Source organism: Pelodiscus sinensis, chromosome 3, assembly GCF_052426305.1.
Source record: "Pelodiscus sinensis isolate ZL-2025 chromosome 3, ASM5242630v1, whole genome shotgun sequence".
In the NCBI taxonomy this organism is placed as follows: domain Eukaryota; kingdom Metazoa; phylum Chordata; order Testudines; family Trionychidae; genus Pelodiscus; species Pelodiscus sinensis.
In genome coordinates, this window is record NC_143054.1 from 109,952,481 (window position 1) to 110,067,568 (window position 115,088).

General features: G+C 42.1%; 1 protein-coding gene and 1 long non-coding RNA gene across 4 annotated transcripts; both read left to right on the plus strand.

Moving 5' to 3' along the window:
• Nucleotides 1–253: 253 nt before the first annotated feature.
• On the plus strand, nucleotides 254–76,923 carry CCDC170 (coiled-coil domain containing 170). Of its 3 annotated transcripts, XM_075924441.2 has the most exons (13): nucleotides 256–1,005; nucleotides 9,816–9,892; nucleotides 14,682–14,709; nucleotides 20,904–21,035; nucleotides 24,288–24,544; nucleotides 37,839–37,983; nucleotides 40,046–40,231; nucleotides 47,539–47,856; nucleotides 59,673–59,873; nucleotides 64,220–64,393; nucleotides 65,143–65,385; nucleotides 66,910–67,146; nucleotides 72,449–76,921. In XM_075924441.2, the coding sequence occupies exons 1-13, from the start codon at nucleotides 856–858 to the stop codon at nucleotides 72,647–72,649; spliced, it is 2,349 nt and encodes a 782-aa protein (XP_075780556.2). In that variant the 5' UTR covers nucleotides 256–855; the 3' UTR covers nucleotides 72,650–76,921. The 3 variants fall into 3 exon arrangements, with proteins under 3 accessions (XP_075780559.2, XP_075780556.2, XP_075780558.2); XM_075924443.2 differs by lacking the exon at nucleotides 65,143–65,385 and having other exon boundaries at nucleotides 72,449–76,922; XM_075924444.2 differs by lacking the exons at nucleotides 64,220–64,393; nucleotides 65,143–65,385 and having other exon boundaries at nucleotides 254–1,005; nucleotides 72,449–76,923.
• A 10,400-nt stretch (nucleotides 76,924–87,323) lies between these two features.
• On the plus strand, nucleotides 87,324–109,422 carry LOC142827917 (uncharacterized). Its single transcript, XR_012902725.2, has 3 exons — nucleotides 87,324–88,442; nucleotides 105,251–105,386; nucleotides 105,617–109,422. It is a non-coding gene; the product is annotated as an uncharacterized LOC142827917 (long non-coding RNA).
• Nucleotides 109,423–115,088: the final 5,666 nt, after the last annotated feature.

Genomic DNA, 115,088 nt, shown 5'->3' on the forward strand with positions numbered 1-115,088 from the left:
GCCCAGGCTCCCCCATCTCAAGGGGGCCTGAGGCACCCTAGCCCAGCTCTGTGACCAGACTACATCTGTGCTGTATCCTGGAGAGGCAATAAACTCCCTCTATTCCACCGGCTGGTGCAGTCTGTTTGTGCCATTTCAGGGTGCAGAAGACGGGGGAACCCCAACGTGCCATCACAGGCCCCCAACTGATTTTTCTGCGGGTCAGTGCAGTGGCCCTACATGAGAAAGGTTCCCCACCCTTTCCCTAAAGAAAACATTGAAACCTTTTGTGTTGGACATAAATATTGTATTTAAAATGAAGTCTCATAAACTCATGTTAAAATTCTTAAATTTAATTTAAACAGATTAAATTAAACCAGCCTCCCTAGCTGCACCACTAGCATCCTCATGTAATTAAGGGTGAGTTTCCATGAGCAACTCCTGGGTGGTCTGGGGAAAGGTTTACATTGAGCCAGGTGGGCTAGGGGACAAAAAGTTGCAGAACTACCGCTCTAGCCTGACCAGGGCTGCACCTCACAGGCCTGCCACGCCGAGAGCCGGCCCCTGGCCTGAGACCCCATCGCAAGGGCACCGCTAGCTGGGGAAGGGGGGCCCAGGGCAGTGGGTGGTGCATAGCGGGGAGCTGCAGCCTCTGTGCCCCTCGCGGCACCCAGAGCAGGGAGGGATGGAATCCTCGCGACCCCCCCTTCTCCCGGCCACGCCAACAAGGCAACGCGATCTGGACTCTTGTCGCGAGAGCTGAAGAGCCTCTGCCTTTCTCTCTCTCTCTCCCCCCCCCTCCATGTACGCGTCGCCATGGCGACCGCGCCCTGGTAACACTGGAAGCTAAGGGCGCGAGCGGCGGGGGAGGTTCGAATGGCCACGTGCCGCAGCAGCCCCCCGGGGAACAGGAGCAGCTCCAGTCTCAGTAGCAGCGACGCCAGCGCTCGGCTCATTGACGTGACCAGCAACGCGGCGCTGCTGCTCGCCCCCTGCGCCGAGGCTGCAGCCTGCCCCGCCGCTGAGGTACCGAGCCGCGGCCCGGCTTGCTCTGCCTGCGGGGCGGAGCCGGGCTTGGGTACAGCCTCCCCCCGGTCCCTAGCAGGCTGCTCTTCTGTGCGCTCAGCTGCCCCCCTGCAGCCCAGCGCCGGGATCTCACTGCTCCGCGGGGTCCTAGGGCTGGGCAGGGCAACGCGTCTCTGCTTCCTTAAAGAGGGATGGGCTGAGCTACGGAACTGCCGCCTAGTTCCCGGGTGCCGCAGAGCCCCGGTGCCTGACCTTCCCGCCAGCGTGGCAGCTAGTTCCAGGGTCGGCTCCTTCCTGGGCCGGAAGGAGGAGTTTATGCACCGCTGTGGGCACGCTCCTTTATTGCGAGTCAGAAGACACGTTCCCGAAGCGTAACAGCAGTGCAAGGCATCACTGGGTCCGGGGAACTCAGCGGGCTGTGACCGAAGGCTGGGGCCAGGGGACCTGGAGGTAGCCAGTTGCTCTGCTGCCAGTCAGGGCTCTGCAACTACTTTGGCACAAGATTTAACGATTTTTAGTTTCCTTAATGAGAAAATAAGTGTCAAAGTGACCAGGCGACAAGCGACTTCTATTGCCAATTGCAGTGACACTTGAAGAAAGAAGGCACCAGTATGTATAGTCACAAACTCCTTCACAAGCAGCTCAGTGTTAATAATATCCATCCCATGCACTTCTTACTACACTGTTTTGCACGCAGAGTCAAAGTAAGTCACATTCTAGGACTTTTTGGTCTAAGAGTACTATAATCTGCTGGCAAGGAAAAGAAGTTCGTGGAGGCTATTATTTTGCTAAAGTCCCGCTCACTTTGGAGATAGCCTCCAGTTAGCCAAGGCTTGATTTTATACAAAAACTGCTGCTCTGCAGTAGGTAGCTCTCCCTGTGATTCAGGGAAAGATAAATGGGAGAGGAAGATTAATCAGGGAGGAGAGCTGTGGTGATAGAAAGTGGTGTGGAATATAAAATAAGGTTATGTGCTACAATAAGCTCTGTGCCTCCAGGGATTGTGAAGCCTTTATTACAGGATCCAGGGTGGAGATAGCTTGATTTCTCCCCTCTTCTCCTTCCCTTGGCTTGTCCTGGAGTTAGATGTTCAGCTGTTTTTGGAAATCGAACACTGGGGGAAAGGGGTTCAGCTAGTGATTTTTGGTTTTAAATTTACTTTCTTGGCTCCCTGTAGCACCCAGCTCAGCTCAGCTCAGCTCAGCCAAATGCCCTCTTCACCCTGATTGAGGGCTCTCCCTTTCACTAACCTGTTGACTCAAATCCAGGCTGCCAAGAAAGGGAGCCTCAGCTGAAATTAACCAACCCCTCCCAACCTCATTTTTCAATTCACCTCATACAAGCTTTGTTGTGCCAATCTCTTTAGTGCAGCTTACAAATATAGGGGTTTTGGGTTACATAACTGCACCGGAGAGCAAAACAATGTAAGTTTATTCAGTCCTACTTCTTATTCAACCAATTGCTGAGGAAAATAAGTTTGTTTACATTTAAGGGAGATAATGCTGCTGGCTTCTTACATTCTTTACAATGTCACCTGTGAGAACAAGCATTTGCATGGCACTTTAGTAGCTGGCATCACAAAATATTTACAGGCCAGATGCACTAAAGATTCTTATATCTCTTCATGCTTTAGCCACCATTCCAAAGGAAATGTGTCCATGCTGATGACACTTATTTAAAAAATGCATTAATTAAATTTGTGAGTGAACGAACTCCTTGGGGAAGAGCTGACTGTCTCTTGCTCTCTTTTACCTGCATTTGGCCATATATTTCATGGTATAGCAGTCTTGGATGATGACCCATCATGTGTTTTTCACTTTAAGAATATTTTCACTGAAGATTTGAGAAAATGCTAATAAGGTACCAATGTGAGATTTCTGAAGATACTTGACCCAAGGTTTAAGAATCTGAAGTGCCTTCCAAAATCTGAGAGGGCTGAGGTACCTTTCAGAAGTCTTAAAAGAGCAACTTTCCAGTGTGGAAACTACAGAACTCAAACCACCAAAATAATTAAATAAATCCAGCCTTCTGCTGCTGCTAACTGCCTCAGATGATGAAAATGAACATATGCTGGTCCATGATGCTTTGGCTTGTTATTGAGCAGAACTTGTCATCAGAATGGATGTATGCCCTCTGGAATGGTGGTTGAAGCATGAAGGAACACATGAATCTTTAGTATATCTGGCATATAAATATTTTGTGGTACTGGCTACAACAGTACTATCTGAATGTATGTTCTCACTTTCAGATGACACTGTAAACAAGAAGCAGGCAGCATTGTTTCCTGCAAATGTAAACAAACTTTTTGTCTAAGCAACTGGCTGACCAAGAAGTAGGACAGTAGATTTGAAGGTACTACAATTTTACATTGTTTTGTTTTTGAATGTAGTTTTTTTTTTTTTTGTCTAGTCAGTACTTGGTCCTGCCAGTCCTAGTATTCTATGATTTGTAAATTTAAGTTTCATGATAAAGAGATTGCATTACTGTATCTTTATTAGGTGAATTTAAAATATTATTTCTTTTGTTGTTTACAGTGCAAGTATTTGTTATAAAAGTAAGCAGAAAGTGAGCATTGTCTGTTTTGTATTGTCTTGTAATTGAAATAAATATTAATGAATATTAGAAAACATCCAAAATTATGCACTATTCTTTAACAGCATGATTAATTATGATTAATTGTGTGATAAAAATAATCACGATTAATGTATTTAATTGCTTGACAGCCCATATATATATCTGAAAATGTTTAGTAATGTTTTTGACTCCTTTCAAGTGCATGAATAGCTATATCTAGTAACTTTTCAAAGTTTGGTGACTTCCTGCTATGCAGAGTTGGCAACACTGCACAGGCCTGCTGCCAGTTGTTAAATCTCAGGAGGCAACTTCCAGTCTTGCAGAGTTCATTATAACAATCTAATTAGAGCTCCCCTGCTGCTGAGGCATGGGGTGTCCTGAAAAGTTATATTGGCATAATTGCGTTGGTCAGCAATATGAAAAAAACCTTGCCAACAGACCCTTCAGTGTAGATGCAGTTATGGTGCCAGAATAATGCATCCATCTACATAATATCTCTTGGAGAGGTAGTGTTCCTACAGTGACAGAAAACCTCCTTTCAGTGGTGTAGGTAGTGCCTATGTTGCAGGACTGTGCTGGTATAGCTGTACCAGTATAGTCTCCATAGGTAAATGTAGTCTGAATCGCAGGTGGTGCACCAGAGGAAACAGCTGCTTCTCATTATGGGGAGGCATGTGCTGGGAATGGAATTGATGGCAAAACTCCAGGCTGATTTTGGCCTCTGTTATCTACTGGTTACTGGTCCTCAGCCTCACTGTAGGGCCCCAATAAGCATCCCAACCTCCTCATCCCCATTTTAACTAATACTTTACTAATCCAGCACCTTTTACCACATGGTATTTACTTAAACTTTTAAAATAATCCTGCACCCCTCCAGAAATAAAAAAAGGCATCAATTTGCATTTCATTGTAATTTTATATTTCTTTTTTTTTGTATATTTGCAACTGTGGTACCCAAGTTTTAACCGTTTCTCTAGTAAGGATGAGTATACTCTTTGTAGAGTGACCCTATATCCCAAGGGGAAACGGGACACGCTTGAGACCTTACTCCCACAAAAGGTAGGCAGATAGGTCTGGTCCTCTGACCCCTCTTCAGCTTTTCCACCCCTGTTCCAAGCCTTTCCTCTTCCCCCTACTGTTCAGGGCTGGTATTGCCACACTTCTCTATATCCCACGTTCTTCCACATCCCACCTTTTGATAAAAAGGGACATTTGTTCTGTTTGGTCTTGCCATCACGATCAATTAGCAAGAACAAATGCTCTCTTTCAACAGAAAAGTTGTGATGGCTGGGATGGGACTTAAAAAAAAGACTGTCCCAGCCATACCGGGATATATGGTCATCACCCTAGTATACTCACTCTCAGTTGAAGACCTGCCTATCTGTTTATTGTCTACACCACTTCTGAAAACCATTCTCGATACTGACTCTCATGATGTGTGCTGCCATTAATGCCACCAATTTCAAGGAGTGGCTTTTTGGCCTTTGGAAACTCTGTGGATTATAAGAGGTGCAACAACAAATGCATATCTAGATGATTTCCTACAGAAAAAAAGGTAAGATAGATAGATTGAAGATCTTCTATACCTACTTCTAATAAGAACATAAGAACGGCCATACTGGGTCAGACCAAAGGTCCATCTAGCCCAGTATCCTGTCTTCTGACAGTGGCCAGTACCAGGTGCCCCAGAAGGGGTGGAGTGAAGACAATGATCAAGCAATTTGTCTCCTGCCATCCTTCTCCAGCCTTGACAACAGAGGCCAGGGACACTATTCCTTACCCCCTGGCTAATGTCCTTTTATGGACCTAACCTCCATGAATTTATCTAGCTCTTTTTTAAACTCTGTTATAGTCCTAGCCTTCACAGCCTCCTCTGGCAAGGAGTTCCACAGGTTGACTGTGCACTCTGTGAAGAACTTCCTTTTATTAGTTTTAAACCTGTTACCCATTAATTTCATTTGGTGTCCTCTAGATCTTATATTATGGGAACATGTAAATAACTTTTCTTTATTCACCCTCTCCGCACCACTCATGATTTTATATACCTCTATCAAAGCCCCCTCAGTCTCCTCTTTTCTAAACTGAAAAGTCCCAGTCTCTTTAGCCTCTCCTCATATGGGCCCCATTCCAAACCCCTAATCATTTTAGTTGCTCTATTCTACACCTTTTTAAATGCCAAAATATCTTTTTTGAGGTGAGGAAACCACATCTGTTCACAGTATTTAAGATGTGGGTGTACTATAGTTTTATATAGGGGCAGTAAGATATTCTTTTTCTTATTTTCTATCCCTTTTTAAATAATTCCTAGCATCCTATTGGCTTTTTTGACTGTAGCTGCACACTGTGTGGATGTTTTCAGAAAACTATCCATGATAACTCCAAGATCTCTTTCCTGATTAGTTGTAGCCAAATTAGTCCCCATTATATTGTATGTATAGTTGAGGTTATTTTTTCCAGTGTGAATTACTTTACACTTATCCATATTAAATTTCATTTGCCATTTTGTGGCCCAGTCACTCAGTTTGGTGAGATTTTTTTTTAAGTTCTTCACAGTCTGCTTTAGTCTTAGCTTCCTTGAGCAGTTTAGTATCATCTGCAAACTTTGCCACCTCACTAGTTAATCCTTTCCCCAGATCATTTATAAATACCGTATATACTCGAGTATAAGCCGAGTTTTTCAGCACAGTTTTTGTGCTGAAAAATGCCCCCCTCGGCTTATACTCGAGTCAGCATCTCGAGAACTGAGGCGGGCGGGCTCAGCGCGTCTCTGCCGCTGGCCGGGTCTAGCCGGGTCTAGCCCCGGAAGTCGGGGCGAAAGCTGCTCCGGTGCCCCTGGTCTGCTGGAGACCGTCTCCAGCAGACCAGGGGCACCGGGCGGGTTCCCGCGCTTCTGAGGCTTTGCCAGAGATACATGCTGTATCATACGTGGTAACTACAGTGTCTTCTTTTCCACTGGGATTTTACTGCAGGGTTGATAATGAGTGTTATGTATCATGTGACAAAACACACCCTTTTTAGCAGTGAAGGTAGTCTTAGACAAGAATATGCAATCCAGCTCACTTAACTGCGGACAGAAACCCTTCGGCTGTGTCTAGACTGGCAAGTTTTTCCGGAAAATCATTTGCTTTTCCGGAAAAACTTGCCAGCTGTCTACACTGGCCGCTTGAATTTCCGGAAAAGCACTGACGAGCTCATGTAAAATCATCCGTGCTTTTCCGGAAAAACTATGCTGCTCCCATTTGGGCAAAAGGGCCAGTGTAGACAGCATAGTACTGTTTTCTGCAAAAAAGCCCCTATCGTGAAAAAGGCGATCGGGGCTTTTTTGCGGAAAACCGCGTCTAGATTGGCCACGGATGCTTTTCTGCAAAAAGTGCTTTTGTGGAAAAGCGTCCTGCCAATCTAGACGTGCTTTTCCGAAAATGCTTTTAATGGAAAACTTTTCAGTTAAAAGCATTTTCGGAAATTCATGCCAGTGTAGACGTAGCCTTCCTGTTTTAATGACTCTCTGATGTAGTGATTCTCAGATTGTGTTCCATAATATAAGAAGGTCCACAGATCCTTGGGAGTTTCAAAGTTCATATTTTTGTGTGTAGAGTTTCTTTGCCTCTTTTGGAATTCATCCCTTTTTCTACATATAGCTAAACCAGCATTTCTAGAGTCATCTTATATTTTAAAACTGGAGATAAAAATACTTTTGAAGAATTATTTTTTTCCTGTTGGAAGCCTTCAGATTGAGTCACACATCAGAAATAATAATAATAATTAATAATAAAAAAAAAACCCAAAAAAACCCTCAGGTGAAGATGCTCCTGAAGCCAGTGACAGAGGATATACAAACTTAGTGAAAAAGGCGAATCTATTATTTTAACAACAACAAAATTAGAAATTAGAACAGCCTTCAGGGAGGTAAGATATGCAGTTTTAATTGTAATTAATGTGTTTGAGAGGGGAAATGAATTTTGGGAAAGTTTGGGCAGATAGCTCAAGAAATTCTAGTCTAATGCCTTACATCTGATGTTTCCAAGCCAAAATGGCTAATTTCTAACTACCTGCAAGTTGTCCTATTGATCTGCTTTCAGACTGATATTCAGAGAGGAAAAAAGGTAGCTGTTTTATTTAATTGCTTGTCTCTGTGGAGGATGACTGATATTAATTTTAATACTGCCAAACAGGGTTGCCAGGTGTCCGGTTTTCTACCGGACAGTCCGGTATTGCACCGTCTGTCCAGTAGAAAAATTCAGAAAACACCGGACATCTGCAATGTCCGGTATTTTGTGAATTTCCGGCTGGGCGTGGGAGGGAAGCCTGGCGGAGGCGGGAGAGCAACTGGACGGCGGGCTGCGATTGGCTTTGGGAGCCCTGTGGTTGCGTGCAAAGGCGGGGCGGGGCAGGAGCTGGGACTCCCAACCATTCCGCCCGCCTGGCTTCTGCACGCAACCAGAGGCTCCCAGAACAGATTGCGGCCCTGCCTCCCAGCTGGGAGTCTCTGGCTCCGAGCAGAAGCCAGGCGGGGGGAGTGACTTCCAGCCCTGCCTCAGCCCCGCCCCTGCCTGGTTTCTGCTGGCAAGTAAAGGGAGCGCCTGCCGGGGGCGCGGCCGGAGGGACTCTGGCTGCGGCTAGTGGCTGAATTCCCCCCCACCACCAGGTCTGCTTCCCGCCCCCCCATCCTGCCCCACGGCCCCCCAACCCTCCTCCAGCTCTGCTTCCCGCCCCCATCCCAGCCAGCCCCGCCCCCCTCCCGGCCAGTTCTCCCCCCTCCTCCTCCCCGGACAAGCGTGTCCGTTTTTTTAGCGGGGTCTACCTGGCAACCCTACTGCCAAATGCAACTACAAGTTCCCTTGTTTGTTTCAGTTTTTAGTTTCACTTAATCAATTTGTCAGTTTTAGCAGCTGCATTGCTTCATGTATTACAAAGCAGTAGAGATTTGATTCAATGATTTAAATAAAGTCTGAGTGATCATTAAAACTTAATCTTTACAAATTCAAGGACAATTGTTTTTCTTGTTCAATGTTGCTAAAGTGAGTATCTTCAGTGTGCTAGGAATTTGCTTATGTTATCCAAGGCTTTCCTTCATTCCTTCATTCTTTATCTTTCTTCCAACTCATTCCTTTGAAACTGTGGTATGATGGCTTTGATGTGAAGTTAAAAGGTGATGCTCAAGTATATTGCTTGGAAATGAAACCACTTGTCTGTTAAAAACAAAAACATAGTTAATAAAGTCCACTTTAACAATACTTTATTCAGCAGGAAAAACAGCCATTAATAGAATGAGTAATTGAGTATTATCTCATTCTTGTTAACAGTGGGATGTGATTTTTTTTTTTAAATAGTGCACTAAATTATTTTCTTGATCAGCTTAGAATTTTTATTTTTCAACATTCCAAAGTACATTGTCAATTTCAATTTGTTAGAAAACAGTTTTCAGTAGTGTGAGCTTTTAACCTTTTAGAATTGATAGTAAAAACTAAATATAAAAAAACCCCATGAGCTGAAGCTAGGTGACTTCTAAATGAACAAAATACTTAGCTCTGCATACCTGTAAAGGTAATTATGTGTAATAATTATGAATGTTCAGAGCTAGTGGAGAATTATGGGATGTGACACTTAAAATTTGTCTGCTGTACAAGACAACTAGGTATTCATAAGTATATATTTGTTCAGCGTAATACAAGATATAAAAAACAATATAAAGAGAATATTAGTATAGAATATAGGCATTGTTTAAATGTCCATCACCTTTGCAGGCTCCTCTCTTTACAAATCTCTCATTGCAACCAATTTATTCTACAAAGCCTTATACTTTTGTCCAACCAATCCACAGATTAAAAAAAGTGAAACTGCGTGTGAACAAGTGGCAATTTTCTGAGCAGTCAATTGCTTTTGCTTCATCTTATTCTTCCCACTCTTTGTCTGGTGGTAGCAGCATCGATGGAACAGGAACTCCATTTCCATATTTATGTGTAAAGCATTTATGATGTGTTGATCTCAAAATAATTACAAATCATACAATTTTCAGCTTTTCCATGGCATTTATTTCACAAAACCATTGATGCAGAGCAGCAGGGGAGGGGGGTTCATTTCCCCATTTTTTTCTTTTTTACTTCATCCCTTAATTAATCAAGTCTTTATCAGAATATGTAAGTAGTTGTTATAAAAACTGAAATTCTAATATTTTCATAAAAACATCAGTTATCCCAAGACAATTAACCATGCTAAACAGTATTTATTACATTTAGATCCAAGACCAACTCATGCTAATGAAGAGGAAAGTGGAAGAGAGAGAGAATTTAACTGCTAGTTGTAGGATTAGACGGTAAGAATATTATTTTGGTTGCCACTTTACTTTCTTTTGAGCTTTTACTTAAGTTTGTTATTAAATAAACAACAGTGGAGAATAACAGTGTTATCTTTCTAATAACATCTTTTAATGACTATTGGGTAAGACTTACATTCAGAAGAGAAATACAGAAAATGCAGAAGTAATTAGTTTTATTCACCTAGGCTATTGTTTTTAGGTTATGATTGTTTCATAGACTTATAGAAGATTAGGGTTGGAAGAGACCTCAGGAGTTCACTTAGTCTAATACACTGTTCAAAGCAGGACAAACCCCAACTAAATCAGAAAAAGATATAGTAATGTTTGAACAAGTTCAGAGAAGCACATAAAAAAAATAAGGCATTACAAGCCAAAAGTTATATCTGTTTGGAAAGGAGAAGACTACCTGGGTAGGTGAACTTCATTGTGATGATGAATAACAGTGAAAAGTGATCTGACATTGTATTTAACCTTTTTACCTAATGTGAAAATAAAGGGGACAAAACTGAAATGCAGTAATTGTAAAATAAACAGGAGAAAATATTAATGTATACAGAAGATCGCACAGAAATCAGAAGGTGAAATATCTCATGACTTTAAACCAATAAATGTGGGTTTTTTGGGGAAAAAAAATCTCGTAATTTTTTTGAGGCTCCTGATTTTTGAATGCCTGGGGTTGGCAAATCTTTGATCAGTCTATGCAACTGATGGTTTAAGAAAAGTATTAGCTATGTTGGTCCCAGGATATTAGACAAGGTGAGTGAGGTAATATCTTTTATTTGGCCAACTTTTTAATGTGGATAAATGTAAAGTAATGCACATTGGAAAAATAACCTCAACTATACATACAATATTATGGAGGCTAATTTAGCTACAGTTGATCAGAAAAGACATCTTGGAGTCATTGTGGATAGTTCTCTGAAGATGTCCATGCAGTGTGCAGCGACAGTCAAAAAAGCAAACAGGATGTGAGGAATAATTAAAAAAGGGATAGAGAATAAGATGGAGAATATCTTATAGCCTTTATATAAATCCATGGTACGCCCGCATTTTGATACTGTGTACAGATGTGGTCTCCTCATCTCAAAAAAGATATACAGTAGAGTCCCTATCATCCGACCTAAACGGGACCGACACATGGTCGGATTACCGAATATGTCGGATGATACGGACTCTACTGTAGAAAGCAACAGAACAGCTGATGCTGCTCCTGCTGGGATGAAGCGTCCCCGGCAGAGCAGCATCAGCTGTTCCCTTGCTCTCTAGGAGAAGCTGCTATCGCTCCTGCCGGGGCCGCTTTATCCCCGGCAGGAGTGACAGCAGCTGCTCCTAGAGAGTGACAGGACAGCAAGCAGGGCCGTTCTCCCAGCCTGTGCTGTATCTGACCCTGCAGCTCCCGGGGACAATGTCCCCGGGAGCTGCAGGTTCGGATAAAGCGGAATGTCGGATTACCGGGTGTCGGTTAATCCGGACTCCACTGTACTGGCATTAGAAAAGGTTCAGAGAAGGGCAACTAAAATGATTAGGGGTTTGGAACGGGTCCCATATGAGGAGAGATTAAAGAGACTAGGACTTTTCATCTTGGAAAAGAGGAGACTAAGGTGGGATATGATAGAGGTCTATAAAATCATGAGTAGTGTGGAGAAAGTGAATAAGGAAAAGCTATTTACTTGTTCCCATAATATAAGAACTAGGGGCCACCAAATGAAATTAACGGGCAGCAGGTTTAAAACAAATAAAAGGAAATTCTTCTTCACACAGCTCATAGTCAATCTGTGGAACTTCTTGCCTAAGGAGGTTGTGAAGGCTAGGACTATAACAGAGTTTAAAAGAGAACTAGATAAATTCATGGAGGTTAAGCCCATTAATGGCTATTAGCCAGTATGGGTAAGGAATGGTGTCCCTAGCTCCTGTTTGTCAGAGGGTGGAGATGGATGGCAGTTTGGTTCACTCCTTCTGGGACACCTGGCCTTGGCCACTGTTGACAGACAGGATACTGGGCTGGATGGACCCAGTGTGGCCATTTTTATGTTCTTATGTTCTTTTGGAGGTGAGAGAGACAAGCTTGAAATATATTTTCTCATGCACTTTAGAATTCCTTCCTCCACTGCCTTTGGAAAAGAGGTGCATTCAGCAGTACAAAAATTATCAAGGTCAGGGATTTCTCGAAAGGCAGCATATGTAACCACATACCAGCTGCAGTCAGGTAATACTTAGCTCGTTTTAACAGAGTAGAATCCATTATAAGTACACTGATTAATATTATAAGGGTGTTTCAGTAAGTACTTTTAAAGTAAAGTTTGAGAGGGTCTAGGTGTATTTTACTTTAATCTCAAACATTTCTGAGCCCTTTACACAAGGTAAAATGAACAAAGTTGTGTGAAAGGCTCTAAAAGCTGTGGATTCAGTTCTGGGAGAACTGAATGAGATAGCTAGTGGAACTAGGGAAGATAATGATAGGCTGTTTTCTGGGGTACCCTTTCAAGCCTTAGAGTGTGGGGGAGGCACTGTAGCATGTAGCATTGTCACCCATCGGCAGTCCGGGGCAGGCTGCCATGATTTCCCAAAGCAGTTTAGAATCAGGCTGGTGTAAGAGAGGCTTAAAGCCACATTAACCTAAATCTCTCAGAACAGTGGTGGGCAGTAACTGTGCCCCAGCTGTTCCTGGGCAATGGGAGCTGCGGGAAGTGGTGTCTGGTCCACGCAACTTCCCGCAGCTCCCATTGGCCAGGATCAGAGTTCCACAGCCAATGGGAGCTCCAAGTGCCTTTGCCTGCAGAGGCGCAGGTAAATAAACCTTGGTGAACCACCACTATCTTATTGCCCTCCTCTGCCTCAGAGCTTTCTAGTTCTGTACCTTCTCTCTTAGGATATATCTACACTGCAAAAAACGGTGTGTTCTTAACTCAGCTTAGCTGATTCGTATGAACTAGGTCTGGTTAAAATATCAATGAATACACATCAATTTAGCTTTTAACTTAGAACTCCATTTCAACTCTTGGCTGTCCTACAGGCTACCTCAAGTTAAAAGTCAAAATGCCATCTCTTAGCTGCTATTTTAATCTGTATTACCTGATACAGGGTAGATCATGTAAGTTAAGAGCACAACTTTTTCTTTTTCTTTTTCTTTATTTTTTTATTTTTTTGCAATGCAGATCTATCAGAGAGCTCAAACCCAGACTCTCACCCCCTCCTGTTGACCTAACTCTTCAGAATGAACCCCCTTTTAATGCATTTGTGTCCATTAATAATAATATAATTTAAAAAGAGAAACTGTGAGCACAACTCTTCTTTATTTTGTTAAATATGAATCTGGTATGATGTTGATAGATGGTAAAGCTTTGGGTTTATCAATACTAGTCAACGTTTCCTTCTTTTCTATTATTTGTTCATTTAATTGTGGCAAAACCCAATGGTTCCAATTAGTCTTGAGACCCAGGGTACTAGGCACTGTACAAATACATAGGCAGATACAGTCCCTGCCTTAAGAACTTGCAATCTAAAAAGACTGAAAACTGTTTAAAGGTGGAGGTAAGGGATGCAACATACAAACAACAGCTTGGTTCAGGTTGACAAGTGTCATGTTCATTCCATGGATTTTATGTTTTGTTTTGTTCATATTTGTGCTAGAGGGTTTAATTTAAGTAGGAAATTGGGTTTAAAAAAAAAAGAGAGGTGAAATCAACGACGTGAGAAGAAGGAGGAGAGTAAAGATCTGAAGGGGTAAGCACTTGAGAGAGATCTTGGAGTCATTGTGGACAATTCTCTAAAAACATCCACTCAATGTGAAGCAGAAGTCTAAAAAGCAAACAAAATGTTATGAATCATTTAAAAAGGAATAGAGAATAAGACATTATATATTGCCTCTATATAAATCAATGATATGCTCACATCTTGAATACTGCATATAGCTGTGGTTGCCTCATCTCAAAAAAGATAGTGGCATGGAAAAGATTCAGAAAAGAACAACAAAAATGATTAGGGATTTGGAATGGGTGCCATATCAAGAGAGATTAAAAAGACTCGGATTTTTCATTTTAGAAAAGAGGAGACTAAGGGGGAATATGATAGAGATCTATAAAATCATGACTAATGTGGAAAAAGTGAATGAGGGAAAATTATTTACTTGTTCCCATAATATAAGAACTAGGGGTCACCAAATGAAATTAATAGGTAGCAGGTTTAAAACAAAGGGAAGCTTTTCTCCACACAGCACATAGTCAGCCTGTGGAACTCCTTGCCAGAGGATGTTGTGAAGACCAGGTCTTTAACAAGGTTAAAAAAAGAACTAGATGAATTAATGGGAAGTTAGGTCCATCAATGGCTATTAGCCAGGATGGGTAAGAATGGTGTCCCTAGCCTCTGTTTGTCAGAGGCTGGAAATGGATGACAGGAGAGGGATCACTTGATGATTACTTGTTGAGTTCCCTCCCTCTGGGGCATCTGGCATTGGCCACTGTTGGAAGACAGGGTACTGGGTCGTATAGACCTTTGGTCTGACCCAGTAAGGCAGTTCTTATGGGGGGAGCTAGAAAAGGTGACTGGACAAAAGTTGGTCATGTAACTGAAGCAGAGATCATAGGCCATGTGAAGAGTCTATCATGATAGTGGGTAGACAAGGGTCTGAAGGCTGCTCTGGATGCAGTTGGAGAGCTTCTGGTGGCTGGAGCCTGTTGATGGAAGTTCAGGAAATAGGTCAGTAGAGCAGATGTATGAGAATTCTCAGATACACTATATTATGATAGCTAGCATTTTTAATTCATTTTTCTCCCATTTGCTTTTTTAGAAACACAGGAAGAACAGAGGCCCAAAAGGTTAGTGAGTCATTTTTTCTTTCTGTTGTACTAGCAATCAAAATATACTTGTTGCTTTTGACATACAAAAGAAGATGCCATATCTGTTCTGAAGAGCGTACTGTCAAAACAGTGTTGTGGAAAGGGACACAATGTATCAACCTGTCAGTTAGGATGATGATTGACACTTAGCTTATGGAGAGTTTTTTATTGTTTTCTGATAGGGATGATGTTAGGGTTGAAGGACTGTTGTTGGGGTTGAAGTCAGTGTGAAGAATGGTGGGGAGGGTAAAGAAAGATAATAAAAACATAATGAGAAGAGGGTGACAGACAGCTAAAGTATTGCAGTGATATCAAAGGAGAGGAGACTATAACAAGGTGGTATGGCTCTTCTGGTGATCTGCTATCTTTAGGAGGGTTTTGAACCCTTCATAAAACTACTGATGTTCTGCTGACTCACTGTGGGAGGTGCAGCTTGCCAACTCAAGCCTTTATATAAGGAAGATGAAAATAGGTCTTTGTAACAGGAAACTGGAACCTAGATCAGATAAGTCCCTATAGGGAAACCATAGTAACACCTGTAGGCTGAGGTTTACATTTTTCTCATTGTACTCAGGCACTAAATTAAAAAACCACAGGAAAAGGGTTATATTTAGACTAAAAAGAGTTTTTGTAGCTTCTGATCTGAGTATGATGTGTTGTGTTGTGGAATCCACCAACTTGCACTTGGAATGAAAGGGGGCTGGGATGAAAGATAATATAACAAATGAAATAAATATATATCTGAAGGCCAAGTGAGAGTTGAGTGAATGATGATATATGAAGGTTCCTGGCAGCTGCTGTTGTGAATATAAAGGGGTTGGAGGAAAGGTCTCTATCTCCAGTATAATGGGCTTGTTCCCCTGGAACTGGCAGGGAAGGGAGTGCAATGAGAAGTCTCCTTCCCCTCCAGGTATGTGCAGTGCCTACAGGAAACCACTTTTCTTCCTGAGGCCCCTTCCACCTGAGATGGGGCCTCAGGTGGAAGGGGGCGGGGCCTAGGGTGGAAGGGGCCTTGGGAAGAAAGGGGTGGTTTCTTTCTAGGCGCCGTGCACACCTGGTGGGGAAGGAGACTTCTCATGCTTCCCTTTCTGAGGAGGGGGTGGGCGGAGCTGGCCTGTGACCATGAACCTGAATTGGTGAAGTAGCCCCCCTCTGCAAAAATTATTGCCCACCTCTTGGCTGAAGTAGTCTGGATTTGACTGTGGGATAACTCACCTGCTTGTGCAGAGCTTTGGGAAACCTGAATATAGGTGTATGTGTGTAAGTGGTAGGAGGAAAGTGTTTTGCAGAACCTGATGTACTTTTGTTGGCTGGTTCCTGTGTGTGCAAAAGAGACACTTTATTTGCTGCTGTGGTTTCTGTCTTGGTTAGACCATACTTTTAAAGATCACATAAAGGCACTTCAAGCTTGGTTTTGGCATTCTTTTTATGTTCATGTTGAAGATGAAATAGATCTGGCTTGGCCTCTGAGCATTGTGGGGACTTTAAATGCTCCTGGATCATTGCAGCTGTACCCATTGCTTCAACTCATTAGGTCTTACAAAGTATGGTTTATAGGAAGTCAGTCTGACTGAAATAAAGAAGGTTGTAGCCTCTGGGAAAATATTATGATGAGTTAAGAGGTAAAATTATCAGCAAGGGATTTCTACATAGTCCAGAGTGTTACTAGTAGGGCTTTTGATTTTTGTTTTTTGTTTTTAAGTGATAAACACCTATAAGACAACCCTGATAAGGTAGAGAGGGAAGAAAAGGAAATTTAGATTTTATTCAATAAACACTGAAAAAATGCTGGAAATGGTTGTTTACTGTGCCACGCAGACAAGCTCTTAGATTCAATGTTCTCTGCAGACTGTGGAGAGTGTGATTTCTAAATCACACTAATGTGTTGCTGGATAGCTCTGTTGGCATTCATTAAACATTAAAGACCCCTCTTGTGCTTTAACATAGTGCTCTTTGAACCAGTACTACATTAAAGGGCATTAGGGAACATTACAAAAGAATTACCCATTAAAGTACTATTAAAATAATATGCATTACTCATTATAGTCTATATAGGGAGAGAATCTCAAAATATCCAATTTTTGAATACATTAAACAAAATATGAAATTAATATAACCAAAAAAATCCCAGAAGCCCTGACTATAAGTTGTACTATCAATATTTACTCTTTCAATAATAAAGTATGTAGTTTTCACTTGTGTACATGTTTTGATTAGTAAACAAAATTATTTAATTACATTAACAGGGTGCTATGCTTCTTTGTATTCTCTATAACATCAAAGTAATGAAAACTCTACACTGTCATTGTAAACATACAGTGTTGTTATCAGACCTATGCTTTTTATAGTTTCCCCAAAACTGTGCCAGGCAGTTGATTGATGACAAACAAGCCTTTCTGTGTTAAAAGACTAAGGCAGCATTGCTCAATCTGTGGGTTTTTAGGGGGTCATAGTATCACAAAGTTTGAGAACCCCTGGACTAAGACATATGTTTAAAAAAATGGAAGTTGGGCCAATGAACAAATGTGGCATTGTTTCTTCTAGAGAATTTATTTGTGACTTTCCCCAAGACGCTAATCCTTAGCAGGCTGATATTTTCTAAACTGCTAAAAAATGTGGGTAGGAGAAGAACATGTGTGTGCAGTCACATGGTGATAGAAATTTCAGAGCCATGCAATAAATCATCTGACGAAGTGGGTCCTGAGTTATGTTGACGTTATGTCAACATAACTCGATGGCAGTGTAGAGGTAGGTTTAGTTTTGTCAACAAAAGTCCACTTTTGTCGACAAAACCCTGTAGTCTAGACACACCCTTATAGACTAACAGATGTACTGGAGCATAAGCTTTCGTGGACAAAGACCCACTTCGTCAGATGATTTATTGCATGGCTCTGAAATTTCTGTCATCACCATGTGATATATTCCCTCAGTGACTCTCCCAGGTGGGTAGGCCGAGTGGCGCCGGCAGTTGCTGGCTGAATTCGCCCAGCAGCACAGGGACATCTGCGCAGCAATCCGGGAGGCCATGGCTTTCCCTGGTCCTGTGCCTTTCTTACCCCTCCTTCTCAGCCTGCCCCGCCCCCTCAGACCCCGCTCCCACCCCAGCCCCTGCCATCCCAGACCCAGGTACAGCCCCACCTCCTGCCCAGCCCCCTACTGTCCTAGCCTGCACATGCAGCCAGGTGCAAGAAGGCCTCTGTAGCCAAAGTGCCAGGGGCTCTTCCTCCAGGCAGCCACCTCAGCCCTGAGCCTCCCTCCCCGCTTCCAAGTTGACATTCCCCCTTCCCACCTGGGAGAGTCACTGAGGGAAGCACTTTAGTTTGTTTACAAACACTTTATTTGGTTTGAACAGAAAAGTTTTATATTGTCTCTGAACAAAAGAGTGTTTTATTTTCTCTGAACAAAAGATTTTTATATGTTAATTTTTCAACAAAGGAACAGTGCAATAAACAGTTCAAATGTTTTCACCAACCCCTGTCTCTTTTCTCGGTGTGCGAATGGGTTTTGGGAAGGAAGGCACCGGGGGCATGGAGCAATCCCCCACAGTTGGAAGGCCCTGGGGAAACTCATTGGTCTCCATGGAAGAATTGCTCCCTCAGGGCTTCTCGAATGCACAAGCCTAGCTGGTGGGCTTGCCGGATGGCAGCTGTCTGGGGCTGCTCAAAGTGTCCCCCCTCCATATCAGCCCGTGTCCCCCATGCAGGGAGGAAAGCCTCCCCTTTCCTCTCCACCAGGTTGTGCAGCACACAGTATGCTGCAACCACATTGGGGATGTCATATTCCCCCATGTCCAGCCGCGTGAGAAGGCACCTAAACCTGCCCTTCAGACGGTCAAAGATGCACTCCACCTGGAGGTGAGCCCTATTGAGGCGGGAGTTGAGACAATGTCCTTTCTGGTTGAAGTGGCAAGAAACTGTTTTTTCTTTGTGATCCTGTCTAATATCTGTTTTGTGGGCATTGATCCTTTGGCGAAGTGTCTGAGATGTTGTCTCAACGACTTAATTACCTGCATCCCGCTTAAGCCTTTTAAGACTGCACTTGAAAGAGAATCCTCTGAACTGTCATTCATGCTAAAATTTGACACTTTACACCTGAGTCTCAACAAAGGATCTAGTTATCTTACCCATTACAAAGATAGCTTCCCCAATTATCACCTCTAATATCATTAGCTCACAGACATTTACCTTCTCCTCCACCCCCTTCTGTTCTGAAATTTGATTTGTCCTTTTCATATGTGTTCATTTTTTTAATTGTATCCTCTGGTATATATGGTTGTGACAATTTTCTTCCACTATTTGATCTGAGGAAGTGGGTCTGGCCCAAAAAAGCTCATCATCTAATAAACCATCTTGTTAGTCTTTAAAGTGCTACATAGTCCTGTTTTTTGTTTCAGCTACACCAGACTAACATGGCTACATTTCTATCATGATTTAATATTGTTTCAGTCTACAATTACTACAAAATATGGGCTTTCTAGTGGGACGCAGACCCTGGAGTAGACCTAAATTGAAGGCTTGGGTTTTATGTCGCTCTTTTCTCAATTAAATAAACTCTTTTACTTAAGCTAGTTAGGCTTCCTGTGAGCGGTACTGTAAGAAGAGAATGAAAACAAAACTTAGGATTCAGAGCATCCAAAAACTGAACACTTCTATATATTGTCAAAATTTTGGATAAGGTCTTTTTTAAGGATGAAAGAATCCCATGCTCTGCTACAGGCTGAGGACTGATTGGCTAAGCGGTAGTTCTGCACAAAAAGACCTGGAGAGTGCAGTGGTTAAGAAGCTGGATAGGAGTCAACAGTGTGATCTTGTTGCCAAGCAGGCTATGCAATATAAGACTGCATTAATAGAAGCACTGCCTGATTATTCCCCTCTGTTGACCACTATTGAGGCCACATCTGGAATATTGCGCCCAGTTTTGGGCCCCCAACTACAGAAAAGATATGGACAAATTGGAGAGTCTCTGGCAGAGAGCAATGAAAATGATTGGGGGCTGGGGCACATGCAGGGGCGGGCCGTGGCTGTAGGCCGACTCAGCTGTCGCCTAGGGCACTGCCTTCAAGGGCGCCCGATGATGACGTCACGGGGCGCCCGATGATGACGTCACCACATTGATGGCCCATTGGCAGCCATGCAGGTGGGGGCACCGATTGTGCGTTCTGCCTGGGGCGCCAGCTGCTGCAGCCTGCCTCGGGCCGCTCCTCGGCGCGTGACTTTTGAACAGAGGCTGAGGCAACTAGGCTTGTGTATTCTGTAGAAGAGAAGAATGAGGGAGGATTTGATAGCAGCTTTCAACTACCTGAAGGAGAGTTCCAAAGAGGATGGAACCAGGCTGTTCTTAGTGATGGAAGATGACAGAACAAGAAATAATAGTCTCACATTGCAGCGTGAGAGGTCTAGGATGGATATTAGGAAAAACGGTCAAGAGAAGGGTGGTGGAGCACTGGAATGGGTTACTTAGGAAAGTGGTGGAATCTAGATCCTTAGAAGTTTTTAAGGTGAGGCTTGATAAAGCCCCGGTGGGGATGATTTAGTTGGGGTTGGTTCTGCTTTGAGCAGGGAGTTGGACTAGATGACTTCCTGAGGTCTCTACCAATCATAATCTTCTATGATTCTATGAATTGGAAAAGTGTAAAAGCCAAGAGGAACAGCAACTAAAAGAAGGGTGGGAATTGAAGGTGGATAGTTACATGACTTCATACTGTGCATTGATGCTTTTTATTCCTTCATACTACATTTTCCTCCTCATATAGATATTTTAAACTGTAAATCAATGTGCAATGCTGAAATATTTAAATTCAGTATTTAAATACTGAAATATTAGGGAAATATGACCTCTCTCTGGCCAAGGACTGTCTTGAAAAACCTTCGTCTTTAATATTTAATTGTACAATACCCACATAAGTAACTTTGCTGCTGTACTCTAGAATTTTAACAGTTTAATAAATCAAGGGCTAAATTTACCACTAGTGTCAGTAGAGAGACTCCATTGATTTGAATACAATGATGTCTATTTACTCTTTTGATGGGTAAGGCACACCCAGTGTTGGCACACAGCATTTTAGTGTGTTAGCTTTGAGCTACAGAATAAATGACAGATCAAATCTGAAGCATAGTTGTTCAGAAACTTCATGTCTGGTGGTTCAGTTGCCCTGACTTGTGTTGTCTTCCCAGGGCTCTCATGATCATATTCTTCTGGATATTCCTGTCACTCGAGAACAGGCAAATCATTATCGGGCTGTGGCTGAAACTGCCCATAGTGAACTAGCAGCACTTCTGGTAAAATATGAATGTGCCCAATCAGAGGTAAGCCTTAAAGAGCTCTCCTTCCATAAAACCCCTTTATGGTTCTTTTCCTGTTAATGGGAGCAATATACACATTGTGGAGAAAGTAGAGCCACTACATCTCCTCACAGAGAATGAAAAATGTATCTTTGTTTTATTAATCATGGGATTTTGTTTTTATTTTTTCATTACATTTATTTACATTCTCCATATGAGCTTTTATCTGCCTGTTTCAGTTTCCAGTCTTTAAACCATTATCTTGTGTATTAATTGAAATTGGCACCAGGATGATTTTCTTACCATGTTTCTTTGAATGTAAAATACATTATTTCACAATTCTAACCAAGTTATTATTTCAACACTGTGGTTATCTTAGTGATTATAATATTTGTTGATTCCAAGGCTTTAGTATTTTCCCACTTCTTAACATGCTTATTTTTTATTTCCGTTACTGGATGAAGCTCATCTGATCCAATTATGCAGTAAAAGTGGCTTTTCTGTGCTGATAGAAATTAAAGATAGTCCTTTCATTGTCCTATATTGATAGCACTCTTCATCCAGGCAGCACCTAAGTATTTAATAAATGCTATAAGAGCATGCCGTTTTTTTGATTTTCTCAGGATCCACTTGTATGATGTATCAAAATCAAAACTCACATTGCCCATGAATTAAATTTAGCCAACTTTGTAGTAAAATCAAACAACTTTTAAATAGTTTACAGCAACAAAAAGCAGTACTTTAGGACACTAAAAATAGGGGTGAATATAGATCAGTAGAATGAGCTGGAATTTGGCCAGTTAATGTTCATATTGTTGTAAAAAAATGCTTCCCTATCTATCATTAAAACACGTGATCAATATGTTAGCTTTACATTTAATTAGAAAGAATTAAAGAAGATGAGATTCTTGTTGATCTTTTACTGTACTCCAGTTTTTGAATGAAGAATATTTTAATAATCTATTATTTATTGTTATGACAGACCACTTTATAGTATCTTTTCACTACTGTTTTTGGAAAAGGCAGAAAGGAATTAAAGAAAGCCACCTTCCCTTTCATCCAAAATACCCAAATTCTTATTAAATTCATATTGTTGTCTGTTACCTTTACATATTCTGCCTGAGTTCAGAGGCTCCATGTTCTTGGTCCTGTACAGACTCATAATAAGAGTCTCTGAATGGTACACAGTCTAAGTCAGTGGTCACCAACCAGTCGATCAGGATCTTCTGGTAGATCTTGGAGCTTCTGACCGGTGATCCTGACTGGTTTGGCCAAGCACAGGACTTCAGCTGCCCCAGCCCAGCCTGCTGCACATCTCCTGCCTTTTGCTTTGGAGCTTCCTTCCCTCCCCCCCGGGAGCCTTCTGCTTGATGTGCAGGGGAGAGAGAGTAGGGTGCTGATGTCAAGGTGCCTCCTCTTCCATCCTGTATCCTATCTCCACAGAGCAGAGAGAGGGCACAACAGGGCTTGGGATGGAGTTTGCCCGCTGCTTTTGGGAGTGGTGCAAGATCAGGGCATGGGTGAGCCTGCCTTTGCCCCACTGCACCACCACCCAGGAGCCACCTGAGATAAGCAGTGCCCAGCTGAAACTCGCATCCCGAAACCCTACCCCTGACATGAACCCCCTTCTGCAACCCAAGCCCCTGCCCTAGCCCCAAGCACCCCTGCATCCAAACACCCTTCCAGAGCCTGCACCTATAATCCCCTCTGACACCCCAACTGCCTGCCCTAGCCTGGTGAAAGTGAAGGAGGATGAGGGTGGGGGGAGGGTGGAATGAGCAGGGCAGAGCCTCAGAGAAGGGGGCACAAAGGAGGTGGGGCCAGGGTATTTGGGTTTGAGGTGGATCTTACATTCAAAAAGTGATCTTGTGCTTAAAAAGGTTGGAGACCACTGGTCTAAGTAGACAAGAGTGAAAAAGGAATTGAAGCATGGAGTGATTAGGTATCTTGCCTGTGGTCGCATAGGATGCCTTTGGCAGATCCAAGAATTAAACTATGATCTCCTGAGTTCCAGTTCAGTTCCTTAATCACAAATCTATCCTTCTTTCATTAAAAGAGCACTGACATAGGTTGTTTATTTTAGTTGTAATGTGGCAATTGCCAGTTATTGAACCTTTTTCATTAAAATGGAACCGGAAGCAAGAAGTGTTGCTTAGTACTTTCTGTTGTAAGTCCCTGGTTTTAATTGTTGATAACTTTGATAATTTAGGCTGAAATTTTACATGCTAAGTGTCTTCCCAGAAACATTCAGCTGCAGGCATTTTTCAGCAAAAATGGCTCAACTGTTTCAGAGAATGAGGTTAGGATGAGTTCTTTTGCCAGTGTTTAAAAAAAATGGTTAGAACTGTTTTGTTGGAAAGCTCTCACACTTTCATACTTTGGAATAGGGACTTGAAGTTAGGTACAGGGTGCCATCAGGGGATTAAAGAGGTGCTGTTTGACGTTCCTATGGAAATCTATTTAATACAGATGTCAGAATTATAAGCCTCAGAAAACCACTGTTAGCATATGTTCTGTAAACGTTTGTTAGGAACATTCTCCAAACATTTGCTCTTTACTGAACATTCTGCAGGTCCTTTGAGCTCTCTGCCAGTCACAGTGAGCATGCTTTAATCCCATAATAGAGCTTCCAGACCAGGACTTTCCTTGCAATTACTCCTTCCATCAGCAAGAGGCCACCGTGGCACCAGATACCAGAACTGAGAACAGGCAGGCAGAGATCTTGTGAAAAAAATAGTATTTTATCATACAATTAAAGACTGTATCATTAAAGTTTCACACAAAACCTTAATTCTGGTATTTCTTAACTTTTGAATATGTGATTTTTTTTGTAACCTTAATGCTGTTTTAACTTAATTTTATATAATTTAAAAGACAACAGTGATTCTTTCTGATTCTGCTTTGTTTTTAAAAAATATATTTATAGTCTTTATAGATATTTAAAAAAGAACATTTTTCTTCTTACTGCTTTGTCTATTTCATTTAGCCAATGCATATTTTTGCTATAGTTTCAAATGGCACTGAAAGCACTCTGGGGATTTTTGTTTACTTCATACTCAGGCTGGTGTTTACATATTGCTTTCGGTAAGTATTGAAGAAATGGTAGCTATTGTCACTTTTCCCCCCATGGAATCCCTTGGTAATAGGATGGAAGAATATGATACTTTGGTTAAAAAGGCATTTCCTGCCAGATTTTAAAAAAATAATAATTAAAAAAAAATAATTCATATACATCGTCTATATTGTTTTCTATCTCTCCCTCTCCTCTGTCTGTAGCTTCTAGATCTCAGATCCAAAATAGTCTCTAAAAAAGTCTTATTGCAAGATCTTAAGACTGAAGTGGAAAGCTACAAGGAAAATAATGCTAGACAATCCTCTCTACTCCTCTCTTTGCAAAATCGAGTTCAAGAGATGGAGGAGGAATCAGGTATTCTTGCCACTTCCAAGAAACAGACTGACCTAACAGCACAGGCTGTGCTTCAGGAGAATTGGGAGCTGAAGGAGAAGATCGATGACCAAGAAGCCAAACTAAAGTAAGAGACTAAGAACTTGTCTTCACTACACGGACAATAGCAGTGCCACGATTGATCTTCCAGAGTTTGATTCAGTGAATGTAGTTAAGACTTACAAAATCAAACTCAGAGGGCACCCCTGTTGGCATCCAGTGCTTTTCCTTTTGCGAGGCATAAGGGAAGCCAATGGGAGCATTTGCTCCCATTGGCCTACCGCTGTGGGAACGAACAATGTGAAAATACAATTATCTGGCTAATTGTTTAGTTGATACAATTTGTATCAACAATACGATTAGTCAGTAAGCGCCTCTGCAAAGCTGCAGTGGGGGTAGCTCCAGGAGCCGACTCCAACCAGGGCTGAGTAGTGCTGGCTCCGGAGCCACCCACGCTGCAGCTCTACATATTAAATGTAGTAAGAACTGCTAGGCTCCTACTACATTTAAAATGCAGTCCTGGATTGCTGTGAGTCCAATGGCCCCTGTTAGCAGTGGCTAGCACTGGCCGCAGGGAGGGGCTGCTCAGGCAGCAGCCCCTTGCTTCCTCTGTCAGAGAGAGACAGCAAGGTGGGGAGCTGGAGCCGGTGCTGGGGGGAAATGGATAAAGCTGGTGCCCCCCAGCACCATCTCTGCGGGGGACAGGGGAGGCAGAGGCACAGCAGGAAACGGTGCGAGCACCAAGGGTGGGGAGGGGATAGAAACTAGTCCTGGAGTAGCCGGCTTAAAAGCCAGCTCCCCTGCCCCAGCACCATCTCCCCTGCCCCAGCACCAGGCAGGGGGAGGGTGGGGATAGGGGACTCTGCTGCACAACAGCCCCTGTCTGCAGGGGTCCCAGCAAGGAGCTGGGGCCCCCAATGGATGGGGCTGTTGCCACTAAGCAACCCCTGTTCAAGGCAGCCAGGGCTGGCCATGGACGGGGCAGTGAAAGTGACTAGTCAAGTTGACTGTCCAATAAGCATTTGCTTATCGGATGGTCAATTAGCCCAGTGTTTCTCAACCTTTTTTTATAATGTACCCCTTTAAAAATATTATAAGTACCCCCAGTACCTACAGATTTCAGACACACACAATTTTTTCTACCATTGCAGCACATTTGTTTAAGCAACTTAATCGTAGCTGGATGGACGATGAAATTTTGGGGTGTAAAAAGTACAAAAATAATAAAGCGCTGTAAAACTTAAAACAAAAATTCAGTTTTCTCCAAATTTCAGTTGTGTTGATGTATCCCCCAGACTTTTCTCAAGTATCCCTAAGAGTACTCGAACCACTAGTTGAGAAACACTGGACTAGTCGACTAGTCGCTTACGGTATGTCTATACTAGCTCGTTAGTTCGAGCTAGGTAGGCAAATGAGGGCAACCAGAGTTGCAAATGAAGCCCGGGATTTAAATATCCCGGGCTTCATTTGCATGTTCCTGGGCGCTGCCATTTTTAAATCCCCCTTAATCAGAACTCCGTGCCCGCGGCTACACGCGGCATGGAGTAGGTAGTTCAAATTAGAGATCCTAATGAGGATCGTGGAATGAGGAGTAACAGTACTTTGAATTAGGATCTTTAATTTGAACTACCTACTCAATGCCGCGTGTAGCCGCGGGCACGGAGTTCTGATTAACTAACGAGCTAGTGTAGACATACTCTTTCATCCCACCCAGCTCAGCTTAAGATAAGCCAACTCCAGCTATTCTACGTAACTGGGGTTGAGTACCTTACGCCAAGCTGCTGAGTCTCATGTAGAACCTGGCTTCAGTGAGACTGTGGTATGGTTTTGGGTTGAGATGTTAGTGAACTATAGTTGCCAACATAGAAAACTACCTTTGTAGGCAAATTTCAGTGCAGAAACAGATTTACAGCTTTGTACTGAGTTAGATATGATTGGCTCTTTGGCCTGAACAATTAGCCAGTATTCAGGGCTTTGTAGAGTTGTACTCTTTAAGAGGAGAACTTGATATGAACCAGGTATATTCTTTGGTGTAATCTTGTTTTATTTAAAATAATGTACTATGGCACACCAGAGATAGAAGGCTGCAGGAGTTTGATAGAGGGCGGGCATACAGGCAGGTAGTTGGGTGAACAAGTTCCTGTTCCATGAATAGACTGCTGGAGACTGCTGCCCAGCAATTAAGGCAGTCACCTGAGGGAGGCAGAGAGGGAGAGGGCCAAAAACTGTCCAGTGGCAAACAGAAGAGGTTTCTCCCACAAGACCAGGGAGAAGGTATTGTGGGAGTGTTTGGAGGAAGTGGCCCAGGGAAGGGCTGCTCTATGTTGGGGATAAGGGCAAGAGCCCCCTAGTAGCTGCTACCTAGGACAGGGGGCACTAACAGAGCTTTGCCACAGTACACAAAGCCCAGTTTCCCTAAACACAGTAGAAACGGATAGCAGGCACCGCTTCTTAGCTCAGAGACCCCCAAAGTATGCTGTTCAAGTAAGCTCTGTGCCTGACAATGTCTTTTTCTGCTTCCTCTGAGGGTTGTATTCACCACACCTGCAGGCTTTCTCTTCTTCAACTGCACACAGTCTGAAAAATCGATCTCTTAGCTCCTGTGTTGTCAGTTAGAGAAATCCATGACCTGTCATCTAGTGGGGGTCATCCTTCATTGTTTATAACTGTATCAGATAATAATGGAATAAATAATTCCATTAGGTCTGAAAGAATCCTTGATGTACCTGTTGACTGCAACTAGGTCTGTGATTGTTGGGATCAAAGACTTGTCTGATGGCAGCCAGTAGAATTTGTCAGAACAACAGTAGCTTTTTGTAAAGGTTATAAATAAACTCTGCGGGAGGGAGGTTTAGTGTTTAATCACTTGCAACTGCAATCTGTAGGATTTTCAACAGCTGTTAGTGAAACTATCAGAGTCTATAATCTGCCCATTCTGAATTTCTAAGGGTTTAGAACAGTGGTTCTCAAACTTTTTGTCCTGCGGCCCAGCCTGCTCAATGCAAACCTTTCCGTGGACCCCCAGCTAACCATCCATGATTACAAAATGCCTTCTGTTATCACTAAATAGCTTAAATACTAAATTATTTATATTAGGTTACTGGAGCATAAAAACTTAAATACGCAGCTATAACATAAGGGGCTGTATATATCTGGTAAAAAAGGAAATGTAATTAATCAAAATCAAAATAATTAAACAGATTAAATGCTTTAACTTTATTTAAAATAAAGTTTGGTAAACTAACATGATAAAGTAAAATATTAATTTATGTCCAAAACAAAAAGTTTCAACATTATCTTTATTTATAGCAGAGGTAGGGAACCTCTTTTAGGTTGGAAGCCACTGAGCCACAGAAAAATTAGTCAGGGGTCACACAAAAGTGAGTGGCAACCCTCCAAAACCCCCCAACCCTCAATTATGTGGCCTCCAACTGAGACTCCTCACTCCCCTGGTCTCCAGCCCCGTGGGGGTGGTGTGGTGGGAAAGGGGAAAGGGAGGACCAAGGTTCAAGGCTTCTCACAGGCCAGATTATTTTTTCTGGGGTCCCAGGGTTAGTAGTTTTTGTGAGCCCCCAGGCTCTGGGCTGGGGCCAAAAATGAGGGGTTCGGTGTGCGGGAGGGGGCTGCCACGGAGTGGGCTAGGGATGAAGGTAAGGATGGGGGTCTGGGTGGAAGGTAGGATGCTAGAGTGGGCTGGGAGTGGTGGTCAGGCTGGGAATTTGGAAGCAGGAGAGGTGAGGGTATGAGGTCTGGCTGGGATTGAGGGTGCAGGAGTGGGCTGGGGGTGGGGTGTCTGGCCAAAAGGGAGGGTGCAGGCGGGCTAGGGGTGGGAAGTCTGGAAGGGGCAGGGAGGGTGCAGGAGCAGGTTGGGGTTGGTGTGTCTGGCCAGTATGGAGGGGAAAGGTGCAGTATCTGGTCAGGAGGGAGGGTGCAGGAGCAGGCTGGGGGATCAGGGTGGGATGGAGGATGCAGGAATGGGCAGAGGGTAGAGGGTCTCGGCTGTAGAAGTGTGCATGAGGGGAGATGGGTTGCAGGGTCTGGGCATGAGGAGGGTGAGGAGCACTTACCTGGCTTTGCATTCCCCGCTGCTCGCATTGGCCCCGATTCTGGCTATTGGGAGCGGTGGGGAAAGCCTCCAGGCGGCGCATCCATGTGTTGACATTCCCCCAGCCGGGAAGTGGGGGGAACAGCAGTACTCAGAGCCACTTGCTCCTCCCACAAGCTGGATCCAGCCCGTGATGCTCAGGGCTTCCACCCCCCCTTCTCAGTGGTGGGGGACCCACGGGGCTGGACTGCCAGCAGATTGCAAGGGAGGGAAGCTTAGCCTAAAGCTGCGCCTCACCTATAAGGCCGCAGACCACCAATGATCTGCAAATTGCATTTTGAGAACCACCCTTTTAGAAGATCCACTAGCTTTCCCAGTGGAATTTGTGAGCACTTCCAGCCTAATAACTTTGGTTTCCCCTAAAAGAAAGAGCAGGAAAATGAAAATATGAAAAATGAAAACAGTCTATAAAGAACAAATCATGTCAAATCAATCTGATTGTTTTCTTTGATAGGATAACAAGCCTATTGGATAAGGGGGAGTGGTAGATATGGCATATCTAGACTTTAGTAAAACATTTGATACAGTCTCACATGACCTTCTTATCAATAAACTAGGGAAATTCAACCTAGTTAAGGCTACTATCAGGTGAGTGCATAACTGGTTGGATAACCATTCTCAGAGAGTGGGGTTCTGCAGGGATCAGTTTTGGAATTGGTTCTGTTCGATATCTTCATTAACAATTTAGATAATGACAGAGAGAGTATGCTTTTAAAGTTTTCAGATACCACCAAGCTGGGAGAGGTTGCAAGTGTTTTGGAGGATAGGGTCATAATTCAAAATAATCTGGAGAAATTGCCTAAGCTAAATAGGATGAAGTTCAATAAGACAAATGCAGAGTGTTCCTTCCTCAGTGAAGTAATCAGTTTCTTGCATACAAAATAGGAAGCAACTGCCTAGGAAGGAGTACGTGAGAAAGGGATCTAGGGGTCATAGTGGATCACAAGCTAAATATGAGTCAACAGTGTGATACTGTTACTAAAAAAGCAAACATAATTCAGGGATTCACAAACAGGAGTGTTGTGAGCAAGACATGAGAAGTCATTCTTCTGCTCTACTCTGCAGTGATTAGGCCTCAGAGTATTGTGTCCAGTTCTGGGCACCACATTTCAGGAAAGTTGTGGACAAATTGGAAAAGATCCAGATAAGAGCAACAAAAATGATTAAAGGTCTAGAAAACATGACTTATGAGGGAAGACTGAAAGAATTGGGTTTGTTTAGTTTGGAAAAGAGACGACTAAGAGGGGACATGATAGTAGCTTTCAAATACAGTAAAACTCCATTGGTCCGGCATCTGATGGTCCGGCACCATCAGGAACCCGGAAGTGCTCCGGGCAGCCGGACCATTGGAACTGCTCTACCCCCAGCTTCTTCGATTCAGCCGCTGCTGAAACTGACCAGCGGCTGATTCCGGGAAGCCAGGGGCAGAGCAGCTGGAGTGCTGCCGGTAGGTCCCGTAGCGCTGCCCCTCGGTGCTGCGGGACCAACCCGGCAGCACCCCAGCTGTCCCCGATTCAGCCGCCGCTGAAACTGACCAGCGGCTGACTCCGGGAAGCCCGAGACAGAGCTGCTCTGCCCCTGGCTTCCCAGAGTCAGCCGCTGGTCAGTTTCAGAAGCGGCTGACTTGGGGACGCCTGGGGCAGAGCAGATGGGGAGCTGCCGAGTTGGTCCGGTAGCGCCGCCCCTTGACGCTGTGGGACCAACCTGGCAGCACCCCAGCTGCTCTGCCCCAGGCGTCCCAAAGAGCAACTGAGATGCTGCCAGGTTGATGTCGCAGCGCCAAGCGGTGGCGCTACTGGACCAACGGGCAGCACTCCAGGTGCTCTGCTGCAGGCATCCCGATTCAGCTGCTGCTGAAACTGACCAACAGCGGCTGAATCGGGGATGCCTGGGGTAGAGCCGGACTATCGGAAGCGGGGGCTATGAGGAGTCTGGGGTGGCATCCCCCCCACCCCACCCTAGACCCCTCATAGCCCCCCCTTCCGATAGTCCGGCATTGCTAATAATCCGGCACCCCCGGGTCTTAAAGGTGCCGGATTATCAGAAGTTTACTGTACCTAAAAGAGAGCTACAAGGAGATGGGAGAGAAAAAATACTTTCTTTAAAGTCTGATGATAGGACAAGAAGAGAGAGGCTTAAATTGCATCCAGGGAGGTTAAGGTTGGACATTAAAAAACTTCCTATCAGGGTGGTTAAACACTGGGATAAATTGCGTAGGGATGTTGTAGAATCTCTATCATTGGAGATATTTAAGAACAGGTTAGATAAACATCTATCAGGGATGATCTAGATGGTGCTTGGTCCTGCCATGTGTTCAGGGAACTGGACTTTATAACCTCTTGAAGTCTCTTCCAGTTCTAGTATTCTATGAGTAATTCTATAACAATACAAAAACTTATGCTTAATATTGAGGTTACATATTTAAATGCTCAAGAGTCATGAAACCATACAATTTAAGGTTTTCATAATAGTGAAAATAGTGAAAATCCAGTCTTACCAGCCATTAATATATTACTTTGTATGTTTAGTATGCAGTAGAATAAAGACAGTTTGTACAGTGTGGCTCAACCTGCTGTGAATATTTAAAATTTGTCATTTCCATGTATTTGATCTTTCATATTTGTAAATATTAATGTTATATTTATATGTTACATATGCCATTTGTGGTGTGATATAATGCCATATTAAGGTACTTAGATACTGAGGTATGTTTATAGGCGGGGAGAGAGCCATTGCAGAGTTTTAAGTTTGAAAGTAAGCTAAAAGACAGTACTACCACACGCAGTTCTGGTGTGACTTTTGTTAGATATTTCAATCCATTGATCTCTCCTCCTCCCCACTACTCACTGGGCTATGGCTTTTGTCATAAAGATGCAATATCCTCTGCTGACTTTCTGATCAATTTAACAACCTTTAGGACAGTGTGCACACAAAACTAAAGTGTAAACACTGTTAGAATACACACACACAAGTTAGTTGTGCTATGTCAATTTTGTGGCTTCAGATATATGAGACACATATTTCTTCAAAAAGCCACTTGATCAAATGTACTATGTCTTTAAAAAAGATTAATGTTATGTGTAGTTGTAACTTAAAGACATTTATAACTTTCAGGAGAATTGCTGGTTGGCATATCTTCAGATGAGACGCAGTAGTCCAAGAGAACTTGTTTGTACAGATATGTTGTACATGGAACTAATTAATTCTTACATTGGGGAAAAAATAATGAATAAGACATGATACATTTGATGATATGTCTCATAACCAGTAATTTTGGACAAGTGTTTTTAGATAAGTCTCTGATCTAGTTAATGTTAAAAATGTCATGGCATTTCTTTCCATGGCTATTTCACCACTCACCAATGAGCCATAGACACAAAACACATGGATACTCCACCTGGTTTGTGGCAGTGCTTATGCCCAACTGTGCTTCCTTAGGATTCTTCTCATGAGAATAATAATTCTTCTATTATGCCAAGAGATCTTCATGCTCCTTTTCTCTCAGTCATGGAAGAGGTCCCTCAGTACAGGGAAAAAGGCTTTTAGAATAACTATTTTATTATCCAGAAGAAAAAAGGAGGCTAGCAACCCATTCTGGACTGGCAGAAGCTCACATTGGGACTCACTAGTTGAACTAGTTGAAGTTCAGGGTCCTCCTCACCTTGATAAGTCCAGCCTCTAGAGGATGGAGACTGGCACTCATCTCTTGAGCTGCAGGTTGCGTATTTCCACATCTCCATCATTTTGCCTACAAGGAGTATCTAAGATTTACAATTGGTCAGGGCCAGTATTGATATCGTTTGGACTCACCACATTATGGAGGAGATTTAGCAAGATGCTGTCAGTAGTGGCAGCTTACCTGAAAAGATGCAACATCTGTTTACAACTTCACCTGAATGATTGTCTCAGAGAATCATAAGACTAGAGGGGACCATGACAGGTCATCAAGTCCAGTCCACTGCACTCATGGCAAGATGAAGAACATCCCTGTCAAGTGTTAATCTAACCTGCTCTTAAATATCTCCAGTGATGGAGATTCCTTAGTCTTCCTAGTCAACTTATTCCAGTGGTTAACCACTCTGACTGTTAAGAAGTTTTTCCTAATGTCCAACCTAACCCTCTCTTGATGCAGTTTAAAGTCATTGCTTCTTATCCTATCATCAGAGGTTAAAGAGAATATTTTTTTCTCCCTCCTTGTAACAGCCATTTAGGTACTTGAAAACTGTTATCAAGTCCCCTCTCAGTCTTCTCTTTTCTAGACTAAACAAATCCAGTTCTTTCAGTCTTCCCTCATAGGTCATGTTTTCTAGACTTTTAATAATTTTTGTTGCTCTTTTCTAGACTTTTTCCAATTTGTCCACCTCTTTCCTGAAATGTGGTGCCTGGAACTGGACACAATATTTCAATTGAGGCCTAATCAGCACAGAGTAAAGTAGAAGAATTATTTCTTGTGTCCTATTCACAATGCTCTTACTGATACATTCCAGAATGATGTTTGTTTCTTTTTGTTTGTTTGTTTGGCAACAGTTTCACACTGTTGACTCAAATTTAGTTAATGGTCCAACTATGCACTCCAGATCCCTTTCCACAATACTCCTTGCTAAGCTCTCGTTTCCCATTATGTAATTGTGCAACTGATTGTTCCTTCCTAAATTGAGATCTTTGCATTTGTCATATTGAATTTCATCCTATTTACCTCAGACCATTTCTCCGGTATGTCCAGATCATTTTGAATTTTCATCCTATCCTCCAAGTACTTGCAATCCCTCCCAACTTGATATCATTTGCAAACTTAATGTACTTTCTATGCTATTATCTAAATCATTGATGAAGATACTGAACACAATGGACCTAGAACTGATCCTTGCAGAACCTCACTTTATACAGGCAGTCCCCGACTTACGGATCCCTAGATACGAACGGGGCTTTTCTCGCCGCTGAGGACTCGGGCGGCGAACCGCCCAGACGCACTGCGGTCCCGCTGCCCGCGTCCTCTGCAGCGAGAAAAGCCACTCCGCGTCTCCCTGGTCTGCTGGGTCCCCCCAGCAGACTAGGGAGACGCGGAGCGGCTTTTCTCGCCATGGCTTTGCTCCATGTCTCCCTGGTCTGCTGGGCCCCCCCAACAGACCAGGGAGACGCAGAGCGGCTTTTCTCGCCATGGAGGACGCGGGTGGCGGGACCGCCCGTGTCCTCCGCGGCGAGAAAAGCCTGGTCTGCTGGGGGGAGGGGGCACTATCTGTGCCCCCCCACAACAGACCAGGGAGACGTGGGTGGCAGGATCGCAGAGAGGCGCCGCGGTCTCACCGCCCGCGTCCTCAGAGGCTTTGCTCGTCTCCCTGGTCTGCTGGGTGAGAGGGGGCGCAGCTAGTGTGCCCCCCCCCCCAGCAGACCAGGGTTTTCTTGCCGACACCTGGGGTAGAGCAGGTGGGGCGCTGCCGGGTTGGTCCAGTAGCTCCGAGGAGCGGCGCTGCGGGACCAACCCGGCAGCGCCCCAGCTGCTCTGTCCCAGGTGTCCAGACTCAGCCGCTGTTGAAACTGATCAGCGGCTGATTCCAGGAAGCCTGGGGCAGAGGAGCTCTGCCCCAGGCTTCCTGGAATCAGCCGCTGATCAGTTTCAGCAGCAGCTGACGTGGGGACACCTGGGGTAGAGCAGCTGGGGCGCTGCCGGGTTGGTCCCCGCAGCGCCGAGGTGCGGCGCTGTGGGGACCTGCCCGGCAGCGCCCCAGCTGCTCTGTCCCAGGCGTCCAGATTCAGCCGCCGTTGAAACTGATCAGCGGCTGATTCCAGGAAGCCCGGGGCAGAGCAGCTTTGCCTCGGGCTTCCTGTAGTCAGCCGCTGGTCAGCTTCAACAGGGGCTGAATCTGGACACCAGTTCCGACTTACGTACAAATTCAACTTAAGTAAAAACCTACAGTCCCTATCTTGTACGTAACCCAGGGACTGCCTGTATACCCTTCCAGGATGACTATGAACCACTGACTACTCTCTGGGAATGGTTTTGCCACCAGTTATGCACTCACCTTATAACTCCATCTAGATTGTATTGCCTTAGTTGGTTAAGGAGAAGGTCATATGAGACTGTATCATAAGCCTTACTGAAGTCTAGATATAGCACATCTACCACTACCTCCCTGTCCACAATGCTTGTTACACTGTCAAATACTGTTATCAGGTTGGTTTGCTGTGATTTGTTCTTGAAAAATCCATGCTGACTGTTACTTCTAGATGTTTGCAAAATGATTCCTTAATTATTTGCACAATTATCTTTCCCAGTACAGAAGTTAAGCTGATTAGTCTATAATTCCATGGGTTGTTCTTATATCCCTTTTAATAGATGGGCAGTGTATTTGCCCTTTTCCAGTCTTCTAGGATCTCTCCCACTTTGTGACTTCTCAAAGCTAATAGCTCAGATATCCCCTCAATCAGTTAATTAAGTATTCTAGAATGCATTTAATCAAGCCCTGACAACTTGAAGACATTTAACTTGTCTAAGTTGTTTTTAACATGTTCTTTCCTTATTTTCGCTTCTGGTCCAACTCCATTTTCATTGGCATTCACTGTGTTAGGAGGTGTCCAACTGCCATCAACATTCTTGGTGAAACCCGAAACAAAGAAGTCATTAAGCACCTCAGCCATTTCCACATTTTCTGTTGTTATTTTTCCCTCTTCATTGAGTAATGATCTTACTCTGTCCTTGGCCTTCCTGTACTTCTAATGTACTGGTAGAATATTTCTTGTTACCTTCATGTCTCTAGCTAATTTAAGCTTGTTTTATGCCTTAGTCTTTCTAATTTTTCTCCTGCATACTTGTGATATTTATTTGATATTTTATTTACATTTATTCTTTGTAATTTGAACTAATTTCTTTTATCATGGTTAAGCCAAGATTGTTTCTTGCCATACTTTCCATCTTTCCTGTGCAATGGAATAGTTTGCTCTTATGACCTTAATAATGTCTCTCTGAAAAACTGCCAACTGTTTTCAATTGTTTTTTTCTTAGATTTGCTTCCCATGGTATCTTATTTACCAACTCCCTGAGTTTGCTAATAACTGCCTTCTTGAAATCCATTGTCTTAATTTTGCTGTTCTCCCTCCTGCCATTCCTCAGAATCATGAACTCTCTCATTTCATGATCACTTTCATCCAATCTGCCTTCCACTTTCAAATTCTCAATTAGTTCCTCCTGTCAAAATCAGATTTAAATCAGCCTACCCCCAGTAGCTTTCTTTACCTCTGAAATAAAAAAGTGTATTCAGTGCGTGCCAAGAACTTGTTAAATAATCTGTGCCTTGCTGTGTTATTTTCCCAACAGATGTCTGGAAAGTTGAAGTCCCCCATTACCACCAAGTCCAGTGCTTTGGATGATTTTGTTAGTTGTCTTTATAAAAAAAAAAAAAAAAAAAACTCACACCCTCATCCACCTCTTCTTCATGGTTTGGTGGTGTGTAGGAGATCACTATCATAACATCACTCTTGCCTTTTACCCTTTTTATCCTTACCCAGAGACTCTCAATCAGTCTGTCTCTTACTTCCAAATTTTTCATTTATGAGCAACTTCCATACCTAATGAGATTCTACTGCATTTGTAAAGCAGCTTCTTGTGTTTCAACATACGTACTCACAAGGCACTACACTTTGCCTGAGGCTTTCAGGCCCAAATTTGGATTTAGAAAAGCAGATCTCCACTCCCTCTTTAACTAATTACAGTACTCTTAACTCCCACCTCCTGAAGACAATCACTTCTTGGGAGTCACCACCATGGTATATGAATATGGGCAATCACCCGAAGGAGAAGAGAAGTTACTTACTATGTATAGTGTGACAAGTTCTTTGAGATGTGTTTTCTACATTTCTGCCCTTCCCTCTCCTCTATCTTGAAGTCCCTCTTTGGAGTTCTGTGGTGAGAAGGACCCAAGTGGCAGCTGGTGTGTAATGGCTCATGAGCATGAGTGCTTGGGCTACATGTGCACTGTGTGAGTATTGCTGACCCCAAATACTCCAGTCTCTATTCTAGAAGGACCATACATTCTGTTTTGGCTGAGAGAGTCCCATTTTTATATTCTGTTCCAGTTATCCTGAGTGTTTTTTGAGAAAAGTCGGCATTTGTTCCATTTGCTCTTCCCAAGATGAGGGGCTGGCAGTGAGATTTAGGTTCAGCTGCAGCCCGAGGCAACATGGGGCTCAGTCTTAGCCCCAGCTGTGGGTATTAGGGGGTTGGGCACTCAGCCCCAGTTGTGCGGAAGGGAACAGAGAACTTGGGGCGGGTGTCATGGAGCTGAGGTGGAGGGTAAGCCTGTCCTGGGCAATGGGGAGACGGCTCAGGCTCAGATGGGTCCCAGGTATCCTATTTTTACTTTAGGAAATTGATAGCGTGACCATATCTCAGGTTCATGAGTTGTATGTGCACCGTCCGTGAAATGTTCTTATGGACCACACATCTTGAAGAATTCCAGTTACTGTACCTGAAAAGTAATGTCCCTTTGTGTAGAATTCAAGGTGAAAATCTCTGGCTTTATGTGAAAGGTTCTCCACCAGAAATTTAAAAATGAAATATTTCAACCAGAGAGTTAAGTATCCAGTAAACTGGTGATGTGGAACCAGTAATTCATTCAGCATATTTAAAAATATAGTAATTGTTTAATCAGTTACAGAATGTATGTGGAAAAACTTAAAAAAACAACAACGAATAGTCTAGCAGCACCTTAAAGACTAACAAAACATGTAGATGGTATCATGAGCTTTCATGGGTACATGTTTTGTTAGTCTTTAAGGTGCTGCTAGACTATTCATTGTTTTTTACGTTTTTCCAGTTACAGACTAACTCTGCTACCCCCTAAAGAATTTATATTATTTGTTAAAATACAGAACATGTTTTTAATACATGGTATTTTTTCCAAGGGTGTGTATTGGGGAGTACTTCTGGGGTTTCCTTCCTTTCCAACCCATGCTTTACTCCTCAACACAACAATTACCAAACAAACACATTATAGAATCATCTTACTTGTGTTGATTGAAGAGAGAATTTCAGAGCCCATTGTCAGAGGGGCATCATTTGAAAAGACTGTGAGGTGCTTGCTTCCTTAAGAGCAGAATGTGCTGCGTCTAACAGTGCTTCCTGCCCCTTTTGACCCATATTATATGTATTAAGCCACATTTAACTTTGATGAAGTTTGTGCTAAAATAGGTAGGAGAAAGCAATGAGCATAGGATAATTTTGCTTGGAAAATACTGTTTCTAAATATTCCTTTTGATGTATGTGTTTGTTTTGGCTGATTAGCAAATATTTGAATGAGTGTGAAGAAAGCAAGAATCAAGTTTCTGAGATCAGCTGGAAGCATGGTGAATTCTTAGCACAGCTTTCTGGATTCCTGGACGTAGACATCAGAGGAAAAGAGGAACCACACAAACATTTAATTTCAAAGGTGTTTATCTGCAGCTATTTTTTTCCACATACTGAAGAGACTTGTTAAATATTTAACTGCATTATATTGCTCTAATAGATATTCATATGCAAGGGTGCTCTGTCTTTGAAATAGTTTGATGCAGAAAATTGTATTGAGCAATTTCCTTTTATCTTAGAAAAATGAAACGCCTGTTTTAACCACTTATATATACAAGATCAGAATGTTGTGGTCAAATAAGAATATAGAGCAAATACTACAATTTGCAATAGTGTTTACACATATTGTTGTGGTTTCTAGAGGTTTTGATCTCCCACAGCTTCACTGAACTCAGAGAGGCCTAATGTATGTTCATATAATACTAATTTATGATTAAGTACAAATCAAGAAAATAAGTACAATTGAATGCTTGTCTAAAAATGCTAAAAACTATAGAATTGCAATATGAGAATCCTGGCATTATTCTTAATACTTATTTAATGCATTCATGCCATTAAACAGAAACATTCTCATTGATACACACTGAAACAACCTAAAATCTGCCCCTGTATCAAAACACTCACAATTACTACAAGGTACAAATAAATGTAGTCATTCATTGAGTATAGCCTTATCTCAGAACTAAGCTCAAAATCTTTAGTACCTTTCACGTCTGGCATGTCTCAAACTTTTGAAAGCTGAGCTCCCATTCAGGAAAATGAAATCACCTGCACCATCTGTTTGCCCTAATGTAGACATCTTTTGCACTCTCTCTCTAGTCTTTCCACCTTTGCACCTTTGTCTCCTTTTATGGAGACAGTGTGTTTTAGAACATGGAGTATTTTTTCTGGATATTATTTTCCCTTATCTGTGTCCCTTTTCTCCCACTAATGACCTGAGTTAAAGACAGAATAGGAGCACCTCCACCTTAAGTGTCATCATTCCAGCAGGACACAAGGGAACATATAATCCTGTATGTTTTTTGCTCATTTTGAAGTGTCATGAGATATTCCGCACCCCATGTTTATAGCCACACCTATCTTGATTCTCAGAGCCAAAGGACCGGGCAGTGGCAAACCTGAGGCTGGGAGCAGCAGAGTAGTTTGTAGTCGGGTCCAGGCAAGTGTCAATACTGAGGGTCAGAGTCCAGGTCAGGTTTCAAGGTCTGAGTCAGGTGGTGGTGTTTAAATCAAGCTGAGGTCATGCAAGGACCAGAAAAGGTCATGGCAACTAGAGACGATCCATGCTATTGCCTGTACACTTCTTGGCATGTCCCTTGGGTTTATATAGGGCAGTGAGCCAAGTTGGAGCCATGGGGCTGCTGTCTGTAAGGCCCTTGAGGTGGAATTTCCCATGGTCTGTATCCACAGTAGGTCATGGGAAGAGTGCAAGTTGGGTTCTAGACCTGTGGAAACTTGCGCTCTTTGGAGTTGCTGCAGCATTACCTCAGCAGATCAAGATCATGCCTGAGGCTTGTTTTTCCCTGAATTCTGGCTGCTGCTCAAAAGAGCCCCTCAAGTAATTTTGTTTACAAAATACCCCAACTCTCTTATATGGCTAAGAAGCATCTGGTGCCAAATCACATGGCTCCCTATGGCTCAGAATATTTCAAATGTAAAATCACTTCTCAATGTCCTGTGCTGGTTTCCCATTCCAAAAGCTTGTTAGCCATAAGTCTAATGGAAAAGCTGTCTGCTTCCCACATTAATATAGTTGTATAATCTATTTTTATTTTCTGCCCAATCTTATCATTGGAGTGGACATGCAGAAATGACAACAGCCCTCTAGATGATAATGTTTGATATAGTGCTGAGAATTTGTATGCGGATAACTAAACCAAATTAACATTTGGTATTCAAAGGCATACTTTTTTTGTGGTATATTGGGCTCCAGTTTCTCTTCTTTTTCTGCTTTGTTTACAGGGAAACATTGGAAATGAATAACAGAACGTAGTCATAGATATGACCTTAAAGGTTTTGCAAACAACATTTTTATGATTATGAGGAACAGAAAATGCACTTGAATTAGTGAAGACGATTGTTGTCAGGAAACAGTGTAAGAATTGTAGTAATATGTATTATTTGAATTGTATGTGTCTGTCTAGGTCAGCGAGCTGCATAAAGAAAATATGATGCTAAAAGGGCAGATTGCCACTCTTGCAGAGGCTATCAATAGTCATGAGATCGAGTCAAAAGCTAGCAGAGAAACCATCATGAGGCTTGTTTCAGGAGTGAGCAAAGAGCAGAAAAAGGCTGTAACTTACTCCCAAGACATGGACAAGCTTAGCAAGGTAAATTGTTTTCTGGTGTGCATGTCTGTGTGGTTTAGAGATCTTTTTCTAGAAAAATGTATTTTTCAGTAGAATAATCTGCCAAGAAATAAAAGTAAACGATGTAAGATTTCAACATGATGTTACCCACAAAAATTATTTTGAAAACTATCAAGCTAGGGTGTTGAATGGAGATACATTTTTGTTTATTTATTTTATTAAACTATTTGTTTATCACCTTCAATTTTATGAAGCCTCAAAAATATTACATTAAAAATGCTTTTGTTAGAGAGTTGTGTTTTAGAGTTGATATTTTCTGTATGTCAACAAAGTGATATTTTCATTCTCATTCAACAACTATACCTCCCAGGTTATTGTCTTCTCAAATTGATAACTAGGAAGACATTATGTATGCCAGTCTAAACGTATAGAGCATTTTTCTCTGAGGCAGGAGAGTGAAAGATGAGTAGAAATGTATGCTAAGTAATCCATATTTTATTCCTTGAAATATACTTGAGGGAGTATTGTAAGTATTCTTCCGTGGAGATGCAATCAGTACCAGATTTATTTTTAAAAAAATTCTGTAAAATTTGTTCTTCAGTTAGAGAAATAATATTGAATAATATTTAACAAAATGTTTTCTTAAAAATTCCGTTTGAAGAACTGGTAGTGAAGCATCCTGCCTGTCAGACGCCAGATTTTTTGTATTGTATAATAAACTCATACTTCAGAATCATAAATATTCATTTGACTTGTATATGGAGAAATTCTGTCTAGCAGCATGACTCCACAATGGCTACGTCTACACTGTAAAGTTTTTCCGGGATACCGGAGGTGCATCTGCTCTTCCGAAATTTTTTTCGGAAGAGCAGATGTGCTTTTAAGGCATCCCTGTAAACTTCGTTTTATGAGGAAGAAAGGATGTTCCGAAAAAAGTTTTTTTTACTGACATTTGGCTCAGTGTAGACAGGCCAAATGTCAGAAAAACCTCTTCTGAAAAAGAAGCAGAAAAAGCGACGCAAATTGCAGTTTGCAATTTGCGTAGCTATAGACATAGCCAATCTGTGATTTCAAATCCACTGAAGTCAGTTAGAGATTTTTATTGATGTCAGTGGTTTGTGGATCTGGCTTGTAATATGGACAATTTCTGATGAACACTGAATATCTGAGAGATTGGCATTTTCTTGTCTGCAGTTCCAACATTTACTAAGATTGGCAATTTTTAATTAAAATTGTTAATTAAAAATGTGTTAAGTACTAAGGCTATCAAATGATTAAAAATTAATCCTGATTAATCACTCTATTGAACAAAGAATAGAAAACCATTTATTTAAGTATTTTTGGATTTTTTTTACATTTTCAAATATTTTGATTTCAATTACCACAGAGAATATGAAATGTACAGTACTCAGTTTATATTGATTTTTTTATGATAAATACCTGCATTGTAAAAATAAAAGAAATAGTATTTTCAATTCACTTAATAAAATACTGTACTGCAGTGCAGTCTCTTTATCATGAAAGTTGAAATTATAAATATAGAATTATGTAAAAAAGTAACTGCATTTAAAAGTAAAACAATGTACAATTTTAGAGCCTAGAAAGTCCACACAATCCTACTTCCTGTACAACCAATTGCTCAAATAAACAAGTCTGTTTACATTTGCAGGAGATAACACTGCCTGCTTCTTGTTTACAGTGTCATCTGAAAGTGTAATAGGTGGTGCCATAAAATATTTGTGCCAGATGTGCTAAAGATTCAGATGTCCCTTTATGCTTCAACCATCATTCCAGAGGACATTTGTTCATGCTGATTATGGGTTCTGCTCAATAACAATCCAAAGCAATGCGGACTAATGCATGTTCATTTTCATCATCTAAGTCAAATTGTCATTAGTAGAAAGTTGATTTTCCGTTTCGGTGGTTCGGGTTTTGTAGTTTCCACATAAGAGCGCTGCACTTTTAAGGTTTCTGGAAGTATGCTTCAGACTTCATCTCTCAGATTTTGGAAGGCACTTCAGGTTCTTACTCCTTGGCTCGAGTACTCTGGCTATCTTTAAAAGTTTCACACTGTGGTACCATCTTTGCATTTTGTCTAATCTGCAGTGCAAGTGTTCTTAAAATGAACAGCATGTGCTGGATCATCATCTGAGTGTGCCATAACATGAAATATATGGTTGAATGCAGGTAAAACCTCAGGAAACATACAGGTTTAATTAATGTATTATTTTATTTTAATGAGCATCATCAGCATGGAATCATGTACTCTGGAAAAGTGACTGAAATATGAAGAAGCATAATAAATATTTAGGCCATATCTACACTGGCGGAGAAAATTGATGCAAGATACGCAACTCCGCCTACGTGACTTGCACAGTTGGAGTCAATGTACCTTGCACCGATTTTTCTGGGGTGGCCCCACAGCAAGAGGTCAATGGGAGAAATGCTCTCGTCAACTTCCCTTACTTCTCACAACAGCAAGGAGTACCGGTGATGACGGGGGTGCCCTCAGAGTTCTAATTAGTGGGTCTTTATTACACCTGCTAAATTGAACCCTGGATGATCGAATGCCAGAGCAATGATCCTCTGGCAAGTGGAGATAAGGCCTTAGCGTTTCTGGCACTGGCATGTAAATACCTTGCAATACCTGTTACAAGAGGCAGTGTGAATCCTTTTCTGACTTTCAGGTAACATTGTAAATAAAAAGTGAGAAGCATTATCTCCTGTAAATGTAAACAATTTTTTTTTATCAGTTGGCTGAGGTGAGCTTGTAGGTTTAAAAGCTTTATATTGCTTTTTTTTAATGTAATTATGTTACCAACATTTTTTTATATAGTTGCACCTTCACAATAAAGAGATTGTACTACAGTACTTGTATGAGGCCAATTAAAAAATACTATTTCTTTTGTTTACCATTTTTATAGTGCAAATATTTGTAATAAAAATAAGATAAAAGGAGCACTGTACACTTTGTATTCTTTTTGTAACCGAATTAAATATATTTGAAAATATAGAAAAACATCAAAAACATTTAATAAATTTCACTTCAATTTAATAGTGTCATTAAAACTACTAATAATCACGTTTAAGTTTTTGTTAGTTGCATGAGTTAATTGCAATTAATAGACAGCCCTATTAAGTACATATACATAGAGGCTGTGTCTAGATTGGCCAGTTTTTCCAGAAAATCAGATGCTTTTCCAGAAAAACTTGCCAGCTGTCTACATTGGCTGCTTGAATTTCCGCAAAAGCACTGACTTCCTACTGTAAGAAATCAGTGCTTTTTGCGGAAATACTATGCTGCTCCCGTTCGGGCAAAAGTCACTTTTGCGCAAAAGTTTTGCGCAAAAGGGCCAGTGTAGACAGCTGAGATTTGTTTTGAGCAAAAAAGCCCCGATCACGAAAATGGCTATCAGGGCTTTTTTGTGCAAAAGTGCGTCTAGATTGGCCATGGACGCTTTTCTGCAAAAAGTGCTTTTGCGGAAAAGCGTCCGTGCCAATCTAGATGCTCTTTTCCGCAAATGCTTTTAATGGAAAACTTTTCTCTTAAAAGCATTTCCGGAAAATCATGCCAGTCTAGACGTAGCCAGACTGTTCAGCATTGCAATATTAAAAGGGAATTTTACTAAATTTTTTATTTTGCAGCTTGCATTTGTTTATTTTTTTAAGATTTAGTCCTCAGCTGATTTGTAAATATGGCTCTTGAAAGGAAAGTTTTAAAAAAAATAAATGGTTGCCATAACCCATGACACTTAAAATAAGAAAGAAGCGCAATAATTATGTCCCTTTTGAACTGTTTTGTTCAATTTGTCATTTCAGTTCTGTAGTCTTTTGGAGCAATTGTTTTTATGTTTGTAAATTTTTAAAAAAATAAACAGATCAAAACTGGTCAATGTTCACACTGATTCTTGCTAGCTCTCATTGTGCTGCACCTGTGAAAGGAAATTTACAGTTTGATTAAATAATATTGTAATTGGAGTAGATTTCCCTTCATTCTTTTCTGTAATAGCTATAATTTTATTTTTGGCACTGCAATAATTGCACTGTTAAAAGGACTGTTTTACAGTTGAAAAAGGAGATAAAATGGACCCTTGCCAAGATTTGGTTGGCAATTCTAAAATTAGTTTAATAATGAATAATGACAAGTATTTATTCAACAGGTTTTTGTTTCTGTGGTTTTTGTAAATGTATTTAACATAGGGGATTATGACACTGCAACAAAACTGGCCATTTAAGTATGGTATCCTGCCTCCCATAGTATTTGAAACCTGATGCTTCTGGAGAACGCAAAAGGCTCCCTGTAAATATACCCACCTACCTGTTCCTGTAAAGTTGTGTCTTGTGGGAAGGGAAATTCCTTCCCATTGTTAGTTGTTAATCAGAGTATTCCCTGAAGTGTGAAGGATTATGTTCCTTTCTACATTGTAATCCTAACTAGTTTGACAACAGATTTTATTCTTATTCACATAAATATATAATGCTTTAAAAGAAATTGAACTGTTTCATGAATACCCTGGGACAAAGAGTTTCACAGGTTGATAAAATGAAGCAAGCTATGTTTTTGATTTTGTCTGTGTTAAAATATGTTCTCTTTCATTGAATGATGCCTTGTTCTTGTATCACTGGACGGGGTATGCAGTACTGTCCAACTGGCCTTCTCTATATCATTCATTATTTTATATATCCTTGACATATCTGCACATCTTTATCTCTTTCTCAAACTGATGCCTGGATCATCACAAAGAAGAGGAAATTTACTTGGCAAGTTTTGTGAGCTCACATAAGAGGAGGCAAAGGTCATGGCTCTATAACTGAGATCCAAAGAGATCCATCAGACTATTCCCAGGATTTTGGGGTATCCACAGAGCTGCAGTTCCTATGCAATATTCCCCAGACTCCAGTATTTTATGACAACATTACCTCTCTGGGATCTTTGCTATCATTGTCTTTCTGTGTTTCTCTGCTGTGTACATTCCCTTTAAGGGGCACAGACTATGCAAGGATTAACTTCATCAGACATTTTTAAAGACTATTCTACAGGGATGCTGGACAGAGCTGCTGTCCTGCCCCACCTGCCCTGCCACGTCCCCTAAACCTGTAGAGTCCAGACCCATTGGCGCGTGCACTCTCTGCCCAACTATTTAATGACATCATCAACCAGATGGACGGACAGTAGCCTCCCATTGAAATAAATCAGTGAGCACTTGACAATGATATGCTAAAGTTGACGGTCACTGCATCAATAGAAAAAAATTAATTTGAAGAGATTGGCCACACAGTTGCCCTGTCCTGTTCAAAACTGGTTCAGAGATGACCATAGGTGCTTTGGCAGATCAAAACCTGACGAACAGATGCTGGGGTCAATTGACTGTCCTAGTTGACCATTTGTTTTGCCAAGCAAATTCCACCAGTGTGTTCTGAGATGACATAAATGACCACAAAGGGTGTTGTGATGGGATGGACTAGTCCCCGAGACCCCCTGTTGGAGTTTTTCCGGCTCCTTCCACATCTGGTCCCAGAGAGGAGAGGCTTAGAGTGGTTGCAGGGGAAGCAGCCAATCAGAGGGGCTGAAGGAGGGCCACATACAAAGGAATGGAAGAGAAGAAGTCTATTTAGTAGCTGCCTGGAGCTAGAAGAGAGAGGACCACGGTTCTGGCTGGCTGAAAGAGCAGTAGGATCAGGGACATCTCAGTGTGGGCAGAGATTTGCAGAGCTAAGAAGGAGCTCCTGGCTGACTGTGGGACTGAGCAGGAAGTGAGTCCAGGGAAGGCTGCAGAAAGACAGTGTTTCAGAGGCAGAAGCCCTGGGGGTATGGCACCATACAAGGACTGGGAGGAGGTAAAGACTCAGAAGGGGTTTGTTCTGTTTGACGTATAGATGCTGTATATGACTTGGCTGAAGTGCTGAGTCACTGAAGCCAACTGAAGAAACCATCAACCAATGGGGGTGCCTGTGAGATGTGGGTGGTAACCCTGTCACTAGTGGCTAGAAGAAAAGCAATCTAGTGGGCACTTCTGGGTTGTGCCCACGAAAGATCATGATACCATCTACATGTTTTGTTAGTCTTTAAGGTGCTACTAGACTAGTTGTTGTTTTTAAAAATTTTCCATGCATCATTGACTTTGCCCAGTTACAATTTTTTCTTAACAGGTATCATCACAATCTAGCAATGTTTATATTTTATAGCTATAAGTACTTTTGTGTCATCTTCAAATCTTACTTCTCCATTCACTGTGTACCACGAGGGTCATTGATACTAAATGTAGGGCAGATACTGCCTGCTCTCTGTTGGTGGGGCTCCTGTTAGCTCAACAAGTATTCTATCTGTGAAGGACTTGCAAGATTGGACCCATAATCAATAACTTTGGTCCTAACGATACCAGTTCTTCGTTGAGGTATGTGGCTTTCTGAGTGCTCCACTGTAGGTGTGAGGGTGTGTGTGTGTGCTCCCGCACCTCTAATCAGCAATTTTTTGGTAACAGTGTCTGCTTCCCTACACATGTGCTCTCCCACTCTGTTGCCTCAAGGCTATCCGTTCCTTCTCAAGGGCCTTTGGCCTCCAACAGATCAAGCAATTTCCCCTTTCTTACCTCCATCATTGGCATAAATAGTAGTTGTTTTTATTTCTTTTATTTTCCTTAATAGCTAATATTCCCTCTCTACCATGTTAGGATTAAAAAAAATCCCAACCCCCCAAAACAAATGCCACTTGGGCTTTTAGAAGACTCTAAGCATTGATTCATGTAACTGCCGGACACACTCGTTGTGTCTGGTGCCTGAGAGAGTCCCATATTGCTCAGAAGTTTCCCTGCTGCTGCAGGTTACATGCTGGCTCTGCAGGAGTTGGGGACAGCAAGGGTTGCCAGCCCAACTCCTGGGGAGCTGGCTGCAGAGCCCACAGCAAAGCCTCCTCCCCAGGAGCAGGGCTGACAGGAGTTGGTGGCCTCATTTCTGGGGAGGCTTTGCTGCAGGCTATGCAGTATAAAGCTTATTTAAGTTTTATACTGTAGAGCCCACAGCATGTAAGCAAATAATCACCAGGATTTTTAGCAGTTAGACGGTTACCTTTTTAAACACATTTTAATATCCCTAATAGACACTCACCACAAAAGTCTCTGAGTGGCAGAGGGAGTGCATATACACCGACAGTGGAGCACTCCCAGGGGGACACATCTCCCAGAAACATCATTACTGCACAAGAAAAGTAACTTCCTCTTCCAGCACCTCTCTGCTACTGTCTCTCTTGATGCTGAAAATTAGCCATTTATTCCCCCTTCTTTGTTTCTGACCTGTGTTAAGCCTGGTTTTATGCTTTTCCCATATTTTAGGACCTGGAGAGTGCTTTGACAGCCAGACAGAATCTAGAGAGGGAGATCAGAGTCCTCCAAGAGAGTCTGGCTGCTAGCCAGAAGGCTTGGGAAGCCTCAAAGCAGGAACTGCATCACATGAAGAGATGTTCCAGTGAGCTGGATGCGAGTCTGAAGAGCAGCATAGAAGAGGCCAGGACTGCTCAGAGCCTGCTGAGTGCTTTTAAAGGGCAAGTTGCTTCCCTTCTCAGCAATAGCTCTGTAACTGTTAAAGCCTCTGAGGAGGCCATCATGGAGAGAATTCGAGAACTGGGCCATAGGGAAGAGAGCAAAAAGATAGTAAGTGGCCTGCTACTCTTCCTGTTTAGTGTGTTTGACTTTGTAAGGCTCTTTTCCCATATTTGCTATAACTCCATACTCTGCATGTATGTTGTATTTATAACTGAAGCTTTAAAATGTGGTCCTATAGTATTTTTTTCCACAGGGCTCCTTTTTCTTTCAGTATGCAGGTTGGAGATGCCTGTGCTCAGAGCATCTTTGGATCTTTGACTGAAGTGGTAGAGCTGGCTGTGAAGGTGATATAGTATTGAAGTAAGACCGGATCCTCAGGGAGGGAAAAGAATGCTCTTGTGTAGAAGATGCAGAACTAGGTCTCATTTTGGTGTGTTCTTGCATAAATTACATGATCACTCTGTGCCTCAGTTTCCCTCAGCTGTCAGGGTTATTCTGAAAGTAAAGTCAGTAACATTAAGTGAGCCGATGAGCTTGTGAGTGGCATCATAAGACTGTCCATGAATGAAGGAAAAATTCTATTTTGAGCAGAGTTTTGATGGTGTGCAATGTATAAAGTACAGGACCACACAAACAATGAGGGGAAAAAATCTGCCTCTTTCACTGAACATAATCCATAGTGCATAGTGAATAAATTATGCATTCTGTGAGGAGAAAAAAATAGGAAGTGATCATATAATTAAAGACAGAGGGCAGATCGTAGCCACCTGTGGCACCTGTATATCACTTTGACAGTACGCTGCCAGGGGTGGGAGAATAGTCGTTATATTTAGCAATTCAGCTGTTTTGAACAGTGAAACACTTCATTAGGAGCCATGTGGCGACTGTTGTAAGAGCAGTCTTAAGGGCAGTACCTGCTCCAGGAGCAGGCAAAGTTAAGGTGGGTTTATATCTCTTCTTCCTGAGAGGTGCAGCACAAAATCTAGCCCCAGTAAGGCTGCAGCTTGTGTGTTCTAATATAAATATATTGTAACTTAACCTTGGATAAGCCTGCTTCAGAATCCTGTCTTCTTCCATATGCACCTTTATTATTTGAACCCTGATTCCTTATGCAGTACCACATTCCACAAAGCATCTACATATTAAAAAAAAAAAGAACCTAAAATCCAATTCAGCTTTCTTACAGGTGCATATGGACACAACAGGTTGAATGTATCTAGTCCATGAAAATTACTAATCCATTTATGAGGGCGGTAACATTGCCAGTGAAACACTGGCAGACTATTTTTTGTTCGATGATAAAACAATGTAAATACGGGAAGTGCATTGTTAAACCCTTATGACTCTGCCACACCAAAAATTATTTTCTCTGGACCACTAGAAAACATCTCCTAGGTTTAACATCCCTGCCAAATTTCAAATTTCCAGCACCTCCCACTGAGGCACAAGAACTGTTTTTAATTACGAATTTTTTTTTGTGCACATAGAAAATGGCATCCCCCCCTTTTTCTTTGATTGAAAGTAGCTCAGTGTTTTTGATGAAATTTTTAGTGGAAATAAATAGCTAAAAGCTCCCTGATTTGAGAGTCAGTGTACCAGATTTCATTTGAAATAAAAAAACGCTGTGAAAGTTAAAAGCAACTGAAAATGATCCTTTACAATGGAAAGGCGCCACCAACGTTAATAGAGATCTTACCTCAAGTTATGCCTATGTTAATTCTTCACGAGGTTTTGTCACTGTAATGGGTATGCTTTAAAATTCCAGATCTTTTGAGAATTTCTTGTATGAAGTAATATTTTGGGGATGTGATGACTGCTTGCTATCATTTTGTACAATACACATGATTAGAATGTTTAACTGGGGCATCTCCCAGGGGACAGACTTAAGCCTAGTGATGATTAAGAGTAATGTCTGAAGTTTAATGGAGATTTCTTCAGGTGATTTATGTCTTTTATATGACTCAGTCTTATGCTGGATCTGTCCATTTCGTTCTCTAATACTGTTCAATCCCTTTGTTACTATGGAATAGTACATGCACAAATTGTAGGAATTACTTCAGCACTGACTCTTCCTGGCTGTTATTTTTTTCATGCCAAGTATTCATTCTCGGTTCTCCTGCTGGTCTTTTCACAGCTATCTGCAGCTAGCATTGGATGGGTAGCTTAGTTCCTATTCCACTTCAGATATTACCTTCTCCCAACTGCTTGGTAGGGTCTCCAAGCATTATTGTTGAAGATCTGTTAATTGGATAGAGACAATAGGTGTGCTTTTCTTTTGAAGAACTAAGTACTTTATTATCCTCATGTTACAGGTGGAATAAAGGAGGCATTGAGAGATTCAATAGTTTGCCCAACGCTTGTGGTAAAGATAGGACTAGATAGGACAATTATCGGTAGTTCTGTGCTTTAACCATTGACCATATTAAAGGAATCTTAATAGTACTAGGAAAGAGTAATAGGAAACTCTTTGAGGCAAACACATACTGGCAAAAGATTGGCTTCTCCTCCTCACTTCCCCTTGCAAGAGAGGAGCATCTGGCTAAAATGATGGACAGTTCCTCAAGCAGTATTGTCCCTTTGTGGGGTTTACCTTCTGCCATTCCTCGTGGGGCATACTGCTTTCCAGTCAGTTAGGCCAGCTTTGTGAGCCGTGTGCCCTGTAGCCTCCTTGGCTAGAGCACCTTGGTTATCAGCAGTCTCTGGGACAGAGCAGCCTTCTTTCTGTTCACTGCTCCTTTCTGCCGTAAGTTTTCTCCTTCTAAGCTCTTCCCCCTTCAGGCTGAACAAACCTTGCAGGTGTGTCATGTTGGGGCAGAACAGAACAGGCCACCAACAGTGGGGGGGAAATGAAGAAACTGCCATGGGGTCTGGCAATTTAAAAGGTGTACCTGGTGCTGCCGGTGCTCTAGGCCAGTGTTTCTCAACCAGTGGTACGAGTACCCTTAGGGGTACTTGAGAGAAGTCTGGGGGGTATTTCAACACAACTGAAATTTGGGGAAAAACAGAATTTTTTGCTTCAAGTTTTACAGCACTTTATTATTTTTGTACTTTTTACACCCAACAATTTCATTGCCTGCCCGGCTATGATTAAGCTGTTTAAACAAATGTGTTGCAATGGTAGAAGAAAATTGTGTGTGTCTGAAAACTGTAGGTACTGGGGGTACTTACAACTTTTTTTTTTTTTAAAAAGGGGTACTTTATATTAAAAAAAAGATTGAGAAACTCTGCTCGAGGCCCTTTAAATGGTTGCTGGAGCCCACTGTGGCATGGTTCAGGCAGTGCTAAGGGCTGAGTGGGGGAGGCAGCCCTCAGCCCTGAACAGATAGGAGCTTTTCCAAAACATTCCCTGCATTTGGATTGTTAGCAAGTTGAACAAAAGCTCTATATGACAATGAAGCTGTGGATACTTAAAAATACTGAGTCTGCTTCTGATCCCCCATAACACAGGTGACTTTGTTGGAATTTACAGTGCTTCTGTTTTGCACCAGTTTAAGTGAAGTTAGACTCAGACTCAGTATTGCTTAAATGTTCATATGAATTGGAAAACATAAAGTAGCATTGATTTTTTTAGAGTAATCTGGCATCTGAAAAGGAATGCATTTCATTTTATTGCAAAACAAGTTAAAAGTTAATTACTGTTCAGGGGAGGTGATGGTGCATGCTAAATGACCTAAGCAGAACACCATAAAATGAAAGTATTTGACATACACATACCCCGCTGAACATGTGAGTGAGTTTTCTTCTAAAGGCCTGAAATGGACAGTAGTAGGTTGAGGGGAGAACAAGGTTTTTTTCTGTTATACTGCGTAGGTAAAATTTCAGTACTCTGTAACTTGAGCTTTATGCTCACTTAGCATTCCTTTCTGTAGTATCTGTTTCCATGAGTTTATTTCCTCATAGCTTTTCCTCATTTTATGATGATCTCTCCTTTTTGTTGTGACAATAAAATCAACTTAAATTCAAAGTAACCTGAACTGGGTCTTGGATGGTGTTAGTTTGGGACAATTGCTAGTGGCTACCTAAAAGAGCAAGTAACTCTGACACTAGCCCCCTCCCCAAACCCCATTCGTTAGTGGAGTGAAGGGGACCGAGAGAGATAGAAGCAGCCATGAAAGTTCATGGCTGAGTTACAGCTTAACCATGAAAGTTATTTATTTCCAGGTAGTAACCATACAAGGGACCCAAACAAACAAAACAGTTACAATATTCAAATCTAACTTAAATCTGATTACAAAAGCTAGGGCTAGCAAACCACAGCTCATCACCTAAGGCACAGTCAGAAGGCACAGAAAGAGTGTAAGAGAGCACATACTGGATCTCTCCACTCAGTGAAGCTTGAATTGGTCAGGTGGTGTTGGGGGCTGGAAGTCTGGAGGGCTGGAGACAAGCAGAGCCCCCAACATGATCAGTCAAGACCCCACTGGAACTGATTCAGAATTTGGATGCAAGGATCAGAACCCTTGGGGAAACAACAGTGGTTCAAGGGAGATTTATTTATGAATGAACTGATGATTCAAGGGAGTATTCCAAAGTTATTTTGTTTAGTCTAGACAATAGAAACTGATCATTCCTGGCGATAGGCTGTATTCCTTCCAGGGAGCTCATAATGCAATTAGGCAGTTTCAGTATTTTGGATACCAATAGAAGATTTATTACCAGAATTTGTCTTATAATTACTGATCTGGATGGGTGCAAGCATGGGTTCATTAGCATCTGGAGCAGAGATTTCGCATTAGGCAATGCTCCCTGCTTTTTGGGTCCCACGTTCAGTGCACATCTTGCCTTGGACTTTCTGTTCTCCATTCTGTATGCTAATGGAGATTCCTTTCTGTGCAATCTTTGATGGAAATGAAGCTACGGGAGTTTCCAGAGGCGTTCAGGTGTGTTTTCCCCTGCCTTGTCATAGCTTTTTTTAAGGCTTTCTTCTCATCGGCTTTGGTTCATGCAGAGCCTGGTTGTGGGGGGAGAGGTCTTTTGTGAGACAGACAATCTGGATACTATGCCCTGGTTCCCCAAGAACACAGAGCTGGTCCCCCTGTTGATAGGGTGCTTGTTAGAGATGTGAAGGTTTAACTAGTTAACCAGTAAAACTCAGCCTTAACAGGTGAGGCTTACCAGTTAAGTTTAACCAGTGGGACTGGAGCAGCTCCTCACTTGCAGCAGGCAGGGGGCTGCTGCATCCCCGTGGGGGCCCCTCCACCAATCTGTCTGAGGGGTTCCCTGGCCTGCCACAGGGAGGAGCTGTTTTGATGTCCTATCCAGTGCATCCCCTTGCCATGGCAGGAGGGGGTGTTCCAGCCAAGTGGCAGACACCTCTCCAGCTGGCCTGTGGTGCCCCCCCCGCCCAGCCCCATTTAATTGGTTAACTGGTTGAACATATTGTTTAACCGGTTAGCCAGTTAAACAGGATTTTACATCCCTAGTGCTTGCTCTGAGCAAGTATGCTCATCACATCCTTACACTGTGGTACCTGGTCTGATCTTTAATCCATTGCAGGCATCACATTAGTCGTTGGATCCAGCAAACCAGTAGAACCAGACTTATTGCTAGTATAATTTGCAAATTGATTATCACCACAGTGGGGTGAAGCATTATATTTAAAAGATCCATGGTTCTGGGGCTCCACCCAAGTAAGGAATCCCACTAGAAATGATGGCCTGTGTTTTTAATTGTAGCTGCTCAGCATAAATTTCTCCTGGTTATAGTGTTGAATCTTGAGTTTGCTCCGAATTCTGAAGAGGCATAGCTTCTGACGTTCAGTTTGTAAGGAGAGATGAGTTAATAGGTCCTTAATAGCTATGAGACCCTTTCCCAGTGCAATGGGGAAAACTCCTTGTAGTGCTCAGGTTAAGCTTTTAAATGTTTTACAGTCCATATAGGCACGATAAGCTTACTATCACAACTAACAATAGTGGTTACATTACAGATATGGTGATTAATGTAAGGCACCATGGATTGAATCCAATATTGATTAATCAATAAAATACTACATCTTGTTCTTACACACACACACACACACACACACACACACACACACACACACACACACACACACACACACACACGCACGCTTTTCCAATATAGACAATAACAGACCCATCTTCTTGGATAACTTCGATTATTTTTTGCCTGCCACAGTTATCAGGAATAACTGTACACTTTGCTACTGGTAATTGTACTAGTCTCCACCAGACCTGGAGGCCTAATTCTTCCTCTGTTAGGGTACGTCTACACTGCATCCCTACTTCGGACTAGGGATGCAAACGGAGACGACCAAAGTAGTTAATGAAGTGGGGATTTATATATCTCGCGCTTCATTAACATGATCTTGCCGGTGCGCTAGTTCGAATCACAGCTGATTCGAACCAGGAAGTTCGCGCTGGGACGTGTTAGTTCGGACTAAAGCCCTTAGTCCGAACTAATGTTACTCCTCAAAAAATGTCCAAACTAGGGATGCAGTGTAGACGTGCGCTTACATAGAGCCAAGTCAACCACCAACTTTCAGGCATGTGCATTTGCCTTCCAGTCATAACTTCAAAGGGAGCTTACCCCTGTATTTCCTTAGAATCTCTTAGAGCCATTAAGATGATTGGTAGTTTTTCATCCCAGTCCCTCCATGAGTTTTTAAAGCTTCCTTTGATGTGTGATTGGTTCATTCAACTTATTCAGAGGATTCAGGGTGTCCAGCTATGTCGAAATGTTGCTTAATGCATACAGTTTTACCTAGTTCTTGCATAACATCTCTCACAAAATGGGAGCCAAAATCTGAATTTATTACTCCGGGAATTCCCATTCTTGAGAAAACTATGTTAAAGAACTGCTTAGCAATGAGTGAGTCAATGTTAGTTTTAGTAGGGATGGCTTCCATCCATTTGGAGAAGGAATATCCAGGCAGAATATACCTTCTACTGTGATGGATAAAGGGTCTATGTAATTTATCTGAAGTTGGGACCGGGAACCATCTATTCTTTAGTGCCCCAATGCATTTTTTTTATCCTAGGGATCAGCATTAACCATAGTGCCCTGCAGATCTATATCCACTTTCATGCCTGGCCACCACCAGGTATCTTTAATCTTATTTAAAGTAACCTGGTTTCCTTTATGTCCTTGCTCATGCACAAATGGGATCAGATCCCCTTGTACCTGAATAGGGACTGTCCAGTGTTCTTGACTACTTTCATCCACTCACCAGACATGTCCAATCTTCTCAATCCTGCATTTTCCTGTGGAATCTTTACCTGTCTTGGCTAAGGACTGAATTTCTGTACCCCACTCTTGAAGAAGACTTAAATCCAAGGCATCTGTTCATTTTTCTGAAGTTTTTCCCTGGGAAGTGACTGCTTCTGTTTGTTCTACCCAGTCTGTCTCTCTAGTGTGGTTATTAAGAGAAATAGCTTTGGCTAAGGCATCAGCTCTGTTGTTTCCATGAGCTTCTTCTGGGTGATTTTCCTGATGCTCCTTTGTGTGAGTCACCCGGGTTGTCTCCAGTTCTTTCCTTGATAATCTACTTATGTTTTTTGGTAGGTCATCCTCTGGAGATCCACCAAAGACTGTGAATATTTACTCATGCTCTGGCATCTACTAGCAATTGGGCAAATATCCCTGGGTTCCTCACTGTAGCCCTCACAGTGTGTGGGTATGTCTCACTGAAGTATTGCTGTTGTCTGGGGAGGCCCGTTGGGAACTAGGCACCTCTATTGATTGGCCACTCCCTCAGGACCCTCTACTTCTCAGAATGTAGGACAGGAATCTAGTTTGGGCATGAAATGGATGTCGGGAACTCACTCTGTACTGGGGCAATAGGCCGAGGTAGGCTCCCTTCATTAACTTTTCTCTGCATGACCTGTGATAAAGCATTAATGAGAAAGCTGAGGGCAGCCAACCATATTTTCTCATATCCTCCTGTAACTTTACCAGTTCCATCCAAATCATGTTCCTAAGGGTTTCCTTGGGTTGGTGCTGCCCAGGGTTGTGGGAGATAAGGCAATTATAATTGGGAAGGTGAGAGGCAGAGTGAGAACCTTATTTGCAAATGTAATAGCCTGTACTGGATTTAAGGTAGTCTTTTTGCTGACATGTCTTTTTAAGACACTAATCTTTCTCAGCAAATCCCCTGCCTCTTTGATTTTTGCCACGAGTTCCTTCCAGGTTAGGCATTCTATATCCACCGCCCCCATGGCCACTTTTGTCTGAGAATTTAGTTCTGCATAAGTGCTCTGTACTAATTTGGGTCCCTGATAGTAGAACATGATTATCCTATTCTTTTCTTACTGGGATAATGAATCAGAGCGCTGGAAGAATCTTTAATTTGAATTAGGTAAGCTTTGGGGATTCCCCTGGTTTCTGCTCTTCCATGATATATAGTTTCCTGAGGGAAAAAGCAGGTAGTAATATTTGAGAGCCCTTAACATCCATTCCCGGGATCCAGCAGCAGTCTACTCTCAAGAACCTATGCATCAAGGGCATCTGCAACACAAGAAGAAGTATATAACTGAGCCGGTTGGGTTTAGGTCCATGCCATCAGCAGAGGGGTACATTTCCCAGTCATGCCATAGCTGTGCCATGGTTCAGTGGTTCCAGTCTCATGGCAATAGCTTTGGCCTGACTAAGGCTACGTCTAGACTACAAGGCTCTTTTGAAAGAGGCTTTTTCGAAAGATACTTTCAAAAAAGCCTCTTTCGAAAAAGAGCGTCTAGACTACAACCACTTCTTTCAAAAAAGCGAGCCACTTTTTCGAAAGAGAGCACACAGGCAGTCTGGATGCTCTCTTTCAAAAAAGCCCTGTTTGCATTCAAGAATGTCTTTTTTTGAAAGAGCACTTTTGAAAAAAGGCATTCTTCCTCGTAAAATGAGGTTTACCATGGTCGAAAAAACCGCTGTGTTCTTTCTATTTAATTTCAAAAGAACGTGGTGGCAGTCTAGATGCAGGGGAAGTTTTTTTTTTAAAAAAAAAAGGCCATTTTTTTTCGAAAAAACCCTGAAGTCTAGTCACGCCCCCAGAGACTATCTTCTTATGTCTATGACCAGCTTTGTTGTGAGAAGATCTGCTCCTGCAAATATGAGTTTAATGTCCCTCGTGAAAACAGGGACAACATTGTACATGTGTAGCCAATTGAGGTTGAATGGGCTTTTGGGGTTAGCATCAGGGAGTATCTCTATTTTTCCTGGGGGCTCCCAATCACAATTTTTTCTTAACCTTGCAGCTGCTACCACCCCCATTTGGGTGCTAAGTTGGGCACATAATTTAGTGATTTCGACTTCACACTTCTGATGGCCTCCCGCTGCCTTGGCTGCCTTATTTTCATCTGCCAGGAAGTGAGTTGCTGCTCTAACTTCTTCTCACGGTTTTTGTGTGTTAACTGTTTCCTATCCTTTTCTGCATGCCTGTTGGCATTGTCCCTCTCCTCCTGAATATTTCTAAGTACAGTCACCATTTTAAACATTTCTGTTATAAATTAACACCATCTGTCTCACACTTGTTTAAACGTTTTTGTAACTGCTTTTTCTCCAGCTCTAGTTCCTGCCTTTCCTTTACCATTTCAACCATGTCCAGACATGCCTAAAATAGTGCCGAGGCAGCAGCCACATCCTTTGCGCTATATCATGGCTTAACAGTTGTGCAATATTGTTCAAAGCTCAGACTTGCTTCAGTCAGGGGAGTTTCACGCTTAAAACATTTCATTTCCCAGGGGTATATTTCCCCTTCTTCATTACCCATCTCTCTAACTTGTCATTTTCTCCTGTCTCAAGTGAGCAGCTGAGGGGTTTTTTCTCAGCCATCTCTATTTCCCTTATCTCATTAGAGATATTTACCCATGCAGTCTTAGTATTGCTCTAAAATCTTTACTTTTAAGGCACGATTCTTAACTTCTTATTGCACAGTCCTCATTATTCTAAGCATGATTCTTATTTTAAAACTTACAGAATGTTACCAAATATTCCATGAGAAAGGTAGAGACACCTCATTAAAGGAGTTTAGGCTAAAAAGGGAAGAGAGAGCGTTTGCTCAGGCCTGTGTCTGTTCCCCCACTCAGCAGCAACTACTTAACAAGTACCATGTGATTAGGGCCATGTACTGCCTGGGTTTCTCTACCAATCTGTTACCAGATTTGTCTGTTACGTTGGGGTATGCTCATTTATAAGTGTTACTCTTCAGTGAGCTTTTTTTTTTTTTAAAATAATTCTATCAATGTGCTTGCTGTTTGTGTCACTTATGTTCTCATACAGCATCTACGTCTTCCTTCTGCAAGTTCACTCCCAATGGAACTATCCCACAGGATTGTGGTTCCCCACCAGTGGGTTCTTCATGCCCTAGAAACAGATGAATGAGCACATACACACAAACATTTATGCACGTGCCGTTCCCCCCGCCCAGAGGATTAGTTAATCAGCACTGAGAGCTGACCCCTTATATGCCAGCAAGCTGGGCTGAACAGCATTTTTAAGATGCTGCCCTCATATCTCTCCAGTTAGTGTGTCTCTAGCCCCACTTTCACTAGCCACAACTGTTTTGCTAGTAACCCAGTGGGTGAGAAAACTCCATAGGATTTGTGGGTGTTGCAGGGATCTTTAGCTTAGATATAAAAAGCACTGCTGCAGAACAAACGGGGAAGCCATAATACCCTCAAATCACCCCCAAAGAACTGGGGGAGGGAGAGAGAACACTAACCCAAGGCTGCAGCCCCTACCTTTTGAGAACTTTCACTGAAATTAATGGCAATTTTGTGTGTGTACATGCTGTGAAATCAGGCCAGTTATAAACATGAGGCCAACAGATGCTAGAAATGAAGGGAGAGCTGGATAAGTGTCTAAGGGTGGAGTTAAAAATGAACATGCAATGCAAACCAAATAAAATGAGGGGTGAAAAAGTAACTTTTTGAATATAACCAATTAATTTAATAGTTGGCAGCACTGTAATTAGCCATCTTGTTTCTATTTCTGTTTATTAAACAGTTCATTTTTAATTCCATTCCATTGAGTTTATTGGTTAATGAATCACATAAGTATTGTAAAGTTAATAGAGAACAGATAAACAACCTTTGCTTTATATTGTGAGGTTTACTTCTTAACAGCTTTAGAAAAAATGCGTTTAGCAAACACATTTTAATTAAGTGGTACTTAAAAGCACATTAACACTGAGTGGAGGCATCTTTTAAAAACATATCAGTTGTTCCTCTTGCATTCAAGGCTCTCTATTATTAACCAGGTTAATAATATGTGTTTAAAAAGCTAACACATTTTTAAAATTATTAAATGCTATCCACACTAGAAGGTATTGTGTTTGTAGTCACCACTTAATTAACATGTATTAGTCAGTTTTTCTAAAATGTTCTTTTTTTTTCAGTGTATATGCAGGCTGGAGTTTGTGGTGTATTTTAGTTTAAAGTGTTTTACCAGTTAGCTCAAGTTAACTAACATCTTTGTAAATGTTAATACAGACACTCCACATTTCAGGATAGAAAAACTTTTGTCTGACCTAGGACAAAGTGTAAGGTATATTGTGAATGTGTGTACAGGAGTGATTGAGGAGTGTCTAGAATAGATTAACTTTTACAAACCAGTTATTAACCATTTTTCTCCTGCTTTTGTAATTTTTCTGAAGACCAACTCCATAAGCTTGAAAGCTTGTATCTCTCTCCAAGAGACTTTTATCTTTCAATAAAAGATATCACCTTACCCACCTTGTCTCTCTAATTTCCTGGGACCAACATAGCTACAAGAACAGTGCATACAACATATTTTCTGATAGCTACCACACATTTTGTTTCCTTCTTTCCCCAAAAATCTTATTTATTTTAAAGTGGGAAACCATCTTCTGTTTTGTAGCTTGTGGATGCTTCTGTTTTGTAGCTTGGGGATGCTTCTTTTTTGTGCCTCTAACATGTCTGATTCAGTTTCTATCTTGTTTGTTTCTTGCTTCCCAGATGGTGTCCCAGTTTGAAGCCCAAATAGCTAAACTGACTGAACAGCTGGAGAATCAGACCAGATTGCACCAGGAGTCTCTGCAAAAAGCCAGGAAAGCAGAAAAACAATGTGAGACACTTCAGGATCAATTCATGCGTCTGGATGGGGAGTTGGTGTCTGGAGACGTGATGCTAGACGGTTTGAAGCTCGAGAAACAAAAAGTAACAGTATAGGTTATTTCCATTTGTGGGAATGTTTTTCACAAGTCAGAGATGTAACTGAATGCATTTATTGTATTTTAGCGATTGCTCAAACTAAGGGAGTTCAAATGCTGGTGCTTTGGGCCATATATAACTTTTAAACAAGGGCTTGAAATATTAACTAATATCTGAAGGACTAAACTAACAAGGTGGAGAAGAGAGACAAAGGTAAGTGTCTAGGTCATCTGTCCAGCATCAGTGTTTTCGTGAGAAGCCAGTGACTATTTTGAGTTGTCTACCAGATTGCTGTCTCTGGACACTGGTTCTCTACCTTTTTTATCACTGTCTTACTAATATAGAAAATCTTGCTAAATTTAACCCACCTCTAGAGGGTCTTTGTCTGCAATAGTTTTATGTCGTTGGCTACTGAAAAGTATAAGGGTAAATAACAGGAAAATAAAACAAAATAAAATTCACCAGAATGCATAGTAAACTTTCCAGTCGCTCTCATATTCCAGGTTTATTTGAAAAGTCTATACTCAAAAAATGTTGGTACCTTCCTTTTCCTACGTCCAGCAAGGTTTCTACCACTTATACCTCCATAGCAAGCTAATTTTCACTTGGCTATTAATAATGCAAGCTATGAAGAGACATCATGTAGTTCTTTCATATGATCAGCTACTAGAAGTGGGCCTCATCCTCCTTGCTTGGATCCACCTCGTCATCTCCAGCCTGATTCTGGCCCGCATATTTTTATCTGCCTCTGGATATTTCCACTACATGCATCTGATGAAGTGGGTCTTTGCCCACGAAAGCTTATGCTCCTACACTTCAGTTAGTCTATAAGGTGCCACAGGACTCCTCGCCGCTTTTGCAGATTCAGACTAACACGGCTACCCCTCTGATTCTTTCATATGGCGCCTAATCAAATAGTATTGTTTTAAGATATCTTTCCTGGCTAGTTTTAATTTTTCCAGTGCATAATTTAAGCAGTCAGAATTAGTGACTGAGATTTCAGCTTTTCATTTTTTAAGTGTTCATTAGCCCAACTTTGAACAGACGTTTTAGAGATTCAGCAAAATGCATTCAGAAATAAGAGTGGGGATCAGTAATTTTGAGACTGAGTCCATGCAGGATAACATACTGGACCCAGTGCTGCAAGGAACTAAGAGCTCTTAGCAGTGCTTGAACACCATTACCCCCTTTGGCCCAAGCGATTAGCTTAGTAGAATTGTTTCTATCAGGAGGAAAAAATGAATGATCTGAGTCAGTTATATTCTCTGGTGCAGCTGAGTTTATTTATAAAGCACGTATACATAGTCCCGTTTCCCTGAATCCCGGAGAAACAGGAAGTTTTCTTGCTTGCCATTTCCAAGTATATCCTGGTGAGGTCAGTTCCTGTGCCCAAGAAACGCTATCTCTCTGCTCCCTCTCAGGGTCACATTAATTGCTGTTTTTTCACTCTGGTGGCTTTTTAAAAATAAACAGACACATGTGCACCCCCTGACCCTTGCCAAACAATCCCCTAGCCACTTCATTTACAACCCGTCCAAGGTAATCACTGAAATTTATAAGTCTTAGCTTCTGCTCAGGTTTTCACATGCACCATTTTGCCTTCGCTTGACGCTTCTGTAGCATCCAGCGGTCTCCATACATCAAAGGGCTTAATTGTGGTCAGCCTGAAAGAGAGCACTTTGCACATGCCTAGCATTAATCTAATTTACGATTGTCTATAGATCAAAGACCTGCTAGGTGGCAGTCATTAGCACCTCCTAACCATGCTTTCTTTCCAGTCTGAGTTCTGACAGAGAAGTTGCTAACACTAGACATGTTCAACAAAATATTCTTTAGAAGTAATTTGAAAGCCCTAGTGATGAAGGCCAGGTCTACACTATAAACCTATCTCAAGATAACTGTCACCCAGGAGTGTGAAAAATCCATATCCCTGAGTGATGTAGTTATACAGACCTCACCCCTATGCTGATAGGAGAGCTGCTACTGCCAGGATAGATACTGCCTCTTGGGGAGGTGGATTAACTACACTAATGGGAGAAGCTCTCCCAGTGGCATAGTGGCATCTTCACTAAAGTGCAACAGTGGGGCCGTCAACCAGGACCCTGTGTGTGGGAACAGTGATCAGGACCCCAGGCCCGGTGGCTGGGCGGAACTCTTCATGTGGGGCCAGCATCTGAGTGGGACCGGGAACCAGCCACTGAACCCTTGAGCAGAGGGACAGCAGCTGAGTAGAACCTGGGACTGGAAGAAGAGCCCCTGCAGGTGGGAACCTGAGCAATAGGGGTATATGGCAGAATACCCCAAACGTGAGGGTGCTGCAGCACCTCCTGGACCCCGAGTGCTATATATGGCGTACGTCTAGACTACATGCCTTTGTCGTCAGAGGCATGTAGATTAGGCTACCAGACATAGGAAAATGAAGCGGCGATTTAAATAATCGCCGCTTCATTTAAATTTACATGGCTGCCGCGCTGAGCCGACAAACAGCTGATCAGCTGTTTGTCGGCTCAGCGTGATAGTCTGGACGCGCGGGTGTCGACTTCAAAGGTATTTGTCGACCACCCAGGTATGCCTCCTGGGATGAGGTTTACCTGGGTGGTCGACAAATACCTTTGAAGTCGACAGCCGCGCGTCCAGACTATCGTGCTGAGCCGACAAACAGCTGATCAGCTGTTTGTCGGCTCAGCGCGGCAGCCATGTAAATGTAAATGAAGCGACGATTATTTAAATCGCCGCTTCATTTTCCTATGTCTGGTAGCCTAATCTACATGCATCTGTCACCAGAGGCATGTAGTCTAGACGTACCCCTAAAGACAAGCTCTAGGGGAGAAATGCTTGCAGGGCCTCAGCCTAGCAGTAGGTCTAAAAGTTAATCTCCCTGCTTGAGCAAAATTGTGGATTCTTTGTCTCTCTTGCCTGATTAGGAGGAGAATATTCCATGCAGTAAGTTTTCTGAACTAGAGGGTGACATGCATCTCTGTCTCCACCCAGAATTCAGACTGGTCCTAGAAGAAGTCGCATACAGAAGGGGATGGAAGGTTAAGAAAGATCTAACAAATTGAATCAGTAGATCTCTTCAGCCTACTATACGTGCTGCTCCTCACTCCACTATCACACTGTCTATATATTCTCCCCAACACCTGACCTCACATCTAGCGATCTGTGGTTTTTTTCTTGCAGAGTTACCTCAAGAAGTATTCATGTTGTTTCAAACCTCACCCTACATAAGCTAGGGACAAAATGTAGTTGGATTTACAATGTCATTTCTCATTCCAGAGCAATTAAGCAAAATACTACACAACCATGTCAGGTGTGACCACATAATCCAGATTCGACTTGTAGTCTATTATATTTGTTGTGCTTGACATATATCACAATAGGCTATTACTAGGGATCTAAGCTTGCTGTGATAGAAATCCCAAAATATTCCAAATAAAAACCCCCATAAAAATCCATAGTTTTTCGTGATTTAAATGAAATGCTGAACTTTAGTTTCCCTAGCCAATATAGATACGTATTGATTGAACACAATGTTCCATTGGTTATATTTACAATCTTTAAACTGACAGCCCCAGTCCTGCTGCCCACTGCTGACAGTCCACACCCCTTTCATTCTCTTGATTATCTGGTCTAGCGCTAGTCTCAATTTGATAGGAAAATCAGAGTTCCACTGCCTATATTTTTATTTTGTAACAAAATGTAAAAACTAAAGATTCTTTAAAAATGCAAAATTCCATATTTTTGTGTGGCAAGCAGATTTGTAGGATCCCTGGTGTCACTAAAGTACTAAATACAATAGATTCAACTCTTTTCTAGCAAATAACTGTGAAGAAAGGTCAGTTTGAGAAATATTCAAAAGTTGTATTCACTCTAAGAGGATACTAAATATAGTAGACTTCCGATAATCTGGAACCTATGGGACCTAGGTGGTGCCGGATTATCAGATATGCCGGACTATCAGGAGGTACTATAAGGTGGTTATGTGTATATACTGTATATAGCATATACTGTATATAAAGTGTTCTTAACCCTTTTTATTGTACATACTGAATACAGTATACTGTAACGTTTTAGTTTTTTTAACCCTTTTTTACCCTTTTCGCTCAGTTCAGCTGTTACCTTGTGACTCATTTTTTGCTGAAGCTCACTCACTAGGCTCTTGCCATTTTGATGCCGGACTATCAAGAGTGCCGGACTACTGGATGCCGGACTATTGGAGTTTTACTGTACATGCTTCATGTTTCTGAAATGGAGACTGTTGGCTACACTTAGATGGCTGCCAGCATAAAGGAAAATGGTTTGAACTTTAAGGTCTCTAAATGATCTTCCCATTTTCCCATTTATTTTTTCAGTATCTTACGTTTTTGGAACAGCTTTCAGATAAAATGAACCTTAACAGCGTAGCAGCTGAGATTGGGTTTGACATAAGTCTAGATGCAATTCTGGCCCGTGCAGAGCAGTTGATCAAACTGGAAAGTGATGCAGTGATTGAAAACAAGACCATGGCATACAATTTACAAAGGAAGGTAGGCAAAAGAGTTCATCTTCTGTCTGTTATAGAAAAGAGCATTATGATTGCAACTGTATTGCAATTAAAATAACTTGCAAAGGCCCCACTGTGTACAAACACTTACAAAGATAGTCTGTCATCTGAAGAGATGCTGATAAATATGTTTGCAACCTTGGGCAACCAAACCACATAATAAAACAGTACAAAAGTAGGTCAGCTAAACTAGAAACTACTGTTATAGCATATCAAAAATATTTAAATTGAGTATATCCTTTCATTGGCAAAGTATAGAAATCACATTCACTAAAAGTTGAAACTGAACTAGTATTTTGGTAAATACCTGATTTTAAACTTTCAGACTCAGCTATGTCATTGATAAAATCTGATATATAGGTGTGATTTGGCTGTGATTGAGCTCTTCACCCATTGGTAGGCTAAGCTGCAGAACAATGTAGGTTTGGTAATCATAAAAGCAAGCTCAGGTATTATGCATGATGCATAAGTATTTAATCATATAGGATAGGGTCAGTGTTGGAGGTGACATGGGGAAGCAGTAAGAAGTGAGATGTAGGTTAATCAGACAGAGATGAAGTACAAATATAGACAAGTTGTGTAGAGATCTGCAGGAAACTATCCGAAGTTCAGACTTGCAGAATTGTGTTTCAAAAGGATCAAACTTACAATGGCAAGCAATTCATGTAATTGGTAGTAAAATTGGGTGTATGTTTGTTTTTCATTTTAATCCCCTTGTTCTCTTAAAACTAGTTGAAAGCTCAGAAAGAAAAGCTTGAGAGCAAAGAGCTACATATGAACCTTCTGCGGCAGAAAATATCCCAGCTGGAAGAGGAGAAGCAAGTGCGAACAGCCCTGGCTGTAGAGAGGGATGAGGCCAACCTCACTATTAGAAAGTTACATAAGAAGATGGAGAGGTTACAGAAGGAGCTGGCCCTGGCTAGAGACTCTAACACTGATCTCAAAGCCAAACTATCTGACACCAATGAACTTAAAGTGGGTTAATTTTAAACTTAAATTTTACCATTTCTGTATACCAATGGAGGCAAAATGCCGAATACAATTGGAGCTCATTTTCTGTCATGAATAGTGTTCTACATTTTCAGCTTTTTTTTTTAAATCCCAGGATTTATATCTCAGTGTTTTCCAAACATTAAAACCAGGATTAAATTGGATTAAAATAATGAAAAAACAAAAATGAAAAAGTAGGAGGAAAAAAAAGAAAAAATCAAGAAAAAAACCATAATTTTACAGCACTATAATTAAACCTTTTTATGTACACAAGTATTTTGCCCCTACAAGCTAATAATTTTTCAAGAAATCCTGATTTAAATATGTTGCATAATGTTCTTCAAATTATCCTCACTCGTATTGAGCCTCTTGCTACCTTGGAGATAGTCCAACTTTGAAAATAAGCACTGTTCATCAGTAGATTCCAGGGCTTGCCGCGCCACTTTGCTGAAGTTGGGAAGTCTACCTTGAGGACTGTTTCAAAAGCCAGCACATCAGGTTTAACATTGTCAGGGTTAGGTTTGTTCATGGAAGTAGTGAATTCTGTTCTCAGATTTGAAATTTCATCTTTAGGGGCAAATCATTGGAACCCTCTGGCATAACAATAATAGTCTCTTGCAAAGTTCACCTAACATGGCCTGGGGAAAGCCCTGAACCTTGGCCCTGTCCTTCCCTTCCATCCTGTGAGCACCTTGAATGCAAGGGGAGTGAGGTCTCTCAGTTGGGGGCTACATCAGTGAAAATTGGTTTGTTTTTAGTTTGCTTCTCACTTTTGTGTGTCCCCAGATTGATTTTTTTTTTTTTTTTTTTTTTTTTTTGCGAATCAATGGCCTCCAACCCAAAAAAGGTTCCCCATACCTGGAAAGCATTGACGCTTAACAAAAATAAAGTGCATATATAAGTAGAGAAGGAGAGAGAAAGAGTGTGAGTGTGTGTTGATAAATGGGTATAAGTCAGTAAAAATGGAACTCGTGTAATTAAAAAACCTAATAATTTATCGGTGAAAAACAGTAAAAATTGTAAACACAGAATACTAACTATGAAGTATTAATAACATATGTTAATGGAAAACTATTGGAATCTGTCTGTGGCAAAGAAAGGAACATAATAAAGTCGAGATCTTTGATATTTTGAAAACTCTTATTGACCTGTGGGTATGCACTACATAGCATCTATAAATACCATCCTGGTGAGTTGGAGTTAATGTTAAGGCATGTGGAATACTCATCATGGGTATAGTTGAACACATTTTTTTCACAGTTTTAATAGTCCTCAGAAAATCTATTCTATCAAACCTGGAAGAAAAAGTTTTGAACTTAAATAAAACACAGTTTTAGCTTTTCCCTAATTCTGAATTTCTTGTGAAAATGTTTGTAGCTCAACTGTAGCAAAAAGCTATCTTCAGCTTAACAGAAAAAAATATATATTCCTGAAAATCCATCTTCATTATATGATTCTTATTAATGGCAGTGTGAGAAATTAATAGTCTCCTTGCCATTGATCTCGCAGGTCAAAACTCTGGAGCAAACTAGAACCATTGAGGAACTAAACAAGTCCCAAGGGAAGCTGGAGAAGATGAAGGAGAAGGCTGAGAAGCAGTTGATCTGCGTCAAATCAGAACTACAGTTTACGGAGCACGAAGCAAAGGAAGATAAAGAAAAGGCAAGGAGCATGCTAGAAGCAGTTACTAGTGAACTGAAGGCACTTAAAACAACTCTGGCAGAGGTTTCAAAAAGAGAAAGGCAGGTAGGTGTAAATGTGATAGACAATTGTTAAAGGGAGAATTTAGATATGGACTAATTATCCTGCCATTCTTAAAAAACTTATGTATATGTTGTTATTATTAAGGTTTTAGTGACATGAGTTTGGGATGGCTGCATCAGTCATGAGTGGCAAAGTCATCAGTTAGTTATGCTATTTGTCCCAAAAGAGTACCAAATGAGACTTTTTGTGTCACTGTATGCCACTAAGTATTCAGTTTATGCCATGTATTGGAGAAGTTAGATTAAAACATAGTTTAGAATGCCAACTTTTTTATTATTTATTCAATTTTTCATGTTTATCAACCTAGTAAAATCTAGTTACTTTGCTATGAGTAGGTGACAGATTAATGGAAAATTCAAAAATATTTTAAAAATATATCAAATGTAACATTTTTTAACAAATCATGTGTCAGGAATGGTTACACTGATGGTCTGACCTAGTGGTTAGAGCCTGAGCACTGCTTGCTGGTTAGTGCTAGGGATAGGAGCTGGTAGTCAAAGCAATGGGCCAAGGCTGAAGTCAGGAACTAAGAATTAATCCAAGGATTAGAGCAGTGGTCTCCAACCTTTTTACACCCAAGATCACTTTTTAAATGACAGACCAAGCCAAGATCTACCACCCCGCCCCTTCCTTGAAGCCCCGCGCTCTCTATTCTCCTCCTCTCCATCACTTGCCATCCCTAATCCTTATACTGCTACTTTAAAAAAAAAATTCCCACCATTCCTCACAGCTACTCACCTGTGCTGTTGCTCGGTGAATAGCTGCTCCTCAAATGAGGAAATCTAATGTAAATGTACTGCGCAGGCGCGCAGTTCAGAGAGGGCTCAAGAGCTACTCTTAGAGCCTCCGAGATCTACCGGTAGATCTCGATCTACTGGTTGGTGACCACGGTATTAGAGCCAGAGACAAGAGTCGGTAATGGTACTCAGAAATGAGGCACGGGACCTGATGATAGGAGTGATCTGTCAAAGAGTTCTATTAGATCAGCTAAGGTCTTATGAGTCCTCTAAATCTGACTGAAACCCAAGTCCATAAAACTGCCAGAGATACCAGAGTCAGACAGTACATTCATGCTGACCTCAGATGTGACAGAATGCCATGGACTGAACAGAAGCTGAAGTTGTGTGGGGCCTTGATTTAGGTACTGGTAGGCCAATGTGGAGGCTGGGACTTGGCATTTTCTGATCAAGATGCCAAATGGGCCTTTATGAGACAAGCTGAGGCAAAGTTTCTAGATTCCTCACAATAGGAACAGAAACCTGGTGCCTAATGTCAGTCCTTCTCCATTTCGGAGGTCAAGGCTATATCAACCTGCATGAATTCAGGCTGTAGGTGGGTGCTGTATGCCGGCTAGCTGTAGCTGTTAAATTGGGTGCACACAGAGAAGCCATCATCCTTTCCCAGTGGCATTCTGATAAGCAATTGACCATCTTGATGCACAGGTCAATAAATTAGTCAAAATAAGATGGGGGTTCTAGCCACAACAGCTCATCCTTTCTTTTTAATAATTTTAGATGGGGGTGGGAAATAATTTTTGACCGGGAGTCACTTCCGAAATTTTTGATGTGGCCTCAGGCTACCTCGGAAGGGGCAGAGCTAGGACACTTCTGTGTTTCCCTGCTCACAGACTCTGATTGGCCTGGGGGTTGAGGGAGCACTTGTGAAGTCTCCTCCTGCCCATGTGTGAGCATCCTGTATCCCAGTTCAGCCCATTTGCATAAGAATTAAACTTGTGAATGAAGTTAAGTTCCAACCCTTCTCTGTGTATTTGGCTTGTGGAATTGGTCTGAAACAAAATGGCGACTTGGAGATCCATTATTGCGTGTCCAGGAAGATGAAAGTATTCTCCAACAGGTTTTTGTGTATTGTCTTTTTGGATATCTGATTTGTGTCCGTTAATTCTTTTCCATAGAGATTGTCTAGTTTGGACACTACCTTCCACCTTTTAATGACTTAACCCACCAACCAAACAGTGGAGGTGCTAATGGTTCTTAACAACCTCTTGTAACTATTTGAACTATCTACTCACTGTATGTCTTTTTCTTCCCCTCCCTCCCCCCCTTATTTATTCTTGGATCTGGACTTCTTATACTCCGGTCATCTGAAGAAGTGGATTTAGCCCATGAAAGCTCAAATGTGGAATGAGGGTTACCAGGATGTCGGAATAAGCTGCCCTGATTTGAAAACAGATTTCAAAAATATGGGCTGCTTCAATAGACATGAAATAGCTATTCCAGGATGCTTTTAGTATCCCAAAATAGGTCTACAGTGTAGACGTACCTTTAGAGCTCTCTATTTGCACTGTGAAAATAAAAACATTCCCATTCTTGTACTTTCAAGAATATTTACATTTTATTAAATCTAATATCATCTGTATTAATAAATCTAAAGAGAATCCAGAGTATTGTTGAGATCCCTACATGGCTTTTATACACAATCAGCCACAGACAAAATCCTAAATATATTTTATTTTGACATTGATTCAGTTCAAACACTGAAACGCACTATTTATTATTTAATAGGAATGTAATTTTCACAGTACTCAGTTCAGTTTTTGGTCTGTGTACAGTAAGATGCCTTTGGCTCTTCCTGTTATCTGTGCCAAATAAGACCCTTTTCAACTTGCTTCTTTGACTGAGGGTTGCTGAATCACAGAATTGCATCATAGGGTTAGAAGAAACTGCAAGGGTGATCTAGTCTAAGCCCCTGCAAAGATACAGGATTTATTGTGTCTAAAGAATTTGTTGTGTCTGAAGAAAGCCTTAAATTAAAGCTCATCTAGTGCATAATATTCATCTCAATTTGTGATATTTCACCAGGAAAGTCTTGCTTTAATTTTCCATGTGGCATTGTTTACAAAGGAGACTGCATGAAAGATGCTGATGCTCATATATAGTAGCTGCTGCTATCATGTTTCCAGCCCCCGAATGTCCTTTATGGGGCATAGTGACATGAAGCATTCTACAAAGCTGCAGATCTATAGAACCAAATATACCAATTGTCTTGTATGAAATTGGAATATGGACATTGAGGAAATGTGAAGGATACCATACTGATATTTTTGTTCCATAACAAGTGGCAGAGCAAAATCAGAACTGAGGATATTCCAAGCCAAATCCAGCAATCTCTCCATCAGCACCAATTCAGATATGGTATGGACATATAAGAATGGAAAACCAATGCATTCTGAAGTGTGCGCCATGTAATGTAATTGACATTGCCACAGCTCATGTGGGAACCCATAGCTTTGGTGGCACAACAGTATTGTCAGGGATGGACATATGCTGAATATTCAACCTGACCACTCAAACTTCTTGCCAGAGAGAAACCCGGGTGGTTCTTGAGGCCACGACCCTTTGAGATTTGTCACGATGGTCATGATTGATTGCAAAGTTGAAGCAGAATTTTCATAATTTTTTCTGGTCACTGTAAATATTTTATTATGACATTTCAATAAATGTCCATGAAACCAATACAACAATGTCTCAAATTAGGAGCACAAATATAGCATAGACCAATCTCTCTAAAGCAGTGTTTCTTAAACTTTTTAAGACCGAGATACACCAAACAACAGTTTTTTTTTCTTATGAGGAACACCAAGGATTTTTTGTTGAGCAAAACAAAAAAAAGTTTGGAGGGAAGAAGGGTTATTGAGGGGAAGAAAAGGGTCGGTGGAAAGTTATTGAACAAAAAAACCACACACACACAAAAAGATCACCTGCCCCTGTAAGGGTGGCCATTTTGAATTCTGTTGTTCTCCGAGGCACACCTCTGACTGCCTCGCGGCACGCTGGAGTGCCACGGAATGCAGTTTAAGAAACACTGCTCTAAAGTCTTTCATCAATTGGCCATGACGTTGTCTGAACCTGTTGCTTTACTGGATACCATTTTCAGCAGTGCAACCTTGACGTTTGCCTCTGACAAGTCAATGGATATTCAGTGCAATTGTAGCCATGTCAGTCTCAGTATATTAGATAGACAAGGTGAATGACGTAATATATTTGACTGAACTAACATCAACAGCTTGATTCTCTCATCAACGGAAGTTGGTCCAATCAAAAATATTACATCTCCCGCCTTGTCTCAGGTCAATAGATAAATACGTTAAGAACATCAGCTTTCCTGCTAATGAGTTATAGAAAGAAAACAGGAAAATCTGTATGTTCAAGAAAGAGGTGAAAAGAGAGCTGACTGCCCTGCTGAGCAAAGCACATTATAACAAGCTGACCAAATAGCAACATTGCTCTCCTTGCAAAAGTGCTGAACAAGAGACATTTTTATTCACTATTTTAACAAAGTGACAAGTGAAACAAAAGCAACATAAGAAGTATTGCAGATATATACTGAAATATTTCCTTAATGCTACAGTATGTCTTGCTTGGAGCAGAATGGCTCAGATAAATCCTATGTACAGTTTAGAAAGAGAAGAAAATGCCCTAGAGAATGGAGAACATCCATTGTGGTACTGATATATAAACAAAAGGTGAGAGACACAATTCTTCAAAGTGCCAAGGAATTAAGTTGCTCTCACGCCATATGAAATGGAGAGTGTCATAGATAGCTACTCCAGTTCACCCTTTGTCTGGGCTTATTTCTTGGCTGATTCCAGTCAGTTGGAGGTAATTTTAAAGACTAGCTGGGAGAGGCTGGCGTAGGACAGCAGCTTTTAACAGACAATATGGACGTTAGAAGCTACAAATTTAGACACATCTGCTGATGCTTCTGCTTTTCCGTAGTGCTAAACTAGCTTGGTTAGAAAATCTAATTAGGGAGATAACATGTCTGAATGTTGCCTTATAACTTTTATTAAAGGTGTGCTTTCTGCTATAAAAAGCGACTACATAGAACTGGGCCATCTTTACTCATTCAGATATGTCACCTGTGTGTATGCAGTGTCATAACTGCTGTCTTAATTTTCTTGCTGTGACTGCCAACAACACGGATGGTGACTTTTCCTGAGTACACCTGTCCACTTGGAACTGGACCAAAATCACATGTTTTCAAATACTGGCTGTCCAACAGCCTTCATATGATAACTTTTTTCTTCTATCAAACCTAAAGAAGACTCTGTGTCTTATTTCCAGTCACCCAAACGGTCTAGTTCACTAAACTCTCTAATCATACAGAAGAAGAAGAATGACAAATCTTTACAGTTATAAGGAACAGAATATAATTTTTGAATCCCTGATGCAAGGACTGCTTCTCTCTGAATATGTATCAGTGTAAATATTTTTCTTGCCTTCCCCTTGTCTAGATGTCTTGATATGTTTGTTTGCTTTTGCAGCTGGCAGAATTCCGTGAGGTGGTCTCTCACATGTTGGGCCTTAATATTACCAGCCTTGCTCTCCCTGACTATGAAATCATCACACATCTTGAGAGATTGATCCATTCTCATCAGCACCATTTTGTTCCCTGTGTCTGCCTCAATGATGTGGCAGTGAGGCAAGATGGACACTTGCAAAGCCACTTACAGCTTCTTCACTGAATGGCTGAATTTCTTCACTGTATTTGAGAGACCAGCTGGACAGAGCTCAGCACTATTCATTTTCAGCACTGTGTCCAGGGGTCATTGTGGGTAATTTGAGCCAATATTTCTATAACCATCTCTGTGTAAATGTATATATGAAGTGAAATTATGGGCCCTCTTGAAAGCAAGAGGAAGTTAGCCATTGCCTTCAGCAGAGCTAGGAATTCACTCACTGTACTGGCAACAAACAAAATACAGAAAAGGAGACACCTTTAATTTCTTCCACTATAGATTGTGAAGTATTTTTAATAAGCAATATTTTAGTACAACTAACAAGTGTCTGTTTCCCTGACTAGAAATGATCACATGTAATTCCTTCTACTGTTAATGGCAGTTACCTGTATGAATTCACATAAGTTGTTAAGAGAAAAGCACCTCCAATATAAAGTTTGTATGTAATTAAGATCTATGTGCTTGACATACCATATGTGAGATATAGGCCTGCCTCTGCTTCATGGTTTGTAGGGCAGCCAGATTGTGAAAGTTCTCTTGAGTAGTTGGGCAAATAAGAGCGGTATCTATACAGTTACACATGTGTTGTTCTCATCATTGTTAGCCTCTCTGCACCCACCTTCATTCATCATTAGCAGCTTGATTGGGTAGTGGAATGCCAGAGGATATGAAGTTTGGAAATAGCGTGCTCTCCCCTCAGAGCAGTGTTGTGATGCAATGCACATTGTAATTGCAACATGTTTCTTTTTGCACAGTTAGTGTACCATAGAGGAGTTGGGAGCATGTGAATAGCACAAGGCTAGCCAATATTCATACAATAGTATGGGAGCCCTGGAATGGACAAAATTGACCCTCCGTTATGTAATGTACTTTTTAATAGATGTTGATCTCTACAAAAATCAAGAAGGGGAAAAGACCTTCTAGCCGTTTAGCTTTTCCTTCAGTTAAGGATGATGCATTGGAATGGAAGATGCCCAGCTGCCACTTTCAAGATCAGACCTCCATTTCTGTGCATTTTTATGCATGAACTGGTTTTAGTTTGGATAAATCTGATTGCATTTGTATGCCATAAAAGGACCACATTTTGGCATGAAGAATGTAATTTTTCTAGTACCAATCTTGCTTCACTACTCGGGTGCCAAAACAAAGGTCTAAAATTATTTTCTATCTCTTTAATATTAATCTTTTCACATGCGGACCTGTCATTTAAACAGGACAGATATTTTTGGTGGGATCACATCTTACCTTCACTTCCTGAAAAGAAAATCTTAATAATGTTTTCTTAGAGCAGCAGAAATCTTTTCTTACCTGCTGTAGTTTGTCAGGCGGTTGCTTTTTAAGCAGTTGAAGTTGTAGCTCTTCTTAATTAAAAATTAATTTAAAAATATTCTGATCCAATTCTTCCAAAAGTTGAATGACAAAAAGAAACTTGATTAAAAAAATATCTCTTGACTGTTGTCCAGAAATGGCTTTTAATTTGATTTTTACTAGTGTTCTTTCAAGATCTTCTATAACACATTCTTTTTTTATTAAATTGAATTGTAAATCCTATTTTAATTGAGCATTCAGCTGTCCTTTCATGTACTTAATCTCTCTTCCATTTGCATATCTCATGTGCACAAAATAACACCTAATAGGCACATGCCCTTGTCATGAAATAAATTTAAGCTTCCAGGAGATGGGGCATCTCAACAGAGATTACTTCAGTCATTAAACATTCTTAATCTATATTTTAAGGAAAATTATTTATAATCTTCATGATCTTTGTTTTTCTTAAAAAAAAAAAATCTTAGCACAGGATTAGGAGGGATTTCATATGTAATGCACAATTGGCTACATGCCATGTAGATTGATTTTTTTGTTTTTATTTTGCTTTTCTATGAAACATTCCAGAGCTTGTGATTGTGGGTTCCAGTCCCACCCATGTCCCTTCCCACCCTGAGAGCAGCCAGACCACCATCACCAACACCTTCAGGGCTGGAGTTTGAGGCAGATAAATTAGATGACCTGCTAAAGGCCACAAACAGATTCAGTGTCTGTGAGATTAGAGCAGGGATGTTCTTCGGTGCTCAAACCAAGAGACCAAGGGTGAAATTCTGGCCTTTTTGAAGCTGGTAGCAAAGCCCCTGGTGACTTCAGTGGAGGCAGGATTTCCCCTCAAGTCCAAAGAAAGGCCGTATAGTCTCTTGTGTTTTAAGCCCAGGACTAGCAGAATCAGGAACTTGTGTTCTAATTTTGGCTTTGACTTTGTTCCCTTAATTTTTAAATTGTTCTATATGCAGAAATAGTACATCAATGACACTACATCTCTTATTTACAATATTTGCTTTTCTTCTGGAAGAATTACTGGTATCTTTGCTCATTTAGCTAAAGCAAATAAAAATAAACATGACATGAACAAAGTTCAGAATGATTTTTTTAACCATGCAGTTTAATTAATCCCTGAACAAAGTTTAAGCTGATTTGTAATCTTCTACTTTGTTTCATGTAATGTCAAGAACTTCAGACTCATTATTTTTCACAAGAAAAAATTATTTTATTTAAAATTCTCTTAGAATCTTTTATTTTCAAACCAGGATGCAGCAACCTAAATCCAAATTAATTAAAACCTTCCCCAAAATACGTTTTAAGATAGAAAAGGCTTGGAATACCATGTGCTAACCGTTACTCTTAGGAGCAGAGTATTGTTTTCTCTGCGTTTGTTTCAGTGAGTAAGAATAAAGAGTAAGTTTACAGAGTTGGCCACTATTTCTTTACAAGGGTTACCCTTTCATTACCGTAGAGGATTATATTAGATAGAAATTATTTTAAAAATGGAAATGTATTTGCTTGTAATGTGCATAAAGCTATAGAATGTTTTCAATCAAAGGTCCACATTTTGCTATCAATTTTTGTGATAAAACTGAAGTAATTCCACTGAATGTAATGCTGTTAGATTTGCAATGGTAAACAAGGCAGAATTTGGCTCGACTTGTTTACAATTTTCACACTAATCACTGAAATTAAAATAAATTGCATATAATTTGTTGAATTTTAATCTTTTTCTCTTCCTATCTTTTTTTGAACAAATTGTCACAGTATTTGTACTGGATAAAACAATATATTGTATCCTGTGTGCCACAGAAATAAGATAAAGGATTGTTTTTAAAAAAAATGTGATCTTGAGTTAATTTTTGTACTTAACAAACTTGTCACTCCTGTGTTTTGAAAACAGAGAGATTTTGCAATAGGACCTTGATTCAGTAAAGTGCTTAAGTGAGCTGAAATGCTTTACTGACTGAGCCCAGAAGAGTAAAGAGAGAGTCCCGTGAATATGTGCTCTACCTGGTGGAGATTTTTTTTTAACTTTGAGAATATGAGCCATTGGCATTTCTTTAAAAACAGGGGGACCAATGATACTCCTGTGAACTGGTTAGTTATTTTATAGTTTTGAAAATGTAAATAAGATGAAGAAAAAACAAATAAGGGGGAACACAAAGCTTCTAGAATATTGACAAAGAAAATCTTAAGCATACTTCCAAGAAAGAAAGAGATGTTTTGGAGCCAAGCTACTGTAAATGCTGTTTTTACTAAAAGCTTTTTCTGTGTTAGACATGGTAGACTAGGCTATCAAAGAAAGCGAAAGCGAGAGACTCCGTGAGTAGGAGAAAGTAGCATGAAGTTAGAGGGAAAAAAACTATGTACTGGTAGAATTAGAACACACAATCAAATGAAAGAACAGATTTAGAATCTGGATAACTGGCCCAGGGAAGAGGGAGGGATGAAGAATTGGGGTTTTACCTGAAAGAACTGGGAAGGTTGCTCATTCTTAATAATTTTCAAGCAGCAGGTTTCAATTTGTTTTGGTCCTTGTGCCACAAGAAGTGATAATCCTGCATAGATTAACTTGTCTAAATTTTTTTGGCAGGAGAGGGTTGATCTTAGATGGTTCCACTCATATAAACATTGTTCAACAATAACCTTGAAATTACATAAAATGAAAGGACAGTAAAACAAAAAAAACCCTTGCCTGACAAAACTGTCAGACTTCTCTGGCAGCTTTAAAGGTCAGCTGATGACTCATGGAAACAACGAAGAACATTCCTTTTGTAAATTGATGGGGAAAAAAATCAGATGATATATTTTCTGTGGGTTTCTTCTTGAAGAATAATAGCTTCTTATATCATATATGCAAACAAAATACATTTTTCATAGGCATTCTTAGCCTTCTGTAGCTTATGTAATAAAATTACATTTGTCAACACAATCTCTACTGTAGCTATGTTATCACAGACCTCATAATCTGTCAGATGGGCACCTTTCACAGACACGCAGTTCATAATAATAAACCGCTGGCCTCTTAAATTGTTTCTTACCTAAGGAAACTTGATGGTAGCTGATCACATTCTCAGGTTCCAAAATGTCATTTAGGCCTGTATGTGCTGAATGTCTCTGGAGTGGTACTGAGCTTCTTTAACTCCCATTGCCTAAGGCAGGTGATCAGACTGTCAGAGGACTGGGCCTTGATTATGCCCAGTCAGAGTTGGGCATGCACAGAACTTGCAGGATCAAGTCCTGCATCCTACAGCCATCCTTGTTATTGTTAATACATAGAGTACCTCTAAGAACTGAAACAGACCCTAAGTGCATTTAATTCAAGTACTGTTACCATAGTTTTCAAAATCACTTCTGGAAGAAGTCTGATCTATTATTAAAGAGTACAGAATTGAAAAAACCTGAAAAGTAATTTGTCCATATATCACTGCTTACTTTTGCTTTGAAGATAAATGCTGATTACTTTTGTGTTCTGAATGTAAGGTGTATACATTGAAACTGTGGTCATGCTTGGTACTGTAACTACATGGTATCATTGCTTGTGCTTATGACAGGAATGAGAAGAAAAATAAGAGAAAGTAGTTATTCTTCTTCGAGTGGTTGCTCATGTCCATTTCAAGTAGGTGTGCGCACCGCGTCTTCCGGAGCGTTTTCCCTAGCGGTACCCGTAGCGCCGGCAGGGCACCCCCTGGAGTGGCGCCGCCATGGCGGGGCATAAGTACCCCTGCCGGCGCTGCCCCACCTCAGTTCCTTCTTACCGCCGTGACGGTCGTTGGAGCGTCTCTATCTCTCTTAGTCTCTTAGGCTGTGTCCAGACTCGGGTTTTTTCAGGAAAAGTAGCCTTTTCCCGAAAAAACTTCCCCTGCGTCCAGACTCAAGCCGCGTTCTTTCGAAATTAATTTGATAGAACGCGGTTTTTCTTTCGATGGAGGTAAACCTCAATTTACGAGGAAGAACGCCTTTTTTCGAAAGTTCCTCTTTCGAAAGAAGGCGTTCTTCAATGTAAATAGGGCTTCTTCAAAAGAGAGCATCCAGACTCACTGGATGCTTTCTTTTGAAAAAGCAAGCCGCTTTTTCGAAATTTCTCCGTGCAGTCTAGACGCTCTCTTTCGAAAGAGGCTCTTTCGAAAGATGCTTTCGAAAGAGCCTCTTTCGAAAGAGGCTTGCAGTCTAGACATAGCCTTAGTTAGTTAATGGTTCCCGTTCTCACATTTGTCTCTAAATAGTTCTTGTAGTTAGATAGTTAGGTTCTTTGTTTTGTTCCTTCCCCCTTGGAGGTAAGGAATGCCAGGGCCGCAAGGCTTCAAGACGTGCGCTGACTGCGGGAAGTTTATGCCCAAGGGCGACCCACACGACAGTTGCCTTAAGTGTTTGGGTGAGGCTCATCTGGCAATTGCCTGTAAGATCTGTAAGTCCTTTAAGCCCCGTACGAGAAAAGAAAAGGTTTCCTGCCTGAAGCTTCTCCTCATGGAGACAGCGCTTCAACCGGTGCCGCCGGAGACCTGCAGTGCGCAGCGCACCGGCTTCCACGCAGGAGGCTCCACACCGGCACCGTGCGTCGGCGTCGAGGTCTCGGCACCGGTCTCACTCTCCTCTGTCCAAGAGGGTGAAGAAGTCCCGCGGAAGGTCCCCTTCAAAAAAGTCAACTTCGATCGGGCTCACCGGTGCACGTATCTCCTCCGACGCACTGTCGGCGCCGAGGAGGCCTCGATAGTCCTGGTCGCCTACCTTCACGCCACCCTGTAGCCAGACATGAACCCCATCTTGTTCCCCCCTCCCCCAGAGAGCAAGAGAAAAGCAGTCAGCCTTTGATGCCCTGGGAACGCAGGTGTGCTGCCTGTCCCTGACTCTACCATAAACAGAAACCAGACAGTAAATGGGCTAGCTGACAGCCCGGGGCCTCCCGTCGCCCTAATGGCTAGTATCAGTAATTGACACGCCTGCACTGTCCCAGGAGAGGAATCTTCGCCCATCACATACCAGAGGTGCCCATTGTCTGCATTTTGCCAGGTGTGAATTATGCTTTGCACCCTTCGTGGGAAACTTGGCATTCAAAGCCATTTTTCCTTATTGGCCACCTGAGACCAGGAAGAAGCCTACATGACCCAGGGGTATAAAGAGGGGTTTAGTAGCCCACCCCATTGGAGCTCCAATCATCTACACCTGCTGGCTGGTATTGATTGTCTCCCGAGGTCTGTGGGACGCCCAACCTCGTCCTACTTCTTCCCAAGGGATTGAGAGAAAGACGCTGTCCATGCCAAGTCTGGAACGCAGGGGTGAGAATTATACCTGCTAGGTGTCTATTTTGCATGCATTTAATAAGAGCTCAGAGAACCAAAAGGGTTTCATGGTACTTGTAAGTGACTTATTAGTGTAATTTCTGTCCTGTCCTTTGTAGTGACTGTGTTATCTGTAACACAGCAGTAGCATTTAACAACTAAGCTTACCCTGTAACAATAAAATAGTAACTGTTTAAGCTTTAACCTGACTCCTTCAGTTGCTGTAACAGAACCAAGCACAATTTAAAAGAACTTCAGCTGGTCATAAGGGACAGGTATAGGAAGAGCTTGGGTGTTTTGGATTGTGTCACTCCCAGGTGACAGATCCGTTGGGGCATCTCTCAGCCGCCCCAGGCTGCCCGCTGTGAAGGGATTTCTGTATCCTAGCAGCTAAAATCTGAGATGTAGTAAGCTCTTCCTATAAACTCGGGGCGTCTGAGAGCCTGTTGGCTGCCCTCTGCGACAGGACCCCGGTCCTAGCAGTAAAGTCACAGACGTTAAACTATTTTTCGGGGCGCACTCCAGCCTCCTAGGCTGCCCACTGCAACGAGACTTTGCATCTCAGCAGTTGAAGACTTGGGTGTAACACACACGCACACACTGCCCTGACCATTTCGGCTGACACGCCCGTCCATGCCGGACACATTTGAAGCGGCGCAGGACCTTATTAGCCTCATGACCTCCCCTCCATCGTCGGTTGACTCGGAAGGGTCGAGGTCACCCTCGTCGGAGGCTCAGCTTGGTACTGTAACTACATGGTATCATTGCTTGTGCTTATGACAGGAATGAGAAGAGAAAGTAGTTATTACACTGCGGTCTAAAAGGAGATTAACTGTTTGAGCTTCATTACTGTCCTCTAAGGCAGGGCTACTCAACTTTGGAAGCCCGGGGGGCCACAGTGATACTCACAGCACATGCTGAGGGCCATAACATAAGTGTGGTTGCATATACATGCAAATATATGCAAATAGCTTCTTTCACACTGACAGGCATGAATACAAAGATTAAGACAAGACTACACAACACACAGGCCCCATTTAAGTCAGTTCTGCTGATATTAATAAAATGCAATATTGACCCAATTTCCACCAATATAACAGCACTGTTCATGAGCAATGACAGTCCAGGAATTTAACTACTAAAATCCATATCAACAGAAGACCATTATATTGACTAGTTTTTTGTTTTGGGTCCCACGCATGGGCCGTGTGTTCAGCCCCACATAAACTCAAACTGCACCGTGGGCCACAAAAAACAGGCCACGGGCTGCATGTGGCCCACAAGCTGCATATTGAGTAGCCCTGCTCTAAGGAGAGCCAGTATGGGTCTGATAATATAGAGTCATAGATTCATAGAACACTAGAACTGGAGGGGACCTTGAGAGGTCATCGAGTCCAGTCTCCTGCTCTCATAGCAGGACCAAACACCATCTAGACCATCCCTGATAGATGTCTGTCTAACCTGCTCTTAAGTATCTCCAGAGATGGAGATTCCACAACCCACTAGGCAATTTACTCTAGTTTTTAACCACCCTGACAGTTAGGAAGTTTTTCCTAATATCCAACCTAAACCTTCCTTGCTGAAGTTTAAGCCCATTGCTTCTTGTCCTATCCTCAGAGGCCAAGGAGAACAATTTTTCTCCCTCCTCCTTATGACACCCTTTTAGATACATGAAAACCACTATCCCGTCCCCTCTGTTTTCTCCTTTCCAAACTAAAAAAGCCCAATTACATAAGAATATAAGAACGGCCATACTGGGTCAGACCAAAGGTCCATCTAGCCCAGTAGCGTGTCTGCCGACAGTGGCCAACGCCAGTGCCCCAGAGAGGGTGGACCGAAGACAATGATCAAGCAATTTGTCTCCTGCCATCCTTCTCCAGCCTCTGACAAACAGAGGCCAGGGACACTATTTCTATCCCCCTGGCTAATAGCCTTTTATGGACCTAACCTCCATGAAATTATCTAGCTTCTCTTTAAACTCTGTTATAGTCCTAGCCTTCACAGCCTCCTCTGGCAAGGAGTTCCACAGGTTGACTACACGCTGTGTGAAGAAGAACTTTCTTTTATTAGTTTTAAACCTGCTACCCATTAATTTCATTTGGTGTCCTCTAGTTCTTCTATTATGGGAACTAATAAATAACTTTTCTTTATCTGCCCTCGCCACACCACTAATGATTTTATATACCTCTATCGTATCCCCCCTCAGTCTCCTCTTTTCTAAACTGAAAAGTCCCAGTCACTTTAACCTCTCCTCATATGGGACCCGTTCCAAACCCCTAATCATTTTAGTTGCCCTTTTCTGAACCCTTTCCAAGGCCAAAATATCTTTTTTGAGGTGAGGAGACCACATCTGTACACAGTATTCAAGATGTGGGCGTACCATAGTTTATACAGAGGCAGTAAGATATTCTGGGTCTTATTTTCTATCCCTTTCTTAATAATTCCTAGCATCCTATTTGCCTTTTTGACCGCCGCTGCACACTGTGTGAAAGTTTTCAGAGAACTATCCACGATAACTTCAAGATCTCTTTCCTGATTTGTCATAGCTAAATTAGCCTCCATCATACTGTACGTATAGTTGGGGTTATTTTTCCCGATGTGCATTACTTTACACTTATCCACATTAAATTTCATTTGCCATTTTGTTGCCCAATCACTCAGTTTGTTGAGATCTTTTTGGAGTCCCTCACAGTCTGCTTCTGTCTTGACTATCCTAAACAGTTTGGTATCATCCGCAAACTTTACCACCTCACTGCTTACCCCTTTCTTCAGTTCTTTTAGTCTTCCCTCATAGCTCATGTTCTCTAATCATTCTTGTTGCTCTTCTCTGGACCTTCTCCAATTTCTCCACATCTTTCTTGAAATGTGGTGCCCAGAAATGGATACAATACTCCAATTGAGGCCTAATCAGTGCAGAGTAGAACGGAAGAATGATTTCTCGTGTCTTGCTCACAACACTCCTATTAATGTATCCCAGAATCACGTTTGCTTTTTTTGCAACAGCGTCACACTGTTCACTCATATTTAGCTGCTAGATCCCTTTCTATAGTAGTCCTTCCAAGATAGTCACTTCCCATTCTGTATGTGTGAAACTGATCGTTCCTTCCTAAGTGAAGTACTTTGTATTTGTCCTTATTATACTTCATCCTATTTACCTCAGACCATTTCTCTAGTTTGTCCAGATCATTCTGAATTATCCCATTAGAATGGGAAGAAGAGCTCTATGTCAGTACCAAAGCTTGTGTTTGTCACCAATAGAAGTTGGTCCAATAAAAGCTATTACCTTACCCGTTTTGCCTCTCTAATATCCTGGGACTGTCACGGCTACAACAATACTGCAGACCTGTAATCTGCATTATTTAAATCATTAATCCAACTGTTTGTAAGTGCTTGTTATTTAAATTAAACAAGATGCTGTTCATTATTATGTAATATTCAATATAATTAATAGATTACATTTAGGAGTAATATAATTCATATCAAAAGATCTGAAAGTGCTTTTCAAATGTAAACACCTACATGATTTTATATCTCATCCAAAGTGGAGCTGTTCAGGTTTACTGCCAATAGGACATGTTAGGTTTAGATTTTATGTCACTGATTACTCAGTAACATATTTTGTGTTTTAAAAATAGCTAAACTAGGTATTTAGCTGCTACAGTGATAAATACTGAGAAGTGAATGAGCAAGTGACTAAGAAACATGTTGTTCATTTCAGGAATATACATAGCATGGAACATCACTCAACTCCTCTGTACATAGGAAATGAACATACTACATTAGTTAAAATGCCAGTTGAAATTGAAATATGAATGTAGGTAGGCAAAATGTAATTACTTAGATTGGTGTTTGGCAAGTTACATGAGACTTAACATTGATTCAAAATGAGGCATGTCATATAGGGCGTGTCTAGACTACAGGGTTTTTTTTTTTAAAAAGTAGCCTTTTAAAAAAAAAAAACTTCACCTGCGTCTAGACTATAAATTGGAAAGTAAATCGAAAGAACACAGTGGTTTTTTTGACCGCAGTAAACCTCATTTTATGAGGAAGAACACCTTTTTTTGAAAGTGCTCTTTCGAAAAAAGGCGTTTTTGACTGCAAACAGGGCTTTTTCCAAAGAGAACAATCAGATTGCCTGGGTGCTCTCTTTTGAAAAAGCGGCTCTCTTTTTTGAAAGACGTGGTTGCAGTTTAGACGCTGTCTTTCGAAAGAGGTTTGTAGTCTAGACATAGCTATACTGAATCATCAGTAATATTTTATGTGAGGGCTGTGTTTCTACTAGAAGACTGCTATTTCAAGTAGCACTCCTGCAGTGACCTGAGATCTGAGGAAATGAAAGCAAAGATGTGACTGGATAAATTGTTCCAGATTATCATTGATTAAGCCCTGAAATAAATTGCCTAGGGAGCTTGTGGAATCCTGTGGCGGTTTTTAAGAGCAGGTTAGACACGTACCTGTCAGGGATGATCTAGACATGGTGCTTGATGTCATGAGTTCAGGGGATTGGACTTGATGACATCTAGGGGTAGGGATGTGAATGGCTAACTTTAACAGGTGATGCTCGCTGGGTAACAGTTAACTGTTACCCCTAGGAGTCGGCAGCCTTGCACAGGGGGGAGGGGCAGAAGTGGCAGCGAGGGGTATGGAGAGGGGAAGACTGCCAGCTCCCAGCCCACATGGGTCACGGGCTGGGAGTTGGCAGGCTTGCACGGAGCCCTCCCCCGCCACTGTCAACTCCTTTCCTGCCTTACAAGCCCGTGCAGGCACCAGTTCAGCCTGGTTGTGGCAGGCAGGAGAGCTACTCCAGCCCAGCGGGCTGGAATGGTTCCTCCACCCCACCATGTTTAATCAGTTTAATTCAGTGAGTTCTGTGGCACCCTAAAGATGATTAATCAATTTATTTAGGTATAAGCTTTCATGGGCTGGAGTCCGCTTCATCAGATACATCTTCGCTGGATACTGAAGTGGGTTCCAGCCCACAAGGGCAGATGCCCAAATACATTTGTTAGTCTCTAAGGTGCTACAGGACTCCTCATCATTTTTGTGAAAACAGACTAACACAGGTGCCCCTCTAGAACTTATTTCAATTACTATTTTAATTTACCATTTTTGTAAAGAAGATTTTAAAATAATTTCATACATAATCTGGACATGAATCTCTGTGTACATAATCATCCTGCTGTCCCTATATAACTAAACATAACGATGCTCTTTTCTGTTTATAATATTATGTATGTATTATAATATAACTATCAAACACATGTAGATACACATGTTAAATGGGCAAAAAAAGAAAAAAAGACTTTTTAGACCTCTTTAGCCCTATCCAGCCTGTATTCCCAATGTTTTTCTGTTTTACAAAATGGAGGAAAGCAATAAACCATGCAATTTTTCAATTAATAATGCTTATTTTTTCATTATGCATTTAACAATTTTTTAAAAAGTCAGTTAGTTAGCCTTAGCTAACAGTTACCTCTAGAAGAAGGTTGCACGCAGTTTGACCTTGCTGAGAAGAGCTGTACTGTGACTTCTTCTGAAGATCATCAATGGTCCTTCTAACATTGAATGGCCTCTTTGAGTTTGATCTTCTACATACATGGTAAAGCTCCTCTTAACTTCAAAAGAGTAGGATCAGGCACTTGAAGCACTTGTAGAACCTGCTAGCGATTGTGAGCTCAAAACTGTATTTCAGACCTCTTCGATCTAAACTGCGATCGAACTGGAGACCAAAGCCAAAGAATTTTAAACTACAGACAAAAAGTATAAATGGTAAGAGATAAAATGTAACGGGATCAAAACACCAAGAATAATAATTATAAAGTTGGAGCATGCTTTGTGCTTTGTTACTGTAAATGAAAGGATTGTGTGAGCATGTAATGAATCTCTGTAGCTTGTCAAAATTGTCTCAGTAATCCTCATGAACCCTATTAGCTTTCTCCACATGAAATATTTAATCAATAGATTCTGTTTTGGTAGCTTGTTAAACCTGAAAGATTGGAGGAGTTGCAATATTAAATACTAGCAGCATTTTTTAATCTTTAAGGTATGATCTGGAAATACACTCTCTAATTTCTAAAGGACAAAAAGGATTTTATTTTTTACAAAATCTGTATACATCGTCTATGCAGTTTTTCTGACAGACTCTGTTCTACAATATAGATACAAAAATGTCAAGAAAGAGGTGTTTGTAGCAGAAAACAAGATTTAATTATTCACAGGTGACCAGATTCCTTCAAACAAGTTAAATATAGCACAGATAATATTAATAATTAAAGGGTTACTATTTGTACATCTCTTCTGAAAATGGAAAATGCTAAGAATGTAAAGTATTAGATTACCCATTTGAGCACTCAAAGAAAGGTTATGCCTCTTCCTGTACTCCAAGTACTGTAGATTTGTCATATATTTTATAATAAATGTATGTCATTGATAAACACAATAATTTATCAGATTTCACAGAATGTGTTTTATCCAAATAGTTCACATTAATTGTACATATTGTCATACAATGTACTGCTGCATGTTTATGTAGTGCCCATGAAACTTTGCAAATATAATTACAAGCTGTCATTTTCTAGTTGAGGAAACAACCTCCTATGCTGGACAAAAATGTAACTCTGAAAGTGAACCAAAGACCAAAGTCAACATAGTGCTTAAATTCGCTAAGCCCAAATCTTGAAGATTGCATTCTATCTGTAAAGTGGAGATAATACCCATCCATGTTTGTAAGGCACTTTGATATCTATAGTTAAAAATGATATGTATTATAATTAGTGTTTGTTATTATTCACAGAAAACTCTTTGTCTTCAGTTGATATTTTTCCTGTGTAAAGACTAGAGGATATGTTATTTCCCTGTTATTTCCTCTGGTATGCTTATCACTGATAGAAAAATAGCAAAGGTGTCTGGGTATGTCTACACTACCCCGCTAGTTCGAACTAGCGGGGTAATGTAGGCATACCGCACTTGCAAATGAAGCCCGGGATTTGAATTTCCCGGGCTTCATTTGCATAAGCGGGGCTCCGCCATTTTTAAATCCCCGCTCGTTCGAACCCTGTGCCGCGCGGCGACACGCGGCATGAACTAGGTAGTTCGAACTAGGCTTCCTAGTTCGAACTACCGTTACTCCTCGTGGAATGAGGAGTAACGGTAGTTCGAACTAGGAAGCCTAGTTCGAACTACCTAGTTCGTGCCGCGTGTAGCTGCGCGGCACAGGGTTCGAACGAGCGGGGATTTAAAAATGGCGGCTCCCCGCTTATGCAAATGAAGCCCAGGAAATTCAAATCCCGGGCTTCATTTGCAAGTGCGGTATGCCTACATTACCCTCCTAGTTCGAACTAGGAGGGTAGTGTAGACATATCCTCTGTCTTTAGGATAGATTAGAATTTTATTTTTGTTTCAGATACTTTAAAGGATTACATTTTGTATTTAAAGATAATCAGATTTTGTTGCAGCACGGTGCTTACTCACCCTTGCCAACATTGATCTATTTTGGCGATCTAAAATCTCCTTCTCAGACATCAGAACTCAATTCCAAGTTCTGTGAAGCAGAGGATGCCCTCTGCATCAAAGAAGGATAGGCGTTATAAAATGCTTTTCAGGTGTCATGTTGAGGACACTGCCACCATTTCAGTTCTTATCTGTAATGCTACCCCATGGTCAACAGCATGGAGAGGAAACAGGCCAATTGGGTGCAGAGTTGTGGCAACTCTAGATAAGTCATAGAATAGCTGTGAGCCAGGTCCTGGGTCTACAATCAAGTGGAGAAAGAGGCAGGTGCAGGCATGAATTTCTGAATTGACTTTGTGTATTAGACTCTTTTTCTCACTTTTTCCTCTCTGTAAGAACTTCCAAGAGTGTATGAGGAAAGGGTTGTCAAGAGATCAGCTGTGGTGTCATACACCAGTCCATAGGAGTGGGATTCCTTACCCCAACATAAACAGAACTTTGAGTTGGTGCTTCCTGCTCTTTCCTGTTTGAAAGCGACGCATCAGTGAATGGGGATGTAATAGGTTTGTTTCATCTGTCACTGCTTTCCAGAGTTAACAGCAATGGCGTCTCATCAAAGATCTGGCAGAGCTACATGTGCTAGAAGAAACAAACTGGAGGTTGGTGTATAATTCAAACAGCCACTAATGATACAAGTGACCAATTTTAGCTCTGTGTTGATGGGCTGAATGTGGCAGCTCTGCCCCCAGACTGCAGAGCATTCAGCTGGAGTAACCCCTGGGACCGGTCCAGAGGTACATTGAACATGGTCAGATCAAGTTGATCTGGTTTGAAAACACTTGCATGCCCATGATTTCACCTCTCACTGTGCACTAAATCTTCTTATATCTGAGGGCCTCTTGCAAAGTGGATGAGATTTGCTTTGAATTGTATTAATTTGATCTTTCGTTAATGTGCATCCAGTTGCTGCATGCCACTTCTTTCATTCTTCCAATAGCAATCCCACAGTGCTTTGCAGGGCAGCAGTTACTGACCTGTCCATTTACTTGCATGACCTCCCTGCCCTGGTTTCCAGGACAGCACTTTACATACTTTTAAAAGCTGGCACAGAGCCAGAGTTTGCCCCTTTGTGCCTGGATCCCAACGTATCATTATTCTGGTGATATGATTGTAATGGCACTGCAGAATCCCCACAACATGCCTCACACAGCTGCTTGGAGCCGTGCTGAGATCTTAGATCTCATCACCATCTGGGGAAAAACATTGATTTAGGAAACTCTTATGAAATAAGGACCTTTTTGTGGCTATTACAAAGCAGATGTTCATGAGAGATCATGCCAGATAAAGAGCAAGCAACTCAGAGAAAATACAGTGTGTCCTGTTATCCTTCCTCTCAGTCTGGCAGGGGACATGTGACCTGTTCATTTTTTTTTGACCAACTGGACAGGATTCTACATAATTATAGTGTCAATCTGTCACAGGCACTATTCGGAGCCTACTGCTCACACTTCTCCCTGAGTGGGGATGATTGGCTCCATTGGAGGATGAGCAGAAGGATGCTGGAGAGATGCTTCCCTCTGATTACCAGGCTCTTTTTTTGGAACTCAGACCCTGATAACAGCTATATGGAGAACCAGTCCCTGTCCTGCCCTGCCATGCTGGACTCTGATTCCTGCCCAGTATTGGTTGAGATGACTTTGAGTCAGAAACACAAGTTGGGACTGAAGAGTCATATCCTCCAGAGGGAACTTCAGCATGTAAGTACCTTCCCCTGCAATTTATTATTTATTCTTATTATTGGCGGATGTGGTCTCCCCCTTCTCCTCCTTGCCCCCAACGTCCCTTGTGCTGCTTCAAAATGTCCGCCGACAACAGGCACAGTAACTACATATGGATTCTACTCGCCTTTGCCCCCCACTTCCCACAGACCGAAAACATTCATTTGTGCAAAATTCAGCAGTTCATTGAGACACTGCTTACAGGAGCAGGAATGTGGTTAGTTTCTGCAGCTTACATGGGGCACGAGTGCACATTGCATACTTGCTCAAGGCACAGACAATACAACTCCCTCTGAGGTATAAGCGTCCTATAACACACAATGTCACTGATAAGAATTGTAGGACCCAGCCTTCTTTTCCTGCTATGTGTTGGGGAGATAAAACAGAACTAAAGACTGAGAAATACCCTATGTTGTTCTGCATGTTGTAAGGAATAACCACATGCCCATGCTCCCAGTAAAGCCTGCAAGCCCCTTTCACTTCTGCAGTGCTTCTGGGAGAACAGTCCTGAGGAATAAGGATTGCAATGCACACTGTAGTTAAAACCCCCTGGCTAGCCTGTGCCAGCTGGCTTGAGCTAAGGGGCTCAGACAAAGGAATTATTCAATTGCTTAGTTGGTATCCAGGCTTGGGCTGGAGCCTGGGCTGTAGGCCATGTGAGGTGGGAAGGTCCCAGAGCTGGGGCTGCAACCCATGCTGGAATTTCTATATCGGGGGTGGCCAACCTTACTGGCCTTCTGAGCCACATAGGAGAATCCTCAGAAGTTTGAGAATTGGGGTAACCTGCTGGGGGCTTCAGCTCTGTGGGAGATGCCTGCCAGAGCTTGGGGATTCAGCCTGCTCCTGCTGAAGCCCTGAGCACTAGCAGGTGCACTCCATGGGGCTAAGGACCCTGCCTCCATACTGAGCAGAAGCCCCTACCTCATAACACCACTGCAAGGCAAAAGTCCCAAGCTTCCCCCCCTCTCAGTAGCTGGAGAATAGGGTGATGTGCATGGATCCATAAGGCACAATTTAATGGTAAAAGAGCCACATGTAGCTTGAGTGCCAAAGTTTGGCCACGCCTGGTTTATCCTATAATTAAGCAGCCCCTTAGCCTGAGTCAGCTGGCACAGGCCAGCCATGGGTGTCTAATTGCAATGTAGACATTCCTTAACTTCATAGTATATCTCACTCTGCTCTTTGTCTTTTTGAATAAGCCCATTCTCAGCCTCTGGTCACCTGCCTCAATCTAATGTTGTAGAGAGTCAAAATGTCCTCAAGTAGAGACCCCTCCAACACACAAGCAAAACTGCAAAAATAACCTGGGAGCATAACTATGACCACCCTATCCCGCTCTGCCCTTCCTCTCACAGCATGCAAACAGAGACAACAGATTGCAGTTCAAATGCACGTAGCACCCTCTAGACATGCAGACCACTTACCCTCACTGATCTGTGCCAAAAAATGGGAAGGGTCTCAGGGAGGAAAAGTGCTATCTCTGTCCTGGAAAACAGTTATCCTTGGGATATGAACAATCGGCAATTGTCCCCCGCTCCTCACTCCCTCCGCTGCAACAGCCAGACTGTCAAGGACAGGGCCTCTGTCTATTGCTGACGGGCTGGCCAACCTGAAGAGTGGAGAAAGGGAAGACTTGCATTGACACGTTTGCTGAACTCATGGCTGAGACACAGAAGCAAAGCAGGCTGGCTGAGAAGAGGAGGCTGCATATGAGAAGCCAGAGGAAGAACAAAATGCAGCTGTCCCGGGAGATCATTGCAGTGCTCAAGGACAATGTCACTGTGGCCACGGAATGCATGGTTACAGCCCTAGACAGCATCATCATGGTGAAGGAGAGCCTTGGAAAAGAGAGAGATTTAGAGACAGCTCATGGACACTATCCTGAACTAGAATGCCCGCCTGTGAAACATGCTCCAGCAAGGCCAGCAGTCCCAGCAGTGCTGTCATTGGGGACCCAGCCATGTCCTTCATTCCCTGGATAGTGCTTGCTACTGGAACCAGCAGCAGCTCTTAACTGCTATGCCCTCACCACAGTGCTCCCAGCAGCTCCCCTTCACCTTTCAGATCCATTGAGAACACTTGCATCTGGTAATCCATCACTCCACCCCAGAATCCACGTGGATGAAGAAAGCCAGAGGCAAAGTATATATTCACATTTATCTTCACGCTTCCCTCCCCAAACTGTTGTATTTGAAATGGTCTTACTGTTGCACTTTGAGTTCTGTTTGCACTGCTGCATGCATTAAAAGTGTATTTATAGTGGATTATTCTGTAGATTGGTTATTTAAATGTATTTCCAAATAAAAAGATATTTCTCCATTAAAGTATTATTGTTTTTTATAGTTGTTTCATAATAGAAACAATTCACAGGATACTCATGATTGGTCATTGCAGTTAACACAGAAAAAGCCTTTGATGAAAGCTGAAATAATTCAGCGTGTTTTACAAAAGCACATAAGAAATGCTACACTTCAGCGATCCACACGCAATACCCAAGTGCTCCCAATAGCTGTGTCTCAATACAGTGTAATAGAGATGTAGCCGTGTTAGTCTAGTCTAGCTGAAACAAAAAACAGGACTATCTAACACTTTAAAGACTAACAAGATGGTTTATTAGGTGATGAGGTTTCGTGGGCCAGACCCACTTCTTCAGATCAAATTGTGGAAGAAAATAGGCATGACCATATATACCAAAGGGATACAGTCAAAAAAAGTGAACACACATAAAAAGGATAAATCAAATTTCAGAACAGAAGGGGGATGGGGAGAGGGGAGGTAAATGTCTGTGAGCTAATGATATTAGAGGTGATAATTGGGGAAGCTATCTTTGTAATGGGTAAGGTAATTAGCGTCTTTGTTAAGACCCCGGTGTAAAGTGTCAAATTTAAGCATGAATGACAGTTCAGAGGTTTCTCTTTCAAGTCTGGTGTTAAAATGCCTTTGAAGCAGTATGCAGGTAATCAAGTCGTTGAGACAATGCCCTTTCTGGTTGAAATGGCAAGAAATTGTTTTTTCTTTGTGATACTGTCTGATATCTGTTTTGTGTGCATTGATTCTTTGGCGAAGTGTCTGAGACGTTTGTCCAATGTACATAGCAGACGGACTCTGTCGGCACATGATGACATAAATTATATTTCTGGATGAGCAGGAATATTTGTTCTTGAACTTATAACTGAATTGGGTAGGTCCAATAATGGAGTCAGCAGAGTAAATATGTGGACAAAGCTGGCAACGGGGTTTATTGCAAGGGAAAGTTCTAAGGTTGGTATTAGTGTGGTATGTCCTGTGGTGGTTGGTAAGAATCATCCTAAGGTTAGGTGGTTGTCTGTAGGAAACTATGGGTCTGTCTCCCAGAGCCTCTTGGAGTGTAGTATCCTGTTCTAGTATAGGTTGTAGTTTATTGATAATGTGTTGGACGGGTTTAAGTTGGGGGCTGTAGGTGATGACAAGTGGTGTTCTATTGTTGGTTTTCTTGGATCGGTCTTGAAGTAGATGGTTTCTGGGTATTCGTCTGGCTCTTTCAATTTGTTTTTTTATTTCTCCACATGGGTAATTGAGGTTTATAAATGCTTGGTAGAGATCCTGAAGTTTCTGGTCTCTGTCAGTGGGTTAGAGCAGATGCGATTGTATTGAAGGGCTTGGCTATAGACGATGGATCGTATGGTGTGTTCTGGATGGGAGCTAGAGGCATGAAAGTAACTGTATGAGTCAGTGGGTTTTCTGTAGAGAGTGGTGTGTAGGTTGTTAAAATCTCTGTGGAATGTTTCCAGTGTTTCTTGGCTGTGGGTCCAGAGCATAAAGATGTCGTCGATGTAGCATAAGTAGAGAAGGGGCAAAAGGGGACGGGATCTGAGGAAACGTTGTTCTAAGTCAGCCATAAAGATGTTAGCATGGCCCCACAGTACGCTAAATACATATGGGATAACCATTCTGCAACTGCTGTGGCAGTAGTTAAAATGTTCCTGTCTTCTGTTCAAGCAGTCTGTATATGTCTTCATTAGTTTGGGCATAAGGGGATAAACCGGGCTTCCAAAATAACTGGACCAGTCTCTATACCATTAGGCTACGTCTAGACCGGCATGATTTTCCGCAAATGCTTTTAACAGAAAAGTTTTCCATTAAAAGCATTTGCAGAAAAGAGGGTCTAGATTGGCACGGACGCTTTTCCGCAAAAGCACTTTCTGTGGAAAAGCGTCCGTGCCTATCTCGATGCGTTTTTCCGCAAAAAAGCCCCCATTGCCATTTTTGCGATAGGGGCTTTTTTGTGCAAAACAAATCTGAGCTCTCTACACTGGCCCTTTTGCCCGAACAGGAGCAGCATAGTATTTCCACAAGAAGCACTGATTTCAGACAGTAGGAAGTCAGTGTTCTTGCGGAAATTCAAGCGGCCAGTGTAGACAGCTGACAGTCTAGACACAGCCTTAGTGTCCACAAGAGTTCTGGGAGACAATAATCCCTTTCTTCATTAATTTTAATAACACCACATGTGGAAAGATCCTAACATTGTTGATCCGCCCAGATAATCTGCATTTATGTCTGTAAGCTTGCTGCATGGTCTATCAGTCAGTGCATCGCACTCTGGAGAAAGTCTGCATCCAGCAGGGGTGGTGATGATAAAATGATAGGTACAAGGGTTCCATCAATTGCACCTATACTGTTTGGGCATTCTCTTCATGCAAGCCAACAATGATCTTCTGAGCTTCATGACCTGGTTAGATAACACCTTAACAATGGCACAGCAGATCTGCAGGATAATGGCCCCTACAGTCCATCTCCCCACTGAACTTTGTTGGCTACAGACTGATAACATTCCAGGGTGACCAGCTTCCAGATAGCAACGGTGACCCATTTCTCCATGGGTCTGGGCCTCTGTATGTTGATATGCTATCACTGAAGGTCTGTGGCTGGTTCTACACAGATCTTCAGAAAGATCTCTTACCACAGTTGATTGTCCTAGCTGTGCAGTTCGATCCTCTCCCACTAACACACGGCCCAGGAATGGTGCTGAGTGCTGTGTAGGTGATCCAGCAGGTACTTTTGTTCCAACAGCTCAGCACCCTCCTGTTCCTTCATCTCATCCTATTGACACTGATGCTGAGCATCCCATAGAACAGCAATGGGCGACCAAGCCTAGTGAGTGGGCCACATGAGTGCCTGCAGGTTGCCCACCACTGCCATAGACTGGATTCCTGCTCCTGCATCAACTGCTCAATGGTGTGATGAGCAGCATCCAATGACAGATTCATCTGGCTCTGAGCAGGGTCATACAGCTCAGGCAGACTGTGTGTATTGGTGTTTGTCATCATAGTTCTGTGGAGCATTGGCACAAGTTAGCCTGCAAGTTACTTGACATACACCAAAAAAAATTGTGGATTAAATCTCCTGTGAAGATACACCCTAAGAATTAGTCTCCAGAGCTGACAGAAAGTGATCAAAGTATCCACAACTTGGCAGATAGAAATTCTCTTGAATCCTATTGAAATCCTTTTCAGTGTCAGCAATACAGATGTCCTCAGTATACATGTGCATCTCAGGCTGTGACCTTCACGAAGGCTGTCAGAAGGGGAGCCAGCACTGACCCTAATGGGAGGCCATTGGGGAGATTTTTAAGGTAACTGATTTTTAACCACAGCTTGCAAGGTGAAGCTTTGGTTACTGTTTTCTGGATGAACTGCATCATTTCCCTACAAAGAATAATGTGTAGCTGCTTGACCATCAGGCTTACATGCTGCACAGTGTCAAAGGCTGCCATCAGGCTAATAAGGACCACACCAACTTTCTTTGCTGCCTCAAATACATTTTCTATGTCTTCATTTAAAGCATCTGATCTTGGACACATAGTGCCCATCCCATCCCATCCCCAAGCATAATAAGGTAGCTGAGAATCAGTTACCTCTTACTCCTTATCAGTAGTCTCTCCATCAGCACATAGGTAACACATAGCAACTGTGATCAACTAGTAGCTTTTGGGGTCTCCAATGGTTTCTCTGCTTTGGGAACAGCTATGATCATTGCTCTGTTCCAGACTTCTATGATGCTCTAATCTGGGGCACAATGAATGAGAAATCAGAGTAGGCAGACTGGCCCAAAGGGGAGACAAACTCATTGTGGATGTTATCCAGATCAGCACTAGTTTCCATCAACATCTGAGCTGAGCAAACTTTTCTCCAAATGACAATATGTTTTGTCTGAAAGTGCAGTAGCAGCCAGAAAGCTAACACCCCTTTTGGGTCTCCAAGGGGCAGTTCCTTACACTTTTCAGGGTGAAGACTCCCTTATTGAAAATATTTTCACAACACCTTTACCTTTGCTAGAAAAGAGAAAAATGATAACTCCATATAATTCATTATTATGTGTGTTTCAAGAGGCAGACAGAGAACACTGGACTGGGAAGGGTAAAGGTGTGGCTAGAGAGGAGGAACATGATTTAATTTGTATTAGATTATTGTACATTTTTAATTTCTTGCCATCCTCTCTGAGTGCTTTTTTGTGATTCCCAGGTGGTGGTGGTGGTGGGAAGGTGGATGATAATTCATTACATGTAAAACATATGCTAGTGTATCTTGTCTGTGCCTGGTCTTCATATGTAAAGGATCTCAGCCCAGAGTCCTTACATGTTCCTTGTAAATCCATAAGATCTTATAAATAAAGATGTTATTAGAGAGAATTTCACGGTACCTAAAGTTTGATGGGCAAGTACTGAAATGGCCACTGTGCTATTCACGGATTGCCCAGATAACAGAAATGATCAGAGATAGGTAGATTTGAAAGGGACCTTGAGAAGTCATCTTATCCAGCCTGCTGTGCAGGGGCAAGACCAAGGGATATATCAAAGTCAACATTTTATTGCATCTTTTCTGCTGGTAAGGTTTCATCTAGAATTTGTGTTTTTGGGGGCCTTGATTCAGTTGTATATCCTGAGTGAAATAATTGCAATCTGCTTCACAGGCAAATTGCCAGTTAACAATGACTGAAGGGACTGCACATATCTGAGTTTACTAAAACAAGACGCACTGTCTGATGAAGGCTCACAAAATCATTTCAAACTGGTGTGGATATGAATGTTGTCATGTAGATTGAAAACTGGAGGAAGGACCCTATCTAAAGGAAAAGGTATTTGGGGTTTTATGGAGCCAATTTTAGTCTAATTTAACATTTCATTAACAACCCAGAAACATGTTAATAAAATTTGCAAATAAGCCTAAAGTGAGAGTTGTTGAAGACAGTAAAAAGCAGACCATGGAATTTAGAAACATGAAGAGGAAACAACAAAATAAACTACAACTTGGAAAAATATATTCTTTTTACACCTGGTGAAATAATCGGAAACAGAGGATTTTCAGTTGAATGCATAGCGACATTACCTCACAGAGCAGGGCACTGAAGACCAGCTCATAAGGAAAGTTTAAAAGAACATAATTCATATTGGTTATCTTAAGAACACACCTAGAGTCTTGCTTACACTTGTGGCAGTATGTAGGGTACATATAGCTACACCCCTCAGTGAAAAGCAGGCTGGGTCTACACTCACTTCAGCTACATGCAGCAGTAAAAGGCTTGGGGACGAGGGGGGAAGAAGGAGGAGGAGAGCAATGAGGAAAGGCTCTAGAAGCAGGGAAGTAGTGGTCAATTACACTGCTAAAAATAACAGTGCAGAGGGGATGAAGAGGAGGGAAAGGGGAGAGGCATTGCTTGGTCCTGTAGAGAGCTATGTTTAATATGCACACTATGGTTTCAGGGCTGTAGGTCACTCGAACTTGCTGGGCAGTGACTTACCATCTAAACTGCTATTTTATGCTTATGTTAGCTGAGCATGCAGTGCCTGTACTCTACACACTACTGATAGAAATGTAGCAGTGTTAGTCTGGGGTAGCTGAAGCAAAATGCAGGACAATGTAGCACTTTAAAGACTAACAAGATGGTTTATTAGATGATGAGCTTTCGTGGACCAGACCCACTTCCTCAGATCAAATAGTGGAAGAAAATAGTCACAACCATATATACCAAAGGATACAATTAAAAAAATGAACACATATGAAAAGGACAAATCACATTTCAGAACAGGAGGGGGATGCGGGGGGGGGGGGGGAGGAAGGAAGGTAAGTGTCTGTGAATTGATGATATTAGAGGTGGGGAGAGTGGGATGTTTGTGAGCTAATGGTATTAGAGGTGATAATTGGGGAAGCTATCTTGGTAATGATGAAGATAGTTTGAGTGTTTGTTCATTCCTTCTCGGAGAGTGTCGAATTTTAACATGAATGACACACTACTGTAATTGTAGCCCTACCCTAAGAGGTGACAGGATTATCACCAGCAAGTGCTGAAATGAGCATCAGGAGTCACCACCTGACAAGGAGAGTTCTTAAGCTAGTCTCCTAAGAGAGTGATGGAAGCTCCTCACTATTTGGCTCCCCCTCAAAGCAGCATGGTTAAAGCACAAGGAAATATATTGTAGGAAATAATTTTGTCTTGCCGCCTTAGGTCCACAGAACTAAGTTTAGGTAACCTGCACAGTATTGTCTTTCTAATTTTGATGATTCTATATTTATAGTTCAGAATAACTGGAATGTTAATATTTCAAATCTTCAGAATAATTTACGAACAAGTTTGCTTTTTTTGCCAGAAAGTTACAGTAGTCTGGCTTCTTCTATTTTCCCAGAGAGAGAGAGAGACTGGGGTTTGCATAATTCTACTCAGAAAAAAAATTGCATAATAAGAAAAACCAGGAGTGCCCTCTTAAAACGTTCAAAAGTTCATTTATAAAAAGAGGCAAAGTTTTGCAATTATTATCCTTTAAAAAAATGTAGTAGCTAGGAGCCACAGTTATAGACCAGGACCGCATGGAGAGTTACAATCTCACTGAAACATGGATATGGAAAAACAGCTATACTAGCCAAAAAGTGACTCCTGAATGGTGAGGAGGGAAGTGTAGGCAGGGCTACTCCTCATTTCTCCGAAAGGCTGTTGCTGGTGGTGATACAATATTGTGCAAGGGAGCTGGAAAGTTGGTCAAAGTGCAGGTGGGGGATGGAAGAAGGTACAAAATTGAGAGCAAGTGAAGGTCACAAGGGATGAATTCACGTTAGGGCACAGGGCTCACACGAACCCTTTCAACATAAGAACATAAGAATGGCTATACTGGGTAAGATCAAAGGTCCATCCAGCCCAGTACCCTGTCTGCCAACAGTGGCCAATGCCAGGTGTCCCAGAGGGAGTGAATCGAACAGGTAATGATCAAGCCATCTCTCTCCTGCCATCCATCTCCACCCTCTGACAAACAGAGACCAGGGACACCATTCCTTACCCATACTGGCTAATAGAATTTATCTAGTTCGCTTTTAAACCCCGTTATAGTCCTAGCCTTCACAACCTCCTCAGGCAAGGAGTTCCACAGATTGACTATGCACTGTGTGAAGAAGAACTTCCTTTTATTTGTTTTAAACCTGTTGCCCATTAGTTTCATTTGATGGCCCCTAGTTTTTATATTATGGGAACAAATCAATAGCTTTTCCTCATTCATTTTCTCCACACCACTGATGATTTTATAGACCTCTATCATATCCCCCTTTAGTCTCCTCTTTTCCAAGCTGAAAATTCCCAGTCGCTTTAATCTCTCCTCATGTGGGACCTGTTCCAAACCCCTAATCATTTTAGTTGCCCTTCTCTGAACCTTTTCTAATGCCAGTATATCTTTTTTGAGATGAGGAGACCACACACCACTTAAACCCCAACAATAGGGCTTTGTGGGGTGTATCTGGAACCTGAGCCAACACCCACTGAAGGCAATGGGGACAATATTTGTACTGACTCAAATGGTATTGGATTAGGACAGTTATGCAGGTGAATTCTCCAAAGGGAGCTTTAAAAGGAGTTGAGACATTTCTACTGTATCCTTTCCTATTTAAAATGAAATAGAAGCTTCAGGGGGTATCCAAGTTTGTCTGTACAGGATAAACTTAAAAAACAACAAATAGTCTAGTATCACTTTATAGACTAAGAAAACATGTAGATGGTATCATGAGCTTTCGTGGGCACAGCCTGCTACCAGACTATTTGTTGTTTTTTAAGTTTAACATGAAATAGTTGCTTTCACCACTGCTACAAAGGAGTAACTTAAAATTTCTTACAGGTACTTTCCTATTGCAGTCCGGGTTCCTGCCACCTCTTTTAAATAGCTGCTTGCTGGTTTTTGCCACAGCTCAGCCAGCTCTTGCCAAAGCTGTGCACCAGGGCACACCCACTTATTTTCACCTCTGCCTTGTAGCATTTATTGTTCTTGTGAAAACTTACGACTTGGTTGTGATGGGATTTCCCCCCGAGTGCAGCCTGTGACTGTGGGACTGCTGTGCTTCCGTAACTCTCTCCCGCCTGAGCTGTCTGTCACAATGCCTTTCTGGTGACTAGCAGCACCCCCTCCATGTGCTCCGACCACTCAGCGCACACTTGCGTGAAGCCCAACACTCAGCCAGATTGCATGAATGTTCCCAGAGCCACTCATGAATCTCTGAGTAAGGCACCAGCCAAATCCTCCTTGCACCCCCAGCTCTCAGTACGGTACTCAGGAATATACCATCTAATTTTTTAATAGACTTTGTCAGTGGACAGTAATCATACTCCAGCTTTTGTAAAACCTGAGCAGATTTGCCAAACATGTCTCACAAACTCACGGCTAAAGATAAACAGTAAAAGGAGTTTATTGACCACAAAGATAGAATTTAAGTGACTATTTGTGTTTGGCAAAAAAATCCGAGTAGTGACCAAAAGCAAAGAAAATATAAACAAACAGTCTAAACCTATATTACACTGGGCAGCAACTAGATCAACTAGATCACCCACAGGCTATTGCAATCCATAGTACACAGATTCATCTTTGAAATTGGAGCCAGTCCCCTCTGTTACTTGCAGCATAGTGGGGCAGGAGAAAGGCCAAACATGGACCCCTGTGTTTGGTTTTTATAACCTCAGTCCATGTGCTTGGAGCACAAGTCCAGGCATGTCTGGGGGCATCGCTGAGTTCCAGGCAAGATTGAGCAATTCCCTTGGTGTGTCCTCATGCAAATGAGTCATTGCATTGTAGCTCCCTTGGCCATTGACGCTCCACCCAGGAATTGGTTAGTTTTCATGCTGTTGTCTCTAGAAAGCTAATATGTGGCTCATTTCCCAATTTACTGCATGTTTTAGTGTCCATCGTACAACATGTAATTTCATATGCATTGATGATCTACAACAGTGTTTCTCAAACTGTGCTCCGCAGAGCCCCAGGGCTCCATGAGACATCTCAAAGGGCTCTGCGAGGTTGACAAACTGGAAACATCAATAGGTACAACACATACAATCAGTGGACTGCTGGGGCTCTGCATAAATTTTTATGCATGTAAAGGGCTCCGGAGCCCAAAAAGTTTGAGAACTGCTGATCTATAGATAGGAAAAAGGCTTTCAGCAGACCATAACCTTTCCCATGATACCTCGCAGGGCATGCTTTATATGTAAAAATCACAATTATATAAAAATGAAGAATAAAGGGAGTTACAGGGTGCTCACCCAAGGTACAGAGTGTCACACTGATGTTTGGGGTATTGAGAGGGATGGGACGGAGACTTCAAGAAGTGGTGATGATAAGGGAGCTCTACTGAGTGTCAAGAACTAAGGTGGTAATAATATACAGAATTTTGGAAGGTTTTGAGATAATTGTGGGATGGAGACAAGGTACTGTGCTGTCTCCCCTTATCTTCATCTCAGTTATAGAGTTCATTAGAAGGAGAACCAAGCCTGAAGATATAGAAAACTAATGAATGCAGACATTCTGGCTCTTTTGGCTGAGAGCGAAGAGGTGCGGATAAATATCCTCAGTTTGGGCACTTGTGTTTGAAGACCACGGTTTGAAGGCAAACACAAAGAAAACTGAATTTATTCAAGTAGGGAATGTGGAACACAAGCTGTGGATTGGCGCTTCAGGAGAGAAGCTAAAGCAGAAGAAAGAATGTGTGTTGAAAAGTACATCAGTGCTCTTGGCGACAGACCTGAAGAAATGAAAAGAAGAACCCAGTGTGCATGTGCAGTAGTGAAAAAGAAGGCTGGTGTACTATGGAATCAGCAATTAAGTAACAAACTGAAAGGAAAAATGTTTTTGCATGTGTTTGCCCATGCTTGCTCTATAGCTTTGTTGGATTTTATCCAGACAGAAGAAAATAAAATGCAGGTAGTAGAAAAATGCGGCCCATCTCTCTCAAAGGGGGGGGGGGGAATTGATGGAACTGATGGTGAGAGAAGACACTTCCATCAGCAAGGGTGCACAATGCTCCTTTTGTCCTGCTTACACCCCTCTTTCTGCTTTGTTGGGGAAGGGCTCTTGGGGCTTTGACCAAGAATATAGCCAGTGTCCCTGTGGGCGCTGCTCTGAAAGTTGTTTTGGTGGAGCTAAGCAGAAGATCTGGTCTCTTTTCCTCTTTCCTTGGGGGTGCAAGGTCAGGTCATAGTAGGAGGCCCCTCCACAGGCATTAGAGGGACATAGCCCTGCCCTGCTCTGTTGGAGTGACCAGGGATATGGGTTAGGGTTCATTTGAGGAGCTTTGTAGGGGAATTGTGGGTCTGGGATTGTTGCCCTGTGGGGAAAGATGATACTCAGTCTTCACAAGAGTGAAGGTTGGGTGAGGACTAATGACCTGAAAACAATGCAGAAGGAGAGTCAGAGGATTAGGGGAGCAGCTGGGCACTGGAGGCACGCACCCCTTCTAGAGGAGGTCCTGATCTTTCATACAGAAGGTGCATAGGAAGGATTTGAGTTCCAAGCTTGGGGATAGCGAGGGTGGACAAGAATGATGAGGAACAGGCGAATATCCCCAGGCTTACGCTGACATACAAGTCTCCTCAGGACATGGTGGTAGAGTTTGCCAGCACCTTGGAAGGAATGCGCAGCAGGCCCCTTTCCATGCCTTTCAGTGCTGGAATTGCACATACCTTCCATAAGTGTGGTACCAAAGAAACTGAAGGGGGAATACAGACTGATCCATCACCTCTCCTACCACAGGGCTCATTGGTAAATTGACTGTATTGACCCCTAGCTACGTTCAGTGCAATACTCCTCATTTGATACTGTGATAGCCATGGTGACAGAGTGTGATCCTAGGGTGGCATTAGCTAAATGCAATATCAAGAATGTATTCTGGTTGCTTCCAGTGCATCCCATGGACTTTAACTTGTTACGTTTCAGTTTGAAAGCCACTACTGTTTTGGTAAAGCCATGCCCAGAGGGCAGTCTATGGCATAGGCTGCTTTTGAAAGGTTCAGCTGTATGTTGGAGGGGGCAATTGTGTGCAGCTCACTATCTCCATGACATCTTATTTGCAGGAAGATTAGGAAAAGGCTATTGTGAGTACTTGCTTCAGGCATTCCAGAACCTAGCTGAGTACGTGTGGGTTCCCCTCACCACAGAGAAAACAGGAGGCCCTGCCCCAAATTTAATGTACCTGGGTACTGAACTGTGCAGAATTTGGGTTGTTTCTTCTGCAAATAAGTTGGGATCAGTCATGGGATTGATTCGGGTTTTCAAAGGGGCAAAGAAAATTACATTGAGGAAACAACAAGTAGTCATGAGACATATAAAGGTGACTCCTAATCAGTCAAACTGTGCTGTTCTGATATCAGTCTATAAAGACGGGTGGAAAAGTTTTCTGTGAGTAATTTAATGATGTTTCAATACGGCATTCAGACTGGTTGCTTAGGGCTAAGCTGCCATTCTAATGGAATCAGTCGGTTATAATGTCGTACAAGGACGCATGCATTTTAATCAGTTTTTTCCACTGATTTTTCTACTGCCTTTTTTATTTAGATTTTCTTTCTCATAATTCAGGCTGTATTATTAATATTGATGTAGACTTCAATTTAAACATTAGAATGTAATATTTTGGTACAGTAGTTAACATTTTTATCCCTCATTGTCAAGAGTCCATAGGACTGACTTCTATTTATGGTTCCAATTTAAATTGTTCAATAAACTTCTCGATGAAAATTGGTTTAAACCAAATTGGCTATTGACATCTGGTAACTTAGCTATACAACATGTATAAAGGAATTCCATAATGAATGTATATAGACATTGATCATTATAAGAACTGAGCTAGTGATAACTAATAAACATTTTTCTTTGGGCAGCAAAGTACACAAATTTATCTTTAACAGAATGACCCACCAAGGCCGTGTCAGACAGCCAATCAGATAAAGGTCAATTACTGAGCACCCAGCGAGTCAGTGACTTGGGCAGTTATACATTTTTTTTAAGCGGATTATTTATATTTGAATAATACATTTTAACATAATTATTTCAGCGAAATAAATGTAATGCTTAAATGCTTATTATTTTTTAGGGTTTTGTAGCTCAAAGGAGATTGACTTAAAATATGTTATATTTTACTGTTTTTCATTTCCTTGCACTTTTAATTTAGCTAACATAACTCTGCCTCACACTGTGATTAGAAGTGAAAGGAAAGAACAGTTAAAAATTTGAGTTTAAGGAAGGAGATATGTGATTTTTCCTCAAAATGTCTTTAAGTTTCATACTTTAATTTAACACTTTGAATGTCTTATTCCTCCATAAATTTAAATATGTATTTAATTTAACTATTGAATTCAAACTGATTTCAATGTATAAAAAAAGGATGCAACTAGAAAATATATTTTTGATTCTATGCAAGGTAACCAATATTTGTCCTATTTCAAGAGCACTTTTGTACATTTATAAACAGATCAATTTCTCGATTTATTGTGTCTAATACACTAAGGCCAGTTTCAGTTTGAAGTACTGTTTGCTTGCTGCTTACCACTCCCCACCCAATCCACATTCAAAATCCTTGAAAGAATGTGAAAAGATATGTTGTACTCATGCTAGCAGACAAGGCTGAGGATATGGGGCAAAGTGCATGGTGAGCTCTGAGTCATGTCACTATTTTGAAGTATGAAATGTGCTCATATTTAGACTGTCCTATATTATCATACCCATGATCCCCTGTATCTTTCAGTCCTTCTACCTGCTCACTTCCCTCTCGCTGTCTCTACAATTGAAGCCTGATTCTGGTCTATATACACTTGCTTATTTATATACAACTTCATTTCCATGTAGCTTACTCTAGTTCCTGCCCAGATCTGCCAGACATTAAAATATCCACCCTATAGTGTGCTGCTGGCTGGCCAGAAGAACATTTCATGGCTGTGGTTAATGGGTATAAATACAGCCAAGATCATGATTTTGGGAGAAGTACCTGAAATATCCACAAGTATGAGATAATCTAGAAGAGTTTGGCGTTGTGGACATCAGCTGGACTGGTGTGCAGTGCAAGGCATGCATCAAGCACCTAAAGATCCTCTATTGGAGAGCTAATGATGGCAACAGCAGTTCCCTCTATATGCATCTTGTGTGAGTTTGACTGGGGACTTGACGCTGCCATGAGCACCATGCTCCAAGATCATCTTCTGACTCCAGAGAATCTAACATTTATGTCAGAGGGCGAGATTATGGGAACAGCACCAGAAGAGACTGCAAGTGGAGCCAGTGGCAAAGTCATAGGAACAAACTACAGAACTGAAAACCCAGCATCAGTCCACACAGATGTAGGTGTCCTAGATGAATTTTCTCAGGACTGTTCAGGGATGTTCTTGGGAAATAGTCTGGTGCGGGAGTGACCCAGAAGAAGGAACTGGATTTGCAGCTGGGTGGCGTCTTCTGTCCTTGTTGTGAACATGTGGAAAACTGGAGCATAAGCGGTAGGGAATTTCTGGATTATGGCCAATAAAATTATTGTTGTGGAGGATATTGCATGCAATGAGATAAGTCTAGCATTGATTGAGGGCAGTTGCCCTCTCCTGTTCTCCCACCACTAAGTGAGATTCACATTTATGAAGGCATGCAGTCTTAGCAAGCATGAGAGTGCATCTTAGTCTATAAAGTGCTACCAGACCAGTTTTTGTTTTTCAAGTTTATCCTGTACAGACTAACTTGGCTACCCCCTGAAGCTTTTGTAACTCAGTCAGACTGGTGGAATGAAATAACTTTGTATGGCAACCAACATTAGAACATTATCTCAGGCAATATGGATTATAAATAACAGTGTGTGTAGTAAGTGGTAAAAGTCCCTGGTGCACCTCAGTGCTTGCCCTTCTGGTTCTGTCTGTTTGCAGCATGCTACCCAGGCTGAGGGTAAGTCTACACTACATGGCTCCGTCAATGCTCAGCGGTCGACATCAAAAGCCTTTGTTGACCGCCCCATTATGCCTCGTGGGATGAGGTTTACCGGGGCGGTGGACAAAGGCTTTTGATGTTGACCGCCAAGAGTCCAGACTACTGTGCTGTGCTGCCAAACAGTTGATCGGCACAGCACAGCAGCCATTTTGATGTAAATGAAGCGGCGATTATTTAAATCGACGCTTCATTTTGCTATGTCTACAAAGCTCATCTACATGGCTCCGTCAATGGAGCCATGTAGTGTAGACATACCCTGAGATGGGAGTAGAGGAAGAAAGAGGATTGAATCAGCTCAGTTTTAAGCAAACTTCCTAGGTCAACATCCTGTTAATGGGCAAAATTATTGGGACAAATAATTTAGTCAACAGCAAAAGAGCAGGTTTATCTGACCCATTTTGTGAATGTAGCTTATCAGTTCCTTTGCTTTTATGTAAAAAATTGTCCAGAAATTAAACAAAAGGAAAAATTAAATTCAGCTGGAAACAAAGTGTTTGATTTTTTTTTTTACCTTTTCAGATTCTTTTTGACACTTCTTTTTTTTTCTGTTTTTCAGACTGCCAGCAAACTGAAAAATACGAATTCATCCAGCTTTATATTGATATTCATCCAGATTTCCCTCCACTCCTGGCAGGTGATACTTAAGAACTTTTCATACAGGAGAAACTCAAGATACTATGTGAGATTCTTGGGTAAGGAAAACTTCCAGTTGCTACTTCTGTGTCTACCAGCAGTCTCTGTTCTTGATATGCTGTTCAGTAACCAGGCAATGAAAAATCTCCTATCCATGGATCGATGGAATTTCACTGTAATCTGATTCTGGTAGCCCTAGCCCCCTTCCCCAAACCAGACCCTAAATCTGTTTGTTCATTTATTTAATTAAATCTGAAGTTTTTGTCTTGTTTGTCTTTGGTTTGTGTAGGTTGCTAGAAGGAGCTAGTGAACGGCCCAATATATGAAAGATGAAATAAAAGCATACTAGGTTGCTAAAAGTTTCAAACTATGCCTTGTCTTGAAGTATCACATAAAGTGAAGGAATTCTTTCCTTTTTTTTTCTTTTGAGGAAAAAATATAACATGCTCTTGGCAGACACTTCCACCTCAGCTGCACCAACACTAGAAACCAGGACTCATGGGAACAAGATCGTGGCCCCTCATGAGAAAAGGAAGAGGGACAGAAAGGAAATGCTGAGTGATATGAGGTGTAAGATGAATGACCATTGGGAACGTGAAAAAGCAAAGGAGGAGCATGAGGGAAGAAGGGCATCCAAGTCCCCAAATGTGACTACAGGAAATGGGATTGGCACTAATTGTTGTTGGAGCAACTGTTCACCATAATGGCTAACGGGGTGCAGCTGCCAGTACCAGCTCCAGTTTTGGTTCCAATGTCATCTCCACAACTGCCTGCAGATCCAGCTCCACTACTGGCAATCGCAAGTGCCCGTAGACTTTTCTCTACAGTATCACACTCTACAGCCAATACACCCACTGGAAAACTCTGGAGTTGGTTGGTCAATGAGCAGCTCTATGTAATGGAATGGGCAGATGTACACCCTGCACAACTCACACGACCTGTACAGACAGGTGCAACACACTCAGTATGCTATGCCGAGACAGGAGAATGGAAGCAACACTTCTGATATCCAATTTCATCACCTGTGAGACTAACTATGGAATGTGGACTTCAGTTAACAACACTGTTATACACCAATTTTCCACTGTTCTGTGCACATTTATTCACTTTGCACATTTGTAAATAATTACTTGTGGATAGGCAGCTGCTGTGGCAGCAGTAGATTTATTAATAGCATTATTTTCTTTTCATACTTTGAACTGTAAATACAGTGCATTGATTCGAATACATAGTATGTTGGTGTATGAGAACCTGGAAAAAACAATGAATCAGAAAGTTGTATCTAAAGCTTTTAATAAAGTAGCAAACCTGCAGAAGTCTGGGGGTAGCCAGCTTGCAGATGTCAATTGCAACTTGCTTTTGGATTGGTATGGTCTCCCACAAATTAATGGTCTAGTGTTGGATAATTGGGGAAGGTCCTTACACAGAGCTTCATGATGGTGGCCTTCCTCATGTGAGAATTCTGGAGATGTTGGTCATCCCAGGGTGACACGATAACATGTGACCCAACCATACTGTGCTAGTTGTCCCCTACTAGCAGCACAACTCCACAATGATTTCTCCAAGCATCATGTCTTTCCAGTCTGACAAGGAAGAAACCCCATGTGTAGTCCTGCTCCTCCTTCCTTGGTTCAGAAACTGCTGCTGAAATGTCTACCTTGCTACATAAACTCTTGAGCCCCAAACAAGAGCAGCTCATCCACTGAATCCAGGCCTTGGCACCAGTTAGAAACAACAGAAGTGAGGAACGTGTAGCATCAGAAGTACCTCAGCTAAATGTATTGGTGGGGTAAAAGCATTTCTGCAAAGTGGTCTAGGAAGGACAAACAAGTTCTCCCACAGTACACTGCAAGTCAATTCCTAGAGTAGCTCCATTTGGCAAGTTGCTAAAAACTCTAAGGTATGCTCCTAGAAATGCCAGTGCCAACCATGTATCTGCAATGCCAGTGTAGATGTGGGTATATGCGGCTCTGCAGAGCAGATGCTCAGATGTGAGCGTGACCAACCCATGCAGGCATGCACTGCCATATAGACAAATCTTAATACATAATGTCACTCTTCCTATGTCACAATAGCACACAGGTGAGAAAACCAGTAACATCCACTTCCTTCTGTTTAATGGCCTACTCCCTATGGCACATGTTCTGGGTAGTCAGTTTGGGGCCATGACAAAACAATGGGAGTAGTCCAGACACAAGATGACCAATGTACTAATGAAGCTTTATTTAGTACATACATTGTTTTTATGAGTGTTAGCAGTGAGAAGGGAGAGGAAAAGGAAGATTTTGGATACATTATGCTTTTGGATTATATGCCCCCCCCCAAATGGAGGTAATCTTAAGAGAATAAAATCAAAAGGAAAAAGAGAAAAGGGGGATATAACAGATACTAAATAACTCTGTTTTATGATGGATGAAGGATAATTCAGATATGTTAGTTGCTTGGTCTTTCTAAAATTCTGCCCTTGTATGCACATTAATAAGTTCGGATAAGGTCTGTGGGAGCTGTACACATGCTGGCAAAATGTTGACCTCAGTAGACTGCACAGATGTCTGCATTTTGCTTTTGCTGCTATTCCCTTATTTTTCTGAGACTCTCACATAAATTGGCCAATTTGTCTAGTCCTCTGTTTACATTAGAATACAAGAACATGGGATCTGCCACATAGAATCAGACCAGTACAGCATGAAGTTTAATATTCTATATCAGGCATATAGAATGCTTCAGAGGGAAGGTATAAAAATGCTTCAGAGGGAAGGTACAAAAAACTGGACAACAATGAATTAACCTGCCCACATGGGGATTTTCTTGCTACCCTTCCACCCTCAACAGATAGTGGTTGGCTTGTACCCTGAAGCAGGAACGTTTATATTTCTTGAAAAAAAATTAATAACAATAATAATGAACACAGAAGAATGGCAATACTGTGTCAAAGCCAAGGTCCATCTAGACCAGATTCCTGTATTCCAACAATGACCAATGCCAGTTGCTTCAGAGGGGATTAACAGAGCAAGTAATCATTAAATGATACATCCCTTGTTGCCCATTCCCAGCTTCTGGCAAATGTAGGGTAAGTTCATCATCCTTGCCCATCCTTTGGACATTTGGACTTTGGACGATCATGGTACAGGCAGTCCCCGGGTTACGTACAAGATAGGGACTATAGGTTTGTTCTTAAGTTGAATTTGTATGTAAGTCGGAACTGGTACATATTGTAGGGGAAACTCTAGCCAAACATTTCTCCAGGGCTCAGTTTTATTCTCCCACACCTCACTTCCCTCAGTCTTTTATTCTCAAACTGAGGTGTCTGCTGAGAAAAGCCGCTCCGCGTCTCCCTGGTCTGCTGGCGGGGGGGCGCTAGCTTCGTGTCTCCCTAGTCTGCTGGGGGAAAGCAGCTAGTGCCGGGTTGCCTCACCCCGTTTGTAAGTAGGGATCCGATGTAAGTCGGATCCATGTAACCCGGGGACTGCCTGTATATAGATAAATACCTATTTATCTATGTGATATTAGGTAATTGTTTACAATGCTATCTTTTGTTTTCTGTGTGGCTGTTATTGTACTACTGAGCAAATGTCTTCCATGTTGCAAATAATTGAGCATCTTCAACTCCAAGTAAAGTCAGTGTGAACTCAAGTTGTGTATGTTATTACATATATTAATCCTTTAATATTTGTTTTTCTTGTAAGTTATATTCTTTTTACAACTATTTCATCAAAGGTAACAAAAACATACATCATTTATGTGAAACACCTTGAAATGACTCATGGGCAGATGTTATGGTCTGGGACGCACAAGTAGGCTCATTTAGTTTCTCCTTGGTATGTGTGTGTAAGTTCTATTATTGTAAATGGAAGTTAGGGAGAGATTAGGAATCAGGACTGAGTAGTTTCCCCTTGAAAGAAAAGAAAAGAAAAGTGTCCCTCTCCCCCATATCCTCTGTTTTCTGCAAGATTATAAAACTCAGAGGCTTATTCTGCCACTGCTCTATATACATAATCCTGTGTAATGGGAATTATATGTGTATGTGAGCAGTAGAATAACAAAACCCAGGAGAAACTATAGTTATCGATTTAAGAAATATTAATCTAAAGGAATCTAGAGTGATATGATGAATAAAGACAGTTAAAAGAAACTCGGTGGTACCATATTCTTGCTTTAAGTGATTAAGTAAAAACAACTACTGTGCATAATTACTAATTGTACAATTAAGGCCGGATTGGTTTTAGAAAGTTGACAGTGGAGATTCTTTGTCACTGGGTAAGCATTGCTTTTCTGTTTGTTTCGATTTCTAACTGTGCTCTTTATGAAGCTAGAAATTAGAATGGATTTTTTTGTTTATGTTCTTGTTTGTGCAGCAGCATCCTCAGTGAGCATCCCGATCAAATTGGGAAAGGAAGTTAACGATTTCTCAAGTGTAAGCCAACGTAAAACACAGGATGGTATAAACTGACATTATTTTCCTTTTTATTATTAATGTGTACTGATGTATTTCTGTGGCGCTGGAAGAATAATGTGCCGGGAGCTGGCATCCATTGCAGGAAAATAGATTCTCTTTAAAGTGCTTTGAAAAGCACCACTTTGACAGCACTGGTTGGTCTCCTGTTTAGACACTAACTGCTTTTTATCTCTGATCCCTCACTGCCTTCCTGCAAGATGAGTCCCAAGCTAATTTAGCAGCATTCTTCACTCAACGTTGTTCTATTTCCCACTGGCTGAAAGCCCCTGAGGTCCAGCCACTCTTTTCTCATCTCTCACCTTCTCCTTAAAAGTCAGAGTCAGTAAGAGGAAGGATGTTCACGATGACTCCTTTTTCCCTTAATGTGGGAAGGTTCCTGGTGTACCGTATGAACTCTGGGCTTCCAGCACCAGGGTGAACAGAATAGAGCACTGTGCCCTCCAGTTACACTTCAGACAAAACAACATTATTTCAGGTTGTGAATTTCTGGACATTAATTTTCCTCTCTGCCAGCAGGTACACTGCTAGTATCAAGTTTAGATGTTAAATAAGCATGAATAAGACCCCTCAAAATAATAAATCTGGCTTGTTTGGTTTTTTAAGATTACCTCAAGGTTTTTTGAAATGTATTTTGATTTTTTAATTCTCCCAGCCCCCCCCCAAAGGGTGTGTGTGTGTGTGTGTGTGTGTGTGTGTGTGTGTGTGTGTGTGTGTGTGTGAGGGTAAAGGTAAGGGTAAGGGTGCGTGTGTGTTAGTATTGCCATCTTGGTCAAATTCAGAGTAAGGTGATCTGACTCCTCCTGCAGGACTCTGACTGGCTGCTTGAGGATGTGTGACCCCCAAGCCTCAACATTCATTATAATTAATGAATTATGCCCACTTCAGCTCCATATCTGCATGCCAGAGCCTGACTATTAATTCTGCCTGCCAGCTCCACATCTCATCCCACCTCACAGTTGCACCTCTGCTCCTTCTGTTATTCCAGGAACTATTTAGTCCCTTTTGCACTGAGGAAGTGGGTCTGGCCCACGAAAGCTCATCATCTAATAAACCATCTTGTTAGTCTTTAAAGTGCTACATTGTCCTGCATTTTGCTTCAACTACCGCAGACTAACACGGCTACATTTCTATCACTATTCTTGCACTTCCCAGGCATTGTCTAGCTCGAAAGGTACAGAGGATGAGAAGCCTCCATTGTCCTGAGCTGGGGGTGGCTGGGTTTGTTCTTCCTTCCCCTGCGATTCTTATGAGAATGGTGCCAGTACTTGACGGGAAGAGGCTCTGCCTGCTTTTTGCAGCAGTTCTGATAGGCTATTCTAAGCAGCCAGTCAGAAGGGCATTTCCACTACAAAGGAGGAAATTTATATGAGGTCAGGAGCCTTCTCATCATGATCAGATTGGCTCCATCAGGGGGCAGAATTGTTTTGCTTGCCAGGGTGGGTACACTGCTGTCTCTGTTAGTTACTTTCCAGACATCAAAGAGAGGAGAATGTACCTGAAGGTCTTACAGGTGGGCAACGGCGGATATAGGGCAGGGCGAGCGGGGTGGCTGCCCCGGGCCCCACGCTTCTATCCGTCCCTGCAGGTGGGTCTGCCAAAATCTATTCAATACTGTTTAACGTTAGAAGTCTTGAGTCCTAGGGAAAGTGGATCAGAAAATTGGAGGTCTGGGCCAAGAATTTTACAGAAGGCTCAAAACCAGGCACTGGTTAATAGTAATTCCCTGAGAACCGAGACAAATCTGGTGCATTTGGGCCATCCAAGTCCCCTGAAAAGTCACTGGAATCCAAGGAGGTGCAATTGATGGGCCAGAGTGTACATTCAGTAGGGCTAGTATCAGAAGGAGCTGAGACAAGCTATAGGAAGACTCACCTCATTCCCTGCTGTGGGACTGGCAAATAGACTCAGTTGGGAAATGATCTGTTTCAGTTCTAATGAAAAACCCGCACATCAGAAGAGTGCATCTGTTGTGCCTGCAGCAGCCAGGAAGAGACAGAATTATTCTGGGAATATAGTTTTACTGCTTGTGGAGCACTAGCCAAAGGCACAAAGACACGACTCTTACCCACAAGATTGTTCTTTTCTGTGTTTAATGTACCATGATATTTTACAATAACACTGAAGTAATAGCTAAAATTATCTGTGGAGCTAAAATCCACAGGAAGAAAATGCATTTTCTTAAAAATTTAAAGTGCTTTGAAAGATGCCAGATTAACAATGGCAGAGAGAGAAGCCTCTTCTTTGTTCACCACTTGCTTCTGTCACTGCTCATCTGCTGCCCTTCTGCAGGAGGAATGGGATGTAATGTGGGATGAGTTCTAACTCCCAAGAAAGCTGGATGGATGGTCCAGAAAGCTGGTTTTCTCTAGAAAACAGCAGGCTAAGCACAAGCTCTCTCTAAACCATACAGCTATGTGAAGGAAGGGTGAATTGTGTAGGGAATTGGAATCTATCTGTTGCCATGCCTTTCAGCAGGGCTCATTGGAAGGCTCTTTGCTGCATGTCTGTACAGAGGCTCTGCTGCTTATGAGGGCTGTAGAAAAGGAGTGGGCTGAGGGCTTCAGCTTTCACTGCCCCTCTCAGTTGAGGGGAAAGGACCTCAGGCTGGTGTCAGGCTCCATCTCACACACCACACCCTCTTTCAGGGTTCATTCAGAAACTGGAGAAACATATCTGGCTGGTCCCGATGGCGCCTCCTCTTTCACTGTGGCATCGCCGATGAAGGCTGCGTGGCTACTGGCTGGTCCAACTCCTTCTGGCACCACTTGCTCATTTCAATACTCCACGTGATCCAAATTAGGTGAGAGAAGGACTGTTGTTTGGTCTGAATGGCTCCAGGGAAGAGAAACAGTACTGCTGCCTTGCAAGTCAACACTGCAGAACAATGTTTCTCCCTGTTCTAAGGAGGACTGCTTTGTAATAGTGTCAGAAGCCAGATTCTTAGAGGAAAGCCAATGATCTGCAGACCTTTCACTCACAGATCTTCCCCATCTGTGAGCAAAGAATTTAAATGTTGCCCTCCTCTGCCGGGCGTGTCTGTTCATTTCTCCTCTAGCCTCATATCCTTGTCTGGGCTGGCAATGGAGCAGGAAGATGAGAGGAGTGAGACATGAAGGGTATTTTAAGAAAGATCTTGTGCAGCTTATTCTGACTCATAGATCAATTATCTCTTGTCCCTTTTGTGGTCGATGAAATCTTCACAGTTTTTTAGGATTGATTTTCCTCCCCAAGGTGGGAAATAAGGAGCATTTGGAAAGTGGTTCAGTGGGGCCTATTCAAATTAGAAAAAAGAAACAGAAGCAAAAAATATATTATTGCACCAAAAAGGTCAATTCAAATCTGTGCTGCATGCACACAGGTACCATAGAACAGTGTGTTTGTGTTGGGGGATGGGTGAGTGGGGGAGACAGGGAAGTGCAGAAGGAATGCTAGGTGAGAACGGCGAGCCCGGCAAGCCCCCGGCTAGCTCCCCGGGCAGACAACCCAGGCCACGGGGAAACAGAGCCGCCATTGGAGGTGTCCTCGCTGGAGCCCTGGGACGGCGACTTTATCCAGGAGCAGGGAGCCGACCCGACGTTGCAGCATGCATGGGCCGTGGCCGGAGAGGAGGGCGAGGTGAGGGCCGGAAACGAGGAACGGCGGAGCGGACCCTACTTCGAGGTATGTCGCGACCGGCTGTACTGGACTACGGAGGGGGGTAGAAGAGTACAGGACTCGTAGGCAGTTACTGATTCCCACCCGATATCGCCGCCCGCTGATGGGCCTGGCTCACGCCAACCTCTGGTCCGGTCACCTGGGGTATGAGAAAACGGTGCGCAGGATCATACAGCGGTTCTACTGGCCAGGGGTTTACCGGGAGGTGAAAGACTTTTGCTTGTCGTGCCCGGAGTGCCAGAAGGCGAGCCCCCAGGGAGTCCCGAAAGCTCCCCTAGTACCCCTGCCGATTATCGGCATCCCCTTTGAGAGGATAGCCATGGACCTGGTGGGCCCGTTGGAAAAAACAACCACTGGGTGTCAATACATCCTTGTGATTATAGACTACGCCACCCGGTATCCCGAGGCCATTCCCTTAAGGACGGCTACGGTGCAGGTGTTGGCAGCCGAGTTAGTAAAGATCTTTGCCTGGGTCGGGGTACCAAAGGAAATCCTCACCGATCAAGGAACAAACTTTGTCGCAACTGATGCAAGAACTGTGCCGGTTGCTGCGCATACAGATGTTGCGAACGTTGGTATATCACCCCCAAACGATGGCCTCGTAGAGCGGTTTAACAGAACCTTAAAAAGCATGGTGTGGAAGTTTATAGAGCAGGACCCCAGGGCGTGGGACAGATTACTGCCGGCTCTAATGTTCGCGGTGAGGGAGGTCTCCAAGGCCTCAACGGGGTTCTCCCCCTTTGAACTCCTATATGGGAGACAGCCTCGGGGGATACTGGATATTGTGAGGGAAAAATGGGAGGAACAAGACATGCGGGTAAGGGGGTCGGTCCCCTGTATTCTAGAGCTGAGGCAGAAGTTGAAAACCTTAGGGGAATTCGCCCAGCTGCACCAACTAGATGCTCAAGCCCGGCAGGCAGCCCATTACAACGTCGTGGCCCACCTCAGAACCTTTGAACCGGGAGACCGCGTCTTGCTCTTGTTACCCACACAGGACTCCAAGTTGTTAGCCAAGTGGCAAGGCCCCTTTGAAGTGGTAAGAAAGGTGGGGGAAGTGGACTATGAAGTACGGCTGACGGAAGCCCGCTGAGAAACAAAAATCTACCACGTTAACCTCTTGAAGGCCTGGAAGAACCAGGAGGGACTGATATCGAATGCCGCAGAAGCAGAGATAGACCTAGACCCCGAAGGGGTGCGCAATCTCACTCCACCAGAACTGAGGATAAGCACAGAACTGGCACCGGAACAAAAAAGGGAACTAGAACACCTACTCCGGGAGTTCGCCGGAGTCCTGACCAACCTGCCGGGGCGGACGACCCGAGCCTACCACCACATTGATACTGAAGTTGGCAAAAAGGTGAGAGACCCAGTTCGCTCTCTGCCGAGGAAGATGTGGGAAATGGTGAAGGTGGAGGTACAAAAAATGCTCCGGTGGGGAGTGATCGAAGAGTCACATAGCGATTGGAGAAGCCCCATCGTGCTGGTCCCGAAATCAGACGGCTCGACATGCTTCTGTATTGACTTCCGCAAGGTCAACAGTATACCCCGCTTCGACATGTACCCCATGCCTAGGGTAGACGAACTGCTGGACCGCCTCGGACAAGCCCAATACCTGTCGACGATCGATCTAAGTAAAGGATACTGGCAGATC

Bases quoted from the DNA above. Each gene is read 5' to 3' on its own strand.
- CCDC170 (XM_075924441.2), top strand. From the start codon at position 856: ATGGCCACGTGCCGCAGCAGCCCCCCGGGGAACAGGAGCAGCTCCAGT. The intron at 14,710-20,903 runs GTTAGTGAGTCA...TTGTCTTCCCAG, and splicing joins GAAGAACAGAGGCCCAAAAG to GGCTCTCATGATCATATTCT. The intron at 24,545-37,838 runs GTAAGAGACTAA...TTGGCTGATTAG, and splicing joins GACCAAGAAGCCAAACTAAA to CAAATATTTGAATGAGTGTG.